The sequence below is a fragment of the Lampetra fluviatilis genome, chromosome 3 (genome assembly GCF_964198595.1).
Source record: "Lampetra fluviatilis chromosome 3, kcLamFluv1.1, whole genome shotgun sequence".
In the NCBI taxonomy this organism is placed as follows: Eukaryota; Metazoa; Chordata; class Hyperoartia; order Petromyzontiformes; family Petromyzontidae; genus Lampetra; species Lampetra fluviatilis.
In genome coordinates, this window is record NC_136277.1 from 12,887,821 (window position 1) to 13,031,999 (window position 144,179).

General features: G+C 50.0%; 2 protein-coding genes across 10 annotated transcripts; one reads left to right on the top strand and one right to left on the bottom strand.

Annotated features, from left to right (window-relative positions):
• Nucleotides 1-14,615: 14,615 nt before the first annotated feature.
• Nucleotides 14,616-31,121, bottom strand: LOC144953036 (guanine nucleotide-binding protein G(I)/G(S)/G(O) subunit gamma-10-like). Of its 2 annotated transcripts, none has more exons than XM_078883561.1 (3): nucleotides 30,907-31,121; nucleotides 21,404-21,555; nucleotides 14,616-20,462 (listed from the first exon to the last, which is right to left on the bottom strand). In XM_078883561.1, the coding sequence occupies exons 1-2, from the start codon at nucleotides 30,988-30,990 to the stop codon at nucleotides 21,430-21,432; spliced, it is 210 nt and encodes a 69-aa protein (XP_078739687.1). In that variant the 5' UTR covers nucleotides 30,991-31,121; the 3' UTR covers nucleotides 14,616-20,462; nucleotides 21,404-21,429. The 2 variants fall into 2 exon arrangements, with proteins under 2 accessions (XP_078739687.1, XP_078739681.1); XM_078883555.1 differs by having other exon boundaries at nucleotides 14,616-20,430; nucleotides 30,907-31,101.
• An 8,926-nt stretch (nucleotides 31,122-40,047) lies between these two features.
• Nucleotides 40,048-113,727, top strand: LOC144952403 (AP-3 complex subunit delta-1-like). 8 transcript variants are annotated; one of them, XM_078882801.1, is made up of 33 exons: nucleotides 40,048-40,966; nucleotides 57,315-57,410; nucleotides 59,668-59,748; nucleotides 61,722-61,802; nucleotides 62,705-62,812; nucleotides 64,709-64,838; nucleotides 66,041-66,180; nucleotides 66,961-67,034; nucleotides 75,206-75,255; nucleotides 80,524-80,573; nucleotides 83,108-83,156; nucleotides 84,185-84,330; nucleotides 85,654-85,802; nucleotides 86,839-87,048; nucleotides 89,210-89,462; nucleotides 89,887-90,032; nucleotides 90,734-90,899; nucleotides 91,279-91,350; nucleotides 91,855-91,924; nucleotides 92,488-92,690; nucleotides 94,521-94,600; nucleotides 95,177-95,360; nucleotides 96,493-96,618; nucleotides 98,503-98,556; nucleotides 98,834-98,893; nucleotides 99,264-99,779; nucleotides 101,931-101,978; nucleotides 103,488-103,680; nucleotides 105,187-105,275; nucleotides 107,254-107,339; nucleotides 108,817-108,938; nucleotides 109,636-109,718; nucleotides 111,167-113,727. In XM_078882801.1, the coding sequence occupies exons 1-33, from the start codon at nucleotides 40,871-40,873 to the stop codon at nucleotides 111,260-111,262; spliced, it is 4,107 nt and encodes a 1,368-aa protein (XP_078738927.1). In that variant the 5' UTR covers nucleotides 40,048-40,870; the 3' UTR covers nucleotides 111,263-113,727. The 8 variants fall into 8 exon arrangements, with proteins under 8 accessions (XP_078738927.1, XP_078738935.1, XP_078738943.1 ...); XM_078882809.1 differs by having other exon boundaries at nucleotides 96,496-96,618; XM_078882817.1 differs by having other exon boundaries at nucleotides 80,545-80,573.
• Nucleotides 113,728-144,179: the final 30,452 nt, after the last annotated feature.

The window sequence follows — 144,179 nt, forward strand, 5'->3', positions numbered from 1 at the left end:
TAGAGACGTGCCCATCAAAAACCGCTCCTTTTGAAGATTTCGTAATTGTTTTTTTTATTAGAACAATAACATATTAACTTAATCGTCTCCGATGGGAAGCTCTCTTATCTTTTACCGCGTTCGAATTATTCAGATTTGAACATCAAAAAAATTCGGATTTTTTTTTTCGCTTTCATCGGAAATATCTCAAAAACAATGAAAGATAGAAGCAGTGGTTTTCGCTTTAACTTGATTCGCTGTTTAACGCTCTCAAAAATCGTCCAAAATCGCGTGACGTCATTTATGGTCGGCCCCTTAAGCAAATGTTGCCTCGGGGTAGAGGTAACGTCAAGGAATTCTCTCGTGACTCAGCCTCTGCTGCTGCTACTGACTTCTATACTCGGCGATCAGCTGATTGCGGTGGGCGTGAGTCAACAAACGTTGTGGTGAAATGATGATGACGCCGCTGCTGCTGCTGATGATGATGACGCTGTTTGCACCGTTGGCAATGGGCGCACAAAAGCGCGGAAATAACAAACGAGCCACTCGACGCCGTTGTCAGTGACACTGACGTACTGGAAACATAGATGTTGATTCTTACTGGTAGGAACCTCCTGGTTACACCAGCCCACAGGGGATTATTGTGTCCGTCCGTCCGTCGTGCAGGGAGGGGCTGGGTGGGGAGGGGCCGCGTGGGGAGGGGAGGGTGGGGAGGGGCTGGGTGGGGTGGGGAGGGGCTGGGTGGGGAGGGTGGGGCTGGTGGGGGGTGGGAGGGGTGGGGCTGGGTGGGGAGGGTGGGGAGGGGCTGGGCGGGGAGGGGAGGGTGGGGAGGGGCTGGGTGGGGAGGGTGGGGAGGGGCTGGATGGGGAAGGGCTGGGTGGGGAGGGTGGGGCTGGGTGGGGTGGGGCTGGGTGGGGAGGGGCTGGTCACCCCGTGGTGCCCTTATAAAACTTAACGTTTAACCTACTCACGCCGGCTTGTGCCCGCCCTCACAGTCGGCCATATTTGCGGAATACACCACGCCGCCGTTGACCCTGGCCATTGACCGAGCAACCCAACGTTCCTACCAGCTCCCTCCGCAGGAGGAATGTGTTATAAAAAAACAAGCTCGACTTCCAATGGCAGGGCATGCGCAGTGTTTCTCGACATCACCTAGGGGCAATGGTTTCTTCACCTGGGGATGAACGCACATCCTAGGGGGGTGGGTGAGGGGTGAGAGATGGGTGTGTGTGTGTGTGCGAGAGACACGGACAGATTGTTTCGTTCTCGGGAAGGCACGTCGTGGATAAGACAAATAAAGCGCACGGACAACTTACTCTGCCGTTTCATCAACCCCCGACGTGTTTATCAACATCCGTAACACAGATTTGAAGCTTTCGTGACCGCATGGATAGATACTCTTTGGTTCTTTCGGCAAAGTCACGTGGGCAGAAAATTAAATAAATCACGTGCGTTTCGATTGCAACTTCAGCAAAAAAATAAATATTGCTGTGGGTTTCCCACTTGATGATGGTTGCTTGTGTTGCGGTCGAAACGTCGTGATTTTTTTTATTCTATACCTACGTGACTTCACCGAAAGAAGTATCCGTAATACAGGTTTTTTTGGGGGGGTTAGATGGCGTAAATATATAAATGTGTCGTTAAACCCGCCACCACCCGACACAGCCAGCTAGTAAGGGGTTTGTCACGTGAACAGAACGTGGCCAATTCGTCACTAGTACAGCAACACCGGTGTAGTCTATAGTGTAGTGTGTAGTCTATAGTGTAGTGTGTAGTATATAGTGTAGTGTATAGTAGTGTAGTGTATAGTGTAGTGTATAGTGTAGTGTATAGTATATAGTGTAGTGTATAATAGTGTAGTGTATAGTGTAGTGTACAGTAGTGTAGTGTATAGTGTAGTGTATAGTGTAGTGTAATGTAGTGTAGTGTATAGTGTAGTGTATAGTAGTGTAGTGTATAGTGTAGTGTATAGTGTAGTGTATAGTAGTGTAGTATATAGTGTAGTGTAGTGTATAGTAGTGTAGTGTATAGTGTAGTGTGTAGTAGTGTAGTGTATTGTGTAGTGTATAGTAGTGTAGTGTATAGTGTAGTGTAGTGTGTAGTAGTGTATTGTATTGTGTAAAGTAGTGTAGTGTATAGTGTAGTGTGTAGTGTATTGTGTATAGTAGTGTAGTGTATAGTGTAATGTATAGTGTAGTGTATAGTGTAGTGTATAGTGTAGTGTATAGTAGCGTAGTGTATCGTAGTGTATAGTAGTGTAATGTATAGTGTAGTGTATAGTGTAGTGTATAGTGTAGTGTATAGTAGTGTAGTGTATAGTGTAGTAGTGTAGTGTATAGTGTAGTGTATAGTGTAGTGTATAGTGCAGTGTATAGTGTATTGTATAGTGTAGTGTATAGTGTAGTGTAGTGTAATGTAGTGTGCAGTGTAGTGTGTAGTGTAGTGTAATGTAGTGTGTAGTGTAGTGTATAGTGTCGTGTGTAGTGTATAGTGTAGTGTAATGTAGTGTGTAGTGTAGTGTGTAGTGTACAGTAGTGTAGTATATAGTGTAGTGTATAGTGTAGTGTATAGTAGTGTAGTGTATAGTGTAGTGTATAGTGTAGTGTATAATGTAGTGTATAGTAGTGTAGTATATAGTGTCGTGTATAGTGTAGTGTATAGTAGTGCAGTGTATAGTGTAGTGTATAGTGTAGTGTATAGTGTAGTGTGTAGTAGTGTAGTGTATAGTGTAGTGTATTGTGTATAGTAGTGTAGTATATAGTGTAGTGTATAGTAGTGTAGTGTATAGTGTAGTGTGTAGTAGTGTAGTGTATAGTGTAGTGTATAGTAGTGTAGTGTATAGCGTAGTGTATTGTAGTGTAGTAGTGTAGTGTATAGTGTAGTGTATAGTAGTGTAGTGTATAGTAGTGTAGTGTATAGTGTAGTTTATAGTGTAGTATACTAGTACAGCACACCGGTTGTGTGTTGGAGAGCCAAGCCACAACATTTACAAACTAAGTACGACGCTTCGCCAGTAATGACAACCAGCTTCACCAGGCGATGTCATCACATCGACCCCTCTGCGTTGCGATCGAAACGTCGTAGTTTTTTTGTTCTTTTCTTTACCGAAACAACCAAAGAATATGAATGTCTGCAGTCACCAAAGCTTCGAGTCAAGAACCAGTTGCATTCCATCGATGTGTCATCGATTCAATGGGCATAATAGAGGTGGGCAGCGTCGTTTGAGGGTTGGATGGCGTGATTATGCGTCGTTAAAATCCTTCTCCGACACACGGCCAATCGGTAACTGGGCGGTTGCGTGTTAGGGAGAGGTGAACAACGACGACGATGACAGTTCGAGTGACGCGTGTGACGTTCCGTTGGTATTTTACACCCGCACAGGATTGTGGATGATATTGGGACGCTTAGTTCTTTCGGTAAAGTCACGTAGGTAAAAAAATGAAATTAAAATTAATAAAAAAAAAATCTGTATCACTTGATACTGATTTTTTTGTTGCTGTGACAGTTTCACTTGAAGACGGCAGCTTGTGTTTTGCCTCCGAAACGTCGTGATTTTATTTTTTCAATTTTTTATTAATTTTAATTTCATTTTTCTTATCTACATGGTGACTTTACCGAAAGAACCAAGAGTATGAATCCTTGCAGTCACGAAAGCTTCAAATCTAGAATCACCACACTGCTGATGAGTCCATAAATGACGTCACGCGATTTTGGACGATTTTTGATCCCTCCCCCCTCCCCCCTTCGTCACACGGCGTCACAAAAAGTCAGACCCACCCCCCCCGTCAAATATGACGTCACAAAGCTCTGCCCCCCACCCCCAAAATTAATAAATAAAACAAAACATGCTTCAAGTCGTCTTCTTGGTTCTTTCGGTAAAGTCACGTAGAATGGAAATAATAAAATAATAAATATAAAACATTTTAAAATAATTCTCACGACGTTTCGGCCACAACGCAAGCAGCCGTCCTCAGGTGAAGAACAGGTCTGTCATTCAGACGCTGTCTTTCTGAGCCATTCAGACGCTGTCTTTCTGAGCCATTCAGACGCTGTCTTTCTGACAGACCTGTTCTTCACCTGAGGACGGCTGCTTGCGTTGTGGCCGAAACGTCGTGAGAATTGTATTTTATTATGTTTTATTTTTATTATTTTATTATTTCCATTCTACGTGACTTTACCGAAAGAACCAAGAAGATGAATCCCTGCAGTCACGAAAGCTTTAAATCGAAATGCTTCAAATCGCTTTAAACTATTGTAATTGTAGTGCGTATTTAATGTGGCGCTGCACTCTCATGTTGTAGGAGAAAACATTTATTAAAAAGTCTATTTAATGAAGTAGAACGTGTTGTCCATATATATTTAAAGTTGCGCATTTTTACGTGACGTCACATTTCTCAACCCCCACCCCCACTCGTCACACATCGTCACAAATGTCTGACCCCCCCCCAGGTGCGTGACGTCATTTATGGACGGCCCCCTAATCCACTGCGGATAAACGATTTTGTTCACCCACTGAGGTATTAGCTAGTCTATGGGTCTCTGTGTGAGTCTATTGGTCTCTATGTGAGTCTATGGGTCTCTATGTGAGTCTATGGGTCTGTGTTTGTCTATTAATCTCTGTGTAAGTCTATGGGTCTCTGTGTGAGTCTATGGGTCTCTGTGTGAGTCTATTGGTCTCTATGTGAGTCTATGGGTCTCTATGTGAGTCTATGGGTCTGTGTTAGTCTATTAATCTCTGTGTAAGTCTATGGGTCTCTATGTGAGTCTATGGGTCTCTGTGTGAGTCTATTGGTCTCTATGTGAGTCTATGGGTCTCTATGTGAGTCTATGGGTCTGTGTTAGTCTATTAATCTCTGTGTAAGTCTATGGGTCTCTGTGTGAGTCTATTGGTCTCTGTGTGAGTCTATGGGTCTCTATGTGAGTCTATGGGTCTGTGTTAGTCTATTAATCTCTGTGTAAGTCTATGGGTCTCTGTGTGAGTCTATGGGTCTCTGTGTGAGTCTATGGATCTCTATGTGAGTCTATGGGTCTCTATGTGAGTCCGTGGGTCTCTGTGTTAATCTATGGGTCTCTGTGTGAGTCTATGGGTATCTGTGTGAGTCTATGGGTCTCTGCGTGAGTCTATGGGCCTCTGTGTGAGTCTGTGGGTCTCTGTGTTAATCTATGGGTCTCTGTGTGAGTTTATGGGTCTCTGTGTGAGTCTATGGGTCTCTGCGTGAGTCTATGGGCCTCTGTGTGAGTCTGTGGGTCTCTGTGTTAATCTATGGGTCTCTGTGTGAGTTTATGGGTCTCTGTGTGAGTCTATGGGTCTCTGTGTGAGTCTATGTGTCTCTGTGTGAGTTTATGGGTCTCTGTGTGAGTCTATGGGTCGCTGTGAGTCTATGGGTCTCTGTGTGAGTCTGTGGGTCTCTGTGTGAGTCTGTGGGTCTCTGTGTTAATCTATGGGTCTCTGTGTGAGTCTATGGGTCTCTGTGTGAGTCTGTGGGTCTCTGTGTGAGTCTATGGGTCTCTGTGTGAGTTTGTGGGTCTCTGTGTTAATCTATGGGTCTCTGTGTGGGTCTATGGGTCTCCGTGTGAGTCTATGGGTCTCTGTGTGAGTCTATGGGTCGCTGTGAGTCTATGGGTCTCTGTGTGTGTCTATGGGTCTCTGTGTGAGTCTATGGGTCTCTGTGTGAGTCTATGGGTATCTGTGTGAGTCTATGGGTCACTGTGAGTCTATGGGTCTCTGTGTGAGTCTATGGGTCTCTGTGTGAGTCTACGGGTCTCTGTGTGAGTCAATGGGTCTCTGTGTGAGTCTATGGGTATCTGTGTGAGTCTGTGGGTCTCTGTGTGAGTCTATGGGTCTCTGTGTGAATCTATGGGTCTCTGTGTGAGTCTATGGGTCTCTGCGTGAGTCTATGGGTCTCTGCGTGAGTCTATCTCTCTGCGTGAGTCTATGGGTCTCTGTGTGAGTCTATGGGTCTCTGTGTGAGTATATGGGTCTCTGCATGAGTCTATCTCTCTGCATGAGTCTATGGGTCTCTGCGTGAGTCTATCTCTCTGCGTAAGTCTATGGGTCTCTGTGAGTCTATCTCTCTGCGTGAGTCTATGGGTCTCTGCGTGAGTCTATGGGTCTCTGCATGAGTCTATCTCTCTGCATGAGTCTATGGGTCTCTGCGTGAGTCTATCTCTCTGCGTGAGTCTATGGGTCTCTGTGTGAGTCTATCTCTCTGCGTGAGTCTATGGGTCTCTATCTAAGGCACGGGTCTGAGACCGCCAACTCTCGGGCGGTAACTGTAATCTGGATTCCAATCTGAGAAATCTGGGCCGGGCTTGTTCAGCGTGTCTCACCTCCAAGCCACCAGACCACCGCACGGTGCCAACTGCGTCAACGGAAAGGCACGCACGGAGCGAACCGGATTCTGGGGTGCCGCGGTGGCTAGGAGATGTTCACTACCTCGCTTGGTATACAGGAGGTCGTGAGTTCGATCCCGACCCTGACGATGCCTGCTGTATATTTGGAGTTTGCGTGTCTCTCTCATCATCATCATCACCACGGTGGCTATGAGATGTTAACTACTTCGCCTGGTATGGAGGAGGTCATGGGTTCGATCCCGACCCTGACACCTGCTGTGTATTTGGAGTTTGCATGTCTTTCTCTCATCATCACGGTGGCTATGAGATGTTAACTACCTCGCCTGGTGTACAGGAGGTCGTGGGTTCGATCCCGATCCTGACGATGCCTGCTGCTGTATATTTGGCGTCTGCGTGTCTCTCTCTCTCTCTCATCATCATCACGGTGGCTAGGAGATGTTAACTACCTCGCCTGGTATGCAGGAGGTCGTGGAGTTCGATCCCGACCCTGACGATGCCTGCTGCTGTATATTTGGAGTTTGCGTGTCTCTCTCTCTCATCATCATCACGGTGGCTAGGAGATGTTAACTACCTCGCCTGGTGTACAGGAGGTCGTGGGTTCGATCCCGACCCTGTCGATGCCTGCTGTGTATTTAGAGTTTGCGTGTCTCTCTCTCATCATCATCACGGTGGCTAGGAGATGTTAACTACCTCGCCTGGTATACAGGAGGTCGTGGGTTCGATCCCGACTCAATGATGCCTGCTGCTGTATATTTGGAGTTTGCGGTGTCTCTCTCTCTCCTCGTGGTCGCGTGCATTTTTCTCCGTGTCCTTCCAGGTTTTCCCATCCACGTTTAGAATGAACGTCACGCTTTTAGCGTATTTGGGCTGCTCTAAATGTCCACGGGACCACGATAAGGCCCAGTTGGGCCTTACCTGGTAAAAATTAACCCGTAAAAACAAAGTTTTTCACTATAAATCCTTTATATGCGTAGCGGCTAGAGTCCTCTCGTCCTCTGGCTTGAGATGGCTGCCACCTATGGGTCAGATGATTGCCTGCCACCTTTAAGCAATTGGTAATTAAATATAATTATTTTTTTCCTAAAAAGTGTAAAACTTTGGAATTTTTTTTCACGAAAAGAAATTGTCACGCACAACGGAGTCTGTGTGTAAAATTGTCAGCTCGATTGGATCACGGGAAGTGTGTTAAAAAAAACGACCGAAAGATTTGCACAGTCGTAAGCGCGCAAGCAAGCAAGCAAGTGAACTTAATATAAAGGATTTAAAAAAAAAACCCAATATATAAAAATAGCTTTAATGTAGTTGTCCATTAGCCAGACTTCCTGCGAGTGGCGATTAGAGTTCGTGTAAGTGCTGACATCAACACCCACCCAGTATATTGCGGGTTACTATTTATAACATTTTAACTTTGTAATGCGAACCCGACCGTGGACTTTTAGACTCCGCACCGCGCGAAACCTCCATTACCTAACAAGCAAACCCTCTGCATATCGCGTTCATACCCGCCCCGACTACACACAGCTGTGATGAAGAGCTTTTGGGGCCGTCCATAAATGACGTCACGCACCTGGGGGGGGTGGGGGGTGGGGGGTGGTGGTCAGATATTTGTGACGATGTGTGACGAGGGGGTGGGGGTTGAGAAATGTGACGTCACATCAAAATGCTGAAAGTCTTTTGAAAGTCTGTAACGCCATTATAAATGATTAGATACTATACCGCTGGTAAGGGGCCGTCCATAAATGACGTCACGCACCTGGGGGGGTGGGGGGGTCAGACATTTGTGACGATGTGTGACGAAGGGGTGGGGGTTGAGAAATGTGACGTCACATCAAAATGCTGCAACTTTAAATAAATATAGACGACACGTTCTACTTAATTAAATAGACTTTGTAATACATGTTTTCTCCTACAACATCAGAGTGCAGCGCCACATTAAATACGCACTACAATGACAATAGTTGAAAGCGATTTGAAGCATTTTTTTTGGGGGGGGGGGGGCAGAGCTTTGTGACGTCATACTTGAGGGGCGGGCGGTCTGACTTTTTGTGACACCGTGTGACGATGGGGGGGGGGGGGGTCAAAAATCGTTCAAAATCACGTGACGTCATTTATGGACGGCCCCTTACAGCTCATGGCAGTCCTCTTCCAGTAACACATTCCTGCGGAGGGAGCTGGTAGGAACGTTGGGTTGCTCGGTCTATGGCCAGGGTCAACGGCGGCGTGGTGTATTCCGCGAATATGCCCGACTGTGAGGGCGGGCACAAGCCGGCGTGAGTAGGTTAAACGTTGAGTTTTATAAGGGCACCACGGGGTGACCAGCCCCTCCCCACCCAGCCCCTCCCCACCCTCCCCACCCAGCCCCTCCCCACCCTCCCCTCTCCACCCAGCCCCACCCCTCCCATTTTTGATGCACGACGGACGGACACAATAATCCCCTGTGGGGCTGGTGTAACCAGGAGGTTCCTACCAGTAAACAACACATTGTTCATCTTCTTGGTTCTTTCGGTAAAGTCACGTAGAAGGGAAGTAATAAAATAATAAAACATAATAAAATATATATTAATATATTATTACTTCCCTTCTACGTGACTTTACCGAAAGAACCAAGAAGATGAATCCCTGCAGTCACGAAAGGTTTAAATCGAAACACATTGTTGAGTTTGCAGGAGTTGATTTGCCTAACGCATGTGCCAATATCGCCCTCTGGTGGGAACTTGAGAACTTCCGTTTGTTGGGGGACAAAAGTTCGCGCTCCCTGTCTCTCGCTCCAGTCCAGCGGTGGAGGAACCAAAACAACAAGAATTCGGTATCAACAAAAGGCCCACAACCCCTCGATATTTCAAGAGCCGCGATGCACGCGATGAATACTACGAGGCGGTGGTGGTGGCGGCGGCATTGGCGGTGGTGGTGGTGGCGGTGGTGGTGGTGGCGGTAGTGGTGCTTAACGAATAGCGTCACGAAGCAGTCCTCAATGATGGCTTTCTTTTGAGCCTCTATCCAATTGGTGCTCGACCAGAAGTTTCAGTTTTGTTGACAGAAAAAACTGGAAAAACCCGATTATTATATTTTGGTACTGGCAAAGGAGGTCTAATGATGTAGATGCTCACCCCGAGCCCTCGTTACTCTGATAGTGGCGTCGTCTTTGAGCTGTAGACGCCTTTTGGCGTCCACTGATCGAGCACCAATTGGGTCGAGGCTCAAAAGAAAGCCGTCCCTTGGTGTGGACCAATCAGTTTCAAGGACAATGTCAATATATTATCAGAGTGTGTTTTTTGTTTGCATTTTGACTGCAAACATTGTGGTTAATGCAGACGTGAATCCTCGTAAAAAGGTTCCAGTTTTGTTGCCAGAAAAAAAGGGGGAAAACCCCTATTATTATATTTTGGTACTGGCAAAGGAGGTTTAATGATGATGAAATCACGCACGCCAGCAGGGAGAGAACGAGCGGGCTGGATTGACTTTTATTCGCGCCAAAAAAAACAATAGAATTCAGTAATAACGTAACAATTTAAAAAAAAAACCGTGGCCATGGCTACACAACGTAGGGAATAGGAGGTCACAACGCGACTGAGGATTGAATCATCTAAAAAGTCGGCACGGCAACTCACGACTTAGCCGCGTGCATCGTCAAGGCTTTAACAAATCCTCGCAAGCGTGCGGAAATATGCCATCGGAATTTTACTTCACACCAGAGGTCGCAAACGGGTTTTGATTCCTTACCCGTACCCGTACCCGGCCGCACCAGGGTCGCAAATTGGTATCCGTACCCGTACCCCGCCGGGTACAGGTAGCCGTACCCTACCCGTACCCTACCCGAAATGAGTGACAAACGGTGACTCACCAGTGACTCACGGCCTACCCGTACCCGTACCCGGCCGGGTACGGGTTGCCGGGTATCGGGTAGGGTACGGGTATCGGGTACCCGGTTGCGACCTCTGCTTCACACATCAACAATTTTCATTCCGCTCGGGGTAGCCGTAGTTCAACACAAACAAAATTGATAATTGTTTTTTTACCACGGTAGGACAAACACCTCGGCCGTGGCAGATCACTGTTACAATTCAGTGGGCTCACATGACAAAATTTTCCACTTTTTGGGAATTTTTTTTTAAATAAATCCTTTATATTAAGTTCACTTGCTTGCTTGCTTGCGCGCTTACGACCGTGCAAATCTTTCGGTCGTTTTTTTTTAACACACTTCCCGTGATCCAATCGAGCTGACATTTTGCACACAGACTCGTTGTGCGTGACAATTAATTTTCGTGAACATTTTTGTTCCTAAATTTTACACTTTTTAGGAATTTTTTTTTTCATATTTAATTTAAAATACCAATGTGATAAAAATGAAACTCTTACTCAAGAAAAACAGAAATGAATAATAAAATAAAACCGATGCCACGCATATAAAGGATTTATAGTGAAAAACTTTGTTTTTACGGGTTAATTTTTATCTGGCAACAAAACTGACAACTTTTTTTTACAAGGAGTCATGTTTGCATAGACCACAATACCTGCGGTCGTAATGCAAACAAAAAACATTACTCTGATAATGATATGCACTGTCCTTGAAGTTGATTGGTCCACACCCGAGACAGCTTTCCTTAGAGCCTAGTCTCACATGGTGTTGGACCAGATGACGCCAAAAGGCGCACAACTCAAGGACAATGCACCATCAGAGTATGAGAGCTCGGGCTAAGCATTTACACCATTGGAACCTCATTTGCCAGTAAAAAATATAATTGTTTTTTTTACCCTTTTATCTGGCAACAAAACTGACAACTTTTTTTTGCAAGGAGTCATGTTTGCATAGACCACAATACCTGCAGTCATACTGCACACAAAAAACACAACTCTGATAATGTATGCACTTAAATTTCGATTTAAAGCTTTCGTGACTGCAGGGATTCATCTTCTTGGTTCTTTCGGTAAAGTCACGTAGAAGGGAAGTAATAAAATAATAAAAATAAAACATAATAAAATGAAATAATTTTTATTTCATTTTATTATGTTTTATTTTTATTATTAATACAACATAATAAAATGAAATAAAAATTATTTCATTTTATTATGTTTTATTTTTTATTATTTTATTACTTCCCTTCTACGTGACTTATTAATAAAACATAATAAAATGAAATAAACATTATTTCATTTTATTATGTTTTATTTTTATTATTTTATTACTTCCCTTCTACGTGACTTTACCGAAAGAACCAAGAAAATGTATGCACTGTCCTTGAAGTTGATTGGTCCACACCCGAGACAGCTTTCATTAGAGCCTAGTCTCACATGGTGTTGGACCATTTTGACTGCTTGTGTTGTGCTTATTGCAAACATGATCCCTTGTATAAAGGTGTCAGTTTTTGTACCAGTTGAAAGGGTAAAAACCTATTACTATTTTTTGCCACTGGTAAAGGTCTCATAATATACTGTACATACGTACATGCACTCAATGTAGGGCAGCGCTTTCCGACCCGCTCTGCCATGTGGGAGCAAACGGTTGTCGCGTGAAAGGTCAAACCCGATTTTTGAAAGGGGTCATTGCCGGTAATGAGCCAAATTAAGTCGACAATCTTAATCTGCACTTCACCGTTACAGGTGACACGGTTAGTACCATTTATTTAATCATTTGGAAAGTTTGAGAGTCCTAATCCCAGACCCTGGGGTTGACTCAGGCCATCATCATCATCATCCTTTCCGAGGTCAGTTAAACAGGTACCACTTTGTAGCAACTTCTTGGTTCTTTCGGTAAAGTCACGTAGAAGGGAAATAATAAAATAATAAAAATAAAACATAATAAACTACAATTCTCACGAACGCTTCAGCCACAACGCAAGCAGCCGTCCTCAGGTGAAGAACAGGGCTGTAGCAAGTCAACAAAATAATTAATTACTGCACGGACGTAGCTGGCTCCCGCCATGGGAACACGGAATTTCGACCACAGCCTCACGAGCTGTTTAGTGGAGCCGGAGCGCGCGTCACCCAATGTCTCACTCACTTTGAGCGGAGAAACACTGACCCTCGACTCCACCGGGTCAGATACAATCACGATCGCCTGCGTCTTGTATCCAAGAAAGCCTCATCCAAGCCTCAAGCCTCTTCCGCGTCAGGTAGAGTCCTGCTCGGAATGTGTTCAGTCAATGATTTTAATGATGGGGGGAGGGGGGGGGGTCCCTCCTCTTCCCCTATAGGAGGATGAACTAAAAAAATATATACAGAGATCTCCCGACAGGCGTAGAGACTTGTGGCAAGCGCTGTTTGCGAGCACCCGTTAAGGCCAACACGACCTTGATGGGTTGGAGGGTGGTTAGGTTATTGCAATTCCGGGCCCACCACTACATCTCCCCCCCCCCCCCTCCTATTCCCTCTCCACGGTAAGGCCCACGATGTACGTCGCCAACCGTGCTAATCGCACCTCCGATTGGCACGGTTTGGCTACGTACGGTGCGAAAGAAGTTAGTTGGACATGCGTACGTATACAGGTAGTCCCCGACTTACGACGGAGATGCGTTACGACGGCCCCATCGTAAGTCGAAATACCGTAAGTCGGATCATCGTAAGTCGGGGACTACCTGTACAGACGTTTTTCGCAAGCGACCTGGCCACAAATGATAGCTCAACGAAGTGGCTTATCGTCGTTTACAGCAGCCAAAACGCTGAACGTGTGAAGTTGATTCTAAACGTGGAGGGGAAAAAACGAAGGGCACGGAGAAAAAAAAATCCAAGGGATCACGGGGATAGAGATTTAAAAGCGTCAGGGGGAGGGATCGAACCCACGACCCTCCTGCATAGCAGGCGAGGGAGATAACATCTCCTAGCCACCTCGGTGACCCTAATGTTCATCTCCGCAGTAGGAACATTTGAGGCTTAGATAACCACCATTAATGGTCAGCCGTGGCCAGGAACTGAATTCAAGCCCTCAGGGCCTTCGTACCAGAGGTCGCAAACGGGTTTTGATTCCTTACCCGTACCCTGCCGCACCAGGGTCGCAAACGGGTACCCGTACCCTACCCGATACCCGGCTACCCGGCCGGGTACGGGTATCGGGTACCCGATTGCGACCTCTGGGATGAAGCCATGTTGCAGGCGCGGGTGGGTTGATACTAGGAACTTGAATTGTGAGAAGAGACAAGACGTTGGGAAATGAGTGACAAACGGTGACTCACCAGTGACTCACGGCCTACCCGTACCCGGGCGCACCACGGTCGCAAACGGGTAGCCCGTACCCGGCCGGGTACGGGTAGCCGGGTATCGGGTAGGGTACGGGTATCGGGTACCCGATTGTGACCTCTGCTTCGTACTCCACCACTCCTCGCCCAAACCAAACGACAAAGAACCCTGGCTAAAGCCTCAACACACCGTGGGGGCGAGTGCTGTTAGCGAGTAGAAACGTCGTGAGAATTATTTAATAATGTTTTATTTTGATTATTTGTTTCCCTTCTACGTGGACTTAACCGAAAGAACCAAGATGAATCCCTGCAGTCACGAAAGCTTTACATCGAAATTTAACCGCCACTACGGGGTGGGATTCCACAAAACTTTAAGATCTTTCAACAAACTCCGGAATAAGAAGGCTCAGCCTATCGAGTCTCTCACCTTTCTGAAGAGATGCCGCGACTCTTGATATGCAAATTCTTTTGTCAAGGCGCTCTTCCCCCTCCAACCCAGCTTAAATATACGCTGCCAAGCCTGGTGGTGTTTCATTCAGACGCTGTCTTTCCGACAACACCTGTTCTTCACCTGAGGACGGCTGCTTGCGTTGTGGCCGAAACGTCGTGAGAATTATTTTATTGTTTTATTTTTATTATTTTATTATTTCCCTTCTACGTGACTTTACCGAAAGAACCAAGAAGACGAGTAGCAGCACCTGTGAAGGCCGGCATGGCACACGAGGGGCTTGGGTGGCCAGCACCACGCCCGACCGCCTTTGTCTCGCCAGTGGCGATGCTTACTACACACACCACACTTCACAAGGCACTCGTTTGAGGCTAACACAACAAAGATAGCGATCCCCCATTTAGCTATAACAGACGATACGAGCGAGTGCTGTTAGCGAGTAGCACCTGTCAAGGCCGTCACGGTACACGTGGGGGGTGGGTGGCCAGCACCACGCCCGACCGCCTTTGTCTCCCCGGTGGCGATGTTTACTACAGAGCACCGCACCAGATACTGATATTTGAGGCCGAGCGGACCACATGCACACAGGCGCACACGCATTCACGGCCTCACAAGGCGTCACACAAACCGGCACTTCGCTTGCAAACAAACGGCGCACAGTGACGTCGGTGCAATGTGATCATCCCGGCCGATGGCAACGTGGACTTTTAATTTCATTCCGTGTAACATTTGGGACTAATTACCAAGTGAACATCAACAAGCTTTGGCAACAACAAAATGAAAAAAAAGAAAAAATATTCTTATAAATACAACCCAATAATTCCCAGATTCAGAGGATTAAGATTTAGACAAATATTATTGTGCCGAATGCGAAAAGGCAGTTTTTAAAAAATGTATATATACAGGGTTGTTATATTTGAACAAATCACGTATGGTTGTTTAATTTATGTTAACACTGGCATTGCAACATTTTAATTGTTTAACTTTTAAGGTAATAGACCTATTATTATTAACATAAATTTTTTGTTAATTCTTCCTTTTCACAAAAATGGAATAGGAACAGAATCGAATATTAACTTTTGTCCCGCATTAACGTAAGTCAGTTCGAACGTTCGTTAACATATTTAAGACCGAAACAGGAGGAGGAGGATTTCTTCACAATTCTCGAAACGATTTGTAAATATGCTGCAGCTGCAGTAGGTTTTACTCTCCAACACGAAACCAGTTAGTGCTGAAATAGTAACGAGTTGGCAAGTTTTGTTTACGTGACAAACCCTTCCTGATTGTCCGTGTCGGATGGTGGCGAGTTTAACGACGCATATTTACCCGATCTAACCCAACAAAACACCTCAGATATTGGTCGAGAAAGCCTCTACGTGTTAAACATTGGTTAAAATAAATTCAGTAACCCTACGTGGTTTGTTCAAACTAAACATAATGACGTGTCACCCGTGTATATTTCAACATCACGGCAACCGAGCCACAGGTCTTTTGGCGTCATCTGGTCCAACACCATGTGAGACTAGGCTCTAAAGAAAGCTGTCTCGGGTGTGGACCAATCAACTTCAAGGACAGTGCATATATTATCAGAGTTATGTTTTTTGTTTGCATTATGGCTGCAGGTATTGTGGTCTATGCAAACATGACTCCTTGTAAAACAAGGTGTCAGTTTTGTTGCCAGATAGAAGGGTAAAAAAACAATTATCATATTTTTTACTGGCAAATGAGGTTCCAATGGTGTAAATGCTTACCCCGAGCTCTCATACTCTGATGGTGCATTGTCTTTGAGTTGTGCGCCTTTTGGCGTCATCTGGTCCAACCCATGTGAGACTAGGCTCTAAGGAAAGCTGTCTCGGGATGTGGACCAATCAACTTCAAGGACAGTGCATACATTATTAGAGTTATGTTTTTTTTTGCATTATGGCAGCAGGTATTGTGGTTTATGCAAACATGACTCCTTGTAAAAAAAAAGTGTCAGTTTTGTTGCCAGATAGAAGGGTAAAAAAACAATTATCAGATCCTTAAAACGCCAGCAACAAACAGCACCGTTCAAGGCGAAATCGTCACAGGGATTTGCGATTTAAAAATAATGTTTTCTTGACTTGAGTGCCGATTAATTATTCGTAACAAAACATTATGGGTTGCATTTTAAATGTATACATCCTTTCCTCATAACCAGGATAAGCACCATCATAGATGTTTTGGGGGTGAGATCGCGTCAATATAAATGTGTCGTTAAACCCACCACCACCCAACACAGCCAATCGGCAAGGGGTTTTGTCACGTAAACAGAACGTGGCCAATTCGTTACTCGTTCAGCACTAACCGGTTGTGTGTTGGAGAGTAAAAAATTAACCCGTAAAAACAAAGTTTTTCACTATAAATCCTTTATATGCGTGGCATCGGGGCGGCTAGAGTCCTCTCATCCTCTGGCTTGAGATGGCTGCCAACTATGGGTCAGATGATTGTGTGCCAGCATTAACCAATTGGTAAATAAATATTTTAAAAAAATTCCCTAAACAGTGTAACATTTTGGAATTTTTTTTCACGAAAATTAATTGTCACGCACAACGAGTCTGTGTGCAAAATGTCAACTCGATTGGATCACGGGAAGTGGGTTAAAAAACGACCGAAAGATTTGCACGGTCCTAAGCAAGCAAGCAAGCGAACTTAATATAAATGATTTAAAAAAAAAAAGATTTTTCCAGCGGCAGGCATCGGGTTTTTTCTTTAATACAATTAAACCCGGGGAATTAAACCCTGGTTTAATGAATACGAAACTCTGATCCAAGGCTTAGGTTGCTTCCTCGTCGGTGCTGCTATCGTACTCGGGGGGGGGGGGGGGGGGGCCGTCGGGCACACGGGGTAGTCGTAGAATGCGGCGGGCAGGTTGGTCGTGATGAATACGAGTTTCTCCTCCACAATCGTGGGCGCCAGTGAGTTCCTTAGCTTGGAATGGATGAAGCCCATCGTTGAGAAGTTGGCAATTAAAACCAATTAAACCGGATTTCTCCCAATCTCAGATGATCGGGTTTAATATAAAAAAGACAATTAAACCCGATTGTAAAAAACCCGCCTGTGCCACCCTTGCGCCACACACCCCTGGAGCAAAGCGATCAAGCACAGAACACTCTGCAGTGAGCAGGCCACACGTAGCAAGACCACGTGGTCACGAAGGCCACACGTAGCAAGACCACGTGGTCACGAAGGCCACACGTAGCAAGACCACGTGGTCACGAAGGCCACAATGCAAGACCACGTGGTTCTCAGGTCACACAAAGCAAGGCCACGTGGTTCTCAGGTCAAAGCAAGACCACGTAGTCACTCAGGTCAAAGCAAGACCACGTGGTTCTCAGGTCACATGTAGCAAGACCACGTGGTTCTCAGGTCACACAATACAAGACCACGTGGTTCTCAGGTCAAAGCAAGACCACGTGGTTCTCATGTCAAAGCAAGACCACGTGGTTCTCAGGTCAAAGCAAGACCACGTGGTTCTCAGGTCAAAGCAAGACCACGTGGTCACGAAGGCCACACAAAGCAAGACCACGTGGTCACACAGGTCACACAAAGCAAGGCCACGTGGTTCTCAGGTCAAAGCAAGACCACGTGGTTCTCAGGCCACACGTAGCAAGCCCACGTGGTCACGAAGGCCACACAAAGCAAGACCACGTGGTTTTCAGGTCAAAGCAAGAACACGTGGTTCTCTGGCCACACGAGGCAAGGCCACGTGGTCACTCAGGTCACACAAAGCAAGACCACGTGGTCACACAGGTCACACAATGCAATACCACGTGGTTTTCAGGCTACACAAAGCAACACCACGTCGTTGTCAGGCGACGCACAGGAATACATTTGTTTAAAAAAGGGGACAATTTTCTATACTCGTTAAGGTAAATACATCTTTTTTTTTTAACCGACTGAGATGTTTAACGCAATGTCACATGGAAGGCGCGTTTAAGATTACGGAGTTTTCCGTTGGGAAGAGAAACACTTCGGCGTCTATACGAACAACATTTCAACTCTTCGCCGTTTCTGATCGTTAACGCCGACAAAAATGTGTTTTGGCTACAAAGACGCGCACGCAAATACATCTTTGCGAGAAACAGCATTGGTAGCGTAACTGCAGGCCACGATTTTGAATCATATTTGCAATCACATTTTTTTCCCCCACCAAATGGATGTAAAGGTTCGAGTTTAAAATATTCTTCAAGGAATTACATGGCAACATCACCGAACACACACGCACAACTCCTAAGATCCCCCCCCCCCGCAAAGCCATTAACAGGCTGCTGGGGCAAGTGCTGTTAACGAGTAGCACCTACGACGACCACACCCCGCATCAAGTACCCACTTGCGGCCGAGTCGCCCTAGGGGAGGCCCAGTTATTCGTCACCGATATTAACCGCGAGCGGGAATCCCAACTCGGGTCTCCGGGTTGGTAGCGCAGCGCACCAAGGGTCCCATGAGTGTTCTCATTAAACACCAGGGCTGGGTGGGGAGGGGCTGGTCACCCCGTGGTGCCCTTATAAAACTCAACGTTTAACCTACTCACGCCGGCTTGTGCCCGCCCTCACAGCCGGGCACATTTGCGGAATACACCACGCCGCCGTTGACCCTGGCCATTGACCGAGCAACCCAACGTTCCTACCAGCTCCCTCCGCAGGACCACCACACACGTACCACGATCGTACCACTTGTACCACACACACACACACAAGTTCCATGCTCGCGTACAGCAAACCCTGACACGCGCGCGCACGCGTAAATTCGTTACCGAACACGAGCGCTCCAGACAGGCCGAGCCAGCCACGTGGGCGGTGGGCATTCAAAGCATCAACTGCGCACGGCGATTTAACTCGATGGAGAATCGTCAAAATTGGCAACAGCCATGGTCAATCCACTGCTGGATGAGGGTTTCGCCAAGCCACTTTGGTCGGTTAACGTTGCAGCAGCGGCGGTCTTCGTGCACACGACGCAAGGCGACACAACGCACATCGCGCGAGCAAAGTGTGCTTTGTCCACCGCTCGACGTGGCGACGTGGTTATTGCGCAATCGTGGCACGGACGAGACGTGGCGTTGAAGAGCAGTGGGGGTGTCGGTCAAGGACCGAACCCCGAGACGCGACGTGGAAACTTTCCAGTACGCAGTGAGATTTTTCTGCACGGCTCCAGTTCGCAAACTCCGGTCCATCCTCGCAGCAGCGGTGGCGGCTTTTGGCTGCTCGCCATCGAACAGAGACGGTCACCAGCATCGCGCGCGCCTTCAGATGCGCTCCTGCGGCCGTCTGGAACGCTCTTCCTTTCCGATATTAGGAAGCCACTGGAGGCCACGCACTTTTAAATCATCATCGAGATTGAAAAATAATTTCTTGAGGTCTGTTTTTTTGTGTGGCTAGCGGCGGCTCTGGATGGGCGCAATGGGCTGGTGGTAACCCTTCCCACCTTCAACATTAACAAGCAGAGACCCACGCAAAGAAATTCCTGGCACGCTCAAACACGCTTGTGCAACACATACGAACCAAGGTCCTCCAGTGTAGCCTTTAAGAGACTGTGGGCTTAAGTCTTGTTAAGTGAACACCTATTTAAAGGTCAGCACGGTGTACAAGAAAGTGGGTGACCAACACCACAATCCGGGCTGACTGTCTCCCCAGTGCTGATGTTTACAAACCACACCAGGTACTTATTTAAGGCCGAGTCATCCTAGGGGAGGGGAGGGCCCAGGACCGATTCATAACATTCGCCAAAATCGACGTTACGCTAACGACCGGACTTGCCGCTCGCCACAAACACGCACACCCCACGACCTCGCACCAATGCACACGGCGCAAGCAACCACACTTTAACAGGCACTGCATGAAACATTTGAATCCTGCATTCGAAGCAATCCCCGCCCCTCCCCTACCCCGACGTAAAAAACTAAAATCGCGGAATTGTCATCCACAAGTACAAGAAAATCGCATGATGGCAGTACCAGTGATGTCAAACTCTTAAAACGCACAAACCTTTATTTTAACAAAACCAAACCTCTGCAGCAAAAAGGGGATCGTCTCCCCCCCCCCCCCCACCCTGGCGATTTTATTTTGGTTCTTCTAGCAGGGGTGTCTTCAGTCAACTTAGAAAAAAATCAGTTTAAAATGACACTGGCTAAGAAATGCGTTGTTTTTAGATTTCATTCGTAAAAAAATCGACGGGAACACACCGGCCGTGTTGGTCGTGTGAGAATGGCACCGTCAGCAATAGGATGAGAGGAGGAGGTGGGGGGGGGCTGTGGGTGGGGCAGCCGGTTCCGTACGTTCATCGCTGCCAGTGCTGCCGTGCGTGTGCGTGTCCGTGCGTGTGCGTGTCCGTGCGTCCGCGTGCGTTTTGTAGAAAAGGGAAGCATGATTTCGCGAAGCTCTGGCACGTTCAAAATCCCGGGGTGGTCCCCACCCTGGAAAGGCTGGAATCCGGAGTCTTGTAAACTTGTTTGCGGATGTCCGTCTGGAAGTCGCAGAAGATGGCAACATCACAGTCTGAAAAGACAAAAACATTTTTTAGAGAAAACAAACAAAGATCCCCCTCCCCCCCCGTACAGCCTTAACAGACTGTTGGGGCAAGTGCTGTTAGAGAGCACCTATGAAGGCCGGAACGGCACACGAGGGTTCGGTGGCCAGTACCGTGCCCCAGTGGGCGATGTTTACACACCGCACCAGCTACTCATTCGAGGCCGAGTCGAACGATTGGAAGGCCCAGGACCGGTTCAGACAATCCGTCACTGGTGTTGGCCGTGAGCGGGAATCGAACTCGGGAAATCCAGGTTCATGGCGCAGCGCGTTAACCACTACACTACCGCTCCCCACACGGGGGTCAGGTTACACGGTGTGCGTCTCTGTTCAGGCCAACGTTTGAACTCCGAAACCCACGGTGGCTTCATTGCCGTGGGCACGGGTTTCTCCCGGACGAGGCGGCGGTTTCAACGAATTACAAAACACAAGCACAACCGCGGGCGAATGACAAACTCGGACACATCATTGGTGACAATGCCGCCACTTTAAAAAGGCACTTGCTCCCCCCATATTATCTCCCGTACTTCAGGCTTTTCCCTCCCCTTGACCAACAACATATTTATCGATTTGTATCGCATTTGTGCGTGCATACGTGCGTACGTCCGCGCGTGTGTTGCGTGCCCATGTCGCGTGCGTCCGAGTAAGTACGCAAGCGTGCGAGTGTGCGTCAGCGTGTGCGTCAGCGCGTGTGTGTCAGCGTGTGCGCGTCAGCGTGTGCGTGTCAGCGCGTGTCAGCGTGTGTGCGTGTCAACGTGTGCGTGTCAGCATGTGCGCGTCAGCGTGTGCGTCAACGCGTGCGCGTCAGCGTGTGTCAGCGTGTGTCAGCGTGTGTGTCAGCGTGCGTGTCAGCGCGCGCGTCAGCGTGCGTGTCAGCGTGCGTGTCAGCGCGCGCTTGCCAATGTACGCACGTTCGTGCGCGTTGCAGCGTGGGGCACTAGAGCACGGTGCAGGAACGCGGCTCGCGGAACGGGTTGGTTGCCGCGGGGACCCCCGTGAGCAGCGCGTCCTTGTGCACGTTCTGGAGGCAGAACTGCTGCAGCTCCGCTGCCGCCTGCGACACCTGCGGCAACAGCAAAAACAAAGATAAAGGCAAAGATCCCCCGTGTAGCCCTAACAGACCGCGGGGGCAAGTGCTGTTAGCGAGCGCCCGTAAAGGCCGGCACGGCACACGAGGGGGTGGGTGGCCGAAGCCACGCCCGGCCGCCTTTGCCCCCCTTCGCGCCAGGTATTCATTTGAGGCCGAGTCGACCTAGGGGAGGCCCAGGACCGGTTCAGATAATCGTCGCTGGTGTTGGCCGTGAGCGGGAATCGAACCCGGGTCGCCAGGTTCGTAGCGCAGCGTGGCGCTAACCGGAAAACTTACGCGGTAAAAGGACGGCAAATATGTGGAGACGCCGATGATTTCATAAACTGATCATTTCAAATATCGTCACGCCTTTCCTCCACCTCACCCCTATCTCACGAGGTGACGTCATCACCCCCCTGTCTCTGTGTTATTGTTACAAAGACGGTCGCTGCGTCGGCCACCGTCAGGTGCGTTTCTGCGGCCGTCTGGAACGCTCTGCCTCTCGATACGAGGAAGCCGGCGAAGCTACGCAACTTTTAAATCTCGACTGAAAACTCGTTTCTCGAGAACTGCTTTTTGTGTTTAGTTTGTGCCGATGTATTGTACGTGTAAGTTGAACTCCTTTCGGCACTGTATGTAGTCAACAATGATCATCAGTAGTGCCAAGTTCTAGACTTGAGAACAGTGGCTCCGAAACCTCTACTGCAGCCTGCACTCCTTTGGTTGTCAATCGTAAAGAAAAAAAAATGTTAATAACACATCGGTTTGAAGAAACAAAGTAGTTGTTATTATGATAGGGTTTTTCCCCTTTTTTCTGGATTCATGTCTGCATTAACCACAATACTTGCAGTCAAAATGCAAACAAAAAACACACTGATATTAATTCTAGATTTGAAGCTTTCGTGACTGCAGGGATTCATATTCTTAGGTTTTTTCGGTAAAGTCACTAGGTAAAAAATTAGTAAAATAAAAATTAAATAAAAATCACGACGTTTCGGAAGCAACACAAGCTTCCGTCTTCAGGTGGAACAGTCACAGCACGATAGCTGTATCAAGTGGAACACTTTTGGTCTGGAACACTTGATACAGCTGTCGTGCTGTGACTGTTCCACCTGAAGACGGAAGCTTGTGTTGCTTCCGAAACGTCGTGATTTTTATTTTACTTTTATTAATTTTTATTTTTGACCTATGTGACTTTACCGAAAAAACCTAAGAACACTATGATATATTGACATTGTCCTTAAAACTGATGTAGATGCTCACCCCGAGCCCTCATTACTTTGATAGTGGCGTCGTCTTTTAGCCGTACGCCTTTTGGCGTCCACTGGTCGAGCACCAATTGGGTCGAGGCTCAAAAGAAAGCCGTCCCTTGGTGTGCACCAATCAGTTTCAAAGGCCAATGCCAATATATTATCAGTGTGTTTTTTGTTTGCATTTTGACTGCAAGTATTGTGGTTAATGCAGACGTGAATCCTCGTAATTAAGTTCCAGTTTTGTTGCCAGAAAAAAGGGGAAAAACTCCTATTATTATATTTTGGTACTGGCAAAGGAGGTCTAATGAAAGTAGTTGTTACTAAAGTGCCGGTGCTTAAAATTTGTGTTCGATTATTTTCCTTCTAAAACTAATCTGGCCATGTCTCGTAGCCCCCAGCGGGTGCGTGCACCCCAGGTTAAGAACCCACCCCCAACCATCCTGTACTGGACCCAACGTTTCGGGCAACGGCCCTTTTTATAGCATACAAGAGTTATGGCTGCGACCGGCACGAGCGGACTGAGAAACGAACAAAAACCATTACGAAGGGACATAGACCGAAACGTTGCCTATTATATACTTGATAATTGGTTTCTTACCCTTCTATCTGGCAACAAATCTGACACCTTTTTTACGAGGAGTCATGTTTGCATAGACCACAAAACCTGCGGTCATAATGCAAACAAAAAACATAACTGATAATATGATAATGTATGCACTGTCCTTGAACTTCAAGGACAGTGCACATTATCAGAGTTATATTTTTTTGTTTGCATTCCGACCGCAGGTATTGTGGTCTATGCAAACATGACTCCTCGTAAAAAAAGGTGTCAGTTTTGTTGCCAGATAGAAGGGTAAAAACCCAATTATCATATTTTGCTACTCGCAAATGAGGTTCCAATGGTATTGTATACTTGTCCTTATAAGGCCAGACGCGATGTTACCGACGAATGCGGCGCGTTGTTTTGTATTATCATCACCGATCTAGAGAATGGCAGCTTTTGTGTTTACCAAATTCTAAACGAATGGCTCTTCTTGTAAGTTCAAGTACTAGCCAGGCTCAACTCCGGGCTTGGCTTCCGAGGTACGGCTCAGTCCCTTTTACACGCACCTTTACATCATCTGCACCTAGTTTACACAACAAAGGCTCATTCCTAACAGCGTGCTTCAGCCGCACCGAACCTCACAAAAATAATATTCAGGGCCTACCTTGGCTCCTCCCACCCTTAACCAGTATATATACAAGGACTGTTTTCTTGGAATTTCTCTCACTTGATACGGCTATCGTGCTGTGACGGTTCCACCTGAAGACGGAGGCTTGTGTTGCCTCCGAAACGTCGTGATTTTTTTTATTTTTTTTATTTTACTTTTATTAATTGAACATTTTTGCCGACGTGACTTTACCGAAAAAACCTAAGAATATGAATCCTTGCAGTCACGAAAGCTTCAAATCTAGAATTCAAATCTAGAATTGTAGAACGAAATTTTACGTGGTGGTTTTTTTTAGTGAAGTCATCGGCGATCGGGCCGAGACCCTCAAACCCACTACGCCCGAGACACTGGTTTCATCCAGTGGGCAGCTTCGATTGAAATCCTGGAGCTCAGCATTGCCAGCTCAGTGCTCTACCCACCGAGTCAACCGGCCGCTTGAATACATCGATGATTTATTTTATATCATCATCTATTTAATAATTTGCTTCAGCCTTAAAGAAAACACGGTGTGGCTCAGTGCTCGATTATTGCAACTCGCTACTCTATGGGACGTCTGGCAAAAACATGACCAAGCTGCAGCTTCACGACGGGTACTGTAAGATCCCACCATGTCCATTAAGTGCTCGCCGAGCTGAATTGGCTACCGGTTGCCGTACAAATACATCATGAAGGTCGCACTGTTTAGGCACATCGTGCTTGCCATAAATGAACCACGATAGCTTGCTGATCTCGTTAAGGAGCGTAACCCATCACGCGAACTCGTCATTCTCGCACAGCGGCTTTTGGCTAGCCATGGAACAAAGACGGTCACCGCATCCCGCGCTTTCAGATGCGCTCCTGCGGCCGTCTGGAAGGTTCACAGCCTTCCGACATGAGGAAGCAACTGGAGCAATACGCTTTAAAATCTCAACTTAAAACTAACTTCTTTAGAACTGCTTTTAATGTTTAGTTTGTTACCTCCGAAACGTCGTGATTTTTTTTTACTTTTATTAATTTAAATTTTTTACCTACGTGACTTTACCGGAAAAAACCTAAGAATATGAATCCTTGCAGTCACGAAAGCTTCAAATCTAGAATTAGTTTCTTGTCCTTCCCCCGCACCTCCGATGAGCACGGTTGGCTACGTACGGTGCGAGAGAAGTTCAAGGTACGTACAAGCGCCTTGCTAGTTTGAGATTCTGGGCGGTGGATGGTACAGAACGGGGGGGGGGGCGAGATGAGAACTTGTCGAACTAGTCAGTGCGGTGACAACTCCTTCAAGCCTCAGTGAGAGACCGCCACCATCTCACGGCACCGCTGCCGCTCCGCGTTTCCGCTTCGAGTTTCATTCCCGGCGCAAGCGGGTAAGGCACCATTTCACGTTCGCTTTCAGGCCTTGGTAAAGGAGAGCCGCCGTGCATAAAGCAAGACACAAACCAGAACAACAAACAGCTCCTCCTCATCATCATCGTCATCATCTACGATTAATCCAACGCTGGATGAGGTCCCTCCCCCGATGTCGTCACCAATCGATCGCGCCTCTGCCATGTGACCATCCACGCAGAGCATGAACACAAGCAAATGTCGTCACAAAGATTCATTAAACGAGAAAGCGGAGAAGATAAATTGCTTCCCAGCTATGCATTGAGGACGGCACTCTGAAGACAATATTCCAGTCTTTTTTTTTATCCAGTCTGGTGCAAATCAGGCGTTACTCGCACCTCCGATTGGTGCATTGATGGTTAGCGCGGTTGGCTACGTACGGGGCGAAAGAAGTTCAACATACATACACACTCAGCTGCAACCATTGGGTATCGCTGGTTAAAACCCTGGCAGCCACTTGCGATTAAAAACCGGGTTCTTAAGGGTAATGAGTGGATGGTCGCTCACCCCAGTCACACAAAATAAGATCCAATTTTGATTTGAAGCTTTGGTGACTGCAGGAATCCATACTCTTTGGTTCTTTCGGAAAAGTCACGTGGGTAGAAAAATTTATAAATAAATCACGACGTTTCGGTCGCAACACAAGCGGTCGTCCTCAGGCGGAAGAAATATAATCCAGCAGTGGAACTGCTGAACGTTATTTTATACCTACGTGACTTTACCGAAAGAACCAAAGAGTATACAAGTATAACCCGTAAAAACAAAGTTTTTTGCACTATAAATCCTTTACATGCGTGGCGGCTAGAGTCCTCTCGTCCTCTGGCTTGAGATGGCTGCCACCTATGGGTCAGATGATTGCATTGCACCATTAAGCAATTGGTAATTAAATATCATATTTTTGTCCTAAAAAGTGTAAAATTTTGGAACAAAAATTTTCACGAACATTAATTGTCACGCACAACGAGTCTGTGTGGAAAATGTCAGCTCGATTGGATCACGGGAAGTGGGTTAAAAAAACGACCGAAAGATTTGCACGGTCGTAAGCAGGCAAGCGAACTTAATATAAAGGATTTAAAAATAAGATACAATTTTGGCCTGCACTTAATTTGGCTAAATCTCACAGCTCTGATAATGTAAAATTACGAGTTTAACTGCCGCGTGATTAAACATTGTTCTTTTGTGGGCAGGGTGGTAGGGAATATGCTGCCCCCCATACCGCGTGGACAAGAAATCGCTTGAAGGATTCTCAGGCAGCAGAGCTCTGCGACACCCGCGCATCTGTGGGCCTTAATCTACCACAACAAACAATAATTTTTAATAAGAACACTTAAGACTGGTGCCGTCTCAAGCCACGTATCGCTACTGGCAATGTGAACCAAACTAAACACCGAGCACCTTGGGGCCTGGCGCAGCGCGCATGCGTAGTAGGTTCAAGAGAGACTTGGACGACGTAGTCGGAGGCACACTTATTTATTAACCGTTCCACACTATACCGGCCAAGGTATACAACACTCGAAGGGGGTATCGGCCCCTTCACCCGTCTAACAGGGAGATCCCACGATCTCTATCCCGGCTAGCCTACTCCCAGGTCCTCCACTACAGGGCTAGGGGAGGCTAGCTGATCCAGCTCTGGTCAAGCTGGGATCACGGCACCCTGAGTCACCAGACCGGCTCTTACAGGAGCATCGGCTCTGGGCTCTCGGGGCCACGCCACTGGCTTGCCCTGGTCGGTCCTTAGAAGGACAGCGATCCAGGGGAGTCCCAGGGCCTATCTAGCCGGTCTTCTTGCTTCACTGGTTAAAGCTAACACTCGACCCCGAGCCCACCGCCTTATATAGCAACTCCCCCCATGAGGGGTGGGGCCGAGGGGGATCACAGCGCCGTTTCAGCCCCCCAGGCTAAACGATGCGGACGTGGATGTAAGCACCCTTCCGCGTGCGGGCATAACCACCCCTGTCTTTCTGACAGACCTGTTCTTCACCTGAGGACGGCTGCTTGCGTTGTGGCCGAAACGTCGTGAGAATTATTTTATTACGTTTTATATTTTTAATATTTTTTCTTATTTCCCTTCTACGTGACTTTACCGAAAGAACCAAGAATATGAATCCCTGCAGTCACGAAAGCTTCAAATCGAAATTTTCACCCCTGGTGTGTTTGTTCGCCCTCCCGTAACACCTCTACACATGCGACCCAGCGCTTTGGGAAAGCAGGGTTAACGGATCGCGCCGAGATTCACCCATCACGTGCTGCGGGACGGGCATCTCCGCAAGGCACCGAGGTGGCAGTACAGAGCAGAGGGATTCACAACCCCGCCTCTGCATTACTCCCTGGTATGCGTGGTGGGTATTACAGGTAGGAACAATAGTACCACACTGCCCACCAGGTCAACAACAAAACTTTTTTTTCTGGCCTGGACTTTTGCAGCTGTTTAAGACTAATTTTAGGGTGCCGATTCCAAATCTGATCTCAGATCTGCTCCATCACATCTCATTTTTATGCTATCGGCATACCCCATTTTAATTGATTTTACCCAAAATTAACTCTGTCACTTATGATTGCAAGTTGTTGCGAGTCAGTGACTGCTTTAGTGTTAGAATATGGTGCTGTATTTTTAGGATAGTGTGTTTATATTATAATTTTATGTAGATATCCACATTTATTTAATATTTTTCTTCTGCAGTTTTTATTGAAAATGCAATATTTGATATCTCTGATGTGATAGACAAAAACTGATGCCAGATTTGGAATCAGCACCCCCAAAATTACCTTAACACCGTTGGAATACCTTGTGCCAGAAAAAGTGTGTTGACCAATGAATTATTTGTCCGTCTGTCGTGCATACATAGCCACGCCCTCGATTTGTATTTCATAGAGCGCTTTGGGCAGGCTCAGCATCACGTGACACGCCACGTGACATGAATCGCACGAATTCGCTGTCCAACCAAGTTCCTACCTGCCCACTCCGAAAGGAACGTGTTTTCTGGGATTATCCCAATAGATTTATATTCACGGAACTACTGGCCTAGGTGTTTAGCCGTCGAGGCGTACAGCTCTCCAATGTGCTTTGCGGTTGTTGTTCGACGCGATGTGTCCGACGTTTCAATCGACGAGCTTCTTCAGGGATCAATTCGAGCAGTTTATGCTCTCGATGGATGACAGAGCGTCCCCGCCGCCGCCACCGCCGCTGGTGGCCGTTGCAGGCCGGCCCAGCCGATGTTGTGAATTTACTTCGTCTGGGAAGAAACCGGAGCGCCCGGAGAAAGGTCGTACTACGACCAACGTTTGTATGCGAGGTGCAACACAGAGGTCGCAAACGGGTTTTGATTCCTTACCCGTACCCGTAACCTACCCGATACCCGGCTACCCGTACCCGGCCGGGTATCGGGTAGGGTACAGGTATCAGATTGCGACCTCTGGCATGAAGCCATGTTGCAGGCTCGGGTGGATTGATTCTAGGAACTTGAATTGTGAAAAGAGACAAGACGTTGGGAGATGAGTGACAAACGGTTACTCACCAGTGACTCACGGCCTACCCGTACCCGTACCCGGCCGCACCAGGGTCGCAAACGGGTACCCGTACCCGGCCGGGTACGGGTAGCCAGGTATCGGGTAGGGTACGGGTATCGGGTACCCGGTTGCGACCTCTGGTGCAACACGAGTGCTCGGGGAGAGTTGGTCACCTTTGCATGCGAGGCGGTACGCCGGGGGTGGTACCTGCAAGAACGCTCAGCAGAAGGTGATATTAAGCAAACATCCCAATGCAGGAGGCCGAATGAAAGTCTTCGAGGCTTTCGTGTTTAAAGCAGATGTATGTGGCGATAGGTTTTTACCCTTTCAACTGGTACAAAAACTAACAACTTTATACAAGGCATCATGTTTGCAATAACCACAACACAAGCAGTCAAAATGCAAACGAAAAGAAACAACTCTGATGATGATAATGAAATGCACTGTCATTATCATCATCAGAGTTGTTTCTTTTTGTTTGCATTTTGACTGCTTGTGTTGTGGTTATTGCAAACATGATGCCTTGTATAAAGTTGTCAGTTTTTGTACCAGTTGAAAGGGTAAAAACCTATCACTATATTTTGCCACTGGTAAAGGAGACGTCTCAGTACAAATGTATGTGTTCATACAGGGCATACGTACTACTCTTTGGTTCGTTCGGCAAAAGTCACGTAGGTAGAAATGAAATCAAATAAAACAAATCACGACGTTTCGATCGCAACACAAGCAATCTTCATCAGATGGAACAACCGCAGCAAGAAAATGCTGAAGTATGCGAGAGAGAGCTGCCGTGACAAGAGGTTATGTGGGTAAGAGAGGGGGGAGGTAAGGGGGGAGGGCCAGGCAAACGCACGCACGCCCGGCCGCGTTTGTATCCCCAAGTTTCCCCGCCCCCCCCCAACACATCATCGTGAGGGTACTCAGTTGAGGCCGTGTCGACCGAGGGTAAGGAGGGGGGCCCCCCAGGAACCGGTTCAAAGGAGGGGCCCCCCAGGGACCAGTTCACAAGGGAGGGCCCCCCCAGAAACCGGTTCACAAGGCCCCCCCCCCCAAGAAACCGGTTCACAAAAGAGGAGCCCCCCAGGGACCAGTACACAAGGGAGGGCCCCCCAAGGGACTGATTCACAAGGGAGGGGCCCCCCAGAAACCGGTTCACAAGGGCCCCCCCCCCCAAAAAACCGGTTCACAAAGGAAGGGCCCCCCAGGGACCAGTTCACAAGGGAGGGCCCCCCAAGGGACTGATTCACAAGGGAGGGGCCCCCCAGAAACCGGTTCACAAGGCCCCCCCCCAAAAAAAAACCGGTTCACAAAGGAGGGGCCCCCCAGGGACCAGTTCACAAGGGAGGGCCCCCCAAGGGACTGATTCACAAGGGGAAATGTCGTGGGTTTCGCGATCCCGACGACCGAACGCCCGCCTCTGTGTATCTGGAGTTCGCGGCGTCTCTATCCCTCCACGTTTAGAATCAACATCACTCGTTTAGAGGTACAGGTAGTCCCCGACTTACGATGGAGATGCGTTACGACGACCCCATCGTAAGTCGAAAATATCGTAAGTCGGATCATCGTAAGTCGAAAATATCTTAAGTAGGAACATTGTAAGTCGAAAATATATTAAGTAGGAACATCGTAAGTCGAAAATATCGTAAGTCGGACCACCGTAAGTCGCAAAAGTCGGAACATCGTAAGTCGGGGACTACCCTGTGTTTGTTTATAAATGTACGTGACGATGATGATGTTGCCCACTTCGTTGAGCTATCAAACTTGTGAATAGCCACGTCGCTTCTTTTAAAAACAAAATAAAATCGCGTTACCGTCCACAGCCTCAGTTGGGGGTGGTGGGGGGGTACAATCACCTGGTTAAGTGAATAAATAAAGTTCTTATTTGAATCCATACTCTTTGGTTCTTTCGGTAAAGCCACGCAGGTATACAATTACATTACTACAATTTTATTTTAAAGTCACCTAGTTATGAGGTAAAGTTATCCGCGAATGACGAAAACTCAGGGCCGCACCTTCACTCGCTCGATGCTCGCCTCGACGCGAAGCTGCTCCACGAGCCGCCTCATGGCCGAGATGCTGCCCGCGTTGTTCGACATTTCGTCCTCTTCCTCCTCCTCTGTTCTCTCGTGAAATCTCCTCAAGGCTTCTTCACGCAACAGCCGCGGACAACAACGACGACGATCTGGACCCAACACGGCCGCGCCTTTTCCGCCTGAAACCGCCCCCACCCACCCCCACCTCGTGAGCCCTTCCCATCACCCCCCGCGGGTGATGGAGGACGATGAGCAACGCGGCAGCCATCTTACTAAGGGAGAGAGGAATAGACCGTCCGCTTCGAGGCCGCCATCTTACCAAGGGAGGGGGGAATAGACCGTCCACTTAGAGGCCGCCATCTTACTAAAGGAGGGAAAAGAACGTCCACTTAGAGGCCGCCATCTTACCAAGGGATGGGGGGAATAAACCGTCCGCTTAGCGGTCGCTATCTTACCAAGGGGTGTTGGGAGGGGATGGCGCTTGTAGTCCGTCATCTCACCAAGGGGTGTGGGGGGCGACCGCTTATAGCCCGTCATCTTACTAAGGTGGGGTGGGGAAATACCGTCCGCTTAGAGGCCGCCATCTTACTAAGGGAGGGGGAAAGACCGTCCGCTTAGAGGCCGCCATCTTACTAAGGGGGGAAATACCGTCCGCTTAGCGGTCGCCATCTTACCAAGGGAGAGGAATGGAAAGCCCGTCCGCCATCTTACCAAGGGGTGGAGGGGGCTTAGAGGCCGTCATCTTACTAAGGGGGGGTGGGAAGACCGTCCACTTAGTGGCCGCCATCTTACCAAGGGGGATAAGTTTATCTGCGCCGCTCATGCGCGTGTGTGCGTGGCGTGAGGGGGGGTTACCCCTACCCAACATGGCGGCTACATACCTCCACGTGTGCAAATAAAAATCGTCTTACGCGAGCAATATTATCCACAGCTAAGGTTTTTAGCTTTTTTGTTTTAGATTTTGTTGTTGTGGGTTTACTACTTTAGCACTTTTGTTTACGTGACAAACCTTACTAATTGGCTGCGTGAGTGCCACGGTGGCGAGCTTGTTCGGAGATGTTAACTACCTCGCTTGGTATACATGAGGTGGTGGGTTTGATCCCGACCCTGACGATGCCTGTTGTATATTTGGAGTTTGGGGCCGTCCATAAATGACGTCACGCGATTTTTGACGATTTTTGACCCCCCACCCCCCATCGTCACACGATGTCACAAAAAGTCAGACCCCCCCTCAAATATGACGTCACAAAGCTCTGCCCCCCCTAAAATAATATGCTTCAAATCGCTTTAAACTATTGTCATTGTAGTGCGCATTTAATGTGGCGCTGCACTCTGATGTTGTAGGAGAAAACATTTCTTAACAAGTCTATTTAATTAAGTAGAACGTGCTGTCTATATTTATTTAAAGTTGCGCATTTTGATGTGACGTCACATTTCTCACCCCCCCCCCTCGTCACACATCGTCACAAATTTCTGACCCCCCCCCCCCCCCCACTAGGTGCGTGACGTCATTTATGGATGGCCCCTTTGCGGTGTCTCTCTCCGTGGTCGCGTGGACTTTGCTCCGGGTTTTCCCTCCACATTTAGAATCAACATCACGCGTTTTTAGAGTCTCTAGCTTCCACACGATAAGCCACTTCGTTGAGCTATCATTTGGGGCCGTCCATAAATGACGTCAGTAATTTTGCTGTGGCGGTTCCACCTGAAGACGGAGGCTTGTGTTGCTTCCGAAACGTCGTGATTTAATTTAGTGGTTTTAATTTTTTTATTGAAATTTTGTTTTATTTATTTAAGTTGTGCTTTAATTTTGTTGTTTTCATTTTTATAATTTTTTAACCTACGTGACTTTATAGAAAAAAGTATATTGATCCTTGCAGTCACGAAAACTTCAAAGCTTGGAGGCTATATAGTTAATTTTTGGAGCTTTCGTGACTGCAGGAATTATTCTTTGGTTCTTTCGGTTAAGTCACGTCTAAAGATAAAATAATACATTAAATATCATTTTATCTTTAGACGTGACTTAACCGAAAGAACCAAAGAATAAAGGCTATATACTCTTAGGTTTTTTCGGTGAAGTCACGTAGGTAAAAAAAATAATAAATGAAAATAACTAAATTAAATCACGCTGTTTCGGAAGCAACACAAGCCTCCGTCATCAGGTGTAACTGCTCCAGTAAAATTACTGTAGCGTGTGAAGAGAGCTATACAAGACACGTGTATTTTTTTTTATAGGAGGCTACTTTGATTCTAGATTTGAAGCTTTCGTGACTGCAAGGATTCATATTCTTAGGTTTTTTTCGGTAAAGTCACGTAGGTAAAAAATATAAATTTTAATTAATAAAAGTAAGATAACAAATAAAAATCACGACGTTTCGGAGGCAACACAAGCTTCCGTCTTCAGGTTTTTTTTAACTTTTATTAATTTTCATTTTTTACCTACGTGACTTTACCGAAAAAACCTAAGAATATGAGGCTACTTTGCTTGGAGGCTAAATTGTCGGCAGAGGGCAGTGCAGCACAAGATGCATTCTAGATTTGAAGTTTTCGTGACTGCAGGGATCCATACTCGTTGGTTCTTTCGGTAAAGTCACGTAGGTAGAAACACAATTTAAGTAAATAAAATTAAATTTAAATAACGAAACGTCGTGATTTATTTTAATTTAATTTATTTAAATTTTATTTTCACGTAGGTATAAAATAAAATATCGACGTTTCGGGCGCAACACAAGCGTCCGTCACCAGGTGGGACAATTGCAATTGTTTCTTGCTGTGGTTTTATTTTCTACCTACGAGACTTTACCGAAAGAACCAAAGAATGTGTCCCTGCAGTCAAAGAAAACTTTAAATCTAGATAGTGTCCAATTCATCTTCTTGGTTCTTTCGGTAAAGTCACGTAGAATGGAAATAATAAAATAATAAAAATAAAACATAATAAAATAATTCTCACGACGTTTCGGCCACAACGCAAGCAGCCGTCCTCAGGTGAAGAACAGGTCTGTCAGAAAGACAGCGTCTGAATGAACACCACCAGGCTTGGCAGCGTATATTTAAGCTGGGTTGGAGGGGGAAGAGCGCCTTGACAAAGGATTTTGCATATCAAGAGGAATTTAGCATATTTATGGGAAATGCAGGTATGTGATTAGTACTACTTATGCGCATGGCTGCTGATGTAAATGGCAGAGCAGCAACTACAATGTCACATTCAGGTGGTCAGGCCAGTTTAACAGCGTCAGAAGTAAGCGTAGTGGATCGCTGTGATGTCTCCTTCGTATTGGTGGGTCACGGCATGTTGTAGGGTTTGTGCTGGATGACCAAATACGCGCAATTAAAAGAGTTTTTAATTTCCCATTTGTGCATTCGCTATCCACATCTGCAATGCTTTGTGCAGCGGGTGCGATTTAGGGGTGGACCATGAACTTGGTGGAAGATCAAACCCCATGGACCTTCTGCGTTGTGTCTATCACGTGGTTAAATTTCGATTTAAAGCTTTCGTGACTGCAGGGATTCATCTTCTTGGTTCTTTTCGGTAAAGTCACGTAGAAGGGAAATAACTAAATAATAAAAAATAAAACATAATAAAATAATTCTCACGACGTTTCGGCCACAACGCAAGCAGCCGTCCTCAGGTGAAGAACAGGTCTGTTGGGAAGACGCTGTCTTTCCGACAGACCTGTTCTTCACCTGTGGCCGAAACGTCGTGAGAATTATTTGATTGTTTTATTTTTATTATTTTATTATTTCCCTTCTACATGACTTTACCGAAAGAACCAAGAAGAAGATATCACGTGGTTGTTTGTGAGTTCTTTCGAACTCTATTCACATCTACCAAGCTTCATCCGGGTTGAAGCCCCTCTCCTCCCTGCCCCCCCTCTCTTCCTTTCTAGCTGCTCTTCATCCGGCAGCCCCCCCCCCTCTCCTCCCTGGGCCCCCCCCCCTCGCTCTTACCTATATAACTCGTACTACGGGAGTCCTTCTACCCACTTCAGCAATTGTTTCTTGCTGTGACGGTTCCACTGATAACGGAAGCTTGTGTTGCGCCCGAAACGTCGTGGTTTAATTTTATTTATTTTTTCTATCTACGTGACTTTACCGAAAGATTTAACTACACATATTTGTACCATCTTATCTGACAGGTACTATTCTACTTTACCGAGTGTTGACATCCCCAGCGTTTACCAGTATTGCTTACTTTTATGCTTATTATCAGCTAACACCGGCCACAACCATGAGCAGTTGTGCACCATTGTTCTCTTTGGCCGATTCGGAACAAGACCTACAACAAATCTTGGACGCGGTTGCCGCAGAGAGTCAAATATGGGGCTTACGAATTAACAAAAGAAAACAAAGGTTATGAAGGTCAGCCGAACTACAAGCGAAATAACAATCAAGCTGGGCAGCGAAAATTGGAACAAGTACACCGATTTAAATACCTTGGTGTAATCATTGACGATCAGTTGAACCATGAAGTCGAAATCAAGAGCAGAATTGAACAAGCAAGGCAAGCATTTATTAAATGGAAAACACTCCTTGCAGACCGCAACTTGAGTACATCACTGAAACTGCGCACACTGAAATGCTACATCTGGTCAATTTTGCTGTACGGAGTAGAGACGTGGACACTGACAACAACAGCAACAAAAAGGCTCGAAGCTTTCGAAATGTGGCTGTATCGAAGAATGCTGAAAATCCCATGGACAGCCAAAACCACCAATACACAAGTTCTGCAAGATATGGGCACTGACAGGCAACTGCTGAAGACCATCATTAGCAGGAAGTGTTACTACCTAGGCCACATTGCCGAAACGACCCCAAATACCAGCTATTAAAGCAATTCCTGGAAGGAAAAATCGAAGGGAAAAAACGACCAGGACGGCCAAAAACGACATGGCTCAGTAACATCAAAACATGGCTACAATTAACAACAGCAGCACAAACTCTACACGCCGTGCTAGACCGGGACCAATATCATCGTGAAGTCGCACACGCCGTTAGGCAGCACTAAAGAAGAGGAAGTTCTCTTTTAGCCCCGCTCCCGAGGACATCAGGCCATACCCTTGGCTACCACATTCAGACAAGCCTCCCCCTCCCCCCCCATAATTGTATTTAAGAGCTTGCCTCTTGGATTTTTTCCTCACTTAATACAGTAAATTCAGCTGTGACGGTCCCCACCTGATGACGGAGACTTGTGTTGCCTCCGAAACGTCGTGATTTATTATTTTATTTCTATTAGTAGTTCAATTATTTTTATTATTTATTTTTCTTATTTATTTTTACCTACGTGACTTTACCGAAAAAACCTAAGAGTATTTACCGAAAGAACCAAAGAGTATGGATCCCTGCAGTCACGAAAACTTCAAATCTAGATTGAAGGTGTTATGGCTTTCGTACAGGGCAGTTGTAGCAGAGGGAGACTTGAGCTTGCACCAACCAGCTTACTTGCACAACCGAAAACTGAATTTTTTTATTGCACCTTTTATTATCATGTTATATTTGCACTTTGTTTTATTGGCGCGTTGTACAATATTCCTAGTTCTCTGCAATATTTATGTGTTTGCAGGTTTGTCGTTGCTGCTGCTCTGTGTACGCACCACGGATCTCCCTTGTAAAGCAGCCGAGAAACTGGATAAACTGGATCATCCGTGTTAAAATTTCAAATAAACTCAAAAGCAGTGGCTTTTCCGTATGTGCGTGGCCAATCGTGCGAAACACACAAAGCAGTTCTAAATGATCTTCTTGGTTCTTTCGGTAAAGTCACGTAGAAGGAAGTAATAAAATAATAAAATCATTATTTTATTACTTCCCAGGTCTGTCGGGAGACGCTGTCTCCCCGACAGACCTGGTCTTCACCTGATGACGGCTGCTTGCGTTGTGGCCGAAACGTCGTGAGAATTATTTAATTATGTTTTATTTTATTATTTTATTACTTCCCTTCTACGTGACTTTACCGAAAGAACCAAGAAGATGAATCCGTTGCAGTCACGAAAGCTTTAAATCGAAATTCAGTCTAGGCCGGGGCGTCGGAGGGGAGTGGTGTTAATTGAGAGGAGTGAGAAATCAATTCCATTGATTAGGTACGAAGTACATACGGTACAATCGTGCGTGAGAATAAAATATATAAACTCTCACGCTTGTGAGACGAGATTCGTGAGTTGCCCGAAGTCTAACAACCCCCCGTGAGATATTTTGTTCTCTGACGTGAGATGTTTTGAAGTCTCACGGCCGTGAAATGTCCCGAATCACGCCCTTGAGACGCTCAATCTCACGCCCCTGAGATGCGTGATATGCCCAGTCTCACACCCGTGAGATGATGCCCCAGAGACTCACACCCGTGAGACGATGCCCAGAGACTCAGGCCCGTGAGATGCCCAGCGGGTCCCACGCCCGTGAGATGCGTGAGAAGCCCAGAGGTCATCACGCCCGTGAGAGATTGGATTGGCGTGACCCCTCCACTCACTCACTCACCCCCCCCACCACCCCCCCACTCACACCCCCCACTCACTCCCCCCCACCACCCCCCACACCCCCCCCCACTCACCCCCCCCCACCCCACCCCCCACCACCACCCCCCCCCACACCCCCCCCCAATCACACCCCCCCCCACACCCCCCCCCACTCACACCCCCCACTCCACCCCCCCACCCCCCACTCACACCCCCCCCACTCACACCCCCTACTCACACCTCCCCCACTCCCCACCCACCACACCCCCCCCCACTCACCCCCCCCCACTCACACCCCCCCCACCACACCACCCCCCCCCCACCCCCCCACCACACACACCCCCCACCCCCCCACCCCCCCACCCCCCCACCACACCCACACCCCCCCACTCACCCCCCCCCCCACCACCACCCCCCACCACCCCCCCACCACACCCCCCCCCCCCCCCCAACACCCCCCCCCACCACACCCCCCCCCACTCACACCCCCCCCCCACCACCCCCCCCACACCCCCCCCACACCCCCCCCACTCACCCCCCCCCACCACCCCCCACACACCCCCCCACCCCCCAATCACCCCCCCCACTCACCTCCCCCCCCACTCACACCCCCCCCCACCACGCCCCCCACCACCCCCCCCACTCACACCCCCCCACCACCCCCCCCACTCACACCCCCCCCCACTCACACCTACCCCAACTCACACCCCCCCCCACTCACCCCCCCCCCACTCACACCCCCCCACTCACACCACCACCCCCCACCCCCCACTCACACCACCACCCCCCACCCCCCCACTCACACCCCCTTCACTCACACTCCCCCCACTCACCCCCCCCCCACTCACCACCCCCCACCACCCCCCCACTCACACCCCCCCACCCCCCAATCACCCCCCCACTCACACCCCCCCCCACTCACACCCCCCCCCCACTCACCCCCCCCACTCACACCCCCCACTCACACCCCCCCACTCACCCCCCCCACCACCCCCCCACTCACACCCCCCCACCCCCCAATCACCCCCCCCCACTCACCTCCCCCCCCACTCACACCCCCCCCACTCACACCGCCCCCCACCACCCCCCCACTCACACCCCCCCACCACCCCCCCACTCACACCCCCCCCCACTCACACCCCCCCACCCCCCAATCACCCCACCCACTCACACCCCCCCCCACTCACACCCCCCCCCACTCACACCACCACCCCCCACCCCCCCACTCACACCCCCTTCACTCACACTCCCCCCACTCACCCCCCCCCCCCCACTCACCACCCCCCACCCACCCCCCCACTCACACCCCCCCCCCCCACTCACACCCCCCCCCACTCACACCCCCCCCAATCACACCCCCCCCCACTAACCCCCCCCCACTCACACCCCCCCACTGACACCCCCCCCCACTGACACCCCCCCCCCCCCACTGACACCCCCCCCCACTCACACCCCCCCACCCCCCCACTCACACCCCCCACTCACACCCCCTTCACTCACACTCCCCCCACTCACACCAACCCCAACTCACACCCCCCCCACTCACCCCCCCACTCACACCCCCCCCCCCCCACTTACACCGCCCCCCACTCACACCACCACCCCCCACCCCCCCACTCACACACCCCCCCACTCACCCCCCCCCCACCACCCCCCCCCACTCACACCCCCCCACCCCCCCCCAATCACCCCCCCCCACTCACACCCCCCCCCCGCTCATCCCCCCCCACTCACACCCCCACTCACACACCCCCCCCCTCACACCCCCCCCCACTCACCCCCCCCACCACCCCCCCACTCACACCCCCCCCCCCCACTCACACCCCCCACCCCCCAATCACCCCCCCCCACTCACACCCCCCCCACTCACACCCCCCACCCCCCAATCACCCCCCCCACTCACACCCCCTTCACTCACACTCCCCCCACTCACACACCCCCACCACCCCCCCCACTCACCCCCCCCCACTCACACCCCCACTCACACCCCCCCTCACTCACCCCCCCCACCACCCCCCCCCACTCACACCCCCCCCACTCACACCCCCCCACCCCCCCACTCACAACCCCCCCACCCCCCCACTCACAACCCCCCCACCACCCCACTCACACCCCCCCCACCACCCCCCCCCCACTCACACCCCCCCCACCACCCCCCCCCCCCACACCACCCCCCCCCACTCACCCCCCCCACTCACACAGCCCCCACCACCACCACCCCCCCACTCACACCCCCCCCACCACCCCGTGAGACTCGCGGCTGCTGACGCGGCCGGCATCAGCTGACTGGCACCTCCGCCCCGCGCCATCTTCACTGCTGCAGCAGCAGCATCTGCGAAGGAGGAGCGGGCACCAGCTGAGGGGGGCAGCAGCAGCAGGAGCAGGCACCAGCTGGGGGGGGGGGGGGCAGCAGGAGCAGCAGGAGTGGAACCAGCTGAGGGGGCAGCAGGAGCAGGAGGAGCAGGCACCAGCTGGGGGAGGGGGCGGCATCAGCAGCAGGAGCAGCAGGAGTGGCACCAGCTGGGGGGGCAGCAGCTGGAGCAGCAGGAGTGGCACCAGCTGATGGGGCAGCAGGAGGAGGAGGAAGCCAGTGGGGGGTGGTGGGGGGGCAGGTGATGCGGTCCGGCTGGCTGCATTAAACCGTGTGGGACAAATCCACGTTCTCTTGTCAAACCTGGCTGAAACCGTGTGGGACAAATCCACGTTCTCTTGTCAAACCTGGCTGTCACTTCACTCTTCAACATCGTCGCTTTCCTTCGATCTTCGCCGCTAAGTTGTCGATAATAAGAAGTCAGCCCACTCCTCAATTCACACTCGGGTTTCTCGTGTTCCCTGCCCCGACCGCCTTTGAGTTTCGTGCTTTCACTCTTTGACTCGCTGTGTTGGAACATTTCGCAGCTAATGTCGATTCTATTCTTAAAGTTACATTTTCTAATCACCGCTGCACGAAGGGCACAGCAACACTCAAGCGGCCCGTCAGCACTTAGAATCATCGCCCTCCACCCCCCTTTCCCTCCGCCTCGTAATGCAGATTGCGTCTTGCTATCGATTACTTTGTCTACAATTCCCGCAGCTTGATGTACTGCACCTTCCTTAGCTGCTCGTGTGACGGTTCAATAAGCATCGGGTTCGCTATCAATACACACATCCCTCCGTAAGATTACACACCTCTTTAACTCCCCCGTTACTTTATAACCACTGCAATAACCTCCCCTGCCTGCCCCCTTAACTTCTGTTAACTCCCCCAGATGTCAGCGCCGTGAATACCAAACGCGCAAGTTTCGCCTCGTCACTATCACCATCCCCAGTCGATAAAACGACCGTACGCCCTTTATTTTCTCCGTAGAAAAGTTCATTGACGCACACAAAAAAGCCACAAGCCAAGTTAGAATAAAGAAAGCATCTGTGAAGACATCCCCGTCGCTTTATAAGAGTGGGCCCCCCTTGTGGCTGGTCCTGCCACACGCAGCCAGCCAGAGACCCACCACCACCGACCACCGACCATGGCGTTGAAGATCGTGAAGGGCAGCTTGGACAGAATGTTCGACAAAAGTCTGCAAGACCTCGTGCGAGGCATTCGAAACCACAAAGACGACGAGGTGAGTCGCTCGCTGCTGCTGCTGCTGTGACGGTGACGGCGGCGACGGCTCGGGTGGGTAGAGAGAAAGAGGGGAGTTTGTGCGTGGTCGGGGTGGGGAGGGTTGTCTTGGGGTTGGTCGCGGGGTTAGGGTGCGCGTTCGCCGGCGGGCTCGGCAGGCGAGGTCGGTGCTTCACTTGAGGCCTGGTCGGGCTCGTGGGAGGTTTTTTGTGGGAATTAAAAGTGTATGGGTTTGTGAGATCGGATGGGTTTATTGGGGTGGCGTTACAAGCTGGAGCGATGCGAGGATGTTGCCATTGTGTAATTTGACTGGTGGGGGGGTTTAATCGATTATTGTTTCCCCCCCCCCCCCCCGTCCCAATATCGTTGAGTGGTCTAATGGAGTGGCCTGCCGGGTTGGGAGGGACCAGAGCCGCAGTCGAACTAGGAAACTGCGACGCTTCACTCGCGGCCTAGTCGGTGTATGGGGAAGTCATTAGTTTGCTACTTTTGAAAACTTTGTTTGAAGTTTGCTTTCTGAAAGAAACTCGTGTGGTTTATAGAGTAAAACAAAATTGCCGCGCATGCCCCGTGATTGTACGTTGTGAGGCTTTGTAAACTCCAGTTTACTGAGATTTTTTTTATTTTTCAAGTTCCGTACAGTATTTGAGGTTCAGGAAATTGGGACGTGTCAGATCTTTAGGTTTCGGGCTGCCACGTTGTGTTTAAATAGATTTTTTAGGCGTTTTAACTTTTAGAAGTTAGCAATGGCCAATTTTTTTGTATAACATATTTTGTTGTAGAAAACACATGACAGAAATATGTACTTTAAAGTATATACACTTGGATACCTTAAGCTGTTTATACAACAATGCAGAATCTTAATAATGCGTTGGATTGTACACTGAAGTGAAATACTATTTGAGTGTTTAACCCGTAAGACCGTGTGGTTGTTTACTTATATACTCGTTAAAAGAGGCAGATGAGAGCGGGTTTCTGTGCTTTTGGAAATCCGAACTTGACATGATTCCTTGTAAAAGGTTTCAGTACGGTGTTTTAACATCTTAACACCTGTTTTGTTGCCAGAAATAAGGGGCAAACCTATTTCTCATATTTTGGTACTGGCAAAGGAGGTCCCATGATATAAATGTTCACCCTGAGCTCTCATTACTCTGATAATGCGTTGTCTTTGGGCAGTACGCCTTTTGGCGTCCTCTTGTCTAACACCGGTTTGAGACTAGGCTCAAAAGAAAGCTGTCTCTGGTGTGGACCAATCAGTTTCAAGGACAATGCATATATTATCAGAGTACGTGTTTTGTTTGCAATCTGACCACAAGCATTGTGGTTAATGCAGACACGATTCCTTGGAAAAGGTTTCAGTTTGGTGTTTTAAGTTTGGTGTTTCAACATCATAACACCTGTTTTGTTGCCAGAAAAAAGGGGAAAACCTATTCTCAAAAAATGAAAGTTAAGTCAAGATTTAATGAAAAGTAACATAGCAATAATACAAAAAGAACTTAAAAAATAATTCTATACTCTTTGCTAGGACATATGCTTCAGAAACATGTAATTCATTAAGTTAAAAGTGTGCCAACTTCAACAATACCTAAAATTATAACACCATATGGCAGTATCCTCCTGAGCAAATACATTGTAAGACGAGGGTTACATTTATTGCGTAATTAAAGCGTTCGTATTCAATACCGGAAGAGCTTTTCCTTTTAAAGATTACGTCATGGCCAGCATCAATAATATAATTATCGTTTAAATAACAGTACTGTATTTGGCTGCTATACATTTCCACGTGATAAGCTACTTCGTTAAGCTATCATTTGTGACCAGGTCCCTTCTGAAAAATAACTAATAGCTCAGTGGGCTTTGCCTGGTAAAATAAAAAAAAGTTATGTTTTTGTATATTTATAGATTTTTTTCGAGATTTGTTTACATATTTCTGTACTGTGCACGCCTATCGTTTTGGTTGCATTGTCTGTTGTCGTAACGTTTCTGACCCGCTCCGACTGAACGCACGTGAAAGAGCTTCATAGCTCATTGGATTTCTCCAAGATAAGCAAACAGGTCCTTGCGGGTGGGCTGGTAGGAACGAACAAATACGATACGAAGGGAGAGTTTGAGGTCTAGTTCTAGGCTTTAGGCCTAGCTGTAGGTTTTAGGCCGCTGTGAGTTAATTTTTAATTAAAATGTTTTAATTATTAATGTAAAAGCCTTAAATTTAAATGTTTTTATTTAAAAACATCAGGGAATGTAACATTGTTAAACATTAACTCCCTTTCACACACGTGGGGGTACGATACGAAGGGAGAGTTTGAGGCCTAGTTCTAGGCTTTAGGCCTAGCTGTAGGCTTTAGGCTGCTGTGAGTTAATTTTTAATTGAAATGTTTTAATAAAAAACTATCTCAGGGAATTATAAGGGAATGTTACACTTGTTTAGCCAGGAAAGCCTCACTGAGTCAAGGTTTTTGTAGGGTCCTGCCAAGTGTTTGCAGTAGGGGGCGATGTTGCTACACCCTATCGGACATCGGACGGACGGACGATATAATCTATTGTAGGCTGGTTCACTTCGTTCCTACCAGTATAAATTTCGATTTACAGCTTTCGTGACTGCAGGGATTCATCTTCTTGGTTCTTTCGGTAAAGTCACGTAGACGGGAAATAAGAATGTTTTATTTTTATTATTTTATTATTTCCCTTCTACGTGACTTTACCGAAAGAACTAAGAAGATAAGCAATGAAATTTGATTCTGAACTATGAACAATCTATTGCTTAATGAGAAGTTCCTCCACAAGGTTGAGACCATCTCATGGTCCTGCAATGTAAAACACAGCCTCTGTCTAAGCTCCTGTGCACGAGCCGATTTCAACGCTCCCATCTCTTAGTGTAGATTTGGTCTTCGTGGTTCTGTTATCTTGGTCGGCTGTCGCTCGCTCAGTCAACAGTTTCGATCACCAAGCGTTGTCTGCGCAAGCCCACCGACTTTTTGTCATCAGTCAATGCGACATCTCGAACCCATGATGCGTTCTCCCATCCACGCGTTCCACATCCTGGTTCTCAGTATAATTCCAAGCATGCAGCTTGGCGTGTGCATGTACGTTTTAAAGTGTTGTTTTTACAACCCCCCAGCTCTCAGAAACCATACGTCAAGTGTTGTTTTTATAGTTTCTTGGACAAGCGTCAGATCTCAAAAACCATAGGCCAAAATCAGGTAGAATACATCTATACACTTATCAACGTGTGCGTTGCAATTGCGTAAACGTTACAAACAAGACCCACCTGAGGAATCGTTTTTAGACTTTGTGAACGTGTTTTAGTGTAAACAAAGCATTGCTGTATTTTAAGACCTTGACAAATAGATATTTTTGCGATTGCTAAGGAGGAGTGAAGTACTTTCTGAGACAGCACAGCAAGTAGGATACATATCTATATGGGTGGATATTTGAGTCTTCCCACCATTCTATGCACACCACTATTCCCGCACGCAAAACACAGTCCTTCAGATGCAATCGGGTGTGTCTGTAGCTTTGGTAAGACTTTTCCTGGGTGAACAACTGCAGTTCTGGTGTTACGCAGAACCCTGTGAAAAAGGATGACTCGTTGATACACATTTTAAAGTTGAACTAAAAAGGCCACGGCCATGTTAGGGTAATCCTATACAGGTAGTCCCCTAGTTACGACGGTCCGACTTGCGATATTTCGATCTTACGATAGCGATACGACAAAATTGCCATCAACAACCTAACATCGTTCAAGTGTGCAGACGATGGACAGAATCTTGGTGAGCAGAGTACTATGCAATACAGTATTGTAATTTTTAAATACATACGGTATATTGTTTGTACAGTACAGTACTGTAAATTGCTCTGTTTTGCTAAATTATCACCATTCTCTAAGACTCCTGGGTAGGCTAGGCCACCTTCGACTTACGATATTTTCGACTTACAATGGGGTCGTCGTAACGCATCTCCATCGTAAGTAGAGGACTGCCTGTATAACCGTGTAATATACCAGTCCATGGGCTGATGGCAGTGTGCTTTCGAGTAGCCGACTCCCAAAAAGCGATCAGGAGTGAGTTTAAGTCCCAGTTTGGCGGTCGACTTATTTCATCCTTCAGCGGATGGTAAAATGGGGTGCAGTTCAGAATCAGCATTTTTATTTTTGGACTTGGAGGAGGAATCCGATGAGCTCTGAAGCCATTTTGTTCACAAATCTCCAATGTGTGGAGCGGGTGAAAAAGGAGTTGCAACAGCAAACAGTACAAAAAATACGATCTGAATAAATAATGAACGCATTAATTATATAAGCCCTATTTTTTTCTGGCTTCGGCACGGTAGCAAAACCAGCAACAAAACAGTCCCAGGCCACACCAAGATAATACGCACTCGTAGTCCCTAAATAAAATGGCACATTAACATTGAGCCCTCGATACACAGGGTAAGGATCAAAGTTTCAATGGATGGGAAGTCGCCAGTGGTCATATCATGGTTAGATTTGGCCACTGGCATGAGAATGCAAATGATCCGCAACTGGTTCTGGGTCACTTCTGGAGATGAACACAAAGCATACAATGAATTCACGTAACTGTAGCTTGAAATGTGTTGTATTATGAAAGTACGCTCTGACAGGTTGAGTGTATGAGCTGCTCTCCACCTGAGGACGGCTGCTTGCGTTGTGGCCGAAACGTCGTGAGAATTATTTTATAATGTTTTATTTTTATTATTTTATTATTTCCATTCTACGTGACTTTACCGAAAGAACCAAGAAGATGTATGAGCTCTTTCGCACCGTACGTACGTAGCCAACCGTGCTAATCGGAGTGATTGTGCGGTGCTTGGCACTATGAACCTGGCCACTTGAGCTAGATTCCCAGCGTCGGTGGCGAAGTGATACCTGCAATGGTTGTGTGAGCGCCGCCTTCACCAACCTGCGCCGACCAGCGCGGTGAAATATTGTCAGACGACTGCCACGGTGGAGTGGGGCCTTCTTGCACAAATGGAGTTACAAAGGGCCAATAACTGTAATCATCGTGCTTTGTAAGATCCACAGTAACAATTCATGATGACAATTTTGAGCTTCGTTACGCTTGTAATGTGTATCCTATTTGTGAGAACGAGGCTTTTCTGTACCACCGGGCTCTCACGACTATGCATCAACGCTGTGGGTACCATTTCATGTAATCAATATATGAACGATGATAATGCGGTTGTTATGCAGTCGCAGGAAGTAGCGGCTTAAACACGTGGGAAATGCTCATGTGACTTTTCCTACCCTCCCCCATTCAAACACTTATCCCCCAACGGCCCCTCAACCAAGCCGTGAAGTTGCATAATACGTGTGGTATTTTTTTTCTGCAATGCGCACACACACATACATACGCACAGCATGCCATGCATTTAGTAATTATGATGCAGACAATACCGTATGCTCCACATTATAAGATGCACTTTTACCCCCCCCCCACCCCCTTGAGTTTACCAGCAAAAATTGAGGGTGTGCGTCTTTTAATCTGGTTGGCGCGTGTGTGTGTGTGTGAGATCATTTTTGTATGATTTTTTTACACCGGGCGCAAGTTTGAGGTTGCCTCGATTTTTCCGTAGTGCCTTGCAATCGATTTTTCCGTAGTGCCTTGCAATCGGTACAATATGGCAATTAATGTAAACGTATTTAACGGTAATCTTCAATCTGTAATAATAGTAATAGTGTTGTAATCTATATCAGAAAATCATCACTTTCTCAAGATGCATGCGGCTCATACTTTCTGAGGGCCCGCATCCAGAATTGTAGGGTTTGGCAAATTAAGAACAGTTTTTATGCGAGGGAAGAAAGATGCGCACAGATGGGTTGTTGAACCCACTTGTTGTACTGCTATGTCCTGGACACACTGCAGCCACCAACGGGGCTTGGAAGCCTCACACATCTCCGTGCGTGTGTGTGTTATAGAGTGTTACCCCCTCGCAAGCGTGGGTTTCCTCCCACATGTAAACACTCATTAATTTACCAATCTAGTATATCATTACAATACCCCCCCCCCTCCACCTCAAATCGTTGCACCTGATGAGTGAAATGATGACGTCATCCTGCTGCTGCTGCTCTATTTAAGACCGGGTGCAAGAGCAGAGCCTCACCATTCTGGCGAATTGCCTGATGATGCTGGATGCAATTACCAGCGAAACGTCGTACTCAAAACATTTTAATGTTGTGGTTTCACTCTTCAACACACCGGTGGGCTAAAGTAGTGAACTATTTGTCTTTTGTCAACGTGACACTTTTTTTGCTCATTGGCCGTGTCGGGTGGTGGAGGAGGGTTACGACACATTTATAAGTAACGCGATCTAACCCAAAAGCGTTTATTATGAACTCAATAATTTGCTGATAACAACCTTCATATATAGAGGACCACAGACCTTGGGAAATTAATGGTCTCCAGGTCAAAGCGTGGCTGCCTTCCTGCTTGTCTGTGCCTCCTTGCGCCTCCTTGGGCATTTCTGTACGAGAGTTATCGAAGAACTGTTTGGTGAGTTTATAAGTTGAAATGATTATTCACAAACCCTTCCCTCCCGAGCGATGGATTATATCTGTGTGCCACCACTACCCATGAATTCAAGCTTCGAGTCGCGGTCAATTATTGCGATTTTTGGGTGATGATTGGCAATCGTGATGGATGGCATTTGTCACCTTAACTCAGGATGCTGCCTCGGCATTTTGCTATTGTAGTTGACCCCAGGTGTGGTCACTGATGCGGCTTGGTGTGTGTCCCTCCCTCCTCCCATTGCTGCAGTCGTTCAGTCACAAGTGATTACGTAGTGGTCTGGTTGAAGTCAGTACACGCGCGTTTATTTTCGTGATTTTTTTCTAAAAGCGTTTGATTGTTACCCATTGCTGACCGGAAAACGACTTGCATGTCAATTCACGGCTGTTCCTATATCAGCTTCACATTTCTCAGTGTTCTAAAATGTCACTGCAAAGTGCGCGTTACATTGAAACGTGTGCGAGTCATTCAATTCCTAGGTCTTCTCACTCTGCTCTAAAGAAGGGCCCTTGCCCGAAACGTTAGCCTCCTGTATTTTATCTCCATATGTATAAAAGGCAAAGTTGTGATTATGTGTGTCTGTTCGAAATGTTTAGTGTACTTCCCGACATGCAACAAACTGGAAATTTTCCATGTGGGTACTTTTCCGACTGTACACCATGCAAACATTATAAAAAATACACTTATTTTTGGCTCAATAATGCAGATATTCTTTGCACGCCAAGTGAACTGTGAAGTCAAATGTCATGTGACTCACACATGTGGAAGCGACACGCATTGTAGTGTAGTGGTGAGCGCGCTGCGCTACGAACCCGGCGACCCGAGTTCGATTCCCGCTTACGGCCACCACCGGTGACGATTATTTGAACGGGTCCAAGGCCTCCCCTAGGTCGACTCAGCCTCAAACGAGTAACTGGTGTGGTGTGTGTGAACATCGCCACTGGGGAGAAAAAGGCGGCCGGGCGTGGTGAATTCAAGTCCCGGGCGAAGCCGGCTCGTAACGCTAGTTGTATTCTGGCAGTGTTAATTATAAGTGGAGTGAGATTTTTTCTTGCTTGAACCTCACTTTTTTGTGCATGGGTTGGGTTCAATAGTTTTATTGCTACTCTGCCACATGACTAAAGAGGTCATACATCAGCCATTTCACTTCTGATGTATAATCGGGGTCTTTATGGCCAAAGACTGATAGACCAGTCACTGTTGGGGTCTCTAGACCTTAGACCAGGGGTCTGCAACCTTTAAGACATAAAGAGCCACTTGGACCCGTTTCCGAAGGAAAAAATAAACTGGGAGCCGCAAAACCATTGCAACATTTAAAACAAATATAACACTGCATATATTGTTTCTTACCTTATTGCTATATACAGGATCGTGCAGTCAGCTGTCAATCTGAATAAAAAAATGACTTTTTCACTTAACAATGTAAAATATATTTTTGCAAATTAATAGCTAAATTACCTGGTTAATGGGATTTTTGCTCCTGAACCTCAGTGCACAGTGTCTGCACATCAGGGCTGTAAGACGTCACCTTCATTTTCACACAGGCTTGCAAGCTGTCATCTGTGAGGCGTGATCGATGTTTGTTTTTAATATAGTTCATGTTGGAGAAGACCTGCTCACATACATATGTGGAGCCGAAGATCGACAGGACTCCAAATGCATACTTTTTCATGTTTATATAAGTGTTGGGGATGGCATTCCATGTTTCGAATACAAGTTTGTCCTGTTTGGGAAGGTTTTCAATATCACTCCATTTATGATTCTGAGCCAGAATGGCCTTCTGACGGGCAACATCCTCAAGAGTAGCGGTCAAGCATTTGAACTTGGACACCCATATATCTTTGTCGGCTATATCGGCCAGTTCCATCTCAAGATCAGGTTGACTTACACCTGCAAATGCAGTCATATTCAATAGGGATGGATCGATCGCCAGGGGAGTGACAGGGAAGGATAATGTCGTTTTTTCCTCTCTGAACTCACAGAATCGTTTCCCAAACGAACTTTGCATTGTGGTGATTGCAGACTTGAAATATTCCAAATTTATCGTATCATGACTTTGTTTGAACTCTCTCAAAGAGGGAAAGTGAGACAGTGTACCTCTCTGTAAATCTTTGACAAACACTGTCAACTTGCGCTCGAATGCCAAAACCTCCTCCAGCATGTGCAGGGCTGTGCCTCCTTTCCCCTGAAGGGTTGTATTTAGCGTGTTTAGATGTGCTGTCATGTCTACCATAAAATGTAATTTTTCCAGCCACTCTGGCTGTTCCAGCTCAGCAAAGGTGAGCTCTTTGCTGCCCAGGAAGGTTTTTACTTCTTCCAAACATGTGACAAAGCAACGGCAACGTTATTGCCTGTCACCGGGCGGGCAGTGTGGAGCGGAGCGGCGACCTGTCAGCAGCGGCAACGCCAGAGCAGGTGTCACAGTGCGCCTCCTCCCCTCGCTAGCATCCGCCCCGGAGCCGCGGTCAAGGTTCAAAAGAGCCGCATGCGGCTCCGGAGCCGCAGGTTGCCGACCCCTGCCTTAGACCGATAGATTGATCTCTGGTGGGCTCACTTGACATTATATTTGACTGCAAGGCCGTAGCCATGGAGTCAACATTGGTGGGGACCAAATCTTTCAGGGTGTCTGGGGGTCACCCCCCAGAAAAAAAAATCAAAATTTTTAAACTAATTTCCTGCCTAAAATATGAAAAAATTCACTAACACATGGGATGGACTATTTATTATTTTTTTACAATAATGTCTAATAGTGTATTCTATTACATTGCTCTGTTTTTATTTTTTTACCATTTCTTGTTTCATTGTGTGTAATGGCAGAGATTATGGATTAATAAAGTACAACCATAACCACAATCATATAAACAGAAACCTATGCATTGTTATATGAAGACAAGTCCAGATATTGTGGCCAAGGTTGAGCAAATTGTTGTTTTTATTTACATAGCATAGCAATTTTTATTTTATTTTTGATAGCAATATATTGGGGGGGGGGACATTTTGAGCATATTTGAATATTGGGGGGGGGGTGTGTATGTGTGTGTATCCCCAAATATATATTGTAATTACGGCCTTATTTGACTGTAATCTGTCTGGTATCTTTAGACGGTAGACCGATTGACTCACGTCTCTGATGGGATCTCTAGGCAATAGAATGAGAGAATAGGTCTCTGATGGAATTCGTCAACAGACGCTGCAAAGTCCGTGGCAGCGGATATCACAGAACTACTTCTCAAAATCCCCTTCAAGTCACCTCTGAATCCCCGCAGTGCTACATGGCAACCCTTACCCATCTTCCCTGCCACAGAGAGTAATCCGAATGTTGATGTAACAGAATCAGAAAATGTGTTCACACAGGAGGAATCTGATGAGCTTATGAAGCTTTTTTTCACATGTGTCAAGCATGGGGCACGGGGTTCAGAACGTTACAACAACAAACTACTCAACAAATCACCCAAACGCGTACAATTTAAAAGTTAAACTGTACCAGCACAGGGATAAAAAAACAGGGGAATGCGGATTTCGTAGAAGGTGCACAGCGGGCGCACCCAAGCAAATATTTTTTTTTGCTTATTGTCAAACATCTCGACCAGCGTGCTATTTGTGGAATGAGCTTTTTTTCCCCGCGGGCGTGGTAGAGAGGGATGTGCACAAGCCTGATTCGCGCTGATTCTGCAGAAGTTGGGAGCGAGGTGAGCGAGCGAAGCCAGGTGACTCCGTCATCCGCCGACTTGAAACCTCCGACTTGAAACCTCCTGGTGGTTAAAGATTCATGCGGTGGGGAAAATGACACCTGCCCTGGGGGGGGGGGCGGGGGGGGGCACACACGGGCAGTTGCGGGGCGGCAAACAAGACAAAGATCCCCCGTATAGCCTTAACAGACTGTGGGGGCAAGTGCTGTTAGCGAGCACCTTTGAAGGTCGGCACGGCACACGAGGGGGGGGGGGCGGTGGCCGCCATCGCGCCTAATCGCCACTAGGGGCAGTGGCGATGTTTACACACCGTGCCAGGTACTCATTAGAGGCTGAGTCGACCTAGGCGAGGCCCAGGACCGGTTCAGATAATCGTTGCTGGTGTTGGCCGTGAGCGGGAATCGAACCCGGGCATGCCAGGTCCACGGCGCAGCATAGCGCTAACCAGAGGTCGCAAACGGGTTTTGATTCCTTACCCGTACCCGGCCGCACCAGGGTCGCAAATGGGTACCCGTACCTGTACCCGGCCGGGTACGGGTACCCGTTCCCTACCCGTACCCTACCCGAAATGAGTGACAAACGGTTACTCACCAGTGACTAACGGCCTACCCGTACCCGGCCGCACCAGGGTCGCAAACGGCTACCCGTACCCATACCGGCCGGGTACGGGTAGCCGGGTAGGTTACGGGTATCGGGTACCCGGTTGCGACCTCTGGTGCTAACCGCTGCACCACCGCTCCCAACAGGGGCAGTCCGGTTACAGGTTTGCCGTTCTCTCTTCGCTGTGCTCAAGACCAAGAGCCATTTCTGTCTCCATACTTTCGGTTTTGTTTTTTTTTTCCCCCGTCGGTTGAAGCTTACAAATCCGCTCTGGTTAACATGACCACGTGTCTGAGTTGTGGGCGGCGGAGGGGCAATGCAGGGAAATTCGTCGTTGTGCGATGCTTCTGTTCTCAACACTTCCTCTCACACCCCCCCCCCCTTGTCTTCAACCAACCAGCCTGGTGAAGTGCGGTCAAAGAAAGCCCCACAATCTGCAACGGCATAGTGGATTGTCTGAAGAGACGCGCTTTGGAATTATTACGTTCCTTCGTTCAGCTGTTTAGTTTACAATCTGTATGAGTAATAGCCGTGTGTCGGTTCGGATGATTCAATCTTACCTTGTGTCGGCACTGGGGTGGCTAATATGTCTTTTATAAATCATGTTAATGCATAACCCCCCCCACCCCTCCAATTTCATCCCAGTTGTGCTATCGGTATCACGTGGTGAGACAAAAAATCCATTCAGATCTCTCGCAGAGCAATGCACCCTTTTCGTGCGAGAGAAAGACCTGCAGAAGCAGATGCTGTAGAACGCCATCTGAGATGTCCTCAAGTGACCTCTGATCCACAGACTACGGGGCAGAATCTTGCCACTCGCCATGCTACGGGGGATACAATTGAATCTAATACTGGTAGGAACCACCAGCCCACAGGGGATTATTGTGTCCGTCCGTCGTGCATCAAAAAATGGGAGGGGTGGGGCTGGGTGGAGAGGGGAGGGTGGGGAGGGGCTGGGTGAGGAGGGTGGAGAGGGGAGGGTGGGGAGGGGCTGGGTGAGGAGGGTGGGGAGGGGCTGGGTGGGGAGGGGAGTGGCTGGGTGGGGAGGGGAGGGTGGGGAGGGGCTGGGTGGGGAGGGTGGGGCTGGGTGTGGGGTGGGAGGGGTGGGGCTGGGTGTGGGGTGGGAGGGGTGGGGCTGGGTGGGGAGGGGCTAGTCACCCCATGGTGCCCTTATAAAACTCAACGTTTAACCTACTCACGCCGGCTTGTGCCCGCCCTCACAGTCGGCCGTATTTGCGGAATACACCACGCCGCCGTTGACCCTGGCCATTGACCGAGCAACCCAACGTTCCTACCAGCTCCCTCCGCAGCAGGAATGTGTTTTTATATGAATAGAGTGCCTTCACTCAGGGCATGACATTCAAACGGTTATATATATTTTTGTTTACCTATTTTTTTTATTCCCCCTCCTTTATTGGCCTTGACCACAAGCTATAATTATTTCCAGCGAAGTTTCCTGCCCAAACCCACTTGGACTATTATATATCCATATTTCTTTCAAGGCAGTGTTATTGGAAATTAGTTTTGTGTTACATTTCTGAACGGTCCATGCGATTCAAGTTTAATTTATTAGGTATAGCACTGTGAGCCATTCGGCTCTTGAATCGGGTGCAACCGCAACAAACAAAAAAACTAAAACATGAACAAGAAAACATCTTAAAGTGACTATGTGCAAACATAAAATCCAAGAAAAGACAGCAAAATATTGCAGAAAAAGCACCGTACACCAACACTGTGTGCAAAAATCCCAGTGGAATGCAAGTCAAACAACAACAACAACAACCACAAGACAACTTAGATTAAGGCCATCAGTCTAACTCTGTACTACAACAAACAAACATGGCCAAACCAAAACACTTTTCAAAAATCACCAAAATAAAGCCATAAAAGCAATGAAACAGTGATCATGGCTCTCACTTGTGTATATTTTCTAATACATGTGCTTCTGACTCTTGTCAGTGTTTTCCCCAGCGTTACTAAAACTAAACACGAACTTAATTTTTTTTTACCAGGTAAGGCCCGGTAAGCTGTATAGATTTTTTTTCTGAAGTAACCTGGCTCACAATTGATAGCTCAACGAAGTGGCTTATGTGACATTTTTAGCAGCCAAATACTCTGTAAACGCGTGTTTATTCTAAATTTGGAGGGGAAAAACCAGGAGGACCTGGAGAAAAATCCACGTGACCACGGGGAGAAACATGCAAACTCCAAATATACCGGCGTTGTCAGGGTCGGGATCAAACCCACGACCTCTTGCATACCGGGCGAGGGAGGGGAAAAACCAGAGGACCTGGAGAAAAATCCACGTGACCACGGGGAGAAACATGCAAACTCCAAATATACCGGCGTTGTCAGGGTCGGGATCAAACCCACGACCTCTTGCATACCGGGCGAGGGAGGGGAAAAACCAGAGGACCTGGAGAAAAATCCACGTGACCACGGGGACAAACATGCAAACTCCAAATATACCACGTGACCACGGGGAGAAACATGCAAACTCCAAATATACCGGCGTTGTCAGGGTCGGGATCAAACCCACGACCTCTTGCATACCGGGCGAGGGAGGGGAAAAACCAGAGGACCTGGAGAAAAATCCACGTGACCACGGGGACAAACATGCAAACTCCAAATATACCAACATTGTCAGGGTTGGGATCAAACCCACGACCTCTTGCATACCAGGCAAGGGAGTTAACATCTCACCACCATTCATTCTCCCAGTTCTTTTTTGCACACTTTCCAGATTTTATATATTATCTTGCTACGGCTAGAGAATTATACATGGTATAAAAAACAAACTACTCATACATATTAATTGTAAACGTTAATTTCTTAACGTTCAATTCGATACTTCTTTTTGTGACCGTAAGAATATCCTTTAATCAATGAATCTAGTCTCTAATGTAATTTTCACTCAGGTCTACTCTGGAGTGTGTTTTGTGGGCATTTAATTCTGCATCATTTCATCGACATCTAATCTTATTACATGTGCTTCGTCTTGTATGTGATCATTCACTATTCAGAATATCTGTGAACAATATGGGGTGAACGAAATTGCACCAACGTGGCAGAGTGACATGAGAAACACTACATTTGGGGTAGTTAAATCGAGGCAGAAATGATCCAATTCTTACATGGACCCACAACCCCTTGAATCATCTTCTTGGTTCTTTCGGTAAAGTCACGTAGAATGGAAATAATAAAATAATAAAAAGAAAACATTATAAAATAAATCTCACGACGTTTCGGCCACAACGCAAGCAGCCGTCCTCAGGTGGAGAGCAGGTCTGTCGAGTAGACAGACTCTGTCTGAGGACGGCTGCTTGCGTTGTGGCCGAAACGTCGTGAGAATAATTAAATTATGTTTTATTATTTTATTATTTCCATTCTACGTGACTCTACCGAAAGAACCAAGAAGATGAATCTCTGCAGTCACGAAAGCTTTAAATCGAAACCCTTGAATCATGTCAATTCATGGCTATCCCTTGGGAGTTCGATTTGTTACAAGCTTACTTATCTTTGCCCCCCCCCCCTCCGCACCCATCATAGTTGTTGCAAGGTGGGGAAACTGGAGTGGCCGGAAACAATAGTCACTTTACCAGAGGGACAAACACCAACACTCCCCGGCTATTCGGCTCATTGGCTCATTGCAAATTAATGTCGGCGTGGTCACGGGGATTGGGCGGCGGCGGCGGCGTGTAACCGGATAAGAACCCTTGTTGCGTGTTCCCTGGGCCGAGAATAAAGATGTATAGATGCTCCCTTAAGAATGCGTCTCGCCTTGCCGCTGACAAAACCTCAGAGGAATGTTTTTATTATATGTTTTATTTTTATTATTTTATTCTTTCCCTTCTGCGTGACTTTACCGAAAGAACCAAGAATGCTCGAAGGAATCATTCGCACGACTGTCTTCCTCGTCCCTTGACCCTGCCCAGCCTGCCAGGCCCTTCACACATTCATCTTCTTGTCCGTGAACTCACAGATTTTATCTATGGAATGTCGTGCAAATTATTACCCGTGCTTGAGAGTGAAAAGCAGTTATGGCAGCGTGTCTAAAGGAGAAAGATCGAGGAACGGTAAGACTAAGCGGTTAGCGTGCCACGCTCCGAACCCAGCATCTCGAGTTCAATTCCCGGTCCCTGCTAACGTATATAGGGGAGGCAAATGGTTAAAATGGTCCTTTGACCCGCCTTGGTCGACTCAGTCTTAAATGGTGCGGTGCGTTAACAGGAAAACACTGCTGAGACGACAAAAGCAGCCGCAGCATTGTGTCGATCACTCCCCCCACCCCCTTGTGCGCCGTGCCGGCCTTCGTAAGTGCTCGCTGACGGCTCGTGCTCCAGCAGCCCCCTGTCGACTATAATAGGTGATCTTTTGTCGTGTTTGTCCAAAGAAAAAAACGTTTTTACTGGTAGGAACCTCCTGGTTACACCAGCCCACAGGGGATTATTGTGTCCGTCCGTCGTGCAAGGAGGGGCTGGGTGGGGAGGGGCTGGGTGGGGAGGGGAGGGTGGGGAGGGGCTGGGTGACGAAATAAATCGACGTGTAACGCCGTGGCCTTGAAAGGAGATGTAGGTAACAGATGACGTTCTTCTTTCATAGCCTATGAAGCACTTGTGCTATGAAGAAGGGCCATTGCTTCAAAGTTTTTTTTTACCCTTAAATACCTTGTCATAGAGCAGGGGTGGGGAACCTTTTTTCTGCCAAGGGCCATTTGGATATTTATAACATCATTCGCGGGGCAATACAAAATAATCACCTTAAAAAATAGCCCGTTATATTTGGTCAAACATTTAATTAACTCGCCCCTAATGCGATGGCTGGAACTGCTTCTCTTTGGGCGAGGCGTGGTGATGTTAGCTGGCTATTGATGATGTTGCTGCTACTCGCAGCTGCTTTGCCAGGTTTGCTCCTGAGATTTATTGAACTTCGAGTCCCGCCTGCGGTTGGCTTGGCAGGGCCACACCAAATGATTTCGCGGGCCTCGTACGGCCCGCGGGCCGGACGTTCCCCACCCCTGTCACAGACGAATGCGTGTTTGCGTTGTGAACTGTATGCACAGGCCCTGCTTGGAGTCGAAACCCAGGATCTCGGTGGTTGACAGCTCATTGCTCTGACCTCTTGAGGTGCCGGGTGTCACCTTGCTTGTGTTTTTGCCTTGCGCGTGTGCGTGCGTGCGCGCGTGCGTGTGTGTGTGCGTGAGTGCGTGTGTGTGTGCAGCCCAAGTGCAACGGTTAGCGCGCTGCGCTACGAACCCAGCGACCCGAGTTAACTTCCCGCTCATGGCCAACACCATTGACGATTATCTGAACCAGGTTCTGGGCCCTCCTCTAGGTCGACTCTGCCTCAAATGAGACCCTGGTGCGGTGTGTATAAACATCGATGCTTGAGAGACAAAGGTGGTCGGGCATGACGCTGACCACCCACCCACCCCCTCGTGTGCCGTGCCGGCCTTCACAGGTGCTACTGCTCGCTACCAACACTTGCCCCGAAAGTCTGTTAAGGCTATATGGCGGATGTTTGTCCTGTGTCTTTGCAGCCCAAGTACATATCAATGTGCATCGAGGAGATCAAGCAGGAGCTGAGGCAGGAAAACATTGCCGTCAAGGCCAACGCAGTGGCCAAGCTCGGCTACGTGAGTCCCTGCCGGAATCCGTGGAGGAGCTCGCGCGAGGCTATGGTTACAGCCGGTTCCCACACTCGCGATACGTACGCATGCATGTGTATGTTAATCTCCTTTCGCACCGTACGTAGCCAACCGTGCTAATCGGAGGTGTGGGGTAAGTGCAACAAACTACGCACAAATGGCGGTTCTAAAGAAATTAGTTTTCAATTTACTACACACACACTACACACACTCACTACCGCACACTAAATACACACTCACTACCACACACTCAATACAAAGATATCCTGTGAAGGCCGGCACGGCACACGAGGGGGCGGGTGGCCAACACCACGCCTGGCCGCCTTTGTCTCCCCAGTGGCGATGTTTACACGTCGCACCAGGTACTCATTTGAGGCTGAGTCGGCCTAGGGGAGGCCCAGGACCGGTTCAGATAATTGTCACTGGTGTTGGCCGTGAGCGGAAATCGAACCCGGGTCGCCGGGTTCGTTGCGCAGCGCGCTAACCACTACACCACCGCTCCCCACACTCAATACACACACTACCACACACTCAATACACACTACCACACACTCAATACACTCACTACTACACACTCACTACTACACACTACCACACACTCAATATACTCACTACTACACACTCATTACACACACTACCACACACTCAATACACACTACTACATAGTCGCTCCGACACACTGATTACTCACTTCCACACACTCACCGCTGTATGTATGTTGAACTTCTTTCACACCGTACCTAGCGAACTGCGCTGATGGGAGGTGCGGGGGAAGGACAACAAACTAAACACGAAAATAATTTTTCAAAAATTATTCTTCAATCGAGATTAAAAAGCGGCTTCGTCATCTTGCAAGGAAGAGCGTTCCAGACGGCCACAGAAACGTATCGTTGCGGTGACTCTTTATTCGATGGTTAGCTATCGATTTAATTCCACGAGTGGTGGGAGGATCGATTTTGAATCCTGGGTGCTACAGGTGACACCGACTGTACGCGCAGTCCCGATGAGCATGACCTTCCGGGAAACTTTCAATTTCTCGAGAGTGAGCAGTAACCACATCGTGGTGCTGCAAACCCAGCGACATAGGTTTCTGATGCCTGGCCATGGGTAACCTATCGGTGACACATGATGGCTGAACCGTTCTTGGGTCTCCCCTAGGTCAACTCAGCCTTCGATGAGTACCTGGTGTGGTTGATGAGTGAGCACGGTTGGCTATGTATGATGCGAAATACAGGTAGTCCCCGAGTTACGATGGTCCGACTTACGAGATTTCGATCTTACGATGGCGATAGCGTTACGAGAAAATTGCCATCAACAACCTAACGTCGTTCAAGTGTGCAGACGACGGACAGAATCTTGATGAGTACGGTACAATATGATACGTTACGATACGTTCAATACATGTGTATGATACGTAGCTTTAGCGATTTCATTTTAGGGTTACTACGTTCAATGCCTGTTAAACGTTTTCATAGCAGATGGGATTGTTTCCTGAAAAAACTTTCTATTAAATTGCAGTTCATATAGGTAGGCTAAGAATTTACCTTGGTTTTTTTTACTTTACATTTTACTGTGCAATACAGTATTGTAATTAATAAATACATACAGTATATAGTTTATACAGTACGGTACTGTAAATAGCTTTGTTTTGCTAAATTATCACCGTTCTTTAAGACTCCTGGGTAGGCTGGGCCATCTTCGACTTCCGATATTTTCGACTTACGATGGGGTCGTCGTAACGCATCTCCATCGTAAGTCGGGGACTACCTGTACATACTTGATGTGTTTTATACATATCGGTACTGGGGAGACAAAGGCGGCCTGGCACGATGCTGGCCACACAACCCGTTCGTGCGATGTGCCGGCCTTCCACAGTCGCACGTTCACAGAATTTCTCCCAACAGTCTATGGCTTGATGGTAGATATTTGTCTGATGTCATTTGTCTGAATAATATAATGATGCTTGCTGATGATATTGGTGATGTTCATGCTCCTGATGATGCTGTTAATGATGCTACTGGTGTTGCCATTGCAGCTATAACTCTCCTGCTGTTCATAACAGTAATAAAACAATTCACAACGCGAGAAAATTTATCCAAATGACTGGTCAATGTCCAATCGCTACTCGGAGGCCCAAGATGCTGACACTATTGCCGATGCTGCTATTCCTTTTGCGAATGTTGATCACGATTCTGATGATGCTGATAATGCTGATGATGGTGGCGGTGATGTCGTTGACGTGCAGCTTCAGATGCAGGGCTACGACATCAGCTGGGCAGCCTTCAACGTCATAGAGGTCATGAGTTCAGCGAAATTCACGCACAAGGTAAGGGGATCTTGACAAGGGTGTCACAAGCAGCCTCCTCTTGCCCACTTGGGCAACTGTTTCTTGCTGTGGCTGTCCCACCTGATGAACGGGCGCTTGCGTTGCGCCCGAAACGTCGTGATTTAATCTATTTAGTTTTCTACCTACGTGACTTTACCGAAAGAACCATGGATCCCTGCAGTCACGAAAGCTTCACATCTAGATTAAGGTATAGGGGAGGCGCAGCTACACTGAATCATTACCGTGCAGTCATTAGCACCTTGTGTGTGTGTGTACACACTGTAGTGGCGCTGCCGTGGGGTAATGGTTAGTGCACTGGGCTCGTGGTCCAGAGGTCACCCGGTCGTCTCGCGCCTCCGATTGGCACGGTTGGCTACGTACGGTCTCGAAAGAAGTTCAACGCACGGACTCGCGGAGAAGAGGCTCCGTAAAGCTCTTCGCTGTATTATTTGGCATGCAGCTCATTCACATTTACCGTGGTCATTATTTTGAGCACAGCAGAGCAAGCGGTTCCCAAGATTCCTGCGACCCGCAGACTGTCGCTGTGAAAACCCGGGCGCGTTTTTTGCGGCGCGGTGAAAATATTCGCGCGTGGTGAGCGATGGGAAAAAATCTCACATGCATGTGTAGTGACTCAACGCGGAGACGGCAAGATTTGGAGCCATTTCTTTATTTAACAAGCACCACACACAACACCCTACGCGGATGCACACTTATTATTATTAAGACCGTCCTATTGTCGGCGGCACTACTTAGAACAGTTGGTAGGCTTCATCCTCTTGGTTATTTCGGCAAAGTCACGTAGAAGGGAATAAAAAAAATAATAAAAATAAAACATAATAAAATACAATTCTCACGACGTTTCGGCCACAACGCAAGCAGCCGTCCTCAGGTGAAGACGGCTGCTTGCGTTGTGGCCGAAACGTCGTGAGAATTGTATTTTATTATGTTTTATTATTTTATTACTTCCCTTCTACGTGACTTTACCGAAAGAACCAAGAAGATGAATCCCTGCAGTCACGAACAGCTTTAAATCGAAAGTTGGAAGGCTGTCTGACTAGCAGCGCCCCGGGATGGTGAAGACGAAGAGGACGACGGGGAGATGGTGACGACGACGAGAAAGTAACGTCGATAGACTTGCGGGGATCCCACTTCCAGCAACAACCACGAGGTCCCGCACAGGGGGGCCCCTCTTATACTCTCAGCGTGGCCTCGTTCCACCCCGCCCCCCTTCTGTAACCTACTAGTATGTCCCCGGGGCTTCGCGATGGGCTCCTTCTGAGACCTTTCCCCGAGACGTCTCCCTCTCGTGTATCTTGTGGCCTGCTGACGCGAGTTCTGACGTACACCGCAGTTCCCTTTTTTCGCCAGCAGCCAGCGCTATGCCACTACACGTGCAACAGTTTTGCGGAGCGCTTTCCACGGCTTTGCGGGGAGCGCTTGCACCAGCCAGTGCCGCTGTAGAGGGGCTCCCCCAGAGCATCCCTCGAGTGTTCCGCCAGCAGTAGCCCGAGCAAGCAAATTGCAGGGCTGCCCCTTGACCTCTTGGCGTATGTTTGTGGCCTGGGTGTGAGTGTGTGTTTGCGTGGGTGTACATACTGCGTGTGTAATGTGAATGTGAATGTGTGTGTATATACTATGTGTGCGAGGGTGCGTGAGTGGAGAGCAAGACCCGAGATCACGGCCAACACCAGTGGCCGTTATTTGAACTGGGCCTCTCCTGGTGCAGTGTGTAAACATCGCCATTGGGGAGTTAAAGGCAGCCAGACGTGGTGTTGGTCACCCACCCCCTCGTGTACCATGCGGCCTTCATAGGTGCTGCTCGCTCACAGCATCTGCCCCTGCATCCTATTAAGGCTACACGGCGGATCTTTGTCTTTGTCTGCACGCAATGTGTATACATTAGCTATAATAATAATACTTAGCTGTGAACACCGTGCTCTCTCTCTCTCTCTGCTGCTTGCGTGTCTCAGCGCATTGGATACATGGCGGCATCGCAGTCGTTTCACGAGGGCACCGACGTCCTGATGCTCACAACCAACATGATCCGCAAGGTGACGCTCGCCACGCTCAATCCAATCATCACTCGCCACGCTCAACACTCGCCACGCTCAATCCAATCATCACTCGCCACGCTTAATGCAATCATCAGTCGCCACGCTCAATACAATCATCACTCGCCACGCTCAACACAATCATCGCTCGCCACGCTCAACACTCGCCACGCTCAATACGATCAACACTTTTGCCTTGGTGTGTTTAACAACGTGCACACGGTAAGCCACTTCGTTAAGCTTTCATTTGTGGTAGCTTCTGAAAAAGAGCTCTACAGCTCAGTGAGCCTCACCTGCTACTGTACGTAGCCAACCGCTCCATGCGTCGCCAGCCGTGCTAATCGGAGGTGCGGGGGGAAGGACAAGAAACTAAACACAAAAAGCAGTCCAGTAAAACCTTGGATTGTGAGTAACTTGGTCTGCGAGTGTCTCTCCTCTGTGTGTTTGTCTTTCTCTCTCTGTGTTTGTCTCTCTCTGTGTTTGTCTCTCTCTGTGTATGTGTTTCTCTCCGTGTCTGTGTTTGTCTCTCTCTCTCTCTCTGTGTCTCTCTGTGTGTGTCTCTCTCTCTGTGTGTCTCTCCTGTGTGTTTGTCTCTCTCTGTGTGTCTCTATGTGTGTCTCTCTCTGTGTATCTGTCTCCGAGCTTGCATTCACACCTGATGACGGTTGCTTCTGTTGCAATCGAAACGTCATATTCTATTATTTATGTTATTTTCTTTCTATGTGACTTTACCGAAAGAACCACAGAGTAATTCCTGCAGTCAAGTTTGTTACTTCTTTGTCTTTGGTCTCGTTAAATCGTATTCGCATCTCGTGTGTGCGCGCGTGATGATACAATTGCGCGTGCGTAGTCTCGTGTGTATGACAACACGTGCGTGTGTGTAACGCTCGCTCGTCACGCAGGACCTGAGTAGTCAAAATCAGTACGACGCCGGCCTGGCGCTCACCGGCATGGCGTGCTTCATGACCCACGACCTCGCCCGCGACCTCGCCAACGACATCATGACCCTGGTGAGAATCCTGGACGTCTTGTCTCCCTCTCAGGAGCCGATGTCTTTATCCGAGCAACTTAACCGGAGCCAGATTTTCTAGGTTTCAAGTCCTGGGGACTTGGCTGCCGTGTTTATGATTTCCGCTCACGCCCGAACCGACTTTGAACTATTTAAGTGTTTTTGTTTTTGACCAGGTAGGGCCCCCACCGATGGCTTGATCTAGTGGCTTATTGTAGTAGCAGCCAAGTACAGCGGTACCTCGGTATACGTCATTAATTCGTTCCGGAAGGTAGGAGGACTTGTACCAAAAATGACGTAGACCAAACCAATTTTTCCCATAAATAAAGGGCAAGGAAATAATCCGTTCCAGAGTCTAAGAAATGATATTTTATATGGCATATTATACATTAATGGGGTTGTATAAATTAATTTAGACACTACTTATTACTAAAATGCATACACAAATGAAAATAAATGCCTAAATAAATTAAAATAAATTGAACTAAAAATAAAATTTAACATCACTTTACCTTGCCATCTCGAATGAATTTGCAAAAAAATTGCGTTAAAATTACACGAAAAAACACGTGAAAATTCACGGAGAGTTCTAGCAAGGCTTGTGCACTGAACGAGATCTACTGAACAAGGCAGACTGAGGAGCGGCGCTTTGTTTCGGTCGTGAACGGGGTAGACGCGGTGACTCATCCCGACCCAATCAAGTTCTAGCAAACGCGTCGTATCCCAAGCAAGACGTCGTATCCCAAGACACTTTTTTTCTCGTCAAAACACGACCTGTACAAAATTTGACGTAATCCAAGGCGGTCGTATACCGAGGTATGACTGTACTCTAAACCGGTGTTTTTCTCGAATTTTCGGGGGGTGGGGGGGGGGTGCCCACTTCGCCGATAAGACATCGGTGTGTGAGGGCCGCCGCACATCTGAAACTATTGGGTTTGACAGCGCCATGATGGGGGGGTATTTTCACATTTGTGTATCGTCGGGGGCCGCACTTAAAGGCCACCAGGGGCTGCCAGTTTCCTGCGGGCCTTGCAAACGCACATGTGGAGCATCCGCATGCAGTGTGGCTCATGAGTCTTTTACCGAATTAGAAAAAAAATTAACCCGTAAAAACAAAGTTTTTCACTATAAATCCTTTATATGCGTGGCGGCTAGAGTCCTCTCATCCTCTGGCTTGAGATGGCTACCACCTATGGGTCAGATGATTGCATTGCACCATTAAGCAATTGGTCATTAAATATAATATTTTTGTCCTAAAAAGTGTAAAATTTTGGAAAAAAATTTCACGAACATTTATTGTCACGCACAACGAGTCTGTGTGGAAAATGTCAGCTCGATTGGATCACGGGAAGTGGGTTAAAAAACGACCGAAAGATTTGCACGGTCGTAAGCAAGCAAGCGAACTTAATATAAAGGATTTAAAAAGAAGCCTCCTCTTGTTACGTTGCTTGCCTACCCCTGGGCTAGGGAGAAGAGATGGGTTGTTTTTAGGAAGGAAGGGAAGCAGGTTAGTGACGATGACGTGCGTATGCGTGCGCGGTGAACTTGTTTCGCGCCGTTACGTAGCCAACCATTCTAATCGGAGGTGCGATTGCCAAGGGGGGTACACGGCAGAGGTCGCAAACGGGTTTTGATTCCTTACCCGTACCCGTAGCGGGCCCCACAAGGGTCGCAAATGGGTATCCGTTCCTTACCCGTACCCGTACCCTACCCGAAATGAGTGCAACACAGAGGTCGCAAACGGGTTTTGATTCCTTACCCGTACCCGTACCCTACCCGATACCCGGCTACCCGTACCCGGCCGGGTACGGGTAGCCGGGTATCGGGTAGGGTACGGGTATCGGGTACCCGGTTGCGACCTCTGGTACACGGGAGATTTCCGCGTGATGTGCTGCAGATGTCGTCGACACGCCCCTACATCCGCAAGAAGGCGGTGCTCATCATGTACAAGGTGTTCCTCAAATACCCCGAGTCGCTCCGCCCGGCATTCCCTCGTCTCAAGGAGAAGCTGGAGGACCCAGACCCAGGCACGGCTTGACCCCCCTCCCACCCCCTCGTGATCCCGGAGCACCGCGACCCCACAGAGATAACGACATATTAGTGACACATCTGAACTGTTTTGAATTTTACCGGTTAAGGCCTACTGAGCTATAGAGTTCGTTTTTTTCAGAAGCGACCCGGCCACAAATGGTCAGTCGACGCACGCTGATTCTAAATGTGGAGGGAAAAAGGTGAGGACCCGGATAAAAATCCACACCACCACCACGGGGAGCGAGGACATGCAAACTCCAAATATACAGCAAGCGTCAGGTTTGGGATAGAAGCCATGATCTCCTGTATGCCAGGCGAGGTAGTTAACATCTCGCCACCGACTTGACCCGGGCACTTGAATTGTATACATGTATGTTTAACTTTTTTTTCGCATTTGACGTAGCCAACCGTGCCAATAAAAACCTCACCCCAACCCCGTAATACTGACCCTGACCCCTGACTCTAAACATTGAACTTCATGCTTAATGCGATCCCAAACAACACATTCCTGCGGAGGGAGCTGGTAGGAACGTTGGGTTGCTCGGTCAATGGCCAGGGTCAACGGCGGCGTGGTGTGTTCCGCAAATATGCCCGACTGTGAGGGCGGGCACAAGCCGGCGTGAGTAGGTTAAACGTTGAGTTTTATCAGGGCACCACGGGGTGACCAGCCCCTCCCCACCCAGCCCCACCCCTCCCACCCCCACACAGCCCCACCCTCCCCACCCAGCCCCTCCCCACCCTCCCCACCCTCCCTTCCCCACCCAGCCCCTCCCTGCCCACCCAGCCCCTCCTTGCACGACGGACGGACGGACACAATAATCCCTTGTGGGCTGGTGTAACCAGGAGGTTCCTACCAGTATAAATGTGTCGTTTACCCACCACCACCCGACGCCGCCAATTATCAAGGTTTGTCCCGTGAACAAAACGTGCCAATTAGTTACTACTTCAGCACACCGGTTGGCCGTGTCGGGTGGTGGCGGGTTTAACAACGCACATTCACGCGATCTAACCCGAGACAACCTTGGCTTGTGAATCGCACCGCTCGCGAAAGCCTCCCACGTGCTTAAACCGCCGAACCCAAACAGTTCTCTCTCAAGACGATGACCTCCGCGTGTGCGACGGCGGTGGTGCCCGGCGCCGCCTGTTGCGTAACCACGGCGACGGTTTTGGTGGTGCTGTCCGCTCCCTGCGTGCGTAGGCGTGCAGTCGGCGGCGATGAACGTGATCTGTGAGCTGGCGCGGAGGAACCCGAAGAATTACCTCTCGCTGGCGCCGCTGTTCTTCAAGCTCATGACCTCGTCCACCAACAACTGGGTCCTCATTAAGATTATCAAACTGGTGAGATCACCCCGCCCCCACCCATCACCGCTAGCCGACCTTACCTCCTTGGAATAATTGTGAAATAATAACTGCAACTTGCAAGTTGGTCTTGAGGGGTTTATTTGTGGGGATCGGTAGTGTAGCGATTTTAACGCGTAGGCTTTCGCCACCAATATCATCCATGATGCAGGTTTTTGTTGTCGGGTTAGATTTGCGTATGAATATATAAATGCACTATGGGAACCTCATTTGCCAGTAAAAATATGATAATTGTTTTTTTTACTCTTCTATCTGGCAACAAAACTGACACCTTTTTACATGGAGTCATGTTTGCATAGACCGCAATACCTGCAGTCATAATACAAACAAAATACATAACTCTGACGGTGCACATTATCAGAGTTATGGCTTTTGTTTGTATTATGACTGCAGGTATTGCGGTCTATGCAAACATGACTCCTTGTAAAAAGGTGTCAGTTTTGTTGCCAGATAGAAGGGTAAAAAAACAATTATAATATATAAATGCGTCGTTAAAACCCGCCATCGCCCGACACAGCCAATTCGTGTGGTTTTGCCAATTCGTGACGAGTCCGGCGCACCCAAAAAAAACCCCCGATTGTTGATAATATCAGTCGCGAAAGCCTACGTGTTAAACTTTCTGAAGTGCCTCGTGTGAATTCCGCTCTTGGGTTCGTTCCCCGTCCCCCCAATGCAAATGGACCCGCGACGGATATCCGCTGGGGGTCGGAAATGAGCGCCCGTGGCGGTGGGTGTTTTGCGTTCTCTCTGTGCTTGCAGTTTGCGTCGCTCACTCCCCTGGAGCCGCGGCTGGGAAAGAAACTCATCGAGCCTCTCACCAACCTCATTCACAGGTGGGGGGTGGCGTTTGCGACGGGGCATGCAAAAACGCCCCCACACTGCGTATGCATTCCCCGCCAACACGTACTCGCGCACGCGCACCGACACCCCCGTGTCCACGCTCTTTTACCCGCTTTTGGCAGATGGTTTCTGAGATCCGCCGTTTGTCAAAAAAAATAGAAAAACATCACTTGGGGTATGGTGAGACCTGGAGGTTGTTAAACACCAACACTTAAAAAATATATGCACGAATATATGGCCACGCCAAGCCGCGTGCTTGGAATCGTCCTGAGAAGCGCGATGTGGAACGAGTGGATCGGAGAACGCGCCGTGGGTTCGAGACGTCGCGTTGACCTTTGACAAAAAGTTTGGCGGGCTTGGGCAGGCAACGCTCGGTGATCGAAACTGCCGACCGAGCGAACGGCAGCCGACAGAGGGTAACAGAACCGCGGAGACCGAATCTACACAAAGAGATGTGAGCGTTGAAATCGGCTCGTGCACAGGAGCTACAGGCATGCTGCGTTTTACATTGCAGGACCATGAGATGGTCTCAGACTTGTGGAGGCACTTTTCATCAAGCAATGGATTGTTCATGGTTCAGAATCAGATTTCTTTGCTTATCCTGGAGAAATACGATCAGCTTTGAAGCTATTTTTCACAGATGTCCAGCACACACACACACACAAACGAGATGGGCGGAGACCGTTGCCTACAGACACAAGCACACACATTCTATATACACTACCGCCACACACCCATGCATGCGCGCGCACGTACTCGCACTGACGCCTGTATCCACACTAACGCGCCGCGTTAACTGCCTGTGTGCGCTCCTGCGCCACTCGGCACCGTACACACACACACACTTATTGCCTACGACAACAACCACCGCCGTTCGCCACTAAGCGGCGGTGACGTCACCACGGCGCTTATGCCAGGCCAGGTGCACTTTTAGGCCCTTCACGTGAACTGTCCAATGCTCGCTGCCGGCAGGAGGTCACTGGTTCGATTGACTGAGATGACTGGCAGATGCACCACCTGTGCCCTCTGCTGAGCCAATTTGCTATGTTTTAGCCGCCCGGCGCTCCGCTCGTTGTTGTGAACGATGTTTACATACCGCACCAGGTACTCATTTGAGGTTGAGTCGACCAACGGGATGCCCAGGACCAGTTCAAATGATCGTCACTCGTGTTGACTGTGAACGGGAATCGAACTTGGGTTGTCTTGTTCGTAGTGCAGCACGCTAACCCCTGCGCCACTGCTCCTCGCAACATATATAGCTTGAACAGACTGTTGGGTCAAGTGCTGTTAGCGAGCACCTATGAAGGCCGGCACGGCACACGAGGGGGTAGGTAGCCAGCACCACGCCCGACCTCCTTTGTCTCCCCAGTGGCGATGTTTACACACCGCAGCAGGTACTCATTTGAGCCCGAGTTGACCTAGAGAAAGGCCCGGGACCGATTCAGATAATCGTCACTGTGGTGTTGGCCGTGAGTGGGAATCGAACCCGGGTCGCCGGCTTCGTAGCGCAGCGCGCTAACCGCTACACCACCGCTCCCCACAACACACGCACACACGCCTACACCTTGAGTTGAACACGTGCAACGCTGCGTGCGTGCCGATATCATGCGCGGCATACGCGCGCTCCTCGTTGCTGTTGTCGTAATCGCTGTCTCTCCGTAACACTGCCTTCCCCTCCACCCTGGGCCTTGACCGCAAAGTTCGCTCGCTACCACTGGGGTCGATTTTGGGTTCTGGAGCTGTTGCACGTGTTGGTACGCGCGTGCGTCTGCACAAGTGTGTGCGCGTGCGTGTGCGCGTGCGTGTGCGCGTGCCTGTATGTCCGTGGATCTATTCGTGTGTGTGCGTGTGTGTGTGCACGTGCCGGTATGTCCGTGGACCTATGCGTGTGTGTGTGTGCGTCTGTGCCTGCATTAGCCGGCAAAACGTCTCGACAATGTGAGTACGCTGCTGCTGCTTCTGCTGAGACGCAGAAACTTACCCGCTCTCTCTCTCTCGCTCATTACCCACCCCGAGCCTCTCTCTATTCGTCCTTGAGTCGTGCATCCCCTCCCCCCTTCCTCTACTCCACCACGCTTTCATCCTTCGGTCTCTCCCTCCTGCCGTGCCATCCCACGTCGTGGCGCGTCGCTTGAGCCTCACGTGGGCCTCTTGGAGCCTGGTCCCGTCGTGCCTCTTCCCCAAGCCCAAAGCAGGGCTTTGGTGTGGCCATCAATCGGATGGGTTACCACCACCCTTCCCCCCCCTCCCCCCCTAAATGTGGAGTACAGTTTAACTGCCAATGATCCACTGGCAGATGATTGAGCTTGTGGGTTAATATGCCTGATTTGAAGCTTTCGTGACTGCAAGGATTCATACTCTCAGTTCTTTTGGTAAAGTCACGTAGGTAAAAAATGAAATTAAAATTAATAAAAATAATAAAATCACGACGTTTCCGTGACGGTCCCACCTGATGACGGAGACTTGTGTTGCCTCCGAAACGTCGTGATTTTTTATTATTTTATTTTTTATTAATTTTAATTTCATTTTTTTACCTACGTGACTACCGAAAGAACTAAGAGTATAGTATGCCTGAGTATTTTTTTTTACTTGCATGGTTTCATTATTGGCTGCTCCTCGCTCCACGAAGGTCTGAAGCTTTGCCTGCTGCGTGACCGCAAACACGTCTGTATGGCAACTGAACGCGATAATGTTTTTTTTACCCTTTTATCTGGCAACAAAACTGACACCTTTTTTTTACAAGGAGTCATGTTTGCATTGACCACAATACCTGCAGTCGGAATGCTAACAAAAAACACAACTCTGATAATGTATGCACTGTCCTTGAAGTTGATTGGTCCACACCCGAGACAGCTTTTCTTAGAGCCTAGTCTCACGTGGTGTTGGACCAGATGACGCCAAAAGGCGCACAACTCAAAGGCAATGCACCATCAGAGTATGAGAGCTCGGGGTAAGCATTTACACCATTGAAACCTCCTTTGCCAGTAGCAAAATATGATAATTGTTTTTTTACCCTTTTATCTGGCAACAAAACTGACACCTTTTTTTACAAGGAGTCATGTTTGCATTGACCACAATACCTGCGGTCAGAATGCAAACAAAAAACACAACTTTGATAATGTATGCACTGTCCTTGAAAAAAGCTGTCTCGGGTGTGGACCAATCAATTTCAAGGACAAGTGCATACATCATCAGAGTTGTGTTTTTTGTGTTTTTTGTTTGCATTCTGACCGCAGGTATTGTGCTCAATGCAAACATGACTTCTTGTAAAAAAGGTGCCAGATAAAAGGGTAAAAAACCAATTATCAATTCCAATGATGTACGTGTACGTCATCGGTAAAAGACCATGTGGGAGGGCGTGTGACACAGTTTGGCACCGGCTATCGTAGTGTGTGGTCGTGCTGCTACGGTTCTGTGCGGTGAGCACAATGTCTTTGAAAACAACGGCGTTACGCCGCTTTTAAATAAAATTAAAGCTAAAACCGCCTGCGCGTTCCGAGATTCGGCGGTGAACGGGGGCATCCTGCAACTTTCACACGTGTCAGGAACGGATTTAATTGCCTCGAATTGCATCACCATATGGGGATTGGGAGGGGCAGTTTCTTCATAAGACGAACATTGTTGACTTCCATAATATAGGTTTATTTGGGTTAAACCCGCCACCACACAGCCAACTAGTAAGGTTTGTCACGTAAACAGAACGTGCCCATCTTGGTTCTTTCGGTAAAGTCACGTAGAATGGAAATATTAAATAATAAAAATAAAACATAATAAAATAATTCTCACGTCGTTTCGGCCACAACGCAAGCAGCCGTCCTCAGGTGAAGAACAGGTCTGTCGAGAAGACAGAGTCTGAATGAAACACCCCAGGCTTGGAGCGTCTATCTAAGCTGGGTTGGAGGGGGAAGAGCGCCTTGACAAAAGAATTAGCATATCAAGAGGAATTTAGCATATTTAGCATATAACGTGGCTAATTCGTTACTAGTACAGCACACCGGTGTGTTGGAGAGCAAATCCACAACATATTAGAATCCACAACATTTACACGTGGATTTTCTCTCCAACACACCGGTGTGATATGCACTCGTAACTAATTGGCACCTTCTGTTTACGTGACAAACCTTACTAGTTGGCGGTGTGGGGTTGCTCCCTGCGGTGGCTAGGAGATGTTGACTACCTCGACTGGTATGAAGGAGGTTGTGGGTTCGATGCCAACCCTGACGCCTCCTGTATATTTGGAGTTTGCGTGTCTCTCTATCATCATCATCATCACGGTAGCTAGGAGATGTTGACTACCTCGCCTGGTATGCAGGAGGTTGTGCGTTCGATGCCAACCCTGATGCCTCCTGTATATTTGGAGTTTGCGTGTCTCTCTATCATCATCATCATCATCACAGTGGCTATGAGATGTTGACTACCTCGCCTGGTATGCAGGAGGTTGTGCATTTGATGCCAACCCTGACGCCTCCTGTATATTTGGAGTTTGCGTGTCTCTCTATCATCATCATCATCACGGTGGCTAGGAGATGTTGACTACCTCACCTGGTATGCAGGAGGTTGTGCATTTGATGCCAACCCTGACGCCTCCTGTATATTTGGAGTTTGCGTGTCTCACTATCATCATCATCACGGTGGCTAGGAGATGTTGACTACCTCGCCTGGTATGCAGGAGGTTGTGGGTTTGATGCCAACCCTGACGCCTCCTGTATATTTGGAGTTTGCGTGTCTCTCTCTCATCATCATCACAGTGGCTATGAGATGTTGACTACCTCGCTTGGTATGCAGGAGGTTGTGGGTTCGATGCCGACCCTGACGCCTGCTGCTGCTGCTGTATATTTGGAGTTTGCGTGTCTCTCCCCCTCCGGTGTTTGCCTGCACATCTTAGAGACGTGCGTTGAGAGCTTTTGGCCGCGATATATTTCCACGCGATAAGCCGCTTCGTTGAGCTGTCCATTTGTGGCCAGGACACTTCTGAAAAAGAGCTCTGCGTGAAGCTCAGTCTGGGCCTCACCTGGTAAAATAAAAATAATAGTTTAGTTTAGGTCTGCTCACTTAAAAAAACTCAGTCTCCAAATTCCAGTCGCCCTGCCAAAGCACAAGAGAAATGTTAGAAAACCAAAAAAAATGCGTGAAAGATTGAGAAAAATTAACCCGTAAAAACAAAGTTTTTCACTATAAATCCTTTATATGCGTGGCATCGGTTTTATTTTATTATTCATTTCTGTTTTTCTTGAGTAAGAGTTTCATTTTTATCACATTGGTATTTTAAATTGAATATGAAATTTTTTTTTTCCTAAAAAGTGGAAAATTTTGGAAAAAATGTTTTTCCTATAAAGTGGAAAATTTTGGAAAAAATTTTTCACGAAAATAAATTGTCACGCACAACGAGTCTGCGTGCAAAATGTCAGCTCGATTGGATCACGGGAAGTGGGTTAAAAAACGACCGAAAGATTTGCACGGTCGTAAGCAAGCAAGCGAACTTAATATAAAGGATTTAAAAAAGATATGAAGTTGCTGGCAGAGTGGGGTGGGCAGCTCGGAGGTGAGGGACGTGCAAGCTTGCACCGCTGATATTGTAGGTTTCGCATTTGGGTTTGTTCTTTGCTGCCCGCGATTGTAAATCGGTTTCGCAGGTATAGTGGTACCCCAGAGATCGAACTTAATTCGTTCCAGAAGATCCATTCGAATAACTGATTTGTTCAAACACCGAATAAATTTTACCCATAAGAATTAATGTAAATGACATTAATTGGTTTCGGATACAAGAATTCTCTCATTATGAAGCATTTTTACACGAAGTTTGCAGTAATTACATGCATAAAATCATACCAAAAAAACAAGAAACACAATAAATATATGAAATAAATTAACATTGAACTTCACTTTATCTGTAGTAAGGAGAGTTGATGGCTTGAGTGGAAGGTGGTGACAAGGAGGAGGAGGTGGTAAAACCTTCGTCTGGGCAAGCGTCATGCACGCCGGCCATACGCGTCTCAGCCGTACAGGTTCTTGCCAGTTGCGATTGGCCGTTCGACCTCCGAATTTCGTTCGATTTCCGGGCCAAAAAATGTTCGGAGATCTCGTTCGAACACCGATTTGTTTTAGTTCTGGTGCGTTCGATCTCCGAGGTTCTACTGTGTATACAAGTTGGCGCCGCTGTGAATGCGGAGTTTGAATCCGGGTTTTCGGCTACCCCGTGACTCAATGGCGGTCCTCAACTGCTCGCGAGCTGACTGATCTAGGCGCCGTCACCAGTGACGGAGCAACAGATACCACCGCATGAAATGTTTGTTTCTCCGTATCGTTTCTCCGGATGTCCGACTCTTGAGAAGTGGAAGAATAAAAAAAAACGTCGGCTTGACTGCCGTGCGGCTAAACGTAACGGGTCTCGTAGCAGAGCGTGCGGGGAACGTGCAAAAACCGCGTCGCCTGACGCCGCAGCCGTTTTCCCAAAACACCGGAAGTGCAACGTCTCCCTGAATTGACGCTCATCTAAACAGGCGCCAGAGGTCGCAACCGGGTACCCGATACCCGTACCCTACCCGATACCCGGCTACCCGTACCCGGCCGGGTAAGGGTACGGGTACCCGTTTGCGACCCTGGTGCGGACGGGTACCGGTACGGGTAAGGAATCAAAACCCATTTGCGACCTCTGACAGGCGCTAAGCCAGTGTTGTGATCGAGTTGTTTTTGCCCCGCACCTCCCGATCGGCACAGTTGGCCACGTACGTTGCATAAGAAGCTCAACAAACACACGCGCGTAATTTGGTGTCGTGACCCCTGACCTCCGACTCGTTGACCCGGAATTGACACGTCCGGCGATTCGATGCCGAAAGAGCGGTGATTTTGGCAACGCGTGCGAGGCGAGCGTTGCATGCGGACGCACATCATCATCATCTTAGAGAGGGGTTCTTCAACTCTATTTTCCCGGTGGATCGCAACAAAACAAATAAACTTTGCCTGCACTGGCAGACCACGTGACGATCATATGTCACCAAGTCGTGGAGCATCATGACATCATCCGTATTATCCTGTCCACGTGTGACCATTTTTGCCGCCTGGTCTATCTTTCATTAACGATAAGCTGTAACTACAGTCGAATCTTGTCTATCCGTTGTTCATCTCTCTGGCTTCTCACTAAATTACATCACTTGTGCACTGCACTCTCATCTCTAACTTTAATTTTTCTCTCATCTTCCCAATGTCCATCTCTTGTTCATTTTGCGTTTAGTTTGTTGTCCTTCCCCCCCCGCATCTCCGATTAGCACGGTTGGCTATGTAACGGTTCGAAAGGAGTTCAACGTACATTCATGCATCTCTCTATCTCTCTATCCCTTGCTTCGTTTGTCTCCGCGAGCCATATTTACGTGCGTACGTTGAACGTCTTTCGCACCGCACGTAGCCAACCGTGCTAATCGGAGGTGCGCGGGACGGACAATAAACTAAACACCATTTCTCTCGGCAAGCCATATCTCTCAGCAAGACATATGTACGTACGTACGTTGAACTACTTTCGCACCGCACTTAGCCAACCCTGCTAATCGGAGGTGCGCGGGATGGACAAATAACTAAACACCATTTCTCTCGGCGAGCCATATCTCTCAGCGAGACATATTTACGTGCGTACGTTGAACTACTTTCGCACCGCACGTAGCCAACCGTGCTAATCGGAGGTGCGCGGGACGGACAATAAACTAAACACCATTTCTCTGGGCGAGCCATTTCTCTCGGCGAGCCATATCTCTCATCGAGACATATTTACGTGCGTACGTTGAACTACTTTCGCACCGCACGTAGCCAACCGTGCTACTCGGAGGTGCGGGGGAAGGACAACAAACTAAACGCCAGATCTCTCGGCTAGCCGCTCCAAGAGTTTGCACGGATCAGATGTTGCCCGCGCGGGGGAGTTCCAGTTGAAGAACCCTGCTTTTGCCGTAGGGTGCTCGTTCGCCAATCAATCATGGCTGCGCTTCCATCCTAAAGCACCTCGCCCTCCCCACCCCCTGGGTTGCAGTCGCGCAGGCCGGTTCGCGTTGGGGGTGGACGGGCGGGAGATGGGTTGGCGTCACCACCCGTTGTGCTCGGCGTTGATCGGTTGCTAACTCGAGTGCCGCCCCCCCCCCCGATCTCTTCTCCCCCCCGCACCCTCCCTCTGTGTTGACAGCACGTCTGCGATGTCGCTGCTGTACGAGTGCGTCAACACCGTCATCGCAGGTACGGCAGCGCGGTGACGGGGAGGGGGGGGTGGTGGGCACGGTTAATGGGGCGGCACTGGATACCGCAATAAGACGTGGGGTGGGGGGGGGTTGTGATGGTGGGGGTGGGACCCACAGAGCTGCTTTTCGTGTTTAGTTGTTGGCCTTCCTCTGCATCCTCCGAGTAGCATGGTTGGCTACGTACGGCGCGAAAGGAGTTCTCCGTACGTACGCGCGTACAAACACGGGACTGCTCGTGCTGAAGATGAGACGCTGCATCTGCTTGACGGCACGGGCCTGATCATTACATGGCAGTGATTATAAAAGCTGTTCTCCGATTACAGTCACGATAAAGTAATTACAGTTGCATTATGAAGTGACCGTTACAATATTAATTTCGGTGTTCCTTGTCAATGAGATATTGAGAATCACAGTGGGCCCGCATCTCATCAATAACGGTCGTTGAACCGAATGGGATTCGGTCCAGAGCTGACTGCTAAAGATATAAGGCCCGCAAATTAGTCTGTTCCAGCCATCACATTTAGGGGCGAGTTAATTAAATGTTTGACCAAATGTAACGGGGTAATTTTTTAAGTTGATAATTTTGTACGGCCCCGCGAATGATGTTATAAATATCCAAATGGCCCTTGGCAGAAAAAAGGTTCCCCACCCCTGTTCTAGAGTAACAGAATTAGGAAGGAAAAATATAATTCAATAAAAATAATGGATTATATCGTGGTGCTGTATCAAATAATATAAGTTCGAGTGCCATTCGACAAACAAAACTATTTTTTGATTTAAAGCTTTCGTGACTGCAGGGATTCATATTCTTGGTTCTTTCGGTAAAGTCACGTAGAAGTGAAATAATAAAATAATAAAAATTTTACAATAAAATTCTCACGACGTTTCGACTGCACAAGCAATCATCATCAGGTGTGAAATCCACAGCAAGAAAATTTTATTTTGCCCTTCTACGTGACTTTACCGAAAGAACCAAGAATATGAACAAAATTCTCTTTCATATACAAGGATCTCAGGAGACACCGCTATGATATCCATCTCCGTGGGTCGTTCTCTACCACAAATAGTTGAACTGCTCTGCACGAGAACCGACGGGACGCCGAAAAGCAGTCGGGATAAAATTGGTGACGACGTAAAGAATACAGAGACCGCGTGCACACGATGAAGACAGTGGGACACCACCGTGGCGAGATGTTTATGATCTCGCCTGGAATGCAGGAGGGTCATGGATTTGATCCCGGCCCTGACGCCTGCACATTTGGAGTTTGCATAGATTTTTCTCCTCCGGGTCCTCCGGTTTTCCCCCTCCACGTTTAGAATCGACACCACGCGTTTCGAGTATTTGGATGCTACTATAAATTTGCACGCGGCGGTAATCCACTTTTGTTGAGCCGTCATTCGTGATAGCCAGTTCGCTTCTGAAAGAGATCTGCATAGCTCCTTCTGGGGGCTGTTCCCCAACTGAGGGCTGTGTCTGTGCTGAGAGAACGGGAGGGGTGGAGGGCGGCTTTCGACAGCGCGCAGGAGAGCTCTAGCCACCTAATGGACACGTGCTTGTGTATTGTAACACTGTGTCTGAGCAAACCAGCGTTGCTGACTTTGACATCCTCAGTAATTGGTGGAAATTCCACATTCCCGTGGTGGGGGGGGGGTTGCGGGTACTCATTTAGTTGATTTGTGAAAAACCCAGCCCACCACTCCCACCACCCCACCTGCCACCACCCCACCACTCCCACCACCCTACCAGCCCCCCACCCCACCACTCACCACCACGCCCACTACCCCAACAGCCCCCCACCCCACCACTCACCACGACGCCCACCACCCCACCAGCCCCATCCCATCACCCCACCACCCCAACAGCCCCCCCATCCCACCACAACACCAGCCCACCACCACAGCACTCCCACCACCCCACTACTCTCACCAGCCCCCCACCCCACCACCCACACCGCCCTGCCACCCCCCACCACGACCACCAACCGGGAGTTTAAACTTGCAACCTTCCTCGTGTGAGGTTGTTCACTCTGACCGCAGCACCACTCTACCAGCAATAGCCGGCAGATGTTCGGGATCCATCCTCCCTCGAGTCTGAGCCAGTTATTATTTCTTTGCAACGGTCTTCGAACCGGTGTCGTTATTCCAAAAGAGCTTACCCTGTTGCGGCAAACATGGGGCATTGTGGCGATGGGCTGGGGCTCTTAAGAGTGCGTGATGAACAAACGTTCCGACTTGCTCACAGGGTGAATTCACGTGCGAGTGACGGAGGAATGTCGTTGTTGCCGTGATTTTTGTTGCTGCTACTGTTGTTGCTGCTGCTGTTGTTGCTGCTGTTGTTCCTGCTGCTGCTGTTGCTGCTGCTGTTGCCGCTGCCGCTACCTTCGCCGATTCTTTTGGCTGCTGACGATGCTTGGTTTGTCCGACGGTGTGGCCATATCTCCCTCTCGCCTTTCTCAAAATCCAACTGCGCTTGCTTGGCCGCGAAAAAAGATTGCCACGCTTTTCTTTGTAATTTTTTCGCTTCCTGCCAAGAGCACCGAGCCCCAATCACCTCCGAGCCTGGGTTCGACACCTGGCGCGGTGTGTCGTGCACAGGCTCGTAATGGATGGTGCAGAGCAGCGCCCTCGCCCCCTCCCCCCAAATGCAGAAGCCCAAATGCAGAAGCCCAAGACTGTTGCTCGGATATCACTTTCCACCGGTCAGATTCAGTTTTCAGTGAAACTTATTAGGATTTACCCTGTGAGCCATTCGGCTCTTGATTTGGGTTCAACCGCAACAAACAATAAAATGACAAGATACACCTAAAATTCATTGCATGCAAATCTGAACATCACATACGTAGTAAACAATACAATCCGCCAGAAAAAGCACAACCCGTCCATGCTGCGTACAGAAAGTGCAAAAAAAAATCCATTTCGATGTTTGATCCCAATAACACAGCGCTTTGACCAATGCACGTCCGCTGCTCTTCTTTGTCCAAAAGAGTTAATGATGATAATAACTCCACCAATAAAATAACAACGTGACGAATTTGTCCTGGAAAGCCTCGGCGAGTCCAGACTTTTAGAGGGGTCCTAGGTGGGTGAAGGATGCGTGGCCGATTTTAACTTAAAGCAGTGTGTGTTTTGTTTCGCTTTGCTCTCGCAGTCGGGGCTTTGCGCTTTGGTCTCGCGGCGATTCAAGGTGTGACGGTGTCGCCGTCGTAAAAAAAATGTCTGTCGGTCTCTCTCTGTCCGATCGCCGCTCGGTTCGTGGTTTAGAGACTTTCTGTGCAACAGCAGATGCCTTCGCAACTCACCCCGACCACCCCAATTCTCCCTCGGTCCGTTCTGATCACCACCACCCACCCCAATTCTTCCTCGGTCCGTTCTGATCACCCCCCACCCACCCCCAATTCTCCCTCGGTCCGTTCTGATCACCCCCATCCACCCACCCCAATTCTCCCTCGGTCCGTTCTGATCACCCCCACCCACCCCCAATTCTCCCTCGGTCCGTTCTGATCACCCCCACCCACCCACCCACCCCAATTCTCCCTCGGTCCGTTCTGATCACCCCCACCCACCCCCAATTGTCCCTAGGTCCGTTCTGATCACCCCCCACCCACTCCCAATTCTCCCTCGGTCCGTTCTGATCACCACCACCCACCCCAATTCTCCCTCGGTCCGTTCTGATCACCTCCACCACCCACCCACCCCCAATTCTAACACGTGCGTCCGCCAAATCGTTTCCATATTTCCTTAAGCCTAATCCATGCATTGTACGATTGGTCACGAAAGAGGATGCAGCGACCCCTCCTGATGAAATTCGGATACCGTTCGGCTAACCTCCCCCCCCATGTTTGGCACGGGCCGCCCTGGTGCAAGGAACAAAATGGGTCAAATTTCTCTCCTCATCCGTAGCCCGGTACCCAAGTCCCCATCCGCCCGCCCCCCAGGCCTGTAGGCGCCAGTGCAGTAGCACAACCTGCACACCCGATAGCAACCGATGGCTGACGCCCGCTTCTCAGTGCTCAAATAAATCATTTCATCAGGCCCGGTTGGAACTGGGGCCGAGAGTATGTGGTGGTCGGGAGGAGTGTGTGTGAACTCTATCTGTCGAATGATTGCACGGCGCATCTTCGGTATCGTCCACGCACACACAGAGAATCGAGTTGGAAGGTATTTAAAAGCCCAGTGGGGTTTTTAAATACCTTGGCGGGGCACGCGTTTTCACACGCCACCTCGGTTACATCTGGCATTGCAAGGGAGCCTTGTAGTGAGAGGTGTGACTGCGCTAAAATTCGAAATCAGTGTTTGGCAGGTTGAAAATATTCGCAATTCTAAGAGCCGATTCGTGCGGCTAAGATGCCTGCAATGGTGAAAAACTATCGTTTGTGGGCCATTTCGAAGTGGTAGGGCCTTAGGTGGCCTTTGGACCCTTATTAAATTAAGTTCTGGGCCACATCCAGCCCATGGGCCATAGGTAACCTCCCCCACCACCACCACCCCTGAGTTAAATTCGTGGCATGGTGGGTATTTCCCACAATGCTCCCTCTCAGCTTATCAGAATATTTATTCATACCGGAGGAATCCGATGGGCTGTAAATCTCATTTTGACAGAACGTTATAACGACAAACAATACAAAAACGCAATCGGAGTCCACAGTTTAGGCAAGCTAAACGAATCACTTAATAAAAATATACAGATAAAACAACATTTTTTTCATCTTACCGAGCCCACTGAGCTCTTCGCTTATTTTTCAGAAGTGACCTGGTCACAAATGATAGCTCAACGAAGTTGGGTCATCATCGCGTGGAAATTCACAGCAGCAAAAACGCCGTCGAAATAATAAAAAATGCCGCAGGGCCGGCCCTACTTTGTGCCACAGGACCCGACCCCCCCCCCAACCCACTTAGCTTCGCTAATCAGACAGTCCAAGTAGCCCAGGCAGAGGGCGCAATCGGGTACCCGATACCCGTACCCTACCCGTTACCCGGCTACCCGTACCCAGACGGGTACGGGTAGCCGTTTGCGACCCTGGTGCGGCCGGGTACGGGTAAGGAATCGAAACCCGTTTGCGACCTCTGAGCCCAGGTAGGAAGGCCCTCAGCCTCTCCCTGGAATCATGGCCCACTCTAGCCCCGTGTGTGTGTATGGACGATAGCCGTGACGCGTCTCCTGTCCTCCTGGCTGCTGGCACGGGAGCGGGGGTCTCTCACTAACGCTCGCGCCCCCCCCCTCCCCTCCCCCGCTCTCTCCTTGCCTCCCTCCGTTTCATGACCACAGTTCTCGTTTCCTTGTCTTCAGGGATCCCGGACCACAATGCTAGCATCCAGGTAAATGAAAGATGATGACGATGACCCCCTTGACCTGAATACCTCCTCGAAATCTAAATATAACCTCCTGGACTTAAACCCTCCCATGACCCCCCCCCCCCACCCAATGATCTGAACTCTGACCCAGACTGAACACTTCCCATGACCCCTCCCATGACCACCCCCACCACCCCTCCCCCCCCACAATAATCTTAATTCTGACCCTCGCACGTGGCCACTCGTATTTATTTGAATGTGGACGATTGACCCCCCCCCCCTTTGACCTGCCCCTGACCTTTAACCCCGCTCAGTGCTGCTCCGACTGAGACTCGACCTCGAGACCGTGACCGTTTTCTTCCCTCCTTACCTCCTTTGAAATGTGACTTTGCTCTTTAATATTTTTCATTTATTTTGAGTGCGGTACATCCAGATGCAAGGTATGTACACCATTCTCCTACGGCATGCACGCTCTCCACGTTAGAGCTAGATTACTGTGCCTGTCATGTGCAATCGTAGGGTACCAGCTTAAAATGCAATGTTACTTTAATCCTGGACTCTGAGTATTTTGTTCACATTGTTGAATGCTTCCGTGGTGTGATGCATTAGCCCGTTCAGAAATTTGGTGATGGCGCTGCTGCTGCTGCTGCTGCGTTGGCAGTGGTGCACAAGCAAAATTAATAACAACAACAACTAAAATCAACACTTACTGGACATGTATGAAAAAGAGCCGTATAGCTCATCAGATTCCTCCAGTATAAATAATTATTCTGGTTCGGAATAATACTGCGGCCTTAAACGGAAAAAAAACACTTAAAGACGACGTTTGATGCAATGGGCCCTTCGTTTGCAATTATTATGATATGAAGAAGAGCTATTGCAGTGTTATTTATGAATGTGTTGAGTTTTCGTAACTTAATTTGTTTGAAAGCAAAGGATTACTTCTGTATTACATTTGTAATCCCGACGCTTTCAATCGCTATCCCATAATCCCATACTTTCAATGCCTTCTGTCTGCATCCTGTGATGACGAAACCACCACTGCTAAAGCCAAAACACTCCCAAGCCGTATCTCGTGTCAAAATATGTCTAATGTGTTAGCCTGGCCCCTTAAAAGCGAGGAATTACTTTTGGATTGCATTTGTAATTCAGAGGCTCTAACTCTCACTGTATCTTGTAATCTAAGACTCTAAAAACAATACCTGTGTGGTGGGTTCAACGGAGACACACACTTGAACTTGGAGGCATCACGTTTATTACACGGCCCCAAACAGGTCTACTACTTCAACGTAACAACACGTTAACTAGACCACAACGAGGTAACTACATAACCGGGTCAGTCGGCTAACACACTGCCTGACCCACGATGCCGAGCGTAAAGACCGAAGATCGAAGAGACGTAGCACCAACGGGTTCCATTTGAGCAGACAGCCCAGATTGCTCTCGGGACCTCCCTTTTATGCTCCCGAGCCTGGCCCCGCCCCGCCTTCGGCAATGCCCCCTGCTGGATCTCACCAGAAGGTCCTCGACTGAGCACCACGTGTCCCCCAAGCCACCCTTTGGGTCCCCTCGCTACCCTGTCCCGGTCACGTGCCCTCTCGGGTTCACCCAGGCTGTCACGTTCTTACTTGCCCTCTCTCTCTCTGACCGTCGCCAGAACCATGCCCCCTAGGGCCCCGCTTCCACGCCATGCCCACTCTGGTGGTGCCAGAGAGAGGCTCAAGACGCACAGTTCAACTCTTGTGACAGTAGCTGGCGCTAAACGCCATAGTGACTCAATTTACGTCGCTACATCTGCATTCAATTGTGATGTTAAATTGTGTTATTTTGGGGCTAACAGAAGAATTTAGATGCAATAAATGACAACTATAGCTACGATACAGAACACAGGAGAGAACAAGAGCGACAAGATACAGAACAAACAAGAACAATAGCGACCAGATACAGAACAAAGGAGAGAACAATGGCGACGAGATACAGAACAAAGGAGAGAACAATAGCGACCAGATACAGAACAAAGGAGAGAACAATGGTGACAAATACAGAACAATAGCGACCAGATACAGAACAAAGGAGAGAACAATAGCGAAGATACAGAACACTAGCGTTGATCCAGTACAAACAAGAACAATAGCGACAAGATACAGAACAAAGGAGAGAACAATAGCAACAAGATACAGAACAATAGCGACCAGATACAGAACAAAGAGAACAATAGCGACAAGATACAGAACAAAGCAGAGAACAATAGCGACCAGAGACAAAATACACAGGAGAACAATCGAGTTTTTTTCTTGCCAGGCTCACCAACACCAGTGACGATTATCTGAACTGGTCCTCGGCCTTCCCATAGGTTGACTCAGCCTCAAATCAGTACCCAGTTCAATGTGTGAACATCGCCAGGCGTGGCGTTTGCCACCCATCCCCCTTGTGTGCCATGCTGACCTTCATCGCTAACAGCACTTGCCCCAACAGTCTGCTGAAGGCTATACGGGGGATATTTGTCTTTGTCTAACGGAGTGAGTGTGTGTGTGTGCGTATAACCCCGTTCCCCTCAGCTCTGTGTGCAGAAACTGCGAATTCTCATCGAAGACTCCGACCAGAACTGTGAGTCGTCGTTCTTCTCGCTCGTAAGCCGAATCGATGACCCCTTTAGACGCGGTGACCCCGCTCTGCCGAGATGTTTAACTCCCTTGCCTGGTACGCAGGAGGTTGTGGGTTCGATCCCGACAGTGACGCCTGTTTATTCTGGAGTTTGCATGTTTCTCCCCGTGGTCGCGTAGATTTTTCTCCGGGTCCTCCTCCGGTTTTTCCCCTCCACATTTAGAAATATGTTTTTACATTTCGATTTAAAGCTTTCGTGACTGCAGGGATTCATCTTCTTGGTTCTTTCGGTAAAGTCACGTAGAATGGAAATAATAAAAGAATAAAAATGAAACAATAAAATAATTCTCACGACGTTTCGGCCACAACGCAAGCAGCCGTCCTCAGGCGGAGAACAGGTCTGTCGATAAGACAGGTCTGTCTTCTGGACAGACCTGTTCTCCACCTGTCTTCTCGACAGACCTGTTCTCCACCTGAGGACGGCTGCTTGCATTGTGGCCGAAACGTCGTGATAATTATTTGATTATGTAGTATTTTTATTATTTTTTATTTCCATTCTACGTGACTTTACCGAAAGAACCAAGAAGATGTCTTTACATTATTAGATTATTTGGCTGCTTATAATACATTTTCATGCGATAAGCCACTTCATTGAGCTATCATTTGTGGCCAGGTCCCTTCTGAAAAAGAAGCTAAAAGCTCTGTGAGCTTTAGCTGCTCAAATAAAATAGTTTAGTTCTATTTGTATATATTTTTTAAATCAGTGATTTACTTACCTTTCCTGTACTTTGCATGCCTATCGTGCTTTTGTATTGTTCGTTGTTGTAACGTTCTGATCCGGCCCCTACTGGACATCTGTGAGAAAGAGCTTTATAATAATAGAAATAATAATAGAAATAAAATAATCAACAAAGAGCTTTATAGCTCATCAGATTCCTCCAGGATAAATAAATATTCTGATGATGAGCGAGAGGGCTCACCGGTTTTGTCCGTCTCTGCGGTCCCCCCCCCCCCACCCCTCCGTGAGCCAGTGAAGTACTTGGGGCTGCTCGCCATGTCCAGGATCCTGACCTCGCACCCCAAGGCCGTGCAGCCGCACAAGGACCTGATCCTGCAGTGCCTGGACGGCAAGGACGAGTCGATACGCCTGCGCGCCCTCGACTTGCTCTACGGCATGGTGCGTGTGTGTGTGCCTGCGTGTGTGTGTGTGTGCATGTGTGTGTGCGTGCCTGCGTGTGTGTGTGCGTGTGTGTGTGCGTGCATGTGTGTGTGCGTGCATGTGTGTGTGCGTGCCTGCGTGTGTGCGTGCGTGTGTGTGTGTGTGTACGTGCCTGCGTGCGTGCGTGCGTGCGTGCGTGCCTGCGTGTGTGTGCATGTGTGTGTGCGTGCCTGCGTGTGTGCGTGCCTGCGTGTGTGTGTGCGTGCCTGCGTGTGTGTGTGTGTGCGTGCGTGTGTGTGTGCGTGCCTGCGTGTGTGTGTGCCTGCGTGTATGCGTGCGTGTGTGTGTGTACGTGCCTGCGTGCGTGCGTGTGTGCGTGCGTGCCTGCGTGTGTGCGTGCGTGTGTACGTGCCTGCGTGCGTGCCTGCGTGCGTGCCTGCGTGCGTGTGTACGTGCCTGCGTGCGTGCCTGCGTGCTTGTGTGCGTGCCTGCGTGCGTGCCTGCGTGTGTGCGTGCGTGTGTGTGTGTGTACGTGCCTGCGTGCGTGTGTGCGTGCGTGCCTGCGTGTGTGCGTGCGTGTGTGCGTGCCTGCGTGCGTGCCTGCGTGCGTGTGTGCGTGCCTGCGTGCGTGTGTGTGTGCGTGCCTGCGTGTGTGCGTGCGTGTGTGTGTGTGTACGTGCCTGCGTGCGTGCGTGTGTGCGTGCGTGCCTGCGTGTGTGCGTGCGTGTGTGTGTGTGTACGTGCCTGCGTGCGTGCGTGTGTGCGTGCGTGCGTGTGTGCGTGCAGTGGGGGAGCCAGTCACTTTTAGTCAGTCTACCCATAGCACCTGGATCTATCCCTTGACCTCCTACCAGTGAGCGTTCGACACTTCACGTGGCCTCAAGGTGCACATAGCCTGGCACAAGCGCCGTGATGACGTCACCGCCACTTAGTCTTATCAGCTAAGAGACCCCATCGGAGACTGGTCTGAGATCCTCCAAAGAGACCTGTGGTTTACAAGGCCCCATCAGGAACGAGTGTGTCTTCATCTTGTTCGGACACTCCATCAAGGACCAGTAAGTATCTCAAAGTCTTATCAGCTAAGAGACCCCATCGGAGACCGGCATGTTTGTCTTTTGTCGAGAGATTCGACCAGAAAGATACGCCTAGCTGGCTATTATTCGGAGAGTCTAAGTCGGGTCGGTCTTGACTATTTACCTGGCGGCCTCACCTGTGACCCCCCCCCCATCCGCCCATCGCATTGTCTGGCCGGTCATTGCTCTGCTTTGCGGCCGACGATGATCGCGTCCCCCGTGTGTCCCCCCCCCCACCACTCCTCCCTGCCCTCTCCGCTCGCCGCAGGTCTCCAAGAAGAACCTGATGGAGATCGTGAAGAAGCTGATGTCTCACGTGGACAAGGCGGAGGGCACTTCCTATCGCGACGAGCTGCTCACCAAGATTATCGACATCTGCAGCCAGTCCAACTATCAGCACGTCACCAACTTTGAGTGGTCAGTTCCCCGCCGCCCTCGCCTCCCCCCCCCCCCCCTTCCCGCCTGCCCGCGCACGTGCGACAAGGAGCGACGCTCACAGCAACGACCGAAACGCCAGGGCGGCTAAAACGCGGCAAGTTCGCACAGTGGTGGGCACACAGGTGGTGCTTCGGCCAGTCATCTCAGTCAGTCGACAGAATGGCACCTGGGTTTTTGCCGTGACCTCCTGCCAGCGGGCGTTCAACACTTCACATAGCCTCAACGTGCACGTAGCCTGGCACGAGCGCCGTGGTGATGTCACCACCACTTAGTTGGCGAATGACGGTTGTTGTGTAGGTACGTGAGCGTGTGTGTATGTAGGTGCGTGTGTGTATGTAGGTATGTGAGCGTGTGTGTATGTAGGTAAGTGAGCGTGTGTGTATGTAGGTATGTGAGCATGTGTGTGTGTTGGTAAGTGAGCGTGTGTGTGTGTAGGTAAGTGAGCGTGTGTGTATGTAGGTCAGTAAGCATGTGTGCATGTGTACGTCTACGTGTGCGCGCATGTGTGTAGGTACATGAGCTTGTATGTGTAAGTGCGTGAGCGTATGCATGCATGTATACGTGTGTTGTTATGCATGTTCACGTGAGCTTGTGGTGTAGGTACGTGAGCGTATGTGTACGTTCTCTCGTATGTGTGTAGGTACGTGAGCGTGTGTGTAGGTACGTGAGTGAGTGTGTGTGTGTGTGTAAGTACGTTAGCGTGTGTGTGTAGGTACAACACACGTGTGTGTACGTTCTCTCGTATGTATGTAGGTATGTGAGCGTGTGTGTGTAGGTACGTGAGAGTGTGTGTGTAGTTACGTCAGCGTGTGTGTAGGTACGTGAGCGTGTGTGTGTAGGTACGTCAGTGTGTGTAGGTACGTCAGTGTGTGTGTAGGTACGTGAGCGTGTGTGTAGGTACGTGAGCGTGTGTGTAGGTACGTGAGCTTGTGTGTGTGTGTGTGTAAGTACGTGAGAGTGTGTGTTTGTGTGTAGGTACGTCAGCGTGTGTGTACGTTCTCTCGTACGTGTGCAGGTACGTGAGCGTGCTGGTGGAGCTGACTCGGCTGAAGGGCACGCAGCACGGGCCGCGCGTCGCCTCGCAGTTGCAGGACGTGGCGGTGCGCGTGCGCGCCGTGCGCCCCTTCGCCGTGCGCCAGATGGCGCTGCTGCTGGATGAGGGGCCCCAGCGGGGGCTTGCCGACGTCCTGTCGGCCGCCGCCTGGATCTGCGGAGAGTTTGCAGAGTGAGCAGCGATCGCCGCCCCCCGCCGCCCTCCGCCCCCCGCCCTGCCACACCTCCCGTCAAACTCCCCTTGCCTCCCCCGCCCCTGTCCCTCCATCTCCCCACCTCTGTGCCCCACGTCCCTCTCTTGTCTTCGCGTGTTCCCCGTCTCCGCTTTACTCCCCCCCCCCCCCCCCGCCGCACACCTCTCCCCCTGCTTCCGTCCCCGCATGTCCCCCGTGTCTCCCAGAGGTCACAACCGGGTACCCGATACCCGTACCCTACCCGGGTAAGGAATCAAAACCCGTTTGCGACCTCTGGTGGGTGGGGGGCGGGGAAGCGCCCGTCTCCGTTCACCGGCGCGGTGAAGTACGTCCAAATAAAATTCCGTGGCGGTGGAATTGCCGCGGGGGGGGGGGGGGGGCACATCCCACGGTGGGCGTACGGACGAGAGAGGGAGAGGACAAACGATACAAATGAAAGTCGGTGAGAATCGAGACCAAAGCAAAATATCGATTAGAATCTGGGATCTGATCAAGAGTTTGCATCGTGACGATTCGTCGAAATTTCGGGAAGGAGTCATGTTTGCATAGACCACAATACCTGCAGTCATAATGCAAACAAAAAACATAACTCTGATAATGTATGCACTGTCCTTGAAGTTGATTGGTCCACACCCGAGACAGCGTTCCTTAGAGCCTAGTCTCACATGGGTTGGACCAGATGATGCCAAAAGGCGCACAACTCAAAGACAATGCACCATCAGAGTATGAGAGCTCGGGGTAAGCATTTACACCATTGGTACCTGATTTGCCAGTAAAAAATATGATAATTGTTTTTTTACCCTTCTATCTGGCAACAAAACTGACACCTTTTTACGAGGAGTCATGACACCAATGGTGTACGATGTTAGGTTGTTGATGGCAATTTTGTCGTATCGCCATCGTAAGATCGAAATATCGTCAGTCGGACCCCATCGTATCTCGGGGACTAACCTGTATCTGCTTGCCCAACCGCTGGCCTACGCGTGCAGTCATATCGTGCGCAGCGGCAGCGAAGTGTTTAGCCTGCTGAATGACAAAAATTCCCACGTAGATACAGATCTGCTTGACTTTACCCAAAGATCCAAAGAGTTTTTATTGATTCTAGATTTGAAGTTTTCGTGACTGCAAGGATCCATACTCTTTTTGGTTTTTTCGGTAAAGTCACGTAGGTAGAAAAAGACAAACACATAAATTAAATCGCGACGTTTCGGAAGCAACACAAGCACATCCGTCATCAGGTGTTGACTGCTCCGGCAACATTTTTCAGACGCCTCGGTCATTTTGCTGGGGCAGTCAACACCTGAATGACGGTTGTGCTTGTGTTGCTTCCGAAACGTCGTGATTTAAGTCATTTGTTTTCATTTTCACCTACGTGACTTTACCGAAAGACCCAAAGTGTATGGATCCCCTTACCTTGTGCGTGAATTTCGCTGAACCCGGGACCTCGATGACGTTGAAGGCTGCCCAGCTGATGTCGTAGCCCTGCATCTGAAGCTGCACGTCATCGACATCACCACCACCATCAGCATTATCAGCATCGTCAGGATCAGTAGCGACATCGTGATCAACATTCGCAGCAGGAATAGCAGCAACATCGGTAGCAGCATCGGCAATAGTGTCAAGACCAATATATTTTAACCGGTCCTGGGGCCTTCCTTTTGGGTCGACTCAGTCTTCAATGAGCACTTCGTGCCATGCCAAGTGCTAGCCACACCCACCCATCGCTCATAGCTCTTGCCCCTTAAACACCTGAACCCAGAACGGCAATGACCGTCTAACCCTCCCACCCTTCCCCCAAAGAAAATACCTTCCTCTCCTCCCCTCCTCCCCCCGCCTGCTCTGATGAGTCCGATGTGCCCGAAACCGTCGACTGCCCTGGCATCACCGCCCGGCAACGTCCTAATGTTGCAGTGTATTACTTGAGGGAGGATGTGTTGAATAAAAAATATTTCACAGCTCTTGCTCCCACCGATCCTAAAAGGCTACGTGGCGGCGGTCGGGATGTGGGGGGGTGCGGGTGTGGGATCTGACGTATGCGTGCGTGCGTGTTGAACTTCTCGCGCGCGCGCCGTACATCGCCAACCGTGCCCTTCGGAGGTGACGGGGAGGGACAAGGAACTGACCTTCGTCTCGTCGCAGGCACCTGGAGGAGCCGCGCGTGACCCTCGAAGCCCTCCTGCGCCCGCGCGTGTGCACGCTGCCCGGCCACGTGCAGGCCGTGTACGTGCACAATTCCGCCAAGCTGTTCGCCTGGCTGCTGGGGTCGCTGTCGGGTCGCGACCCCGACGACCCCGACGACAACGCCGGCAGCGGCCTCGTTGACCTCGTCAGCCTCATGGCCGACCGCCTGCCGCCGTTTGTGAACAACGGCGACCTGGAGGTGCAGGAGAGGGTGAGTCGTCACCGATCGCGAGCGCCTGTCCAGCGCTCGGCCCTGCTTAGCTTCTGAGATCCGACGAGATTTTTGGGGCGGGGTGGGTGGGTGGCATTGGTGCGGTGTGCGTGTCGCTCGTGAAGTGGCTTGTGGATTATGTACGTATAACATGTACGTTTTATTTGTATTATTTTATTATTTCTCTTCTACGTGACTTTACCGAAAGAACCAAGAAGCCTGCTGTATATTTGGAGTTTTTGCGTGTGTCTCTTTCTCTCCCCTGTGATCGTGTTATTTCATTTTTTACCTACATGGTGACTTTTCCGAAAGAACTACGAGTATGAATCCTTGCAGTCACGAAAGCTTCAAATCTAGAATTAGCCAACCGTGCTAATCGACGTTGCGGCGTGCGGCGTGTGTTGCGCGCGCGCGCCGCGTGCAGGCGTCGGGGGTGCTGCAGCTGGTGCGCTACGTGCAGAAGCTGCACGTCAAGGACGTGGCCGTGGTGACGGAGGTGGCCTCACTCTTCTCCGGGGAACTCAACCCCGTGGCGCCCAAGGCCCAGAAGAAAGTACCCATCCCGGATGGGTGAGACCGCAGCGCTGACACTAACCACACCGATGACACGTGCGCGCCACCCCTTGCACTAGCGCCGTGGTGAAATCAAAAGGAAGGGCCCAGGACCGGTTAAGATATAGTAGTGTAGTGTAGTGTGTAGTGTAGTGTATAGTGTAGTGTAGAGTGTAGTATATAGTAGTGTAGTGTTTAGTAGTGTAGTGTGTAGTGTTTAGTAGTGTAGTGTATAGTAGTGTAGTGTATTGTGTAATGTATAGTAGTGTAGTGTATTGTATAGTGCATAGTAGTGTAGTGTATAGTGTAGTGTATTGTATAGTATAGTGTAGTGTATAGTAGTGTAGTACATTGTAGTGTATAGTAGTGTATAGTAGTGTAGTGCATAGTGTAGTGCATAGTGTAGTGCATAGTAGAGTGTATAGTAGTGTATAGTAGTGTAGTGTATAGTAGTGTAGTGTATAGAGTAGTGTAGTGTATAGAGTAGTGTAGTGTATAGAGTAGTGCATAGTGTAGTGTATAGTGTAGTGTATAGTAGTGTATAGTGTTGAAGTAGGCGACAGATCTGCCGTGGCACGAGGTTCTATCGGCCTCGGCAGTAGGGGCGGGAGAGAGAAGTGGGGTCGGGGGGAAGCAGGCGGGGCAGGAAGTGGACCACCGCAGCAGCACTGGAGAGGTCGCCCACTTAGTGGCCAACAGCGGTTGTCGTTGTTGTCCAGGCTGGACCTCGACAGCTGGATTAACGAGCCCTCGTCGGGAAGCGAGGAGGAGGAGGAAGAGGAGGACGGGGAGAACGAGGGCAAGCGGAGACGAGGCATCGTGGAGGAGCACAGCGAGCAGAGTCAACGCCGGCAGCCGGAGCCCAGCAAGGACGAGATGAACAAGGCAACTTGCACACTCGGAACAAACATCTCCCCCCCCATGTGTAATGTTCTTGGAGGGAGACGGAGTCTTCGTAGAGGCAACACGCTTTATTTCACCAAACAGTTCACACTAATCCCTAACACAAGGGGTGATGGCCCCTTTCACCCACAACCTGGGGAGGTACAGCCTCCGGGCTATCGTACCTACAACTCTCCCTACTCCAGCCCTCCGGCTGGCTAGACCTAGGGGAGACTGACCACTGGCCCGTCCGGACCTGGCCCTCACAAGGGCATCAGGCGGAGGGAACCTCAGGGTCCTAACCCCACGACCACTGGCACCGCACTGAGCCCTGGCCCTCGTGACCACGTGTTTTTGTCCCCCCCCCCACAACCACCTTCAGATGCGGGAGCAGCGCAAGCGGGATCAGGAGAGCAATCCCTACTACATCAAGAGCTCCCCCTCCCACCAAAAGGTCCGTAACCGCCACCCCCCCCCCCCCCCCCAGTTGTGTACTAGATTGCTAGGGAGCCGCTTACTACAAACCAGAGTACGCGGACCGGACACATCACGTGCGATGTCTTCACATTACGGTTGTGTGCACACATTTGGCCATCACGTGGTGCTGATGTTTGTACTTTGTGTATGTGGGCGGAGTGGTAGCGTAATGGTTAGCGCTACGCTGCGCTACGAACCCGACGACCGGAGTTCGATTCACGCTCAACGGCCAACACCGGTGACGATTATCTGAACCGGTCCTGGGCCTCCCCTAGGTCGACTCGGCATCAAATGAGTACCTGGTGCGGTGTGTAGTAAACATCGCCACTCGTGGAGACAAAGGCGGCCGGGCGTGGTGCTGGCCACCCACCCCCCTTCATGTGCCGTGCCGGCCTTCACAGTTGCTCGCAAACAGCACTTGCCCCAAACAGTCTTTTGAGGCTACATGGGGGATCTTTGCCTTTGTCCTTTTGTCCTCTAGAACTCCTCGCCAGGAGTGAACCACATCCCCGTCGTGGAGATTGACCTCGACGTGCCGCTGAAAATGCCAGGTAGGCGCGCCCCCCCCGCCTTCGCCAACACGCAGCCCACGGGCCCTGCACGTGGGGTTGTCCCTCCCCCGTGCCAGCGTGCATGTGCGCTCTTCCTCCGTTATATTGATCCGCGACAGCCCCTCTGCGTATGATGGCCTCATCCCGAGTCTCGCCGAACGGCAGTTGAAGCAGGTGGGATCGGTCGTGACGGGAGGGGGGAGGAGCCATAGTTTAGATAAGCTCCTCCCCCCTCCCCTGAACCAGTATATAAGATCTTGTCTCTTGGATTTCTCTTCACTTGATACAGTCAATTTGGCTGTGACGGTCCCACCTGAAGACGGAGACTTGCGTTGCCTCCGAAACGTCGCGATTTAATTTATTTGTTTTCATTTTATTTCACTATTATTATTTTACCTACATGACTTTACCGAAACAACCTCAGAGTGTGCTGGAGAACGTTACGGCTTGTTAATGCTTTATTTTTTTGCCAGACGTCCCGTAGAGTAGTGAATTGCAATAACAGTCGACTTCGAGAGGGGACGACGACATGCGGTTTGCGTCTCGCCAATGGGCCCGCACAGGCTTGCACGCGTCGTCGGAGCAGCTGGCGCGGCAGGAGGAGGAGCGGCGACGCAAGCAGCGCACCGCGGCGGGCGGGGGGGAGGCGCGTCGCAAGGGCGACAAGGACGGGCGGCGGCGCAGGCGGCGGCACCGCACGGCCGACAGCGAGGAGGACATCGCGCCCGCGCAGACGGTCGACATCGTCACCGAGGAGATGCCCGAGGTGCTGGGCGCGCGCGTGTGTGTTTGTGTGTCTGTACGTGGCCTTAACATGCATATAGCCTGGCACAAGCGCCATGGTGGTGATGTCGCTGCCGGTTGTTGCGTGCGTACGTGCGCATGTGCGCGCGTGCGTGAAATAAACGCACGGAGACACGAAAAACAATTTCTCGTCTGCAAAGGCGGCCTGGTGTGTGTGCGCGGATAAAATGCAGCGAGGTGGCACAGTGAGGATTACAGGTAAGGGGGCAACTGTCCGTCATCTCAGTTGGTCAACCGCACAGCATCTGGGTCTGTCCCGTGACCTCCTGTCGTTACTGCATCGCGCTCTTTCAGATGCGCTTCTGTGGCCGTCGGGGAACGTTTATCCTTCCGATATTAGAAAGCCATTGGAGCTTTCGATTTAAAGCTTTCGTGACTGCAGGGATTCATCTTCTTGGTTCTTTTCGGTAAAGTCACGTAGAAGGGAAATAATGAAAGACGTTTCGGCCACAACGCAAGCAGCTGTCCTCGCCGCTCTGATATTGCGTGTTGTTATGCGTGCTTCACGTGACCTTAAAGTTCACCGAATCTAGCACAAGAGCCCCGGTGACGTCACCGCCACCTCGTGGGGAAAAGACGGCCGTGGTTGTTGTTGAGGATGTGTGCCTGTGTGTGTGTGGATGGGTCGTTTGTGCATGCGCGCGTGTCTCTTGTCGGGTGTGTGATTGGAGCGGCAGGGAAGCGGTTAGCGTGCTGCGCTACGAACCCGGCGACCCGTGGTCGATTCGTGCTCACAGCCAATTAGCGTTGTGCGTCTGTGGGGAGCGGTAGCGTAGCGGTTAGCGTGCTGCGCTACGAACCCGGCAACCCGAGTTCGATTCACGCTCACGGCCAACAGCAGTGACGATTATCTATTCTGGGCCTCCCCTAGGTCGACTCGGCCTCAAATGAGTACCTGGTGCGGTGTGTAAACAATTGCAATAGGAAGACAAAGGCGACCGGGCGTGGTGTTGGCCACCCACCTCATCGTGTGTCATGCCGGCCTTCATATTTGCTCTCTAATAGCACTTTCCCAACAGTCCTTTCAAGGCTACACGGGGGATCTTTGTGTAATTGGAGGCCTGTTTACTGTGCGCATAGGGGGGGGGGTGTGCTTGTGAGAGGAGATGTGTGTTTATCTGTTTTTGGATGTGCACGTGTGAATGAACATTTGCAAGCGAGTGTGTGTGTGTGTGTGAGCGGTGGCAGAGTCATTAGTGCACTGCGCTATGAACCCATTCCATTGCTACTTTCGCCCCTCCTGGACATCCGTGAAAAAGAGCTTCATGGCTCATCGGATTTCTCCACGATAAATAAAGATTCCAATTGCAATGTCCGATTCACTCGCAACCAAACATCGGTGACGAATATCTGAACCGGTCCGGGGCTTCCCCTAGGTCGACTCAGCCTTAAACGAGTACCTAACGCAAGTGTGTAAGCATGAGTCCTGGAGAGACACGCCAGCCTTCATAGGCGCTCACGAAAGGCACTTGCCCCTCTGCAGTCTGTTAAAGGCTGTAGGAAGGTGGGGGATGCTTTGTCTGTGTGTACGCGTGCTTTGGAGTTTCTCCATCCCCCCCCCCCTCCTAGCCGTCCCCCATGAGCCATCTCATCTTTAAGAGCCAGCGCCTGATGCGGTGAGCAAACATTCAGCACCGAGGCGGTGACTCATGCCTCTGGCCCGCTGCACGTCCCCATGCTGCCCGTTGTTGTTGTTGTTGTTTTTATTAAATCGCTGCTCACTGGCGCAGCGCCGGTCTCCCCCGGGGGAGACGTCTCCCGGCTAAGCTCTGCGATGTTCGTGTTGACCCAGGACGCCCTCCCCAGTGACGATGAAGATAAAAGGTTCGACCCAAAAGACCCCTACAAAGCTCTGGACATGGATTTGGACAAGTGAGTAATTTTTGCTTCATCTTGAACTTAAACAAAATTTCGATTTAAAGCTTTTTTCGTGACTGCAGGGATTCATCTTCTTGGTTCTTTCGGTAAAGTCACGTAGAAGGGAGGTAATAAAATAATAAAAATAAAACATAATCAAATAATTCTCACGACGTTTCGGCCATAACGCAAGCAGCCGTCCTCAGGTGAAGACCAGGTCTGTCGGGGAGACAGCGTCTGAACAGACCTGGTCTTCACCTGATGACGGCTGCTTGCGTTGTGGCCGAAACTTCGTGAGAATTATTTTATTATGTTTTATTTTTATTATTTTATTACCTCCCTTCTACGTGACTTTATCGAAAGAACCAAGAAGATGAATCCCTGCAGTCACGAAAGCTTTAAATCGAAATTTATACAGCAGGCGTCGGGGATTGAACCCACGACCTCCTATATTCCGCTACTTGCTCACAGGCTGTCCCGGGGGTGGGGAGGGGGGAGGGATGGGATCTTTGTCTTTGACGATGGCGGTGATGATGATGGTGGTGGTGGTGGTGGTGACGGTGAGCGACGATGCCTCTGCTCGCTTGCCAGGCCGCTGACCGACGGCGACAAGCTGCCGGTGAAGACTCATCGCATCGTCTCGCCGGACAGCGAGAGCCCCGTGCAGCCGGGCAAGATGAGCAGCAAAGAGCAGGGCAAGGACAAGAGGAAGAGCAAAGAGAAGGACAAGGGCAAAGACAAGGAGAAGGACAGGAAGAAGGGCAAGAAGGACAAGGTTTTGACCCTCTCTTCTACCACCGACGTTTGACGCCTTCATCCTGTCTTGCGGCTCGCTGATGCTCGTGCTAAACCCGACTCCAGCCGAAACCGTGAACTTGACTCCAACCAGAACAATAAACCTGACCCCACGCAGAACTCTAAACCTGACCCCACCCAAAACCCTAAACCCGTCTCCAGTGAGGACCGTAGACTTGACTCTAACCCTAAACCCGACTCCAGCCGAAACCGTGAACTTGACTCCAACCAGAACCCTAAACCTGATCCCACGCAGAACTCTAAACCTGACCCCACCCAAAACCCTAAACCCGACTCCAACCAGAACCCTAAACCGGATCCCAGGCAGAACTATAAACCTGACCCCACCCAAAACCCTAAACCCGACTCCAGCCAGAACCCTAAACCTGATCCCATGCAGAACTATAAACCTGACCCCACCCAAAACCCTAAACCTGACTCCAGGGAGAACCGTGAACCTGACTCCAAGCAGAAACCCTGAACCTGATTCCGACCCTGAACCTGACTCCAACCCTGAACTTGACTCCAACCAGAACCATAATCCTGATTCCGACCCTGAACCTGACTCCAACCAGAAAACCCTAAACCTGACCCCCCAGCCTTAGAAAACAAACCCGATAGACTTGAGCAGTCTTTACTCTGTGGTTCTTTCGGTAAAGTCACGTATAAAGAGAAAATAATAAATTAAATACTAGCATACGACGTTTCGATTGCAACACAAGCAATCGTCATCAGGTATAAATGAAATAGAAACACAAATCTAGTATACTTAGAAATGTAATGTAATACAACAGAGAGTCGGATAACATAACAGTCAACACCCTACCTGGTTGATTACGTTCTTCCTGAGAATGCTAAATTTGAGAGAGAGAGATAAAACACAGAACCGGAGACATATAGACAGACATATAAGCAGAGACAGATATCACAGAGATACATAGAGAGAGAGAGACGTACATAGGTACACAGAGAAACCACGTCTCTGTGTCGAGGCCTTAAATAGTCTTTACTCCTGCGTTACCTACTCACGTTCGATTGTCATAACCAGCGACCCTTGCATCGTTATCGCCATCGTTGCGCCGTCGTTACCATTGCCGCTTGCTTTGTGACAGAAGGAACGGAAGAGGCACGGCTCGCACGGGGACAAGAAGGCGGTGGCCGCCGCGTCACATGACCCGGAGCCTAGGGGGGCGGCCGGCGATGGAGAGGGCGGCACCATCACGTCCGCCAATGCAGACGTACGATCTTCGCCCCCTTGATCTTTGACCTCTGGGTCCCTGTACATTTTCCCGGACTACCGAATCTCTCGCGTCCCGGTGATGTGGTTGTTGGCGTTGGTGATGTTTCGTTGTCACAGTGGCTTGAGGGGCAAGGGATTTCCATTCGGAACTCTCGCCACCTGTTGGAGAATATGCATATTGCGGAAAGATGGTTGAACAGAGCTCGTTCGGAGATCGCCTCCAATTACATCTTGTCTGCACGAGGTGGAGGTGCAACCTCCCCCGTCCAAGCCTGCTGCTGTGTAGCCATTTGTCACGAGGCAAATAAACGAATTCAAGAAAATGCTGAATCAATTCGAGAAACCGCATTGTACGCGATGTTTCTTTTTAAATCCTTTATATTAAGTTCACTTGCTTGCACGCTTGCGCGCTTACGACCGTGCAAATCTTTCGGTCGTTTTTTTAACCCACTTCCCGCGATCCAATCGAGCTGACCGTTTGCACACAGACTCGTTGTGCGTGACAATTTCTTTTCGTGAAAATTTTTTTCCAAAATGTTACACTTTTTAGGTAATTATTTTTTTATATTTAATTACCAATTGCTTAATGGTGGCAGGCAATCATCTGACCCATAGGTGGCAGCCATCTCAAGCCAGAGGACGAGAGGACTCTAGCCGCCACGCATATAAAGGATTTATAGTGAAAAACTTTGTTTTTACGGGTTAATTTTTCTTTTTTTTGCTCGCCTCGTTTCATCATTGGGCCGAGCCGATCGCTTGAGAACCCAACCCGGCTTAATCGCGGGCGTCTGAAACCCGGATTCCACGAGGTGCGTGTCCGGCCCGGTGATCTTGACGCAATTTTTTTAATAATCCTGAACCACCCTGCACCCCCCCCCACCAACTTCTGTAGGGTGTCCAACTGTTGCTGCTGTTAGAGCAGTTTCTACAGACGCTCTCCTGATAATATTATTTTGTTTAAGCCGTAAGAGGCTCAATGAATCATAGATGTGGAGATTCCATTTGCCAGGAATTTGCTCGGAATCGAGCCAAGGTTACTGGGATTTTAGCTTAGTGTAGCATCGTCGCAGATGTGACATTGCAGCATAGTGAGTGTTTAATGTGCAGCACACAAAAGGAAATTGAAATTCCTGTTTTGGGTCTTGGTAAGGAAGCAGTTCCCCACCCCCTAATATCGACCATACACACACAGAGTGTGCGCACACACACAGCTCACACACAGCACGCACGCACACACACACAGCGACAGCACACACACACAGCGCGCGCACACACACAGCGCGCACACACACACAGCACACACACACACACAGCACACACACACACAGTGCGCACACACACACAGCGACAGCACACACACAGCGTGCACACACACAGCGCCCACGTACAGTGCTCACAGCACACCACAAAAAATAAAGACAAAGATCCCCCATATAGGCTTAACAGACTGTTGGGACAAGTGCTGTTAGTGATGTTCACACACTGCGGCAGGTACTCATTTGAGGCTGAGTCGACCTAGGGGAGGCCCAAGACCGATTTAGATAATCGTCACTGGTGTTGGCCATGAGCAGGAATCTAACTCGGGTCGCCGGGTTTGTAGCGCAGCGCGCTAAGCGCTACATTACTGCTCCCCACACACGTACACACGCATCACGCACACGCAGCACACATACGCAGCACACACACCACATGCACAGCACACACCTCACACGCACAGCCCACATCACGCACACACGCACACATGCTACTCACACAGTAACACATGCCACTCACACAGCACAAACGCATCATATGCCCCACACACAGCACACACCTGCACAGACCTCACATTGCTTTACCTTTGTGTGTGTGTGTGTGTATTGGTGGTCTCTGCTCTCCACAGCTGAACGATTTGGATTTCTGGCTGTCAGACGCAGTGTCTCCATCCAAAGCCAAGGTAGTTCACCTGGCTGTACGTGCGTGTCACTGTGGTTAAGGTTGCGTGTGCCTGTAATGAAGAATACATGTCCCTGTAGTTAATGTTACATGTGGCTGTAGTTAATGATGCACGTTTCCTCTAGTTTACATTTTCCCATTTCAAGACGACTCTGGGGGTCCCGTTCAACCGCTGAATCTCCGATTAGCAGGGCTGGCTACGTACGGTGCGAAAGAAGTTCATCGTACGTTACTTGTTGCGCAACTTCTTCGTCGTGTTGTGTTGCTGTGTCTTGCAGTACGAGTTCATCGAGAGCACGGCGCCTTCAGCAGCACACGAGCCGGAAGTCGCGGACAACGTAGGGTCCCTCTCACTCCACCCGTCCCTCTCGCGAGCTCTCTCACTAGCTCTCTCACTCTCACTCTCCTTATCTCTCGCTCTGCACCTGTCTCCATCCTCTCTCATTTGTACCATGGGAATGGTGATCACTTGAACGTGCAGAACTCTATACGGAGTTAACGGTGAGCTTCGAATGGCTTCAATCCGCACTCTGTTGAAAGGGAGTGGAGTTGACCTGACCATATAGACGCCTGCGGATGGGAATGGTTGTCGCTTTAATATCTCGATCTCCGATGACCCTGATTGGGAATTGGCGTAAGAGCCGTCCACTCGGCTCTCTCTTCTCAACGCCCTTAGCCAACGGCGGCTTCTCCGGTTTCGTTTTGCAGAGCGAGAAGAGGCACGAGAAGGGCGAAGAGGAGGTCGCAACCCCCCGGGAGAGCCGGGAGAGTTGCCAAGAGGAGGAGGAACCATCGCAGAAAAGCCGGAAGGGCCGCAAGGAGGAGGGTTCGTCATCGCAGAAGAGTCGGAAGAGCTCCGAAAGTCACGAGGAGGAGGGGGACGCGTCCCGGAAAAGCCGGAAGAGCAGGGACGGGCACAGCAAGCCGTCTCGGAAGAGCAGGGAAGAAGACGGAAAATCGTCTCGGAAGAGCCGGAAGAGCCGGGAGGAGGATGGCGATTCGTCCCAGAAGAGCGGCAAGAGCCGGGAAGCTGATGGCGAGTCGTCCCGGAAGAACGGCAAGAGCCGGGAGGAGGATGGCGAGTCGTCCCGGAAGAGCCGAAAGAGCCGGGAGGAGGATGGCGAGTCGTCCCGGAAGAGCCGGAAGAGCCGGGAAGAGAAGGCCGCGTCGCCTGGAAAGGCCGCCCCCCTGCAGAACGGCGATGAGCTGCCCGTCCTGCTGCCCGTAAGCCTCGCGTCGCGCGAGGATCCCACGGCGAGGGGGGCGCACGCGGGGGTCGACCTCGCGCCACGGGGCTTGGTTGTAATGAAGGAAGTTTCCGGATTTCTGGGAAGCTGAACCGGGACACGCGGGGTTAGCTGGCAGTCCCCTCCCTAGATTTGAAGTTTTCGTGACTGCAAGGAGATCCATACTTTTAGTTTTTTTCGGTGAAGTCACGTAGGTGAAACAATCTATTAAAATGAAAACAAATCAATTAAATCACGACGTTTCGGAGGCAACCACAAGCTTCCGTCTTCAGATGGAACCCTCACAGCAAAATCACTTGATACATTAATTACTCTTCACTTGATACAGTAATTACTCTTCACTTGATAATTGGTTCTTTACCCTTCTATCTGGCAACAAAACTGACACCTTTTTACAAAGAGTCATGTTTGCATAGACCGCAATACCTGCAGTCATAATACAAACAAAAGAACATAACTCTGATAATGTGCACTGTCCTTAAAGTTGATTGATCCACACCCGAGACAGCTTTCCTTAGAGCCTAGTCTCATATGGGTTGGACCAGATGACGCCAAAAGGCGCACAACTCATCTGGTCCAACCCATATGAGACTAGGCTCTAAGGAAAGCTGTCTCGGGTGTGGATCAATCAACTTTAAGGACAGTGCACATTATCAGAGTTATGTTCTTTTGTTTGTATTATGACTGCAGGTATTGCGGTCTATGCAAACATGACTTCTTGTAAAAAGGTGTCAGTTTTGTTGCCAGATAGAAGGGTAAAGAACCAATTATCATATTTTTACTGGCAAATGAGGTTCCCATAGTGTACTCTTCACTTGATACAGTAATTACTCTTCACTTGATACAGTCATTACTCTTCACTTGATACAGTCATTACTCTTCACTTGATACAGTCATTTTGCTGTGACCGCTGCCACCTGAAGACGGAAGCTTGTGTTGCCTCCGAAACGTCGTGATTTAATTTATTTGTTTTCATTTTAATTGATTTTTTTTACCTACGTGACTTTACCGAAACAAAGAGTATGGATCCCCTCCCTCCCACAGCCCGGCCCACTTGTACGTCTTAATGCCGCCGTCACGGTCTCAGCGTCGGTGAAAAACTCACCCGCCTGGTGAATCCCGTCTGGCCCGGCACTGGGAAGCGCCGCGTCGTCAAGTTGGGCGGTTTCCACGATTGTGGGCGCACATGCCTGGCACGTTTAATACCTTCGCTGATCTCGTCAGGTAGCATAAAGCGTCACGCGAACTCCGGTCATCCTCGCAGCAGCGGATTTTGGCTTAACCGTCGAACAAAGACCGCCACCGCATCATTGCGCGCTTTCCTTCCGGAATTCTAGATTTGAATTCTAGATCCTTTCGGAATGCTCTTTATTCCGATATTAGTGTAATGTGAGGATATATCAGGCTCAATGACGTATCACAACTCGTCATGATGATTGGCTTTGCCGGTCCTGGGTTATAGCCAATGGGGGGAAGCCTAGGGGCGTGGCCCTGACGTAATGGAAAGGTGACAGCTGGAAGTAGGGGATTGGTTCTGCTGGCTTTGGCCACAGCCAATGGGGAGACGAGTCAGGGGCGTGGTCCCGGCAGCTTGCGAGGGGGCCTAGAATATTCCATGGAGGCTAGCCAGGATTGGTGGAAACGTACCACGTGACCCGGGTATTAAATAGGGGTGGAGACGAACGACACGTGGTCAGAACGGGAACGAACGGAGGGAAAGGGGCCACGCGTGAGCGGGGCTCCGGGTTGCCACGTGGCAGTGCGTCTCTCTCTGTCTCTCTGTCCCTCTCACGCTGCCTGTCAGCAGCGTGAAGGAAAAGCTGTGATACAAGTTGAATAAAATACGGATTCCAGGAGTCATTTCAACGAGCTTTATTACATTAGGAAGCCATCGGAGTTGTGCACTTTGAAATCATCTCGATTGAAATCCGATTTCTTCAGAACGAATTTTCATGTTTAGATTGTTGTCCTTCCCCCGCACCTCCGATTAGCGCGGTTGGCTACGTACGGTGCGAAAGAAGTTCAACAAACACGCGATGCAGAAGCGTCTTTTTACCCGACAAATGGAGTCTCCATCGCTGCCCTGATATTTCGTGTGTTTCTTTGTTCTGTCGCTTTATTTCACCAGCCGATGTCCAGGTACAAGCTCCTGGCCGAGAACTCCCACCTCAAGTTGGTAAGTTCCGACTTCTGATCCCCCACAACTCAGGGTTAGGATTGTGGCACATCAAAGCGAGAGAGAGAGAGAGACACTTGAACATCTTCGTGAATCATTACCGGGTCTTGATGAACCTCTTGAGGTTCACTACCTCCTCGGGATGGGAGGAGAATCAATCGATCCGAGTTTGATTTCCGACCACGGCTAAGATCAGTGGCGAGCGCTGCATCTGCACCGATCTCCGGGCCCACCACCCTCCCCCAGACACCGCCTTCACGAACCTGCACTGCACTGCACTCACCAGCGTGGTGAAGTATGGTCAAAAAAACGATGCCGGTAGAAGTCGGGGGGGGGGGGGCCACGGTGGCTAGGAGATGTTAACTACCTCGCCTGGTATACAGGAGGTCGTGGGTTCGATCCCGACCTAGACGACGCCTACTGCTGTATATTTGGAGTGTGCGTGTCTCTCTCTCATCATCATCACGGTGGCTAGGAGATGTTGACTACCTTGCCTGGTATACAGGAGGTCGTGGGTTCGATCCCGACCTTGACGACGCCTGCTGCCGCTGTATATTTGGAGTTTGCGTGTCTCTCTCTCTCATCATCATCACGGTGGCTAGGAGATGTTAACTACCTTGCCTGGTATACAGGAGGTCGTGGGTTCGATCCCGACCCTGACGATGCCTGCTGCCATTGTATATTTGGAGTGTGCGTGCTTCTTTCCCCGTGGTCGCGTGAATTTTTCTCCGAGTCTAGGGTGTTTATTTGCCTGCTACAAAATGAATCGATGTGCGCGGCTTTTGTTTGCCTTGGTGCGTGTGGGGAGCGGCGGTGTGCAGCGGCTAGCGCGCTGCCCTGCGAACCCGGCGACCCGAGTTCCATTCCTGCTCATGGCCACCAATTGCCAGTGACGATTACCTGAACCGGTCCCGGCCCCGGCCCCCTCCCTCCCATCGGTCGACTCGGTCTTAAGTTAGCAGCTGCTTCTTTAAACCCTGGTGCCATAGTGTCCGTGACCGAGGTCTGTGGAGTTTCTGTACCCCCCCACCCCACCCCACCCCACGTCGCGGTTTTCGCTCTGTACCGGGCTCCTATTGAAAGTAAAAAGGGTAGGGGGAGGGAGGATCTTTGTCCCGTCTTTGCACGTCGCCACTCATCAGAGGTCGCAAACGGGTTTTGATTCATTACCCGTACCCGTACCCGGCTACCCGTACCCGGCCGGGTATCGGGTGGGGTACGGGTACCCGATTGCGACCTCTGGGATGAAGCCATGTTGCAGGCGCGGGTGGGTTGATTCTAGGAACTTGAATTGTGAGAAGAGACAAGACGTTGGGAAATGAGTGACAAACGGTTACTCACCAGTGACTCACGGCCTACCCGTACCCGGCCGCACCAGGGTCGCAAACGGTTACCCGTACCCATACCCGGCCGGGTACGGGTAGCCGGGTATCGGGTACCCGGTTGCGACCTCTGCCACTCATCCTCGCGACCCCCCCCCCCCCCCCACCGCTCACCGCTCGCGCGTAGACGTACGACGTCCAGGGCGACGCGGGAAGCGGTGGCAGCAAGGTGGTCGTGTCGCTGATCGTGGCCAACAAGGGCGAGGCTCAGCTCAAGTCCATGGAGCTCAACGTCCTCGACTCGCTCAACATGAGGCTGCTGAGGCCGCCCGGCGCCGCGGCGAACGACGGGATCGCGGTCCCCTTCCAGCTGCCCGCCGGTGAGCGCCCCTTGACCCCCCCCAACACCCTCCCCCCCCCACAGCCCCTCAACCCCCCAGCCCCCTCCACCTTAGCCCCCCGTGCCCCTCCAGCCGCCCGTCTCTCGTTCGGGCGTTGAACGAGCACGCGCACAGCAGAGGTCGCAAACGGGTTTTGATTCCTTACCCGTACCCGGCCGCACCAGGGTCGCAAACGGGTACCTGTACCCGTACCCGGCCGGGTACGGGTAGGGTACGGGTATCGGGTACCCGGTTGCGACCTCTGGCGTACAGCGGGCCGAAGCCGAAATGTACGTGTTGAGTCTATGAGCGGCAGTGTTCGTCCGTGGGCAGTGTGTATGTATGCTGAAATTTTGTACCAGTTGAAAGGGTAAAAACTTATTACTATGTTTTGCCGCTGGTAAAGGAGATGTCTCATAGTGTAAATGCTTACCCCGAGCTCTCAATACTCTGATAGTGCGCTGTCTTTGAGTTGTACGCCTTTTGGCGTCATCTGGTCCAACACCGTGTGAGACTAGGCTCTAAGGAAAGCTGTCTCGGGTGTGGACCAATCAACTTCAAGGACAGTGCATATCATTATCAGAGTTGTTTCTTTTTGTTTGCATTTTGACTGCTTGTGTTGTGGTTATTGCAAACATGATGCCTTGTATAAAGGTGTCAGTTTTTGTACCAGTTGAAAGGGTAAAAACCTACTACTATGCTGAACGTCTTGTGCACCGAAGCTCAGCCAACCGCGCTAATCGGAGCCAACCGTTGAGGGAGACTTGCGTGCACGTACGTTGAACTTCGTTCGCACCGTACGTAGCCAAACCGCGCTAATCGGAGGCGTGGGAGGGACTACTTTGAGCAGCGTAGTGGTAACTATGCGGCGTCATTTGTCGTTGTTGTCGCTCGCCCATGCATGCCTCCGCCGCTCGCCTCTCCACCACGTGTGTGCGTGTGCGTCGAACTTCTTTCGCACCGTACGTAGCCAAGCCGTGCTAATGTGGAGGTGGATGTTGATGTCCCGGTGTGGAAAATCCTTTGTCCCGCTGCAGCGGCCCGCGTGGACTGACACTCGCACGAACGCTCCCTCACGCACGCTCACGCACCCTTTCATGCAAGCACACACACACACCCTCACACAATTACACGCTCTCACACAATCACACAAACCCGTGTCCAATCATACACACTCACGCATACTCTCACACAATTACAAAGACAAAACATCCCCCGTGTAGCCTGAACAGGCTGTTGTTGGGGGCAAGTGCTGTTAGCGAGCAGCACCTGTGATTGCCGTGTTGGCCTGGAGCGGGAATCGAACCCACGTCACCTGGTTCGCGGCGTAGCTGCTAACCGCTGCACAGACACACTCACAAACTCACACACACGCTCACACGCTCACAAACTCACAAACTCGCACACACACACGCTCACACACACACGAACCCTTTCGCACGGGTGAGTACGCGTGAGACGGGGGGGACCGTTCACGCCTCGCAATGTTTCTCTGCCCTCCCGTAGGCGTCTCGAACGAGATGCACGTCGCATTCAACGTCCAGTCCATCGTGATGCCGCAAAAGCTCAAGGGCTCCCTCGCGTTCATGGTCAAGGTGAGGCCCCTTGCACGTACGGTTGCGCACGCACACGCGCACACACGCACAACAACAACAACCACCATTCTCCACTAAGTGGCGGTGACGTCACCACGACGCTTGTGCCAGGCCAAGTGCACCTTGAGGCCACGTGAAGTGTCGAACGCCCGCTGGCAGGAGGTCACGGGGCAGACCCAGGTACCACGGTTCGACTGACCGAGATGACTGGCTGATGCACCACCTGTGCCCCCTACTGTACCAACTTGCTGTGCTTTAGCCACCCGGCGCTCCGCTCGTTGTTGTGAGCGTCGCTCCTCCGCCCTCCGTTGTTGTTGGAGGGCGACTGCCTCCAACTGCCCAGTAGCAGCGCCCTTCACGAGCCTCCTCCACAGAGGCCGATCTTGACACCGCTGGTACCAGTCATCGGCAAGTCCACTCAGCTCCACATCCTCCTGTACCGCATCACTCCATCTCTTCTCTAGCCCGTGCCGCGCCCGCACACACGCACACACACACACACGCGAACGGGCCACGCTACGAAACCGGCGACCCGGGTTCGAGTCCCGCTCACGCCAGCAGCGATTATTTATCTGCACCGGTCCTGGGCCTCTCCCCTAGGTCGACCCAGCTTCAAAATGCATATCTAGTGCACTGTCTAAACGTCGCCACCAGGGAGACAAAGGCGGCCGGGCGTGGTCCACCCTCCCTCGTATGCAGTGCCGGCCTTCATAGCATAGGTGCTACTCGTGAATAGCACTTGCCCCAATAGTATGTTGAAGGCTATACGGGGGGAGGGGGCGGTCTTTGTCTTTGGATTTTTTTGTGCGCGCGTGCATGTGTAGTTGGCACCGTGACGACAGAGGCGTTTGAGTAGAGGCAACACGTATTTGTTATAGCTTCACACTGACAGAGGTATAACGGCCTCTTCACCCGCTACTCTCAAGGGAGGTATTCCCGCTCTGACTCGCCTACTCTCAAGGGACTACCTGACCTGGCCCAGGTCTCGACCGCCAGCCACACGAAGCCGGCCCTTACACGGACATTGGGTCGCACCGCTGGCTTGCTTTGCCTGGCCCTTAGAACTACAGCGGGTCAGAGGAGTCCCAGGGTCGAGCTAGATGGACTTGGGTCTTCATTCAGCTGGTTCTTCGTATTGGGCTTGTCCCAACTGAACTCTGCTAATCCTACATAATGCACGGGCATAATATGACTTTGAGACCCCCCCCACCCACCTCCTACGCATTCCACAAGTAGCGACTAATCCCATATCTGCATTTTCCATAAATATGCTAAATTCCGATTTAAAACTTTTCTTGACTGCAGGGATTCATCTTCTTGGTTCTTTGGGTAAAGTCACGTAGAAGGGAAATAATAAAATAATAACATTTTAACATAATAATAAAATAAATTTAGTATTTTTTTCCCTTTTACGTGACGTAAGAAAATAATAATTAAAAACATAATAAAATAATATAATAACATAATTTTATTATGTTTTATTTTTATTATTTTATTATTTCCCTTCTACGTGACTTTACCGAAAGAACCAGGAATATGCTAAATTCCTCTGTTGATATGCAAATTCCTTTGTCAAGGCGCCCTTCCTCCCCTAACCCAGCTTAAATATACGCTGCCAAGCTTGGCGGTGTTCGTTCGGACGCTGTCTTTCCGACAGCCCTGTTTCTTCACCCAAGGCCGGCTGCTTGCGTTGTGGCCGAAACGTCGTGAGAATTGTATTTTATTATGTTTTATTTTTATTCTACGTGACTTTACCGAAAGAACCAAGAAGATGAACTCTCTCTCTCTCAGGGTCTCGCCTTTTATACAATTCCCCACCGAGGTGGGGCGGGGTTTCTGTGTGCTCACACACATCTCCCAGCCCCCTCCCCCGGCTAGGGATATCACAACCGCGCCGCACAGGTGAGTAATGGCAGTTAACCGGAGCTGGTGTGCGTGCGTTTCAATACCACCACCACCACCGCCACCGCACACGCAGACGGAGGATGGCTCCTCGCACGACAAGCTGGACTTCACGCTACAGTTCACCTGCTCGTCCTACCTTCTCACCACCTCCTGCCACAGGTGAGGCGCCCGGCACATCGGTAGCAGTGACGCTGGCTACTGCCTAGACCAGTCAGTCTGCCTGTGTCTCATCGGTAGCAGTGACGCTGGCTACTGCCTAGACCAGTCAGTCTGCCTGTGTCTCATCGGTAGCAGTGACGCTGGCTACTGCCGAGAGTACAACGGGGACCGGCCTGCCTGTCTCTCTGTTGCCTAGCGACCAGTCAGTCTGCCTGTGTCTCTGTTAGCCTGGAGACTACAGCAGAGACCACTCAGTCTGCCTGTCTGTCTGTTGCCTAGCGACCAGTCAGTCTGCCTGTGTATCTCATCGGTAGCAGTGACGCTGGCTACTGCCTAGAGTACAACGGGGACCGGCCTGCCTGTGTCTCTGTTGCCTAGCGACCACTCAGTCTGCCTGTCTCTCTGTTGCCTAGAGACTCCAACAGAGACCGGTCTGTGTCTGCCTATCTGCTTGTTGCCCCAGAAACTCCAGCAGAGACCAGTCTGCCTGTTTGTTGCCTTGAGTCTCTGGTAGAGATTGGTCTATCAGCCTTGTCTAAAGACTCCGGCAAAAACCGTGTTTATCATTCTATCGCCTAGAGCAGTGCCTCTCAACCAGGGGCATGCGGACCCCTGGGGGGGTACGTGGCAGTATCCCAGGGGGTACGCGAGGTGACTTGCGTGTGAAGTGACGTCGTACACGAGAGTCATTTGGTGAATAGTCGCATACGGATCTGGCAATGTAAAATAACTACGACAGCATTTAGTTCAATATGGAAACTTACAGTGATGCCAAAACTCATTGACGGTTTACAATGTGGGTTTTCAAGAGCAGCCAACGAGCGCGAACAAAACACGTCCCTTCGGAGTGGGCAGGTAGGAACTTGGTTGGACGGCGCATTCGTGCGATCCGTGTCACGCGGCGCAAGCAGCGTGGGGCGGCGCGTCACGTGGTGCTGAGCCCGCCCCCAAGCGCTCTATGAAATACAAATCGAGGGCGTGGCTATGCACGACAAACAGACAGACAAATAATCCCTGGTGGGCTGTGTGGAACTGTTGTTCCTTACCTGTATTACGTCACACGTGCAGAGCAGAGCGTCCGTTGAATTGTAATTGTTTTTTTAATTCGCTTGCAGTTTCTCGTTAGGACTTCCCTCACAAAGTGGACAATCGGTTTCAAATATTGATCTTCATTATTCACACATTTACTTGCGCAGAACCATGTTGGGTCAGGCAAGGGGGTTACTCGGTCGAAACAAAATTCAGCAAGGACGGGGGGTGTACAGAAGCCCAAAAAACAAAGTTTAGAACAACGGCTCTCGTTTACCCCCGGTAGAGACCAAAAGAGATCTTATCGGGGGACCGGGACCCATCCTCCAGTCTTGTCTAAATACCGTATCAGTCCTGGATTTGGCAGTCTCACTGCCCGGAGACCCCGTCCCGACGGAGGTCGTCACCACGTTTGGCGGTCCGTGCCGTGTGCCCTGTGGCGGTGCAGCGAGGCGTTTGCGGAGCTGCTGGGCGGCGGAGAGCTCAAGTCGGCGTCGGTGCGCGCCGGCGGCGTCGCACAGCCCTTCAACGTGCTGCTCGCTCGCGTCTGCCTCCTGCACCGATTCTCTGGTTCGTGGCTTTCGTCCCCCCCCCCCTTCCTCGCTCCCCCCCTCCTCGCTCCCCCCCCCCTCGCTCCCCCCCCCTCGCGCTCCCCCCCCTCGCTGCCTCCCCTGCTCCCTCCCTCGCTCGATGGTGATGATGATGACGGTGATGATGATGACGATGGTGATGACGATGGTGATGATGACGATGGTGATGATGACGATGGTGATGATGACGATGGTGATGATGGTGATGATGACGATGACGATGATGATGATGACGATGGTGATGATGATGACGACGACGACGAAGGTGATGGTGATGATGACAAAGATGATGATGATGACAAAGACGGTGATGATGATGATGACGACAACGACGGTGATGGTGATGATGACAAAGATGATGGTGATGATGACGACGATGATGATGATGGTGATGATGACGATGATAATGATGACAAAGACGGTGATGATGATGACGATGGTGATGACGACGACGACGAAGGTGATGGTGATGATGACAAAGATGATGATGACGACAACGATGATGATGACAAAGACGGTGATGATGACGACAAAGACGGTGATGGTGATGATGACGACGACATTGATGATGACGATGGTGACGACGACGGTGATGATGACGACGACGACAGTGATGATGACGACGACCACGATTGCTATGACAAAGCCAGTGATGACGATGACGTTTGTCTCGCCAGTGGTGGAGCGCTTGGGAAATTGCGCGTCGCTCTACAGCCGCTCCATCCAGGATCACCCCGTGTGTCTGCTGCTCAAGCTCGCGGTGAGTCCCTGCTCGTGTCCTCAGAATCAACTTTTTAGCCCGTGTCATTGGGAGCCTTGTTGCATCTTCACGAGCCTAGCGCCACTTAATTTGAAGCGCCACAATGCCCTTGGCTGGTCTCGTCAAGGAGCAATAAACCATCGCGCAAACTCGGGTCATCCTCCTCGCAGCGGTGGCTTTTGGCTGGCCATCTCTTCCTTCGCTCTTCCTAACGATGTTAGAAAGCCACTGGAGCTGGCTACATATTCTGCTAAAGAAACTCAACATGCATGCTTGCATGCAATTTGGCTGAATCCCAACTCTGACTTAAAATGTGGGGTCTGACTGTTTCACGATGAACATTGCTCTCACACGGCAGATGCGGTGGGGAGGGGGGGGTGGTAAATTTCAGCAGTTTGGGCCTCCAGATAAACTTTTATTTGTTTTATTTTACTAAGGCCCACTGAGCTGTGTGACCTTTTTTCAGAAGTGCCCACAAAATGACAGCTCAATGAAGTGGCTTACCACGTGCAAATTTGTAGCTGCCAAATACTATACAACGCGTGATGTTGATTCTAAATGTGGGGGGGGGGGGGGGGACCGCAGAACCTGGAGAAAATCCACGCGACAACGGGGAGAACACGCAAACTCCAAATCTAGAGGCGTCAGGGTCGGGATCGGTCCCACGAACTCCTGTATACCAGGCGAGGTCGTTAACATCTCCTAGCCAAATTTTGATTTAAAGCTTTCGTGACTGCAGGGATTCATATTCTTGGTTCTTTCGGTAAAGTCACGTAGAAGGGAGATAATAAAATAATATGAATAATAAACAATAAAAATTCTCGTGTTGCAGTCGAAACGCCGTGAGAATTTTTTTTGTTTTATATTATTGTATTATTTCCCTTCTACGTGACTTTACCGAAAGAACCAAGAATATTCCAGATTTGAAGCTTTCGGGACTGCAAGGATTCATATTCTTAGGTTTTTTTCGGTAAAGTCACGTAGGTAAAAAATTAAAATTAATAAAAGTAAAATAAAATAAAAATCACGACGTTTCGGAGGCAACACAAGCTTCCGTCTTCAGGTGGAACCGTCACAGCCACGACAGCTGTATCAAGTAAATGAGAGATTACAATAAAAAGTGTGCCGTACTTGGCCCTTCCCCCCTCTCCAACCATTACATAAATGGAGTGGTAGCTCCTGCAATCTCTCATTTACTTGATACAGCTGTCGTGGCTGTGACGGTTCCACCTGAAGACGGAAGCTTGTGTTGCCTCCGAAACGTCGTGATTTTTTTTTATATTTTACTTTTATTAATTTTAATGTTTTACCGACGTCACCGAAGAATATATCTCCTAGCCACTTTAGGCAGCCCTGCCGCTGTGACCACGAGCCCTCCACCACGGCCGCACGCTTTGATCCATGTCTCTCCCCCCCTCACCCCGCCCCCCCTCTGGCCGGTGGCTCAGGAGGGCTCAATGGTGTCGGTGGACGGGAAGAGCAGCGACCACGCTTTGCTGTCGAACATCCTGGACGAGCTCAAGCTCACGCTCGGCGGCTCGTGACGCCGCGTGCCGAGCCAGGGGTCCTCCGATGACGTGACCCCTCCTCCTCGCCAATTCAATTAATCTTTCAATTACCCACTCGCTCACTCGCTCGCTCGCCCGCCCGCCCAAACAACAGCCCACTCACCCACCCGTCAACTCAGCCACCCGTCAACTCAGCCACCCGTCCGGCCACTCTCACCAACTCTCACTGTCTCACTCGTCCACCCTACCCACTCACCGACCAACGCGACCCACACAGCCACGCTCTTACCTGTCCACCCACTCACTCGCCCACCCACCCACGCATACACCCGCCCAGCCACGCATACACCCGCCCACTCTACTCGCTCACAGACCCACGCGGCTCACACAGCAGCAATCTTACCTGCCCACCCGCTCACCCACCCACCCACACACTCACCCAAGTGCCCACCCACTGCACCCCCCCCACCCCCCGCACGCTCGCGACACCACGGCCGCGCCTGCCGCGTGGCTCGGCACGCTCGGCGCAATCTCCCCGGCGCCAGCCTCGTACCTCCTCCGTGCACCATGCACAACATCTCAGGGTTGGGAGGGGCGGGCCTGTTGATTCGCTACCCCCCCTCCCCCGTCACGCAAACCCTGCACACGCGTGCTCGCGCGCTAGCGTGTGCGACGAACCGTCGTACAATCGACGGCGCCTGCTCTGCACTCCACGCGGGGTGCTCAGTGGGGGGTTCGGCCCTTCTTACGCCGTTCCGTACCTCATGAACACATTTGCAGAACTTAGCTTGGTGGACCTCGTGACACTGCGGGGAGGTGGGAGGGGGAGGTGGGGGGGGGGTCACTATTCCAGTCCATTCCTCCACCACACAAAGCTACCCCGTTAGCGGTGTTCTTCACCATACTTTCAGAGTGGGGCACACTTTCGCCGATAAGACATCATCGGTGCGAGGCCTCCGCCACACATTTCAAACCGCCGGTGGTTTGACAGCACGACGATGATGGGGGTGTGTGTGGGGGGGGTGTGGGTGTCGTTTCACATTTGTCTATAGTCAGGTGGGGGGATGGGGAAACCCGCACCATCGGTGGGCCGCACTTAAAGGCCACCAGGGGCCGCCAAGTGACCCTGTGGGCCTTGCAATGAAGAAACACTGCCCTAGAGGCTTGGCAGGTGACCTCCTCTGCAAGGGGGTGGTGGAGGTGGTCAGCCCCGTCGCGTGGCCCCGTACCTCTGCCACACCACTTCCGGCTCGGCACGCCGAATAGCCGGCTGGGGGGGAAATAAAAACCACACGAGTGCTGTCGCTGGTGGCGGTGGGGGGGGGAGAGGCGGTGCCTGGCTTAGGTGAGCCAGTGATGGAGGGAAACAAGAGGGTGGTTAGTCTTCCACAGCGAGCTTCGTTAAAGGCCCAGGGGGTTGCGGGGGCGGGCAGGGGGTGCAGGCCATCAACAGCTGTTGGTTTCTCACGATGTGGTTCTCGTTTTATCGACCCCGCCACCGGTGGGAACAAGCGCCGTGAAATGTTTTTGGCGCCGTTTCTTTTCGAGGCCCTCGCAAAACAAATGGACGAGCCGATTGGCCCACGCGGATGTTGGTCACGATAACGGAATAGATGCTGGGTGGAAGGGTCGTCGTCGTTGTCGTCGTCGTCGTCGTCAAAGTCGTCATCATCGTCAGCCTTCGCCCATTCTCATTCCGCTGCTAGATGAAGGCAACCCGAATCGGGTGTCGCCAGGGGTCATTGTGCGAATTTTGTGGCGTTACCCGTGTGAGCAGGAGGGTTTCGTTGATTCCGCTCTTCCTTCTCCGCTTTGCTCACCACCCCCCACCACCCCACGAAGCCAAGGGTCTCTCAGACTTTCTTCGGTTATTCCCTCCCCCCCCTTCTCGTCTAGCAGGGTAAGCGTCACGACGTCTCGGATTTTCGTTTTGTCGTCTTTGTCGTCGACGGTTGTTTTTTTCTCTTCGGTTTGTGTTTGATTTTTTTTGTGTCACGGTTTTTATTTTTTGATTTAAGACGGCACCAAAAGAGGATTGGGGAGGGGAGAGAACGACGACTCGATATTCATAAATGCAATAGACTGGAGGGGGGCACTGGTATACACTGATTACTGTTTTACCTTCTATAGATCTCTCTCTCTCTCTCGTCTCGCAACACCCAAATCATTCCTTCGTTCGTTAATTAATCCGCGCGCCGTGCTCGGAAACCGATGATCGCTTGTCGTTATTTTAGAAGTGTTGGAAGTCAAAGAACGCACGCCAAAGGATCCGCGCCCGCCCGCCCGCGTGCCGGTCCGCCAACGCCCATTCGTTCGTATCGCTCGACGTTCATCCGTTCGTTGTTTTTTTCCCCAAAGCGGCGCGGGTCGCTCCCGACGACCTAACGGCGACCCCCTCTCGTCTCTCGTCTCGCGCCGAGACGCTGAAATGCTCAGGCCACGATGCTTTCGTGGGAATGAAAAATCCGCAATACTATGCAAAGCCCCCGTGGTGGTGGGTGGTGGGGTAGGTGGTGGGGTTCGGGGTGGGGGGGGGAAGCGTGTTATTAAATCCGTATCAATAAATACGCGAGCAAGTTCCTGTCGCTGGCCATTCAAGGCTGCGCACCTACACCCCCCCTCCCTCTCTCTAACATCCTGTGACACTACAAATGCAATAATAAATAAAAAATCTCGAGCGCCTTCAGTGGCATCCGAAGCGCATCTGCGGCATCGCCGTTGCAAGGCCGTCGTCACTTTACGCAAAAAGTTTTTGTTGTTACGTTCCTACCGGCTTTGTCGTCATTCGACGCCGTCGGTTGGATCTCGGAGCTAAGCCTCGGCAAGGTAAGGTAATTGTACCCTTTTTACCGGGTAAAAGGGTAAAGGTAAATGGGTAAAGGTGTCGACATGCAAAGGGGTAAGGGTAAAGGGTAGGGTAAAGGTAGGCTCGTTGCTTTTTACACGTTTACCTTACCTGCTAAAGGGTAAAAGGTAGGGTAGAGTGATTGTATTGTGGTAAGGTAAAAGGTAGGGTAAAGGTAGGCTCGTTGCTTTTTACCTTACCTGCTAAAGGGTAAAAGGTAGGGGGTAGAGTGATTGTATTGTGGTAAGGCAAAAGGTAGGGTAAAGTTAGGCTCGTTGCTTTTTACCTTACCTGCTAAAGTGTAAAAGGTAGGGTAGAGTGATTGTATTGTGGTAAGGTAAAAGGTAGGGTAAAGGTAGGATCGTTGCTTTTTACCTTACCTGCTAAAGGGTAAAAGGTAGGGTAGAGTGATTGTATTGTGGTAAGGTAAAAGGTAGGGTAAAGGTAGGCTCGTTGCTTTTTACCTTACCTGCTAAAGGGTAAAAGGTAGGGGGTAGAGTGATTGTATTGTGGTAAGGCAAAAGGTAGGGTAAAGTTAGGCTCGTTGCTTTTTACCTTACCTGCTAAAGGGTAAAAGGTAGGGTAGAGTGATTGTATTGTGGTAAGGTAAAAGGTAGGGTAAAGGTAGGCTCTTTGCTTTTTACCTTACCTGCTAAAGGGTAAAAGGTAGGGGGTAGAGTGATTGTATTGTGGTAAGGTAAAAGGTAGGGTAAAGGTAGGCTCGTTGTTTTTACCTTTTAACTTTTTTTACCAGAAGCGACCTGGTTATCAAGAATTGATAGCTTAAGGAAGTGGCTTAATTACGTGGCCAAAGGCTGTAAACGTGCGATGTCGATTCTAAACGTGGAGGGGAAAAACCGGAGGACCCGGGTGAGATCGCGTAAATATTTACGCTAAACGCGTGATGTTAATTATTACTGTCGAGGAAAAAACTGGAGGACCTGGAGAAAAATCTACATGTCCACGTGGAGAGAGGGAGACACCGCAAACTCAATATACAGCAGGCGTCAGGGTCTGGATAGAACCCACGACCTCCTGCATACTAAGTGAGGGAGTTAACATCTCATTGCCACCGTGATGATGATGAGAGAGAGACACGCAAAGTCCAAATATACAGCAGCAGGCGTCAGGGTCGGGATAGAACACACGACCTCCTGTATATTGGGCGAGGTAGTTAACATCTAGCCACCGTGATGATGAGAGAGAGACACGCAAACTCCAAATATACAGCAGCAGGCGTCAGGGTCGGGATCGAACCCACGACCTCCTGTATATTGGGCGAGATAGTTAACATCTCCTAGCCACCGTGATGATGAGAGAGAGACATGGAAACTCCAAATATACAGCAGCAGGCGTCAGGGTCGGGATCGAACCCACGACCTCCTGTATATTGTGCGAGGTAGTTAACATCTAGCCACCGTGATGATGAGAGAGAGACACGGAGTCTCCAAATAGACAGCAGTCATGCGTCAGGGTCGGGATCGAACCCACGACCTCCTGTAGACCAGGCGAGGTAGTCAACATCTCCTAGCCACCGTGATGATAATGAGAGAAAGACACGCAAACTCCAAATATACAGCAGCAGGCGTCAGGGTCGGGATAGAACCCACGACCTCCTGTATATTGGGCGAGGTAGTTAACATCTAGCCACCGTGATGATAATGAGAGAAAGACACGCAAACTCCAAATATACAGCAGCAGGCGTCAGGGTCGGGATAGAACCCACGACCTCCTGTATATTGGGCGAGGTAGTTAACATCTCCTAGCCACCGTGATGATAATGAGAGAGAGACACGCAAACTCCAAATATACAGCAGCAGGCGTCAGGGTCGGGATCGAACCCACGACCTCCTGTAGACCAGGCGAGGTAGTTAACATCTCCTAGCCACCGTGGCGCCGGTTTCGCCTGTGTCGTGGATCGTCAGCGGTTGGCAGGTGTCACCTCGATTTACGAACAGGGGATTTGCGTTCTTCAAAAGATCAATGACATTTCGTGAATGGGGGGGGGTGGCTTTAACCCATGAAATTCGGACGGTCCTTCCAACTCAACTCCCAACCTTGAATCTATATGCACCTATGTCACGTCCCATAACACAGAAATAATAATGAAGAACGTATTTTAAAGCGATTTAAACAATTAACTGAATACAAGAATAATTCACATTTCCAGGTGGCTAACGACGCTATCCCCCCCCCCATCCCGTCGTAGCGAAAACTTCGTCGACCGGTGTAAATTCCAGATTTCGTCCGTCGAAAGGCCAGCCGCGATATCGCGAATCTGCAACTCTTCGCAAATCGAGGGATCGACCGCAATTCGATTTTGACGCCGCTGCCCACCGCCCACCCGCATCGCGTCCCATGGGCAGAGGTCGCAACCGGCTACCCGATACCCATACCCTACCCGATACCCTACCCGATACCCGGCTACCCGTACCCAGCCGGGTACCCAGCCGGGTATGGGTACCCGTTTGCGACCCTGGTGCGGCCGGGTACGGGTAAGGAATCAAAACCCGTTTGCGACCTCTGCCCATGGGTGGGAGGCCAAGATGCCCCCGTGTCGAATGACGAGTGGCTGGCACCGGTCAAAAACCAATGACCCTGAGCCTGAGAGAGGTGGTCGCTCAGTCGGCAATGTTGAAGCGGAACGCCTCAACTTCGCCATCGCATCCTTCCCGATGCTCGAAAACCCACAGCGAGTCGAGAATCACCCTCCAAAGAGTCCACGTTTACATCATCGTCGTCGTCGTCATCATGGTCATCGTCGTCATCGTCATCATCATCGTCGTCATCATCGTCGTCATCGTCGTCATCATCGTCGTCGTCATCATCGTTATCATCGTCGTCGTTATCATCGTCGTCATCATCGTCGTCGTCATTATCGTCATCATCGTCGTCATCATCATCGTCATCATCGTCGTCGTCATCATTATCGTCGTCATTATCATCGTCGTCATCATCATCGTCGTCATCATCATCGTCGTCATCATCATCGTCGTCATCATCATCGTCGTCATCATCATCGTCGTCATCATCATCGTCGTCATCATCATCGTCGTCATCCCGCCATCTCACGTTAGCGCTTCCCCACAAGGGCAGCGTACAACACACACACACACGACGGTTATGCTTTCAATGTGAAGCTCCACAGCAAAAGCAATATCATTTCACGCATCGTCCAGATGCTGTCGCATCTCACGACACTCATCATCGTCGGCGTCAGCCACGTTCCATCCACTGCTGGATGAAGACCTCCCGCAAGCCACAACCGCCCCTCGCTAACCCGTGATGGCAGTAACCCCCACGTAGCGCCTGCAACACGAACAGATTCCATCGCTCCATCTCCTCCGCAGTGGGACGCGTTCACGTTCCATCGGGGAGTTGGGGTGGGTAGGTGGGTGGTAGGAACGTTGGGTTGCTCGGTCAATGGCCAGGGTCAACGGCGGCGTGGTGTATTCCGCAAATATGCCCGACTGTGAGGTCGGGCACAAGCCGGCGTGAGTAGGTTAAACGTTGAGTTTTATAAGGGCACCACGGGGTGACCAGCCCCTCCCCACCCAGCCCCACCCCTCCCACCCCTCACCCAGCCCCACCCTCCCCATCCAGCCCCTCCCCACTCTCCCCTCCCCACCCAGCCCCACCCTCCCCACTCAGCCCCTCCCTCCCCACCCAGCCCCTCCCCACCCAGCCCCTCCCCACCCTCCCCTCCCCACCCAGCGCCACCCTCCCCACCCAGCCCCTCCCCACCTTCCCCTCCCCACCCAGCCCCTCCCTGCACGACGGACGGACGGACACAATAATCTGCTGTGGGCTGGTGTAACCAGGAAGTTCCTACCAGTGTATATAAATATACCTCGATATTTCAAAGGGCCGCGATGCACTTGGTGGAGACGGTGGTTCTTGAATGAATAACGTCACGGAACCAGTCTTGAACAAGAGACCTCTAATCGCGGTAATCCAAATCCTCTGAGCGTGTGATGTCGATTCTAAATGCGGCGGTGGGTGGGGAAACCGGACGACCCGGAGAAAAATCCACGTGAGCACGGGGAGAGAGAGAGAAAGCGAGAGACACGCAAACTCCAAATATACAGCAGCAGGCGTCAGGGGTCGAGATCAACCCTCACTGAACCCACGACCTCCTGTACACCAGGCGAGGTAGTTACTCCTAGCTACCGTGATGATGATAGAGAGACACGCAAACTCCAAATATACAGCAGCAGGCGTCAGGGGTCGGGATAAACCCTCACTGAACCCACGACCTCCTGCACACCAGGCGAGATAGTTAACATCTCCTAGCCACCGTGATGATGATTATAGAGAGACACGCGAACTCCAAATATGCAGCAGGCGTCAGGGGTCGGGATCAACCCTCACTGAACCCACGACCTCCTGTACACCAGGCGAGGTAGTTAACATCTCCTAGCCACCGTGATGATGATGATAGAGAGACACGCGAACTCCAAATATGCAGCAGGCGTCAGGGGTCGGAATCAACCCTCACTGAACCCACGACCTCCTGTACACCAGGCGAGGTAATTAACATCTCCTAGCCACCGTGATGATGATTATAGAGAGACACGCGAACTCCAAATATGCAGCAGGCGTCAGGGGTCGGGATCAACCCTCACTGAACCCACGACCTCCTGTACACCAGGCGAGGTAGTTAACATCTCCTAGCCACCGTGATGATGATGATAGAGAGACACGCGAACTCCAAATATGCAGCAGGCGTCAGGGGTCGGAATCAACCCTCACTGAACCCACGACCTCCTGCACACCAGGCGAGATAGTTAACATATCTAGCGAGATAATTCCATGCATCGATTTCTGTCTCTCGGCTCTGTGATCTCGCGGGGGGGGGGAGGCGGGCGAGGGGGAGGCGGAGATGGAGGGGAAGCTTAATAAGCGCCTTGGGTGCCATGTAACGGCGTGAACCAAGATAACCCTTTCACCGAACGGCCTTGCGGGAGGGGTGGGGAGGGGGTGTTTAGAGTGCGGAGCGGTCGGGTCGCCACAGTTCTCCGCGGTGAGTAAAGACTTTTTTCTTATAATTGTTTTTTTTACCCTTTTATCTGGCAACAAAACTGACACCTTTTTTTACGAGGAGTCATGTTTGCATAGACAACAATGCCTGCGGTCGTAATGCAAACAAAAAAACATAACTCTGATAATGTATGCACTGTCCTTGAAGTGGTGGCGGTGGTGGTGGTGGAGGAGGCGGTGGTGGTGGTGGAGGAGGCGGTGGTGGTGGCGGTAGTGGTGGAGGTGGTGGTGGTGGCGGTGGCGGTGGTGGTGGCGGTGGAGGAGGCGGTGGTGGTGGTGGCGGTGGTGGTGGTGGCGGTGGCGGCGGTGGCGGTGGTGGTGGTGGTGGAGGAGGCGGTGGTGGTGGTGGAGGAGGCGGTGGTGGAGGAGGCGGTGGTAGTGGCGGTGGTGGTGGTGGCGGTGGAGGAGGCGGTGGTAGTGGCGGTGGTGGTGGTGGCGGTGGCGGTGGTGGTGGTGGTGGAGGAGGCGGTGGAGGAGGCGGTGGTAGTGGCGGTGGTGGTGGTGGCGGTGGTGGTGGTGGTGGTGGAGGAGGCGGTGGTGATGGTGGCGGTGGCGGCGGTGGTGGAGGAGGCGGTTGGTGGTGGTGGCGGTGGTGGTGGCGGTGGTGGCGGTGGAGGAGGCGAGGGCTGAGAGGCAACTGATAACGAGAGACGGACGGATGATGATGCTGCTCCTGTCAACGACGTTGGAAGCGTGGGTTGAGGCGACACGAATCGTGTTAAGAATAAAGTGACGACGTGTTTGCGAGACGAGGGGTGGTGGTGGTGGTGGTTGTTGTAGTAGTGGAGGCGCAGGCTGAGAGGCGACGGATGACGACGACGATGAAAGGGCAGACGAGATGCTGCCAGCGACGTAATTGTGCATGTGGGGGGTGGAGGAGACGCATCGGATGGCGGTGTTCATTCAGTGGCAACGTATTTGCGAAACAACGTAAATAGGCGGGTGGGGGGGAGAGAGGGGGGGGGAGGGGGGGAGACGTACATCTGGGTACGACTGCATTGTCATAATAAGTACAAAAAATACACGTTCGTCAATTAACACCGTGGCCTTAAAAAGAAGTATATTCAAATGTGCGACGTTTCGGGCGATGGCCATCTTCACGGCACACAGCGAGGCCACGCGCCACGGGTGATCCCCGGTTTGAAACTCGTGCGGAGTCCGCTACCAACCCCCCCCCACCCCCCCCCCGTGGCACGAGGAATAGCGGAAGGAGCTTTAGGGAGCTTGCCACAAAGACGAAGATCCCCCGTGTAGCCTGAACAGACTGTTGGGGCAAGTGCTGTTAGCGAGCAGCACCTTTATGAAGGCCGGCACGGCAGCACCACGCCCGACCGGCTTTTGTCTCCCCAAGTGGCGTGATGCTTTTACGCACCGCACCAGGTACTCATTTGAGGCTGAGTCGACCTAGGGGAGGCCCAGGACCGGTTCAGATAATCGTCACCGATGTTGGCCGTGAGCTACGGATCTCTTTTTAAATCCTTTATATTAAGTTCACTTGCTTGCTTGCTTACGACCGTGCAAATCTTTCGGTCGTTTTTTAACCCACTTCCCGTGATCCAATCGAGCTGACATTTTGCACACAGACTCGTTGTGCGTGACAATTTATTTTCGTGAAAAAAAAATTCCAAAATTTTACACTTTTTAGGAATTTTTTTTTTTATATTTAATTACCAATTGCTTAATGGTGGCAGGCATTCATCTGACCCATAGGTGGCAACCATCTCAAGCCAGAGGACAAGAGGACTCTAGCCGCCACGCATATAAAGGATTTATAGTGAAAAACTTTGTTTTTACGGGTTAATTTTTTCCGCCAAAGCGACCCGGCTATAGGCGCGAATGATCAGCTCAACTAAGTGGGACGTGCCCGATCATTGGGCCACTTAAAGCGGCGGGCGGGAGGTAGGGTGGGAGGTAGGGTGGGAGGTAGGGAGGGGGTCATCACGTTTTTGTTACAACAGGACTCCGATGCAGTTGATTTGCGTCGAGTTCTTCTTCCCCCGCGCGCGTGCCTCCCGATCAGCACTGTGTGCCAGAGGTCGCAAACGGGTTTTGATTCCTTACCCGTACCCGTACCCGGCCGCACCAGGGTCGCAAAACGGGTACCCGTACCCGTACCCGGCTGGGTACGGGTAGCCGTGTATTGGGTAGGGTACGGGTATCGGGTACCCGGTTGCGACCTCTGCTGTGTGCTCACGTTGGCTAAAGGTTGGCCAACGTTCGTTCGACGCCGTGTGAATCGTCGTGTTGTACGGGCGATTCGCGACGGGCGTATTCGCTAAATGTAGCGGAGCTGTGAATGCGATCGCAGCGGATCTCGGCGAGAGAGAGCGAGCCAGAGAGCGAGCCAGAGAGCGAGCGAGAGAGCGAGCGAGAGAGTGAGCGAGAGGTGGGGGTTTACATAAAGCAAAGTTTAAAAAATTTAAATTAACAAAAAAAATACGAAATGATGAACGAAGCAAAGTGCCGAATACACCGAGCATCTTCTTGTTTCCACTGATCGTAAAAGAGAGAGAGAGAGAGATGGGGGGGGGGCGGTGGGGAAGATGGGTTATGGAGGTGTTGATTTAACGAGTCTATTGAGATGGTCACAGAGGCTTTGGAATAGAATGCAGTCGTGTGTCGTGTCCTAATTAAGCACAATTATCAGTGGTGGTGGTAGGGTGGGGGGTGGGGGTCTATGAATGATGGTCTATTTGCGGATCCGATATGACTGCACGTGCGTTTCACCCGATTTACCCGGAACCAGCGTGTTCACGCAGATGTTCAGGTACCGGCTGTTTAGAATACCTAGTCACGTGTGTGTAGATATATAAACTACATCATTAGACCTCATTTGCCAGTACCAAAATATAATAAGGGTTTTCCCCTTTTTCTGGCAACAAAACTGAAACCTTTTTACGAGGATTCATGTCTGCATTAACCACAATACTTGTGGTCAAAATGCAAACAAAAAACACACTCTGATAATAAATGCATTGTCCTTAAACTGATTGGTCCACACCAGAGACGGCTTTATTTTGAGCCTCGTCTCAATTGGCGCTAGAACAGTGGACGCCAAAAGACTCATACAGAGACCCATAGACTCACACAGAGACCCATAGACTCACACAGAGATTCATCGACTCACACAGAGACCCATAGACTCACACATATTCAAAGACTCACACAGAGATTCATAGACTCACACAGAGACCCATAGACTCAGAGATGCATAGGCTCCCACAGAGGGAGACCCATATACTCACGCAGAGACCCATAGACTCACGCAGAGACCCATAGACTCACAGAGACCCATAGACTCACACAGAGACCCGTAGATTCACGCAGAGACCCATAGACTCACACAGAGACCCATAGACTCATATAGAGACCCATATACTCACACAGAGACTCATAGACTCACACAGATACCCATAGACTCACACAGATACCCATAGACTCACACAGATACCCATATATTTACACAGAGACCCATAGACTCACACACAGACCCATGGACTACTCACACAGAGACCCATAGACTCACGCAGAGACCCATAGACTCACGCAGAGACCCATAGACTCACGCAGAGACCCATAGACTCACACAGAGACCCATAGACTCACACAGAGACCCATAGACTCACACAGAGACTCATAGACTCACACAGATACTCATAGATTTACACAGAGACCCATAGACTCACACACAGACCCATGGACTACTCACACAGAGACCCATAGACTCACGCAGAGACCCATAGACTCACACAGAGACCCATAGACTCACACAGAGACCCATAGACTCACACACAGACCCATAGACTCACATAGAGACCCATAGACTCACATAGAGACCCATAGACTCACACAGAGACCCATAGACTCACACACAGACCCATGGACTACTCACACAGAGACCCATAGATTGTTGTCCTTCCCCCGCACCTCCAATTAACGCGGTTGGCTACGTACGGTGCGAAAGAAGTTCCACGCACACTGCACACTCATACGTACAGATCTGCACCTCTCTGCAATTGAGAACGCGATGTCTTCGCTGGCGGATTGAGGCCTTAATTCGATCAATGAATGGATCGATAATGAATCCATCGGGGAACAGAATGTATTTGTTTTCCAGGGATCGAATTTTCTCACCCCCCCCCCCTCCCCCATAATAACACGAGTATCGGGCGACGTTCCTATGGCCGTCCTCGGCCCAGTGGTGAAAACATTCCACGTTCCCATGCCGGGAGCCAGGGTGTGTGTATTGAACGAGGGCCGAAGACATCTCCCCCAGTCTCCTCCTCACGACGCAAAGGCGTTCCAGGACTCACAATGCACATCTGCAGTCGTGCGAGGACTACTCGATTGGATTGCGTTCAAGTTGCACAGAGAGAGATCTTTGGATACCAAAAAGGCGACGGACCCCAACATCTTCAGGGGCTGGTCAACGTGCTCGTTGGCTACGCCAAGCTCGCCATTTACAGGCGAGGAAGGTGGCCCTGGAGGGGAAACGTCCGGCCAGCAGCCTGGGCATCTTCCGCGCTCTGGTCGGAGCCAGGGTGTGTGTGGCTGGAGTTCCGCCATGCGGCGCGGCTGACCCACGCCGTGCCGGCCTTCAAGGAGCAGTGGGCGATGGAGGAGGCCGTGTGCTCGGTGGCAGATGACGGGGAGCTCTGCATGCTGATATGAGCTACCCGTCGGAGGCCGTCGGACTGCGAGAAGGGCTGCGTGCAGAACGAGAGAGAGCGAGAGAGAGAGCGAGAGAGTGAGCGAGAGAGTGACAGAGAGAGAGGGCAAGAGAGTGTGCGAGAGAGTGAGTGAGAGAGTGACAGAGAGTGACAGAGAGAGTGAGCGAGAGAGTGACAGAGAGAGTGACAGAGAGAGTGACAGACAGAGTGAGCGAGAGAGTGAGCGAGAGAGTGACCGAGAGAGTGAGCGAGAGAGTGAGCGAGAGGTGTGGGTTTACATAAAGCAAAGTAAAAAAAAAAAATTACGAAATGATGAACGAAGCAAAGTGCCGACTACACCGAGCATCTTCTTGTTTCCACTGATCGTAAAAAAAAAGCAGAGAGAGACGGACGGACGGACGGAGGAGCGCGTGGAGGAGAGCACATTAAACGAACCTTGTGGCGGGACCCCGGGGTTTTCGAATAAACGGAAGTCAAAATCGTAATTAATCAATGTCACGAAAGCTTCGAATCAATGGATTTTTGGCGACTCCGTCCCACCGCCCGACATTAACGCGGCGACCCGCTTGGCACGGATCATTCTGTTATGTCGTGTCGTGTCCAAGCAGCAGCAGCAGCAGCGAGGATGAATGCGCACAAGAGCTGAACAAGCGAATGCACTCCATGCTCGGGGTTCAAGTTCATTTATTAGGTATAGCCCTGTGAGCCATTCGGCTCTTGAATCGGGTGCAACCGCAACAAACAAAAACATGAACAAGAAAACATCTTAAAGTGAATATGTGCAAACAGAAAATCCAAGAAAAGACAGCAAAAATATTGCAGAAAAACACCGTACACCAACACTGTGTGCAAAAATCCCAGTGGGATGCAAGTCAAACAACAACAACCACAAGACAACTTAGATTAAGGCCATCAGTCTAACTCCGTACTACAACAAACAAGATCATAATAATGGGCAGGATCGTAATAAGTCTGAACCAAAGCTGCTCAAACTAAAGTCCTTTATTTGTCATCACGGTTTGCATAATACGGTGAAACGGCTCTCTTATCTTCATTATTATTTGTGACCTACCAATGTCTGCAGCCAGGATCAATCGATGACAATCCTATTACCTGCAGATATGAGATGCGTTGCACCGTGAATTCCTCCTGTTTGATAATACTTCTCTTGCCCGTATGCATCTGTGCAAGAGAGGATTTTAAAATCCTTTATATTAAGTTCACTTGCTTGCTTGCGCGCTTACGACCGTGCAAATCTTTCGGTCGTTTTTTAACCCACTTCCCGTGATCCTATCGAGCTGACATTTTGCACACAGACTCGTTGTGCGTGACAATTTCTTTTCGTGAAAATTTTTTTCCAAAATGTTACACTTTTTAGGTAATTTTTTTTTAAATATTTAATTACCAATTGCTTATTGGTGGCAGGCAATCATCTGACCCATAGGGTGGCAGCCATCTCAAGCCAGAGGACGAGAGGACTCTAGCCGCCCGTTTCAAAGACCAATGTGGGCTGGGTTGTGGCCCATTGAACACGCATATAAAGGATTTATAGTGTGTGTGTGTGTCTGTGTGTCTGTGCATGTGTGTGTGTGTGTCAGTGTGTGTCTGTCTGTGTGTGTGTCTGTGTGTGTGTCTGTGTGTACGGGGGGAGTGGTAGTGTAGTGCTTAGCGCTCTGCGCTGCGAACCCAGGCACCCGAGTTCAATTTCCGCTCACGGCCACCATCAGTGACGATCTGAACCGGTCCTGGGCCTCCCCTAGATCGAGTCAGCCTCAAATCCGTAACCCGGTGCGGTGTGTTCAAAACAAAATCAGCTATGGGGAGACAAAGGCGGCCGGGCATGGTGTTAGCCTTCGCTGGTGCTAATCGCTTTCGTAGGTGGCTGGGGCTCTACGGGGGGGGGGGGGTGTTCTTTGTCTCGCTGAGTACCGCGTATCGATTGAATCGTCGTCACCTCTGGCCGCATCAGGCGCGCGTCCCTTTGAAGTGATCGCTGGAGAAATTTCTCAAATCGTTATCGCGGTGTTCTTATTTTTTTTTGGGTTGGGGGGGGGGGGAGAAATTTCTCGAATTTTTGTGATTTTCGAGGAAATTCGTTGGGGGGTCCTTTTTTTTTTAGCCACCAAAAATAAACCCCTTGAAGTCTCATTGTCGTGAAAGGTGGCGAAGAAAGGCACGGCCCTGCAATTGATTGAATATTTTCGCCGAATCTTTTGCACGCTGCGACCTTGGACCCGGATCGCGTCGTGTCAGCGGCAGCAGCAGCAGCAGCCCTCCTTCCAGGTGTGCGCCACGTTCGTTCGACTTCTTTCGCACCGCACCGTGCCGACCGCGCCGATCAGATGCGCAGCGTTGAGTCTACGGGCAGTGTTGAGTCTATGGTGCAGTGCTGAGTGTATGGGCAGTATTGAGTCTATGGTGCAGTGTTGAGTCTATGGGTGGTGTTGAGTCTATGGTGCAGTGCTGAGTGTATGGGCAGTATTGAGTCTATGGTGCAGTGTTGAGTCTATGGGTGGTGTTGAGTCTATGGGCGGTGTTGAGTCTATGGTGCAGTGGTGAGTCTATGGGCGGTGTTGAGTCTATGGTGCAGTGCTGAGTCTATGGGCAGTATTGAGTCTATGGTGCAGTGTTGAGTCTATGGGTGGTGTTGAGTCTATGGGCGGTGTTGAGTCTATGGTGCAGTGTTGAGTCTATGGGCGGTGTTGAGTCTATGGTGCAGTGCTGAGTCTATGGGCAGTGTTGAGTCTACTGGCAGTGTTGAGTCTACGGGCAGTGTTGAGTCTATGGTGCAGTGTTGAGTCTATGGTGCAGTGTTGGTCTATGGGCAGTGTTGAGTCTATGGGCAGTGTTGAGTCTATGGGCAGTGTTGAGTCTGTGGGCAGTGTTGAGTCTATGGGCTGTGTTGAGTCTATGGGCGATGTTCGTCTGTGGGCAGCGTTGAGTCTATGGATAGTGTTGAGTCTATGGGCAGTGTTGAGTCTATGGGCGGTGTTGAGTCTATGGGTGGTGTTGAGTCTATGGGTGGTGTTGAGTCTATGGGCGGTGTTGAGTCTATGGTGCAGTGTTGAGTCTATGGGCGGTGTTGAGTCTATGGTGCAGTGCTGAGTCTATGGGCAGTGTTGAGTCTACTGGCAGTGTTGAGTCTACGGGCAGTGTTGAGTCTATGGGCAGTGTTGAGTCTATGGGCAGTGTTGAGTCTATGGGCAGTGTTGAGTCTATGGGCAGTGTTGAGTTTCTGGGCAGTGTTGAGTCTATGGGCAGTGTTGAGTCTATGGGCAGTGTTGAGTTTCTGGGCAGTGTTAATCTACGTGCAGTGTTAATCTACGTGCAGTGTTGGCCTTACTGGCAGTGTGTATGCACGTACGTTGATCTTATTTCGCCCCGTACGTAGCCGACCGCGCTAATCAGAGGTGCGCATGTTTCTGATTCCTGTCTCCATCACCCTCACCGCCCGCGAAACGTAATAATCGATGGTGCTACTCGCGATTGAGTGCGTGCATTGTGAGCCTAAACGAACATTTGATAATAAAAAAAACTCGCTCTTACAATTCAAAAATTGGCGTTTCTCGTTACGCCAACGCGATGACCTGCCCTCGTCAAGGTAACACGTGGTTCGTGTGGATTGATTGATGAATGAATTGACGTTTCATCTTCCCACTTGTGTCGTACGGGGTTTTGGATGAAAGCGTCGTGGTTTTAATGTTGTTTCGGGGTAGCTGAGTGGCGTAGTCGTGCATGGAAACATTCACTCACTCACAGATGGATAATTCATGCGCACTGTGAATTGTTCGGCAAACCTAGCTAGCACCACTCACAACGTGAATTATTAATTAGTTCACATTATGAATTATTCATTCACACTGTGAATTGTTCGGTAAACCTAGCTAGCACCACTCACAACGTGAATTATTAATTAGTTCACATTATGAATTATTCATTCACAATGTGATTTATTAGCTAACCTAGCTAGCACCACTCACAACGTGAATTATTAATTAGTTCACATTATGAATTATTCAATCACAATGTGAATTATTCACTAACCTAGCTAGCACCACTCACAACGTGAATTATTAATTAGTTCACATTATGAATTATTCATTCACAATGTGAATTATTCACTAACCTAGCTAGCACCACTCACAACGTGAATTATTAATTAGTTCACATTATGAATTATTCATTCACAATTATTCATTCACAATGTGAATTGTTCGGCAAACCTAGCACCACTCACAACGTGAATTATTAATAAGTTCACATTATGAATTATTCATTCACAATGTGAATTGTTCGGCAAACCTAGCTAGCACCACTCACAACGTGAATTATTAATTAGTTCACATTATGAATTATTCATTCACAATGTGAATTATTCACTAACCTAGCTAGCCCCACTCGCAATGTGAATTATTAATAAGTTCACATTATGAATTATTCATTCACAATGTGAATTATTCCCCAACCTAGCTAGCCCCACTCACAACGTGAATTATTAATTAGTTCGCATTATGAATTATTCATTCATAATGTGAATTATTCACTAATCTAGCTAGCACCACTCACAACGTAAATTATTAATAAGTTCGAAATTATGAATTATTCATTCACAATGTGAATTATTCGCTAACCTAGCCCCACTCACAATGTGAATTATTAATTATTTCACATGAATTCATTATCCATTCTCAATGTGAATTATTCCCAAACCTAACCCCACTCACAATGTGAATTATTAATTATTTCACATTAATTTATTATCCATTTTCAATGTGAATTATTCGTCAACATAGCTAACCCCACTAACAATGTGAATTATTAATTATTTCACGTTAATTCATTATCCATTCTCAATGTGAATTATTCCCCAACCTAGCCCCACTCACAATGTGAATTATTAATTATTTAACGTGAATTCATCCATTCTCAACGTGAATTATTCCCCAACCTAGCCCCACTCACAATGTGAATTAATAATTCATTCACGTGACCGGTTGCCCCCCTCCCCCCCAATAGCCTCGACTCAGCAATCGATATCCTGCCCAAACAGCGCGCCCACCACCTTGGTGAGCTGTGTCCGGCCTTCACAGGTGCTGCTCGCTAACAGCACTTGTCCCAACAGTCTGTGTGCCTATGTATGTGTCTCTCTCTCTATGTATCTCTGTGATATCTGTCTGCTTATATGTCTGTCTATGTGCCTCCGGTTCTGTGTTTTATGTCTCTCTCTCAAATTTAGCATTCTCTGGAAGAGCGTAATCAACCAGGTAGGGTGTTGACTGTTATGTTATCCGACTCTCTGTGTTGTATTACATTACATTTCTAAGTTTACTAGATTTGTGTTTCGATTTCATTTATACCTGATGACGATTGCTTGCGTTGCAATCGAAACGTCGTATGCTAGTATTTAATTTATTATTTTCTCTTTATACGTGACTTTACCGAAAGAACCAAAGAGTAGTATGTGAAGGCCTTAAGGCCCCCCCCCCCCCGTGTGTTGATGTTGGTACACGGGGGGCTAAGAACGCAGCAAGTTGGCACAGTAGGGGGGCACAGGTGGTGGTGCATCGTTCAGTCAACCCATGGCACCTGGGGTCTGTCCCGTGACCTCCTGCTGCCAGCGGGCGTTCGACACTTCACGTGGCCTTAACGTGCACCTAGCCTGGCACAGGCGCCGTTGTGACGTCACCTTCACTTTGTGGCGAATGGCGGATGTTGTTATTGTTGTTGTTGAACTTCTTGTGGGGAGCGGTGGTGTAGCGGTTAGCGCTACTGCTGCGCTACGAACCCGGCGACCCGAGTTCGATTCCCGCTCACGGCCACGAACACCACCAGTGACGGATAATCTGAACCGGTCCTGGGCCTCCCCCCACCCCCCTCCTTCTAGGTCGACTCAGCCTCAAACGAGTAGCTGATGCGCCGTGTAAACATCGCCACTGTAGGGAGACAAAGGCGGTCAGGCGTGGTGCCGGTCACCCCCCCCCCCCTCGTGTGCCACAGTGCCGGCCTTCATAGGGTGCTGCTCGCTAACAGCACTTGCCCCAACAGTCTGTTAAGGCTACACGGGGGACCTTTGTCTTTGTTTGGTGGTTTTGCGTTTAATTGGGAGATGATGCACAAGTTGGGGGGCCTTCAAAGTGCCGGGTATAAATAACACATTCCTGCGGAGGGAGCTGGTAGGAACGTTGGGTTGCTCGGGCAATGGCCAGGGTCAACGGCGGCGTGGTGTATTCCGCAAATATGGCCGACTGTGAGGGCGGGCACAAGCCGGCGTGAGTAGGTTAAACGTTGAGTTTTATAAGGGCACCACGGTGTGACCAGCCCCTCCCCACCCAGCCCCACCCCGCCCACCCCCCACCCAGCCCCACCCTCCCCACCCAGCCCCTCCCCACCCAGCCCCTCCCTCCCCACCCAGCCCCACCCCTCCCACCCAGCCTCACCCAGCCCCTCCCCACCCTCCTCTCCCCACCCAGCCCCACCCTCCCCACCCAGCCCCACCCCTCTCAACCCCTACCCTCCCCACCCAGCCCCTCCCCACCCCTCCCCACCCAGCCCCACCCAGCCCCACCCTCCCCACCCAGCCCCTCCCCTCCCCACCCAGCCCCTCCCTGCACGACGGACGGACGGACACAATAATCCCCTGTGGGCTGGTGGAACCAGTGGGTTCCCACCAGTAATAGAGAGCACATACCTCGGGTGTGAGTTGGAGTGCTGCGTGCACCGGTGTTAATGAACGGCATTAGGGGCCGTCCATAAATGACGTCACGCGATTTTGGACGATTTTTGACCCCCCCCCCCTCCCCCCATCGGAACACGGCGTCACAAAAAGTCAGACCCCCCCCCCCCCCTCTTAAACATGCTTCAAATCGCTTTAAACTATTGTCATTGTAGTGCGTATTTAATGTGGCGCTGCACTCTGATGTTGCAGGAGAAAACATGTATTAAAAAGTCTATTTAATTAAGTAGAACGTGTCGTCTACATTTATGTAAAGTTGCGCATTTTGATGTGACGTCATATTTCTCACCCCCCCCCCCCTCGTCACACATCGTCACAAATGTCTGACCCCCCCCCCCCCCCTAGGTGCGTGACGTCATTTATGGACGGCCCCTTAGCAACATAAAATGAATTCCGTCTCCGCGTGGTCGTACTGCAACAACACACGGAGTGCGACGCACGGAGAGCGTGACACACGTAACCTGACACACGTAACCTGACACACGGAGTGTGACACACAGAGTGGTTATACAGAGCGTGACACACAGATCCTGACACACGGAGTGTGACACACGGAGTGGTTATACAGAGCGTGACACACAGAGTGGTGACACACAGAGCGTGACACATAGAGCGTGACACACAGAGCGTGACACACAGAGTGGTGACACACAGAGCGTGACACATAGAGCGTGACACACAGAGCGTGACACACAGAGTGGTGACACACAGAGTGTGACACACAGAGTGGTGACACACGGAGTGGTGACACACAGAGCGTGACACACAGAACCTGACACACAGAGTGTGACACACGGAGTGGTGACACACAGAGTGTGACACACAGAGTGGTGACACACGGAGTGGTGACACACAGAGTGGTGACACACAGAGCGTGACACACAGAGTGGTGACACACGGAGTGGTGACACACAGAGTGGTGACACACAGAGTGGTTATACAGAGCGTGACACACAGAGTGTGACACACAGAGTGTGACACACAGAGTGTGACACACAGAACCTGACACACAGAGTGTGACACACGGAGTGGTGACACACAGAGTGTGACACACAGAGTGTGACACACAGAACCTGACACACAGAGTGTGACACACGGAGTGGTGACACACAGAGTGTGACACACAGAACCTGACACACAGAGTGTGACACACAGAGTGGTTATACAGAGCGTGACACACAGATCCTGACACACAGAGTGTGACACACAGAGTGGTGACACACGGAGAGTGACACACAGAGTGGTTATACAGAACCTGACACACGGAGAGTGACACACAGAACCTGACACACAGAGCGTGACACACAGAGCGTCACACACGTAACCTGACACACGGAGAGTGACACACAGAGCGTGACACACAGAGTGTGACACACGGAGTGTGACACACAGAACCTGACACACAGAGTGTGACACACGGAGTGGTGACACACAGAGTGTGACACACAGAGTGTGACACACGGAGTGTGACACACAGAGCGTGACACACAGAGTGGTGACACACAGAGTGTGACACACAGAGTGTGACACACAGAGTGTGACACACAGAGCGTGACACACAGAGTGTGACACACAGAACCTGACACACAGAGTGTGACACACGGAGTGGTGACACACAGAGTGTGACACACGGAGTGTGACACACAGAGTGTGACACACGGAGTGTGACACACAGAACCTGACACACAGAGTGTGACACACGGAGTGGTGACACACAGAGTGTGTCACACGGAGTGGTGACACACAGAGTGTGACACACGGAGTGTGACACACGGAGTGTGACACACAGAACCTGACACACAGAGTGTGACACACGGAGTGTGACACACAGAACCTGACACACAGAGTGGTGACACACAGAGTGTGACACACAGAGTGTGACACACGGAGTGTGACACACGGAGTGTGACACACAGAACCTGACACACAGAGTGTGACACACGGAGTGGTGACACACAGAGTGTGACACACGGAGTGTGACACACAGAGTGTGACACACGGAGTGTGACACACAGAACCTGACACACAGAGTGTGACACACGGAGTGGTGACACACAGAGTGTGACACACGGAGTGTGACACACAGAGTGTGACACACGGAGTGTGACACACAGAACCTGACACACAGAGTGTGACACACGGAGTGGTGACACACAGAGTGTGTCACACGGAGTGGTGACACACAGAGTGTGACACACGGAGTGTGACACACAGAACCTGACACACAGAGTGTGACACACGGAGTGGTGACACACAGAGTGTGACACACGGAGTGGTGACACACAGAGTGTGACACACGGAGTGTGACACACAGAACCTGACACACAGAGTGTGTCACACGGAGTGGTGACACACAGAGTGTGACACACAGAGTGTGACACACACAGTGGTGACACACAGAGTGTGACACACAGAGCGTGACACACACAGTGGTGACACACAGAGTGTGACACACAGAGTGTGACACACACAGTGGTGACACACACAGTGGTGACACACAGAGTGTGACACACAGAGCGTGACACACACAGTGGTGACACACAGAGTGTGACACACAGAGTGTGACACACACAGTGGTGACACACGGAGAGTGACACACAGAGTGGTAATACAGAGCGTGACACACAGAACCTGACACACAGAACCTGACACACGGAGCGTGACACACAGAACTTGACACACGGAGCGTGACACGCGGAGAGGCGCAAATCGGCTCACGGATCGTTGTGAGAAAAATTCAACGGCATTTATTTTTTATTGTTCAAAATCTCCAACGCGAGCGAGCGAGCGAGTTTCTCGCCTGCAGAGGAATCGCCCCAGGGACGTTGCAGAGACAGCCGATGTCGAGAAGCGAATCCGAGATAAAAGGTGAATCCGAGTTGAATCTAAATAGGGAAAAAATTAACCCGTAAAAACAAAGTTTTTCACTATAAATCCTTTATATGCGTGGCATCGGTTTTATTTTATTATTCATTTCTGTTTTTGTTGAGTAAGAGTTTCATTTTTAGCACATTGGTATTTTAAATTAAATATTACATTTTTTTTTCCTAAAAAGTGGAAAATTTTGGATTTTTTTTTTCACGAAAATAAATTGTCACGCACAACGAGTCTGTGTGCAAAATGTCAGCTCGATTGGATCACGGGAAGTGGGTTAAAAAAACGACCGAAAGATTTGCACGGTCGTAAGCGCGCAAGCAAGCAAGCAAGTGAACTTAATATATAGGATTAAAAAAAAAAACCCTCGAATTCCAGATCACGGTGGAACTCACCACAACCACTCTCAACCTCCTTCTCCTCTCTACACCCAAGGAGCCAGGGCCCATGGCCGATTTGTTTCCCTGCCGTAGCCACCGACGTCTGGAACTCTGCGGGTATCACCTCGCCTGGTATACAGGAGGTCGTGGGTTCGATCCCGACCCTGACGATGCCTGCTGCTGGATATTTGGAGTTTGCGTGTCTCTCTCTCATCATCATCACGGTGGCTAGGAGATGTTAACTACCTCACCTGGTATGCAGGAGGTCGTGGGTTCGATCACGTCCATGACGCATGCTGCTGTATATTTGGAGTTTGCGTGTCTCTCTCTCATCATCATCACGGTGGCTAGGAGATGTTGACTACCTCGCCTGGTATGCAGGAGGTCGTGGGTTCGATCCCGACCCTGACGATGCCTGCTGCTGTATATTTGTAGTTTGCGTGTCTCTCTCATCATCATCACGGTGGCTAGGAGATGTTAACTACCTCGCCTGGTGTACAGGAGGTCGTGGGTTCGATCCCGACCCTGACGATGCATGCTGCTGTATATTTGGAGTTTGCGTATCTCTCTCATCATCATCATCACGGTGGCTAGATGTTAACTACCTCCCCTGGTATGCAGGAGGTTGTGGGTTCGATCCCGACCCTGACGATGCCTGCTGCTGTGTATTTGGAGTTTGCGTATCTCTCTCATCATCACGGTGGCTAGGAGATGTTAACTACCTCCCCTGGTGTACAGGAGGTCGTGGGTTAGATCCCATCCCTGACGCCTGCTGCTGTATATTTGGAGTTTGCGTGTCTCTCTCATCATCATCATCATCATCACGGTGGCTAGGAGATGTTAACTACCTCGCCTGGTGTACAGGAGGTCGTGAGTTCGATCCCGACCCTGACGCCTGCTGCTGTATATTTGGAGTTTGCGTGTCTCTCTCATCATCATCACGGTGGCTAGGAGATGTTAACTACCTCGCCTGGTGTACAGGAGGTCGTGGGTTTGATCACGTCCATGACGCATGCTGCTGTTTATTTTGAGTTTGCGTGTCTCTCTCATCATCATCATCACGGTGGCTAGGAGATGTTAACTACCTCGCCTGGTGCACAGGAGGTCGTGGGTTCGATCCCATCCCTGACGCCTGCTGCTGTATATTTTGAGTTTGCGTGTCTCTCTCATCATCATCATCACGGTGGCTAGGAGATGTTAACTACCTCGCCTGGTGTACAGGAGGTCGTGGGTTCGATCCCGACCCTGACGATGCCTGCTGCTGCTGTATATTTGGAGTTTGCGTGTCTCTCGCTCTCTCCCTCCGTGGTCGCGTGGATTTTCTTCGGCGTCTTCTGGTTTTCCCCCTCCACATTTAGAAACGCGTGTTAAGAGTCTTTGGCTGCTGTCAATTTCCAAGTGACGATGAGCCACTTCGTTTAGCCATCATTTGTTTTATCCGCAGGTTGCTTCTGAAAGAGAACCAGAGACATATCGCTCGGCGGGCCTCACCTGGTTAAAAATAAGTTTAGAGTTTCATATTCTTGGTTCGTTCGGTAAAGTTACGTAGAAGGGAAATAATAAAATGATAAAAAATAAAACATGACAAAAAATGTTCTTGCTGTATTTTTCACACCCGATGACGATTGCTTGTGTTGCAATCGAAACGTCGTGAGAATGTTTATTGTTTTATTTTTTATCATTTTATTATTTCCCTTCTACGTGACTTTACCGAAAGAACCAAGAATATGAATCCCTGCAGTCACGAAAGCTTTAAATCGAAATTTAAGTTTAGAGTTGATTTAAAGTTTGCACCTCCCCCCCATTCCAGATTGAACAACTGAAGATAGTTTTTATTGTTTGAAGAAATGAGCGTGGAGAATGATGCATTTACATTGAGTGGAATAAATCGTTTTTCTTTTTACATAAATAAATAGTTTTGCGATATACAGGCTTCTCGTAACATTTACCCGTCCCTGACTGCATCGCCCCAACCACGCGGCGTCCCTGGATCAGATTGACAACAAATTTCTTTAAAACTTTTTGTGTGCGTTTAAATCGTTGTCCCACCCCCCACCGCAACATCCGATGAGCACGTCCGTCTGGAACGCGCTCTTCCATCCGACATTTTGGACGCCACCGAAGCTCTGCAACTTTGAAATAATCTCCACGGAAAACTCATTTGTTTAGAGATTCTTTTCGTCATCATTGGAACCTCATTTGCCAGTAAAAAATATGATAATTGGTTTTTTACCCTTCTATCTGGCGACAAAACTGACACCTTTTTTACGAGGAGTCATGTTTGCATAGACCACAATACCTGCAGCCATAATGCAAACAAAAACATAACTCTGATAATGTATGCACTGTCCTTGAAGTTGATTGGTCCACACCCAAGACAGCTTTCATTTAGAGCCTAGTCTCACATGGTGTTGGACCAGATGACGCCAAAAGGCGCAATCAACTTCAAGGACAGTGCATATATTATCAGAGTTATGTTTTTTGTTTGCATTACGACTGCAGGTATTGTGGTCTATGCAAACAAGACTCCTTGTAAAAAAAGGTGTCAGTTTTTGTTGCCAGATAGAACGGTCAAAAACCAATTATCAGATTATTTTCCTGTTTTTAGTTTGTTGTCCTTCCCCCCACCCCTCCCCCCCACCGCACCTCCGATGCGCGCGGTTTGGCTACGTACGGTGCGAAAGAAGTTCATGCACACAGGCACGTACGGCACAGTGCTCCCCCCCCTCCCCGTGTCCATCCGACGACTCCCGCTCCATCGGACACTCAAGACCGCTCCACCGCACCATGTCCGTCATCCGCAACCACGACGATCCATCTCCTCCCTCCTCCTCCCTCCTCACAGACTCGCCATGCGCAGCTGCTGGCTGAAGCTGATTGAGCTTTGCAGCACGTCCGCGTGAACGGGCGCCAGCTCTACGTCCACCCTCGACCTCCCACCACCACCACGTCCACCACCACCACGTCCACCACCACCATTAGCACAGACGTCGCCACCACCACAGCCGTCGCTACTCCTCCTCCTGCTGCTCGGCTGCACCGCCACCGACCTCCACCTCCGCCGCCACCACCCCCTGCCCCAGCCACCTCCTCCACCTCCTCCACCACCACCTCCACCACCTCCTCCACCTCCTCCGCGTCCAAGCGCGGCCCAGAGACGACTGCGCAGCCCTCGGTTGCCGGCGACGACGAGGTATGGGCTGCACACCGAGTGGAGCATTCCGACGACGCGAGCAGCGAGCACTGCGACCTTGTCGAGGGCGAAGAACATCGAGACGAGGACGTGGGTGCCCCAGCAGAGCACGAAGAGCAGCGCCAGGAGCACGAGCACCTTGGCGGCGCGCACCTGGCGCACGAGGCGACGCGGGGCTCCGTCGCCGCCGCTGTCCGTCAGCACCTGGCGGCGTCGGCGCGTTAGGAGGAAGGCGACGATTTTGGCGTTGGCCAGCACCATGCCCACGACGGGCGTGAACTCGTAGAGGACCTGGTGGGGGTAGATTGGGGTGTGGTGTGTGGGTGTGGTGGTGTGGGTGGGTGGTGTGGTGTGGGTGTGAGTGTGGGTGGGTGTGGTTGTGTGTGAGTGTGTGGGTGGGTGTGTGGTTTTGTGTGAGTGTGTGTGTGGGTGTGTGGATGGGTGTGGGTGTGGATGGGTGGTTGTGTGTGAGTGTGGGTGTGTGGGTGAGTGTGGTTGTGTGTGTGTGGGTGGTTGTGTGAGTGTGGTTGTGTGGTTGTGTGAGTGTGGTTGTGTGTGTGTGTGGGTGGTTGTGTGAGTGTGGTTGTGTGGGTGGGTGGTTGTGTGAGTGTGGTTGTGTGTGTGTGTGGTTGTGTGTGTGGTTGTGTGTGTGGTTGTGTGTGTGAGTGTGGTTGTGTGTGGATGTGGGTGAGTGGTTGTGTGAGTGTGGTTGTGTGTGTGGTTGAGTGTTGTTGTGTGGTTGTGTGGTTGAGTGTGATTGTGTGTGAGTGTGGTAGTGTAGCGGTTAGCGCTCTGTGCCGCTACGAACCCAGCGACCCGAGTTCGATTCCCGCTCACAGTCAATGCCGGTGACGATTATCTGAACCGGTCCCGGGCCTCCCCTAGGTCGACTCAGCCTGAAATTAGTACCACGTGCGGTGTGTAAACATTGCCACTGGGAAGACAAAGGCGGCCGGGCGTGGTGCTAGCCACCCACCCCCTCCGTGTGCCGTGCCGGCCTTCATAGGTGCTGCTCGCTAACAGCACTTTTGACCAACAGTCTGTTCAGGACACACGGGGGAAATCTTTGTCTTGTGTGCTTGTGTGTGGTCGTGCGGTGGGTTTGGTGGGTGTTGTGTTGGAGACAACGCCGGATTATCCCAGGAGCACAAGTAGCTACATAATGCTACGGGCACCGCACTTTCAAGGCCCCCCGCGCTCAACGCTTTCAAGCTATCAATTCCGGCTAATTGATTCTGCACTTGCTCTATCACTACAGTACAATACCGCCTTCGACTTTTACGAACGACCGGGTGTTTAAGCTTAGCGATTTGTCGTATTATCTGGCTGTATAGCGAATGAAAAAATACAATCGTTTTACTGTGCAAGTAAAAAATTGTTGAGTCTATGGGCAGTGTTGAGTCTATGGGCGGTGTTGAGTCTATGGTGCAGTGTTGAGTCTATGGGCGGTGTTGAGTCTATGGGTGGTGTTGAGTCTATGGGCAGTGTTGAGTCTATGGGCAGTGTTGAGTCTATGGGCGGTGTTGAGTCTATGGTGCAGTGTTGAGTCTATGGGCGGTGTTGAGTCTATGGTGCAGTGCTGAGTCTATGGGCAGTGTTGAGTCTACTGGCAGTGTTGAGTCTACGGGCAGTGTTGAGTCTATGGGCAGTGTTGAGTCTATGGGCAGTGTTGAGTCTATGGGCAGTGTTGAGTCTATGGGCAGTGTTGAGTCTACAGTGCAGTGTTGAGTCTACAGGGCAGTGTTGAGTCTATGGTGCAGTGTTAGTATATGGTCAGTGTTGGTCTACGTGCAATGTTGAGTCTATGGGCAGTGTTGAGTCTATGGGCAGTGTTGAGTCTATGGGCAGTGTTGAGTTTATGGGCAGTGTTGAGTCTATAGTGCAGTGTTGAGTCTATGGTGCAGTGTTGAGTCTATGGGCAGTGTTGAGTCTATGGGCAGTGTTGAGTCTACGTGCAGTGTTGAGTCTACGGGCAGTGTTGAGTCTATGGGCAGTGTTAATCTACGTGCAGTGTTAATCTACGTGCAGTGTTGGCCTTACTGGCAGTGTGTATGCACGTACGTTGATCTTATTTCGCCCCGTACGTAGCCGACCGCGCTAATCAGAGGTGCGCGTGTTTCTGATTCCTGTCTCCATCACCCCCACCGCCCGCGAAACGTAATAATCGATGGTGCTACTCGCGATTGAGTGCGTGCATTGTGAGCCTAAACGAACATTTGATAATAAAAAAAAACTCGCTCTTACAATTCAAAAATTGGCGTTTCTCGTTACGCCAACGCGATGACCTGCCCTCGTCAAGGTAACACGTGGTTCGTGTGGATTGATTGATGAATGAATTGACGTTTCATCTTCCCACTTGTGTCGTACGGGGTTTTGGATGAAAGCGTCGTGGTTTTAATGTTGTTTCGGGGTAGCTGAGTGGAGTAGTCGCGCATGGAAAAATTCACTCACTCGCAGATGGATAATTCATGCGCACTGTGAATTGTTCGGCAAACCTAGCTAGCACCACTCACAACGTGAATTATTAATTTGTTCACATTATGAATTATTCATTCACACTGTGAATTGTTCGGTAAACCTAGCTAGCACCACTCACAACGTGAATTATTAATTAGTTCACATTATGAATTATTCATTCACAATGTGATTTATTCACTAACCTAGCTAGCACCACTCACAATGTGAATTATTAATTAGTTGACATTATGAATTATTCATTCACAATGTGAATTATTAGCTAACCTAGCTAGCACCACTCACAACGTGAATTATTAATTAGTTCACATTATGAATTATTCAATCACAATGTGAATTATTCACTAACCTAGCTAGCACCACTCACAACGTGAATTATTAATTAGTTCACATTATGAATTATTCATTCACAATGTGAATTATTCACTAACCTAGCTAGCACCACTCACAACGTGAATTATTAATTAGTTGACATTATGAATTATTCATTCACAATGTGAATTATTAGCTAACCTAGCTAGCACCACTCACAACGTGAATTATTAATTAGTTCACATTATGAATTATTCAATCACAATGTGAATTATTCACTAACCTAGCTAGCACCACTCACAACGTGAATTATTAATTAGTTCACATTATGAATTAATCATTCACAATGTGAATTATTCACTAACCTAGCTAGCACCACTCACAACGTGAATTATTAATTAGTTCACATTATGAATTATTCATTCACAATTATTCATTCACAATGTGAATTGTTCGGCAAACCTAGCACCACTCACGACGTGAATTATTAATTAGTTCACATTATGAATTATTCATTCACAATGTGAATTATTCACTAACCTAGCTAGCCCCACTCACAATGTGAATTATTAATAAGTTCACATTATGAATTATTCATTCACAATGTGAATTATTCCCCAACCTAGCTAGCCCCACTCACAACGTGAATTATTAATTAGTTCGCATTATGAATTATTCATTCACAATGTGAATTATTCACTAATCTAGCTAGCACCACTCACAACGTAAATTATTAATAAGTTCGAAATTATGAATTATTCATTCACAATGTGAATTATTCGCTAACCTAGCCCCACTCACAATGTGAATTATTAATTATTTCACATGAATTCATTATCCATTCTCAATGTGAATTATTCCCAAACCTAACCCCACTCACAATGTGAATTATTAATTATTTCACATTAATTTATTATCCATTTTCAATGTGAATTATTCGTCAACATAGCTAGCCCCACTCACAATGTGAATTATTAATTATTTCACGTTAATTCATTATCCATTCTCAATGTGAATTATTCCCCAACCTAGCCCCACTCACAATGTGAATTATTAATTATTTAACGTGAATTCATCCATTCTCAACGTGAATTATTCCCCAACCTAGCCCCACTCACAATGTGAATTAATAATTCATTCACGTGACCGGTTGCCCCCCTCCCCCCCCCCCCAATAGCCTCGACTCAGCAATCGATATCCTGCCCAAACAGCGCGCCCACCACCTTGGTGAGCTGTGTCCGGCCTTCACAGGTGCTGCTCGCTAACAGCACTTGTCCCAACAGTCTGTGTGCCTATGTATGTGTCTCTCTCTCTATGTATCTCTGTGATATCTGTCTGCTTATATGTCTGTCTATGTGCCTCCGGTTCTGTGTTTTATGTCTCTCTCTCAAATTTAGCATTCTCTGGAAGAGCGTAATCAACCAGGTAGGGTGTTGACTGTTATGTTATCCGACTCTCTGTGTTGTATTACATTACATTTCTAAGTTTACTAGATTTGTGTTTCGATTTCATTTATACCTGATGACGATTGCTTGCGTTGCAATCGAAACGTCGTATGCTAGTATTTAATTTATTATTTTCTCTTTATACGTGACTTTACCGAAAGAACCAAAGAGTAGTATGTGAAGGCCTTAAGGCCCCCCCCCCCCCCCCGTGTGTTGATGTTGGTACACGGGGGGCTAAGAACGCAGCAAGTTGGCACAGTAGGGGGGCACAGGTGGTGGTGCATCGTTCAGTCAACCCATGGCACCTGGGGTCTGTCCCGTGACCTCCTGCTGCCAGCGGGCGTTCGACACTTCACGTGGCCTTAACGTGCACCTAGCCTGGCACAGGCGCCGTTGTGACGTCACCTTCACTTTGTGGCGAATGGCGGTTGTTGTTGTTGAACTTCTTGTGGGGAGCGGTGGTGTAGCGGTTAGCGCTACTGCTGCGCTACGAACCCGGCGACCCGAGTTCGATTCCCGCTCACGGCCACGAACACCACCAGTGACGGATTATCTGAACCGGTCCTGGGCCTCCCCCCACCCCCCTCCTTCTAGGTCGACTCAGCCTCAAACGAGTAGCTGATGCGCTGTGTAAACATCGCCACTGTAGGGAGACAAAGGCGGTCAGGCGTGGTGCCGGTCACCCCCCCCCTCGTGTGCCACAGTGCCGGCCTTCATAGGGTGCTGCTCGCTAACAGCACTTGCCCCAACAGTCTGTTAAGGCTACACGGGGGACCTTTGTCTTTGTTTGGTGGTTTTGCGTTTAATTGGGAGATGATGCACAAGTTGGGGGGCCTTCAAAGTGCCGGGTATAAATAACACATTCCTGCGGAGGGAGCTGGTAGGAACGTTGGGTTGCTCGGGCAATGGCCAGGGTCAACGGCGGCGTGGTGTATTCCGCAAATATGGCCGACTGTGAGGGCGGGCACAAGCCGGCGTGAGTAGGTTAAACGTTGAGTTTTATAAGGGCACCACGGTGTGACCAGCCCCTCCCCACCCAGCCCCACCCCCGCCCACCCCCCACCCAGCCCCACCCTCCCCACCCAGCCCCTCCCCACCCAGCCCCTCCCCACCCAGCCCCACCCCTCCCACCCAGCCTCACCCAGCCCCTCCCCACCCTCCTCTCCCCACCCAGCCCCACCCTCCCCACCCAGCCCCACCCCTCTCAACCCCTACCCTCCCCACCCAGCCCCTCCCCACTCTCCACCACCCAGCCCCTCCCCTCCCTCCCCACCCAGCCCCACCCAGCCACACCCTCCCCACCCAGCCCCTCCCCTCCCCACCCAGCCCCTCCCTGCACGACGGACGGACGGACACAATAATCCCCTGTGGGCTGGTGGAACCAGTGGGTTCCCACCAGTAATAGAGAGCACATACCTCGGGTGTGAGTTGGAGTGCTGCGTGCACCGGTGTTAATGAACGGCATTAGGGGCCGTCCATAAATGACGTCACGCGATTTTGGACGATTTTTGACCCCCCCTCCCCCCATCGGAACACGGCGTCACAAAAAGTCAGACCCCCCCCCCCCCCCTCTTAAACATGCTTCAAATCGCTTTAAACTATTGCCATTGTAGTGCGTATTTAATGTGGCGCTGCACTCTGATGTTGCAGGAGAAAACATTTATTAAAAAGTCTATTTAATTAAGTAGAACGTGTCGTCTACATTTATGTAAAGTTGCGCATTTTGATGTGACGTCATATTTCTCACCCCCCCCCCCCCCTCGTCACACATCGTCACAAATGTCTGACCCCCCCCCCCCCCTAGGTGCGTGACGTCATTTATGGACGGCCCCTTAGCAACATAAAATGAATTCCGTCTCCGCGTGGTCGTACTGCAACAACACACGGAGTGCGACGCACGCAGAGCGTGACACACGTAACCTGACACACGGAGTGTGACACACAGAGTGGTTATACAGAACCTGACACACGGAGTGTGACACACGGAGTGTGACACACAGAGTGGTTATACAGAACCTGACACACGGAGTGTGACACACGGAGTGTGACACACGGAGAGTGACACAGAGTGGTTATACAGAACCTGACACACGGAGTGTGACACACAGAGTGTGACACACGGAGAGTGACACACGGAGAGTGACACAGAGTGGTTATACAGAACCTGACACACGGAGTGTGACACACGGAGTGTGACACACAGAGTGGTTATACAGAACCTGACACACGGAGTGTGACACACAGAGTGTGACACACGGAGAGTGACACACAGAGTGTGACACACGGAGAGTGACACACAGTGTGGTTATACAGAACCTGACACACGGAGTGTGACACACAGAGTGTGACACACGGAGAGTGACACACAGAGTGGTTATACAGAACCTGACACACGGAGTGTGACACACAGAGTGGTTATACAGAACCTGACACACGGAGTGTGACACACGGAGAGTGACACACGGAGAGTGACACACAGAGTGGTTATACAGAACCTGACACACGGAGTGTGACACACGGAGAGTGACACAGAGTGGTTATACAGAACCTGACACACGGAGTGTGACACACAGAGTGTGACACACGGAGTGTGACACACGGAGAGTGACACACAGAGTGGTTATACAGAACCTGACACACGGAGTGTGACACACAGAGTGGTTATACAGAACCTGACACACGGAGTGTGACACACGGAGAGTGACACACAGAGTGGTTATACAGAACCTGACACACGGAGTGTGACACACGGAGTGTGACACAGAGTGGTTATACAGAACCTGACACACGGAGTGTGACACACAGAGTGTGACACACGGAGAGTGACACACAGAGTGGTTATACAGAACCTGACACACGGAGTGTGACACACGGAGTGTGACACACAGAGTGGTTATACAGAACCTGACACACGGAGTGTGACACACAGAGTGTGACACACGGAGAGTGACACACAGAGTGTGACACACGGAGAGTGACACACAGA

Coding starts and splice junctions, on each gene's coding strand:
- LOC144953036 (XM_078883561.1), bottom strand. CDS start 30,990: ATGTCGAACAACGCGGGCAGCATCTCGGCCATGAGGCGGCTCGTGGAG. Junction 21,556..30,906: donor CGAGCATCGAGCGAGTGAAG/GTGCGGCCCTGA, acceptor CTGTTGCCGCAG/GTGTCGCAGGCGGCAGCGGA.
- LOC144952403 (XM_078882801.1), top strand. CDS start 40,871: ATGGCGTTGAAGATCGTGAAGGGCAGCTTGGACAGAATGTTCGACAAA. Junction 61,803..62,704: donor CAACCAACATGATCCGCAAG/GTGACGCTCGCC, acceptor CTCGTCACGCAG/GACCTGAGTAGTCAAAATCA. Junction 94,601..95,176: donor CTGGACATGGATTTGGACAA/GTGAGTAATTTT, acceptor CTCGCTTGCCAG/GCCGCTGACCGACGGCGACA.